This window comes from Platalea leucorodia, assembly GCF_965183815.1.
Source record: "Platalea leucorodia genome assembly, chromosome: 3".
In the NCBI taxonomy this organism is placed as follows: domain Eukaryota; kingdom Metazoa; phylum Chordata; class Aves; order Pelecaniformes; family Threskiornithidae; genus Platalea; species Platalea leucorodia.
This window is the reverse complement of record NC_138825.1, coordinates 93690297-93812192: the sequence shown is the minus strand read 5'-3', so window position 1 is coordinate 93812192 and position 121896 is coordinate 93690297. Positions and strand designations below refer to the sequence as shown.

Sequence of the window (121896 nt, the reverse complement as noted above, 5' to 3'; positions counted from 1 at the left end):
TCCAATATAGGACACATTTCAGAGTATGACAGCAATATCCAAACATTCGGTTGCTACAGTAAGGTTTGGAAAGATGCAGTTCTTGGATCCACACCCTCTTCATTTAAATAAACACTACTGCTGCTGTGGGTGGTTGGCAATGGAACAAACAGTTGCTTTTTGAACAGCATGAATGAATATCCTATAGTGGCATTACTCAAGGGCTAAGTTTATTTAGACTTCGGCTTATTTGGTGACTTGAAACATGAAACCTTTACTCAGGTCCTTCTTAGTCACTGAGATCGGACTCCTGACCCTCCCTCCTTTCCTGTAGGCAGTATGTGGTAAGAGTTAGTCCTCAGGGAGAGACAACTGGTATTTACCTGTGTCTAAACTAAACACAAAGTTTTGTACAAGTTTTATAAATAGTTTGAGTGTATTTTTGTTAAATAATTCTTAATCACTTCTGTCTATAGAAGCCATTTTAGCTGCTACAGAAACTGATTCTGTAAGAGACGACTTGCGTAACATGAGGTTGACTCTCATGTTATGTGATTGTCAAATGGATGTAATCTAAAATAGAATGGAGGTTCTGAGAGGTTTTACCTACATAATTGATGTCAACCTACCTCTACTCTAAATAACTATTGCTTCTTGATACCGTGGTGGAGTTGGTTGGAAAGTGAAGGATTTTTTTTCTTCTTTTTTTTTTTTTTTAGATTTAAAAAAAGAAAAGCTAAACTTAAACATGATCACAATTTTAACTTTTGACCAATTTCCAAGCAGAACGTTTGGCTTTCATTTTTAGAAAGAAAAAAGCTGTCCTGAAAGAGATCACATCCTACAAGAACTTTTCATTTTAACAACCACTTCTAATTCTGTCTTCTTTTTTCTGGTGTTGACCTTTTCTGGACATGCCAAGATGGAGGAAACCAGGACTGAAATAGTATAGTCTCCACCATTGTTAGGTGCTTTTCTTTCCCTCTTGTCAATTCTATTTAATTTCCTTGGGAGCAGATCCTTGCTCTTTCTTTTCTGGGATACATTCATCTCTCTGTGTATGATTTTGGTCCCTCGGCTCAAGAGCAATCTCATGGATTTTCGTCATGCTGCCTGGAGATCCCCTAGCCTGATTTTCTGTATGTCATGGAGTACAGAGTTTCAGCAAGTTGCCCCTCTATTTAGGCTAGTTGTTAGGTTTAGACTTTTGAAAAGACATTCAGGTTTGATGAGAAGACATAAAAAGAAGCAGCAGCCACCACTTTCCTTGGTAGTGTGTTCAGGAAGATAACCTCTGTTGATAGTATGTGCCCATTTCTAATTTGCATTTGATTGACTTTAATGATTGACCATTAGTTCTTTTTACACTTTTCTCCCATAGATCAGCACCTCTTATTTTCTTCCTATGAAAGTGTCATGGAGGCCCCTCTCAGTCTTCTCTCTCTGATGAGTTGAAACATGCAGCTCTTTAGTCTGTTGGTTTAGGGCATTGTCTCCACACCTTGACTTACTTTTGTGTAAAATGTGGGAAATGAGGTTTGTCTACACTATGAATTGCTCCCAGGCCAGTCTGCTTTTGAAAGGAAGCTGCCTCTGCCTACAGGGATACAGTGGTCTATAAAACAGACTGCTGTACTAACATCCCCTTTTTTATGGGTAGGTGACTGTCGTAAATAGCTATTACAGAAACATACATTCTTTAAAAAAACCTGCCAGTTTTTATGTACTTAATTAAAAGTGAAGTTACAATGTATGAATGCATGTACTCCAGAATGCTGTGATATACTACTCTATGACATTGTGGAAACACTGGTTTTAGAAATTCCTTTTTTTAAAAGCTGTAATTTAAATTTACAGTTTACTTACAGGCTATAGTTTAAGACAATTGAATCCTCAGGGAAATCTCAGTTTCTTTAAGATGAATTAGTGTTAATGCACACGAAATTGTTTAATAAAAATAAGGTTTTTCTTGGCCGTTTCAGCAGTATTTGCAATGAGGAGAGGTTGCACTGACCTTTTGAAAATCCTCAGAAAGCAAAGGGAATAAGGGTGGCTAAGATAAAATGATTAATGAAGCTTGGTAAATGGAATTTCATCACATACAATTGTAAAAAATATTGCCCTAGGAAAACAGATTTTTGAGGACAACCTCAAATCATTACAAAATAATTTGTAGACGTTATTAACTTCTCTCACTTTCATAAAAACAGCATGTTTGTACATGTTTTAACATGCCCCTACGGTATGGTTACACATTTTATAATCGGAGAAAAATGCTAAACCAAAATAAAATTGAGGCATAACTTCTACTTCGCAATTAAAAAGGCATTGTGTGAACCTGCTTCCTAAATGTTCTGTTCATATGTATCAGATAAGATACAGTATATCAATCAAAGTTAAGGGGCTAAATGCAGCAAATAATGCAAGAAAACTAATTTCTTCATATCAAAGTTACAGGGATTTGAGTGAGGTGGAGGATACAATTTTGAGTCCTCACCTCACTGAAGGCAATAATTTCAGTACCATTGATTTCTGTAAAGCCAAGAGTCTACTTTGAGGATACTTGCAGAGGAAAACTGAAAATTCAGCTACACGTAAAAACCTATTACGGATACCACATTTACTTGCACCTTGGAGGACATCAGCAACAAGAACATACAGTCATTTTGCAGTCATTCATTATGGTTCTGTGAGATCCGTCAACTGCCAAGAGCTGTTGTTCTGGGAAAAACAGGGGGCAAGGTCCTAATTTTCATTCTGTTATGGTTCTGCACTGCTCAGTCAGTTTAAAAGGGCTGTAAGGCCAGGGAACTTGGTAACTGAGGACTATCTTTGCTGTAGGGGAACTCCTAGGTGTATCATTTGTAGATTCACTCCTCAGACTTTCACATAGTATAATTTTGTCATTCCTTCTTTAATTCCCTTTCTTTCTGAATCTCATTTCTAGAAGTGAATCTCTCAAAACCTCATGGAGTCTTAACCATGATGTCCTTCTGCATTTTATGTGTTTCCTAAAAGACAGTGCTTTACTTTGTTGGGGTATTTCAAAGCACACATATAATATTGCATATAATGCAATAATACAATATTTGCATATTTGACCACACTAATTTTTTATGGGTATGGTTAAAATGTGTGCAGGTATTTTAAAAATAAAAATTAAAATATTATGAAAATATAAGCATATAATTCCAAGATAATAAGCTCTCTCTATGTTATATTAACAAAGAAGAAACTTTTCTCCTATTTGGACATTGCTTGCTTGTTCTTATGCCAGCCTTTGAACAAATAGAAACAAAATCTGATACCTTCAAACAAGCCCTGATCCAAAGCTTGTCAAAATTAATGTCTATCTTTAGGTTTGGTTCATTGAATACTCAATGAGGACACTTAAGCTATAGTCATCTTACCTGCTCTGGAGATAACAAGATATATTTCAACTACTTGTCTTGATTCCCCGTTTAGACATTTAATAGAAATTGGTACTTTTAGGATGGGATTCACTTGATTAATTTAGAAGGCCACTTTTGAATATCTGCTGATTCAAACGTTGGTATCTTAATGAGTCATATAAATCTGGTCTGAAAAGTGCCTACTTCACTCCGTTGTCTATCCAGTGAATGTAAATAACTAGTTGTAGACAATTGCAGAGTCCACATTTGACGAGGTGAATCCTACCCACTATGCCTGGAGTAACAGTTCAAGGTGGAAATGAATTTGCAAATAACATTATTTATCAAGAGAGATGTCTTCAGGTACTAGGAAAAAAGATCTTAATTGCAGTGCAGACCAGATTTTCGTGAAACTCCACCCTGATGGCTCAGGGCAAGTTTCAGTGTGTGGCACACCCTTTGTCAGCATAATGTAAAACGTTTTGACACATTCCATCTTCAGAACCAGCATCAGAAGTGTTATTACTGAGAACTTCTGGGAGAGCTTTATATCCTATGGTCCTGTCAGTACTTTCCAGCAAACGTAAATTCTTCAGGCTTACATCCAAGCAAGGAATGTGCCCTCCTACTACCACGAAATGATCTTCCACCCACCTATTTTTAGTATTCACTATAATTCTCGTCCACTCACTATGAATGATAAACCAGACTTTTGCTTCCATCCTAGTTCCATGAGCTGCTGAATCACAGTTTCTGCTAGGACCTCATCCAAAGCATAGGCTTTAATTAAAAGATTTATCCATCCCCTAAATGAGCTTTGTTGCAGGCCCTGAGTTCAGTAATGCATAAGGCAACTGGCTGAGCTTTTGAAAAGACAGAATATTGTGCTGGAAGAGACTATAGTGATCTTCTAGTTCAAATTTCCACATAACATAGCTCTTCAGATTTCCCTGAATTTGCCTCATTTCATGGAAACACACTTTGTTTGCACCACAATCTGGTTGAATGCCTGCTGCATCCAGCTGAATGTCTGACCAGACAAGTTCATCGTCTAATGCTAAAAGCAGGACAAGGCATTGGCCATTCGAGTCCTTGCTGTCATAATTTTTGTTCAGATTTTCTCCAGTATTTTAAGTACTGTAGTGATTAGGTTTTTACATTTACCAAACAGTACTATTTTCTACATGTGATATTAGAGAAAAGCAGACCTTGCTGTGCATGCGTTTATTTTCAGCCAATCTTCATACAATTAGTAGTGCTTGCTAGGTGCTGCAATCCTTCTTATTTACCAAGGCAGAAGTTGCTTTCTGGACTCATTAAGGAACCATTAACAAAATTCCAGCAAAATTAGGTTCCTGAGGAGCAGTGATGGTGGTAACAGTGGAATTTTCATTATGGTCACACGTCACAGATGGGTGTAAAACTTGAGTCTGGTGATGCTTGCTTAACTCCAAAATGTGAAAATTGAACAGAGATGGATTTTTCAGCTATCTTCACTGGCATGCTAAACACAACGACAAACTGTTTCACCTCCCAAATTGTGTCTCCAGAGTATCCACTTCACTGGCTTGGAGCAGTTGAAGATTATTGAATCCTCTCATGCTAGGTTATACTCTTTCAAAATTATTTCTAATATGCAGAAATCAGGTCCAAAACAAATTTCCCTCACATGGTGATCTCAGTAAGTTGCTGTGCAGTTCCCTGCTTCCAGTTTTGTGCACAAATTAGTCTCTCAGGTGTTTGTCAGAGCCAGGCATTTAAAACCTACTTAGGCCTGAGACACTGCCAAATGGTTATTTCTATGGTCTTGAAAATGATGTGTATCCCAGCTAAGGTCTTTTGCTTAATTAAACACAGATCTTCTAGCAGTTTAATAGGCCTGTTCTGGGTGGACAGGTATTTTTTAGCTGAGGATGTTTTGTGCCCTATAACAGAAGCCATTGGGTATGCAAAAACTTTTCAAATCTAGGCTCCCCTAAGTTTAAATTTGAACCACTCTAGCACAAACTGAAGTGCTGCTTGTTTTTGTTTGAGTTACCAGTCTGACCCAGATCAAACTAAACAGTGACATGTAACTGCATAACGAAACCCTAGTGTAGACAACCGTAAATGGAAATGAGCAGATTAACAGGGCGCAGGGGAATGTAACAGTCCTGTAATCGGTAAGGTTGCGTGATAAATTATGCTTACCAGACACACAAGTCAAGTCCAACAGAACAAATAGTTTACACTTAGGGAGCATGAATAGGCTTAACCCAATTCTCTATAGGTATGCTTATTTTCCAGTTACACCTGAGTCATTTTTATTGTCTGTGTGCAGAGGAATGTACAGAGGAGGCTTGAGATACATGGTGTAGTTATAGCATACACTGGCTCTAGGGCTGAAGTTGGCTTAAAATTTCCTTATTTCATCTCATATCTGCTCACACTCCACAGTTTCCTATCTACATACTGTGCTGACACTTGTGGGGCTGTGTTGCAAACGGGGCCACTGAAATGAGCGGTGTTAGAAATAAACCTCTCTCCAGAAAGAGCTGCATGGCACAGGCTGCAGAGTGGGGCTGGGAGGGCTGCGGGCCGCCTTGCTGGGAGGTGCTGAGTGGAGAATGGGAGAGGGAGCTCCAGGGGCTGGCTGTCTCATGGAAACCATCACACAGTATAACTACTCCCTGTTCAGGTACCGTATTTAGTGTCGTTTGGGCACCAAAGAAGGACCACATTTGATGATAAAAGAATGTAGGAGTTGAAGTAGTAGGATGGTCCTCCATTAATTTAACTTGTCTCTGAGTGCATGGATATAACTGTAAGAAATGGAGCTTGCATGTTGTTATGGAATGGCATCTAACATTTAATTTCTGTTTATCCATTTCTTATCAGTGATAAATCTATTCAGGACAGATGAAATCCTAATATTAATAATCCATTTATTCTCTTACTTCCTGCTGTAGGATTCCTTTATTGGTATTTTTGTAGAAGAGAAGATCAAATACATATACAAAAGTATCTTTAAATAACAAGCCCTTAGGAGAAAAAAGGGAAGATGAGAGTCCACAATACTGTGGCACAACTGGGCAAAATCTGTGACATTTGCAAGCACTTTCACTAATGGACTTTTGGGCTACATCCATGCTAATGAATTAAACAGTGCCAGCAAATGTTCTTGGGACTGGAAGCTGATTGTTTCTACCCTCAAGCTGACCTGGGCATGGTTTTGCCCTGGCCAGCAAGTGCTCTCTTGAACAATTCACAGTGTGGTTTGGGGGTTAGCATGGACCATACCCAATAGGAAGTTTGGATGTGGCCACCTTGTTTCGGAGACCAGGAGAGCTGATTAGTATTGACAGGTATGGTGGAGTGCCAGTTGGGCTCAGTGCCAGAGACTGGAGAAATGTGTACTATGAGTAGCTTTACCATCAGAGGCTGGGGTGCTTGGGATGCAGCACTACTTGTAAGCACTTTTTCCCACCATCTCCAAGGAAAGGAGTGCCAGTGACTGTTCATCTTCCCTGCCTGCTTCTCACAAGCAACAAGTTAAGGACTTACGAATAACAGCAGCAAACATCTCCCAAACTTTGTCTCATCATGCACCTTTTGCAGGTGAGGAGCTGCCAAGACTGACCTTCCCGGCATCAGCTGTTGTTGCTGTAGTATCACGCCTTCCCCAGTCTACAGAGGTGGCACCCTCTCTCCTGTCGCTACAAAGACTGGCACTCCAAAAAGCATGAAAACTTACAAAAGCAAATTTAAACGATGTGAAAAGACTGCATGACTGCCTGGGATACTGTTAGAGCACAGTGTTTATGTACATTTACTGCTAATATCTGATTTTCATAAGAACAATAGATGATGCTTCTGTTCAGGGCTGTAACTGACGGTATTTTGCCTGCGTAACGCAATGCAGAGGATGCCAGCCCAGCACTGCCGGAGAGGCAGACTTCAAGAACTGGGTGGAATTTCCAAACGTATTAGACTTGTGCAGCGACGGAAGAATTCAGATGAATCAAAACATTGTTAGATGTGTCTAGTCTACACAGTTATAATGAACATGCTAAAGGAGCAGAATCTCATCCAAGCTACTTCAGGGCACTTTTTGGACTCTGAAAGTGGTTAAGATGCATATGCAGACATGACCTTATTTTGCAGATATTGGGCAGAGAGGACAGCCCAGCCAGAGCTACATTACCAATCGGTTCACGTTTAAGTAGCTACGAGGCTCCTTGAATTTCTACCAGCATCGCTCTCCCCGTTCAGACCCAGAACCGTTCCCGACTTGCCTCCGAGCCCGAGCCCCCTGCCAGCCCGCCCCGGCGGGCTCTCCTGCGGTGCAAAGCCTTATCGATAAACGGACAGGTCCCGGCAAGGGGCTGGCACTCAGCTCGGCGCTACCGGCAGAAAACCTTACTCTCCGTGTTTACTTTGCAGGATGTGGTGTGCGTCTGGGAATCCCACCCGCTCCCCAGCTGCATCTGCCCGAAGGTGCGGGGTGCGAGGGCTGCGGGGAGCGGAAATGCACCGCTGGATACAGATGTGCACACGTCCATGTCTGGCTGCTTGGCTGCCCCCCCCGCTCCCCCCGGGCCGGCCTCGGGAACGCCCCCGCGGGTGCTCATGCGGCTGCCGCCGGCGGAGCCTGCCTGGCGCTGGGGCAGCGGCGGCCGCTCCCTTCCCTCCCCCGCCCGCGAAGGCGCCTCCCGCCCGGCCCCGGCCCCGGCCCCGCGCACAGCGCCGGACCCAGCGGGCTGCGGGCAGCGCGGCCGCGGGGCAGCGCGCACCGAGCGCCATGGCGCGGAGCCGCGGCGCTCTCCTCCGCCTCCTCCTCCTCCTCCTCCTCGGCAGCTCCGCGGCGGCCGGGTACGTGGGGCCGGGTGGGCCGGGGGCGGGCGGGTGCGCGGGGCTCCGCGCCTCCCCTCCCCTCCCCGCCGGGCGCGGAGGCTGCGGGGGGCAGCGGGGCGCTTCCCCGGGGGCTCCCCCGCGCCCGCCCGGCGGCCGAGCGGGCGGAGCGGCGCTGCCTTCTCCCCGTCCTGCTGGGTAGCGCCTGGGGAGCGAGCATCACCTCAGCCGCCGCAGCGGAGGGCAGCAGCAGAGCTGTGCAACATGTATCGTACGGTATTATGTGGACGCTGTTACTTTTTGGGGGATTGTATTTCACTGCCTGCCCTTTCTCCCTCTGCCCGCTTGGATTTTCCAGACCTACGTTCCTGGTGGCAGTTCCCTGGAACATCAGGCCTGGAGCAAACGTGACGGTTGGGGTGGCTCTGCTGCCGGACAGCCCAGCGCAGGTCATCGTAAGGGGAGAGGTGATCAGAGATAACGAGACCATCTTGAGCGGGGAAATGATCTTTGAGAAAGGTAAGAGAATGGACTTGGCCTGGAAGGATGTAGATTTGCCTTCTCCCACAAATATTTTGTTAATCCCAAAATATCACAGCATCTAAACAGCACTAAAATAGGAACTTTATTTTACCAAGCAGGGGTCACTTATGGGAAAATAATCTTGTACTCTGCTGGCTCTGTGTGCAGGTGGGCGACTGAGCTGGATAGCGAGTGGTTGCATGGGTGGGCTAACCCATTGTAAGCTCTGAAAATAATCTGATCGTAGCGAAGTGCGATGGATGTGGGGTTTCTGAGGCACCAGGAAGTACTCTGGTCAGTGTCGTGGGGCCACTGAAGAAGAAGTAGAAGTAGGGGCCACTGAAGAAGTAGAGGAAGAGATGCTCACTGGTAGGCTGCTTGTTAAGGTGCACAGTGGAAACAGGTGGGGCGATGGTAAGGGTGGAACGAACAAAGCCATAAAGCATCTGGAGTTGGCTGCTTCTCATGCTCTAAGAAAGGGAGGACCTGAGGGCAATAGGAAAGTGGAGATGACAATAGGAAAGTGGAGATGGCTGTGTCAGACACCGTTACTTGGAAGCTCTGTGCATTTGCGGAAACAGAAATGTTTAAGGATCAAGGACTGAATCGTGGGACAGGTCAGGGATTGAAGACAGGTAAACCGTAGGGCAGACTGATTTAATGTATGCCCCCTGGGCAGCAGCAGAGGACATGGTGGCAGTTCTGAGTAGCTGGAGAACAGATATCCTGGTCACTGCTCCTTTTCATAAAGACCAGCTGGGAACAGAAGCATAGAGATGTCCTGCCTGAGATTTGCCCTCATAAGAAAGAAAATGTTTTGTCTGGATAATCCAGCTTTCAAACTGCTTTTAGCATGAGGCAATATAAATGACACCCAAATTCTAGCTTTTTATTTGTCAAAAGTAGAGAGTCTGGGGGCAGTATGAGGTCCTAGAAAAATCTACCCTGCTATAATGCACTTTCTTCTTGTTGGTGTCAACTAATTTTTCTATTAATGTCTTATAGTTAATGTAGACGACTTAATTGGAAGCACCACACCTTTATTTCAAAGCCTTCATGAAAGCCTACCTCTCTTCATAACCTGTAGACAAGACTGAGGCTTTGAGTGTGATGGAGTGCATTTGACCAGATCAAAAAATTCATGGCCCCATGATGTAGAAAAGCATATCTGACCAAAACTCTTCTTGCTATTTCAAATATTCTGAAAAAGTTTTCCAGAACTATGCATTGGCAGGTTTTACTTCAGGTTGGATATTGTTTATCCACTCTAATTTTATATTGTTATCAGGTATATCTCCTCCAGCAGCCAGTGTAAAAACATAAACCTGAGGCAAATTTCCTGTAGTGGTATGGCTAATTAAAAAAAAACCATCTAAATATTCATTCCTGATTTAAATCAAATTTATACACCTCATCTGTTAGTGTCCAAATTTAACACTAGTGGTTGTGATGAAGTATGCCTAAGGGAATTACTTTAGGAGGACAGATTTGCTAGCACCTAAAATCTGCATGCAAATAAACCAGACTGGCTGTCATGCCTATGGTCCTTGCTCTTAAGTCTCCATAACACACTACATGCCATATTTAGATTTTGCTTATTCAAAAATACAGACCAAGCCTATTGGACTAGACATAGCAGAGGATTCAGCAGTGGATAAAGTAATATTCTTATTCTGTGGAGAAAAGAACTTTGATGTATTTATTATGATATTAGTAGCGAGCTTGCCATTTTAAGTTCACAATTCCTCTTCAAACCATTCCTGGCAGTATTTTGATACAAAACCAAAAGAAACCCAAACCAACTGATTTATTGTTTTTAAAAGAAAAACTGTCTTTTCCTTTTCTTCCTCTAACTATACTGGCTTTTATTTCCTGCTTCTGTTCTGCTTAACGTCAAGTTCAGTGAGCCTTGCATGAGTTTCAACCTGTCTGCTGTTGTTTCAACATAAAAAAGCAGACAACCAACTGGTAATTCCAAGCATGTGAAAATACGTGGATGTCTCTGTCTGCACAGCACACAGAACGATGCTTGACACTGGGAGTTGCTGAAGTCAGGAGGAACGGTGGGTGATCAGGAACAGGTATGAGACTGTATCAGACTGGATACAGTGAGGAAAAAGGAGAAATGCCATAGTGCATGACTTGAAGTGCATGGATTTATTGTTAACTTTTCATCTTTTTCCTGTCTTTTAAATATATATTTGAATTTTCCGTGCTTTTTTACTTGATAAATGGAACAGTAAAAAAAAAAAAAAAAGGGTGCTGACCATGAAGTCTATTTCCTCTTGCAAAAATCTTAACATTTAGTATGTGGCCATCCATTCTTTAAAGTCAAGTTATATAATTTGTTAGTCATTTGTTCTCTGTGAACAAATACGTAAGCAAAACTGTTACGGGCCAGAAGCAAGGGAACTGCCCTGTAACAGAGGATGTAGTGTTGAAGGTGTGTATCCGAAGGTGCTACAGGGGTGGATCAGTTGTGAATAGAGTTACTCAGAGAGAAAGCAGTTTGTCTGAATAAGATTCTAAAGCTTTAAATTCTTCACTGAAGAGCAAAACAACCTTAAGATTAAATATGTAGCGATATTGTTGTAGCTGCGTTAGCCTAAGAATGTGACTGAAGGAAGACTGAGGGAGATTTTATTAGGCCAGCTGTTGCACTTGAAGGAAAAAAACCTGAACATATCTCCAAGCGCACAAAATCTTCTTTAAATGACATAATTGCTGCTTATATTAGTTCCCAGAAAATGTTGCTTTATCTGTCACTTGGGCCCATTAGGTTACAGAGTGGCTAATACAGTGGTATTACTGTTCCTGTGGTGCACATGAGTTTGATGACTTTTATTGCCATGTGTCTATGCAAAATAAGTCTTAAGGGAGGCAGGGCGTAGCTGAAGTTGTTGACTATGCTGAATATCCAGAAAGCTGGAACTGATCTCCTACCTTGGTTGGGCTGCAAATTCAGTGGCACTGTTGCCTAAGCTGGCTCAATTATGATCTGTATTTTGTATTTTTCCTTGCATGGTGACAGCAAAAGCAGGTGATTAACTGCTTCGAGAAACTGATCCAACTGAAAAATAAAGTTTTTATTTTGTTGAATATTTTTTTAGGCAGACAGGTTCCCTGCTTTAGTGTGCAAACATTTGTGCTGATAGAACTGAGATGGGCACAGAGTTGGGAATTGGATGCTGGGGACAGAGGACAGGCTGAGGTTTTTATTAGTGCTGTTTAATCTTGCAGGCCAAGTTCAGCCGAGTACCTAAGCGTAAGAGCTATTACATACCTGTCTGGCAAAGTGCATCTGCAGTTGCTTAAGGATGTGCTCTGCTTCTCCAGCAGCAGCTCAGTATGGTACATGTACTGGTCTAAATTTCTGAGTTAGCTCCATAAAAAGATGTGGTTGAATTAGAGGCACAGTTGTTTTTTCTTTATATAATATAACTCTTGCTTTATATAAGAAATAGAGTGCTTGCTCTCTGATGATTGATAAAACATTCACTGTTTTAATGTTACTGGAAGTGGAATTTTGATATCTGAGTGATTCCTGGGAAATTGTCCATTAGAGAAAGGCTTTAGCAGTGGAGGTTGGTTCACATCTTTATTGTGCTTTTCCTATAACAAAGGGAAAAGAAATCTATTTATTAAAAAGTGGCTAGTTTGTATTTTTCAGAGTGAGGGAGAAAGTGTGCATGCACACGTATTTAAAGAAGTGCTAATATTTTGAGCTTGGCTCAATATTCCAGAATCCAAATGTACTGTAGCAAGGGAGATTGTTTAAGACTGATGTTTTGGTACAGAAATTAAGTTAATTAAATTAAATGTAGTGAAAACAGACCAACTGAATGTCTGCAAGCAGGGTGTTGCTGCTACAGGTAAACTTTGTGTGAGCAAGCACAACCAAAAAAAAAAAAAGTCAGTGCGTCACCAGGAGAGAATAGGTTTCCATTGTCTGCAGCAGACTTTAGAAAAACACAAAACACTAACTAAAGCTGTTTTTGTGCTCCGTATCAAGCCTTGATACATTTTCTGTGGAAATGCAGTATCAGAAAGATCCTCACCCTGATTGAAAATGACTGCAGAAAATAGCAATGGCTTATGTGCAATTTGAGCTGTTGGGTTTTCTGGGTCAACAGCAACAAAAAAAAGATGGGAATAACAGACAGGCAAGTTAAATTTTATGCATGATTGGCTTGATTTTCAGTGATTACAGTGAAGGGTGACTCTTGCCATGCATATTTATCCAGTCATCGATCAATAAAGATGTAGTTTAAATTGGCAAGAAGTGTTGTCTTACAAGGTTTGCTACCCAGACATTGCAGTGTGTGTTAATGTATGAGAAACCTTGTACCTTAATTGCGAGAGCTTCTGAAAAGTCTGTTTTCCTCGTGGGTGCTAGAATGATTTGGAAAGAGTAAGTAGCATGTAAGTTGAAAAAACAAATTTGTTTTAAGAAAGGCTTTCATATGTAATGAGGTGTCATCATTTACCAGACTGTGTGAACGTTTTTAATTCTTAAGAGTAACATTTAGTTAGAGCTTCTGATATTTAAGGTACAGCATAATGTATTTAAGGCATGGTGAGTGAGAACTACTTTGTGAACTGAAGAATCTGGTTTACAATAGCACGCGTAGTTTGGGTTCCCTGTAAATTACTTGTACGTGTTAATTAATTTGCAGTGCTTTTCTGTACTTCTGGAGAGGAGTAAATGTACTTGCTAACAGAGGTTACTGAGCTACAGTGTGGTAAATACTCAGCTAGGATTTATGAAACATGATAGAGTTTGTGAGAACGTCTGTCAAGCTCAGACATGTAGTGATCATCCATATAGACAACGGAAAATCTGTTTTTACCAGAAGGCATGTTTTGCATACTTAATAATATGGTTCTGACCACATTAGTATGTGAAACAGTGAAAAACACTAGGAATCGTAAGTTGTAAAGTAACAGCTAAATGGGAATGAATGGCCTAGGTACGCCAGTCCCTTTTGTTAACCTTGAGTTGCCTCTGTACCTTATTTCAGAATAAAATGACTGACTCATTGGTGGCCACAAAATCTATGCTGAAAATCTGTGGGGCAAAGTGTTTTGCTGGCAGTTTAGTGGGACAGCTCCTTTCTGCCTAATTCTGTATCAATGCCTAAAAAGCCACACGGCAAGAGACCAGGAGTCCCATGATTTTGTGTCCATAACCTCCACCTCCAAATGTATGTGTAACTGTGCCTCATGAAAAATAAGTTGTCAAATAGTCATCACATGCAGATAACCTATGCAAAAGCAGAATGAAGTAAAAGTTTTGGGGAAGGCGGTGTTGGGGCTGGGTCCACACATGAGGGAGCTACTAGGGAACAGGGTGCTCTCTTATTGGCTTTCATATTGCTGGAGTACATATAAGAAAAAAAAAACAGGTTTCTATGCCTGTTGTTGAATCCATCCTGCTAACAGGCCCATTAAGTAGTTTGTAGAAAAATGGAAGTAGCAATCCCATCCAGTACTTGAGCTTTATCTTATTGATTGGATGCTGTTTAAGATTTGAGGGAGAGTCCTCCTCCTGTGGCTCAAGGCTTACGTGCTCATACGCGAGGTCGTTGTGGTCACCATGTTCTTCACCGATATCCAGCCAAGGAGAGTGTGGCGTATTGAGCACTACAGGCTGTTTCGCAGCACCTTGAGAAGGGTGGAATAATTCACTCATAGCAGAAATGGTGGCAGTGGGGCAACTCTTACAGAGGAGGGAATATTACATGCACCAGTGTGGGATTTCCTGTTGCTACTGTGAACTGGAGAGGCTTTACAGCTTTTAGGAAAGGGAGGAGAGAGAAAAACAAAGTAAAGGCTGTGAATTTGGGGGAAAAAAAAAGTGATGCCAATAAACAACAGGAATTGGGAGGTAAGATGCTATCAGAAGCAAGAAGGAAAGGAAGCAAAGGGAGAAAGCTCTTGAGGGATTCATATTGAAGGGATAAGTACACGTTACCCTAACATAGCAGAAGGGTAAGTAACTAAGGTAAAGTAACTAAACACAACCTTATCACTGGCCAAAAAACAACAGAAAAAAGGAAAACCGTGTGTATAAACTGAAAAGGAGATCAGATTACAAAGGTTGAGCATAAAGGAGTAGCATGAGTAAGAAAGGACAAAACTGGAAAGGCCAAGCAATGAGTAGGAAGGAATGTAAAGGATAGTAAGGCAGGATCTTTAAATATCATATTGGTAGCAAGAAAGCTAGCAAAGGATGTGGCTTGCTATTCACTCTGATGAGAAGGGCACTGGTCAGTGATACTGAGAGGCAGTAAGTGTTCAGTCTTCGCTAAGAGGATCAATTAACTGCCATGGAAAAGAGTGAAGAATTAAAGCAATAAAAGGGGAGGAGCAGGTTAAAGAGTGCTTTGGCAAAGTAGATGTTTAGGCCTGATAAAATTGCCTGTAGAATATTTAGGGAATTGACTGAAATAATTTTAAAACCGCTAGTGAAGTTTTGAGAGCATGAGTGAAGAGAGAGGTTCTGGAAGATTGAAAACCTGCAAATAAAATGTGTTCCACCATGGGCTGGCAGGGGTTGTAGGTGGAGAAGCAGCAGGATATTGTTATATTTTGACTTTAGTAAGGCTTTTGATAGTCTGGCATGGCACTCTGACAAGCCAGCTGGGGAAGCGGGGACAGCTTATTTAATATGTTTGTGGCTAGATGGAAAATAATATTCACAAAGTAGGTCTAAGTGGTTCACTCTCAAACTGGAAATGGCTTGCCCTGAAACTGTATTGTTCAGTATGACTGACATGGATGAAAAAGGCAGAATGTTTATTAGATTAGTGAAGGGGTGACAAGGATGCTGCAAGGAAGGATTAGATTTTGAACTCATTTTGGCAATATGGGAAATGATCAGGGAAAAAACTAGAGTGTGATTCACTAGGGCAACTGCATAGTTCTTCCCTTGTTGAGGAATAAAAGAGCGTGCATTTACTGGATGGGGAACAAGGTGAGGCAGCAGTCCTGCAGAAAAAGATGTGTGTGTGTGTGTGTGTGGGGTGGGTGATGGTTTAAAGGTACCGAAAAGTGAAAGCTTGTAAGTAATACTGTGGTGCTCAAAAAAGAAGGCAAACACTGTACACAAATGTATACACAGAAATACTTTCTGTAAGCTATGAGAAAGTATTCTAGTAATCTTCACAGCTCTAATTAGGCATCCTGGGGAATGCTGTGCCTGATTTGGGGCACTCCTAATGGAGGCTGTGAACCAACTGGAGAAATTCCAGAGAGAGCAGAGGGAAAGATCAGAGATCTCTCAGGAGACAAGTTCAAACCAGACAGAAGAAGGTGGGCCTTCACATGAGATGGAAATAAATTGTGGAACTCCATATCCCAGGTGTTGTGGATGGAAAATGTGATTGCACAAATTGATGAGACAAAAGTCCATCAGGGACCAGTCCAGTATAAAGACACTAACTTTGGCTTTTCAAGCCCCAAGCCTCCCCCAAGATTGCATAGGCTGGGAAGAGTAGCCAAGGAAGAGTCACTGTGTACTTGTTCTGTTTTTACGCTGTTCAGATGTCTGTCCTTGGCCATTGCTGGAGACGGGACCTTGGGCTAAACAGACTTTTGGTTTGACCCTGGGAGTCCCTTCTACATTCCGGAAAGCATTTGAGGAGAGATGGGAGGAATTGGGGTGAAGTGTCAGGAGAAGTGTGCTATGCACCTGGTTATTACCCTTCAGGTATGTAAAAGGTAGCTTTAAAGAGAAAGGGGTGCAAGCTAACAGTGGATCTCCAGATGGGTCTAGAGTAATGTCCTTAGTGGTGTCTAATTAGAAGGAGATCCAAGCCGAAGTGTTGAGGGCTATAGAAGTACCTGCAGAGGCAGGAAGCAGTTGGTAAATTGATGGGTCTCCAGTCATACACAGGTGACTTCTCTTTTCATGAGACTCTTACAACTATCTGCACTGGCAGTGTTGCTAGTTCCCATGCTTTGCTATCCTTACACTCTGTGTTGCAGGCTGAAGCTAGAACTTGCTAGCAACTGCAGAGTTTGGTGGCTTTAATTACAAAAATGCCTGTGCATGTTGCCTTTCTCCTGTCCTCCAGAGCTGTGGTACCCTGTCTCTTGACCGGACCTTCAGGTGATAAATTCTGGTCCAGTTCATATTATTACTCCTGACCCTTTACACCTTTCACCATAGGCAGTGCTGATACCCCACCTCTCTCTCCCCCTTTATAATTTCTGACTGCTTTTAGACCCCAAAATTGCAAAAAGGATTGAAGAGGATAAGGGGCGGTGGAAACAAGGAGTAGGGTAATGAGTGGCTGTGGAGGGAAGTGTACGTAGTCCTGGCAGCAGGAAGGGTTTAGGAGGCTTTGTGGAGCAAGTATGTACCCCTTTGCTACAGGCCTGTTGGCTTCATTTGGCTTTGGATGTCAGCCCGTATACTGAAATCCCTATTGCATGCGTTTGAGTGCTGTCTTGCCCCTTCTGTCGTCTGGCCCAAATTTAGCCATAACTTAACAGCAGTGGCTCACATTATGTATTTTGGGCTACTAGCGTAACTAACTTGTAACTAACTAATTTGGGTGCTAATTTTAGGATAATAGATGAGAAGTATAATACATTTAAAGAAAACCGTGAGCTCAACAGATTTTTTGAAAACACAAAAATAGTATATATTTTGGATAGGAAGAAAAATCTGGAAGGACGTTAAAGAACATTATTTTTTATTTCTCTGATGTGAGTTTTTGATATAGACTCCACAGTAGAAAAAATTCCATTTACCTCTGCAAAGAAAATGCTTTTCTGTAAACATTTCCTAAGCATGGATATGTGAACACAGCTGCCAGAAGAAGGATGTGGCATCATTTCAGTAAATCAATCTGAAGTGATTCCAGTTATATTTTTCTGTTCTCACACAGGACTAAGAAGGAATGAGGATGTAGGTAGAAAAGGTTAAGTGAGAAAGTCTGTCTGTAGTGATGCCTGCCACATGAGCTAGAATATAGAGTCAAGACCTGAGTTTGTGTAAATTAGTTAGAGATTGAAGCGCTGCAGTACTGATTTATATTGGCACAAGCTCTAGTTCACTGTGCCAAGCCGTACAGTCATTTTTCTGGAACCTCTGTCCTTTTTGGGGAGTGGAAGCTGAAACGTTTACATCTAGTCCTAGTGCTGGTGGTGTCAGCTCAAGAAGGGGTAGCGTAAGTTTCTGGGTTTGGGTCAGGCTCATGCAATGGGAAGAATGTAAGATGCCATCATTTGTGCAGCTCTCCATAAGTCTGAAAAAAATATGCATGTATTTGGCTCTGTAGAATTTTTTCCTATTTGCTTTGCTGATAACAAGACTATTAGACCTCAAAAAAACGGCGTGGTGGCAAGGTACACTAAAAAGATGACTGAATTTCCCACTGCCATCTGTACTGGTGACATGTCACTACCACACTGCCTTTGGTTCCTCTTCTGCTGGACTGTCCTAAATGCCAAGGACTCTGAGCAAGAGGAGGCAGGACAACGTGGTGTTTGTTTCCACAGTATTTCCATGTATTTCCTCAATGCAGTATTTATTGAATGAATACAGTACAAGCTTCAGGAATTCTGTGAGAGAAATGATTTGGCGAGTGACAGGAAGGATGTTTTTGCTTGAAGGATCACGTGACTTCTGTGGGGATTTTTTTGGTTGTTTGTTTTTTAACTTTCCTCAAGATTAGTCTGGAATGGTCCACTGAATTTTTCCTGCCTCCCCCTGCAGCTAGGCCATGGCTCCAGCTGGGAGTTTTCTTTAACTAATTCCTTGCAGTATCACAGACGCGTGCTCTCACCGGTCTTTCCCGTCTGTGGCCAGTTGTAGTCGTGCCAGTTAGTCCACTGCTGCGGAGCAAAGACATGACGAGTCAGAACAAAGCGTTTTGTGGTCTGCAACGCTTGGTGCAGCTGGCGTAGCTCTTCTGGGCTCCTTTCTAAACCTACTTTCACTGCCTGGCGTTAGTTACCCGTAATCGTTGGGAGCTTTATTTAATAACTGAAAGGATCCCTTGCAGGGATGTGCCAAAGGAGGGTGACAACTGTTGCCATTTCTGGGGACAGTGGACTCGACTGATGTCATGTGTAAATCATGTGGAAGTGTTACACACTGCACGTGGGTAAAAGTGTCCAGCTGCATGATAGCAGAGCTTCCAGCAGAGCAGTGCCGTGTGCTAACCGTTGGACCATGGTTAACTCCTTATAAACCTGAGATTGCTGTACCATTAAATATATCTTTAATTCATCAAGTGGACAGAAAAATGTGGTGAATTTCAGCAATTCAGCATTGGCGTAAAGGAAATATTTTGCCTACGGCTCTCACTTGACCACATCCGAAGCCATCCCTGGGTGTAGCCGAGCAGAGCTCCAGGGGATTGATTGCAGCTTGGTAGTCTCTGAGAATATGGGAAAATCTTGCATGACAGAGAAATTCACTGCAACGCCAAAGAGCTTTGGATCTGCCCAGGCTGCTCAGTTCCTAACAAAATAATTACATGGTGACATGAATTGGAAGATTACCTCATGCCCTGGAGCCTCCTTTATGATTTTTGCTGGCTGGGAATGAGACAGCACTCAGGGCTTTATCAAGGCAGCCAGGGAGGCTGTAGCTCCCTAACACCACTTCAGAAGGTAAATGCTTTCTGTGTTGCACAAAGGAGAAGTGACTGTGATTTAAATCTCCCTCCTCCCCAACTGCTTCTCCCTCTGCATCACAGCTGTATCTGGCTCAGACCTGATGTTAAGTCTCCCAGGCCTGGGAAGAAACCCAGTATTTCTACCTTAAGATTTCTGTCTTTTGCATACTAATTGTTCTCAAAATAGGTGGAGGCAAGCAGACACTGCCCTGAGGAGAAAGCTGCAAAGCACCTGCCCGGTTATGTGAAAGGGTGCTTTGAAAGCCGTTAGATGCTGTGCAGGGAGATGCGTAGCAGTCCCCTTCGGCGCTCTGCCCTTGCGGTGCCTGTGTGCTACTAGTGTGTTTGCATTGGCATGGGTAAAGATGGAAATAGAAAGCCCGTGGTGTGGGCTGTGGTATGAATATCAGATTTGTGCTTGGTGTCTTGCAGTGTACTGAAGTCACTGCTAAAACTTGCTATAATTAGCTGTGTCGGATAGGTTAAAGCTAGTGTAGCAATGCTTACCATGTGCATATCCACTCAGGCGCATGTGGTAAATAAAACTAAGTTCCTGTTCCTTGTTAATAACTAATTATCAGCAGTGACAAAGACTTTTTTTTTTTTTTCTGGTGCCACAGTGTCATAGGTTGTGGCCATACAAAACCCAGCTTTAGCACAGCCTTACACAACTGAGAGAAATCTCAGGAGGCAGCTTTATACCATCTCTGTTGTTGCTAGTTACCCTACATCCAGCCTCCTTTACCAGTGAAATATCATAATCCCTTAAAAAAAAATCTTCCTAGTTAACAGTAACTCTGTCTCTCCTAAGTTAGGAAGATAAAAGTTTCCTTTAGATAAAATGATGTCTCTTTTAGTGTGATTGTCTGGGCATGGAGTTGTTTGGGTAGATGGTGGGAATAAATATATTGGTCAGTCCAGAGGGATTTACATTGCCTATGAATCGGGTACTCTGCAGGACTGTGTAATTGCTCTCCCGTAGCTGGTGGCCGTCCTGTAGCCCTGTGTGCCAAGCAAGCTTGGCCAAGCGTGGGGCTCCCTGCCACCGTGCAGTGGGGCAGGGTGCCCCCTCCGCTGGCTACTGAGAAAAGAAGTGTGTGTTTTGCCTGAGACTCCTGGCTGGAAAACCTCAAAGGCTGGTGGGGTTGCTCAGAGTCAACGACTGCCTGGGCTGCTTTTCGAGTATAGAGTAGAGAGGGATGATAGGAGAAAAATTGTGGCTTTAACGGTAGCATAAACATGTGGAAAGAACTGTGTTGCTTAGGGCCCAATGCCACTCGTCCCCGTTAAGCTTTTGAATACCAGAATGAAGTACTGGAGTGTGCTACCCACAAACTTCATTTGTGGGATATAAGTCATTTGGTTTAAGCCAGGTTATAATTTGAATAGATGGTACATGCTGGATGGGATTTTTCCTTTAGCACACTGGCAGCAGCCAGGACAACCTGTGTTCAGTCCATCGAGACTTCCTTCTGTTTGCCACTGTCAAAGGAAAGAATTCCTTGACTTTTAAAACTAGCATTTATTGGAGTTCAAAGGTCAAGTGATTGCTTCATCTTGGAATGCTTTTATGTCCAGGATCAAGAAGGGCATAAATTAAATAAATTAATTAAATTTTTTTTGCTTACTCCATGAAACAAATGAGTAAAAGATAGGTGTAAACCCGTTGCTTTTTAGGGGATATAAAAGGGTCTAATTGAATGGAATCAGCAAAAGAAATATGAGTCAATATGAGTCAGCAGTGTGCCCTGGCAGCCAAGAGGGCAAGCCGCATCCTGGGGTGCATAAAACACAGCATAACCAGCTGGTCAAGAAAGGTGATTATCCTGCTGTATTCAGCGTTGGTGCGGCCTTGCCTTGAGTACTGTGTGCAGTTCTGGGCCCCGCAATTTAAGAAGGATGTGAAGGTCCTTGTATCCATCCAGAGGACAGCAATAAAGCTGGTTAACAGGGCTGGAAGGAATGTCCTATGAAGAATGGCTAAGGACTTTGGGCTTGTCTAGTTTGGAGCAAAGGAGGCTGAGGGGAGACCTCACTGCTGTTTACAGCTTCCTGAGGAGGGGAAGTGGAGAGGGAGGTGCTGAGCTCTTCTCCCTGGTCTCCAGTGATAGGATGCGTGGGAATGGTTCAGAGCTGCACCAGGGGAGGTTTAGACTGGACATTACGAAGCTTTTTTTTACTGAGAGGGTGGTCAAACACTGGATCAGGCTTCCTAGAGAGGTGGTCTATGTCCCAAGCCTGTCAGTGTTTAAGAGGCATTTGGACAATGCCCTTAATAACATACTTTAACTTTTGGTCAGCCCTGAATTGGTCACGCATTTGGACTAGGTGATTGTTGTAGGTCCCTTCCAACTGAAATAGTTCTATTCTATTCTATTCTATTCTATTCTATTCTATTCTATTCTATTCTATTCTATTCTAAAATACATTACATAATTCAAATTAAAGCTGTGGCACTAATGGGTCCATGATGTAATGATATCCAGGATCTTAACAGCACATTTATTTGGATTCTAAAAATATTTGAGGCCACATTATCTAAAATAGTTAAAATAATAAGTTATATTAACCCACATACATGAATATGTTTATTACTTATTCCCATGGTGATGTAATGCAGTGAGGATGGTTAATTCTGGGTGGTCCTTTGCTTAAGGGTGGTAAATCCTGTGCACGGTTTTGAAAATTTTAGCCTTTATCTGAGCTGCAGAATCAATGGAAAATAATAACTCTGGTGGAGCAGAGGATTGAATAGATTGTAAAGGTGTTTCAGTCTATGTGAATGTAAAGGAAAATGTTCAAGTGGAGAACATGGATGTCAGCCCTCACCAAACGGAGAAGTAATATTGCTGTAGACTGAAGTTCATACTTTTGCAGCCCTGCAAAAGATATTGCACGTCTTCCATCAACCATGTAAGGGAGGAAGGGGTGGAGTGGATGTATCTGGTGAAGAGGAGGCTGAGAGCCGGTACCCAGTGAAGACGCAGCTTTAGGTTGTTGTAGAGGTAATGGCTTGGCACAGACATACTGCCACACTGCTGGCTTTGTTTCATACCAGTGAAACCACCAGGTAGGAGGTTACCGTTAGAGGGAATGGCCAGTATTAAGGCAGTTTTTTTCCATTTTGCCTTTCTCTAATAATGTGTAGTTTAAAGTCTTTTCCTTTTTTATTCCTTCTAGAAAAGTTGTTAGTCTTGATAAAAATGACTACAAAAAGTAGTCACCTACTAAACTGCAGAAGAGATTAATATAAAATATGCTGGGTTTCTCTTACATATGAAGAAATTGCAGAATCAACTTCTTTGCAGAAGCAGAGGGATGCTTTGGTCTTAGGGCAGTGGTACCCGAGAGGGGAGTCATTCTCAAGGATAGCAGAGCCAAACCATACCTTTCTTGTTCAGGTAGCTCCCAGCTGGAACACGGTTGGCACCCTCAGACCATTACTTAAGTGGAGCACTACATTTCAGTTCTTCTGGGCTGTTCTGCTCTGGCTGGTTCTTTTAGCAGATTTGGGATGGTAATGATTGTTAGGGAGTTGCTGAATTTGGTAGCCTGATCGTGGGGTGATCGTGTCTCTGACCGGGGTATTGGGGTTCCCCCCTGCTGGTGTGCCTCTGGGCTTGCGGGGATGGGTATATGATGAGCTGAGTGCTCCCTTGGGATGGGGCTGGGTGTTATTGGGGTTCCCCCACCTGCCGTCCTTCCTTTGTGCTCCTTCATGTGTCTGTGGAGATGAGCTGCTTATCCCATAGCCTAATGGTGGCTGACAGTGGCCTTGACAGAACTTGGGAGGAATAAATGCGGGGAATGAGATGTTGAATGAAGTATTAACACAGTATGCCAATACTGACTAATGCAGCAGTTGCTTCAGGCTGTATATTTTTTAGTTTCCTGTCCAGACAGTGTTTGGCAGCAATCAGCTGTCCGATAAGCATGTGCGTGCTGGCCAGCCAGTCGCAGCCATTGCGTGTGTGTTGGCTGCACGGTCCATGTGCCCTGAGCTCCAGAGTAGCTGCTTCAAGGGAATTTAATTGTTCAATGGGTATTACAGGCAGTGTGGGAAAGGGGGAGGAGCACTCCTAATTAACCTGATAATGATGATGCTTTGGTAAGTTTTTATAAAGTTTCTGACAGTGTGGTATTTCTTCTTTTTTATTCAGATTCCTTTGGGACTCTTGTTCTTCCAGTAGTAAGTATTTCTTTCCTTTCCTCCTTGCTCAGAAAATGTTGACTCTCTGTAACTTTTCATCAGTTGGTGTTCATGAGATGATGTATTTTGTATGTGATCCTAGCTATTTTCACATTCTCAGATGAGTGTATTTACTGACCAATAAGCCAAGGAGTTTTCAGATCAAGTGCTCTGCAGCTTGTTGCAAGTAATTACAAGATTTGGGAGCTGATTTCCAGCATCAGCACGAGCTATCATAAAACTTGAACACAGAACTTTGCTTTGTGATTTTTTTGACTGGCTGATATCTACATCTCTATTTCAGACACACCATGAGGGCTAATTAGAGCTGAAAGAATTGTGCAAAGCAATAATTGAGAAATATTAAAATGAAAATGTATTTATACGCAGTCGTCTTAAGGATTTGGCAATACACGTTCAGTGAAAGTACATAATAAGCTAACTTGTCAACAAAAATGTATAATATCGAATTGTGTGTTGAGTATGAATCCTGAATTTATAATCCTGGATGTTCATCTTGAAAACCCGATCTAAAGAATTATGTATTTATGTCAGGAAAAAAGTTTTACCAAAGTCTTTATTTTTTTAGACATCTGTAAGTCTGAGTATCCCTAAATCCAGTGGGTTTAAATTCTGATCTCAAATAAACTGTATATCTGATTAAATAATCTGGAAACGTTTGATAGATGGATAATCAATGACAATGAGGAGCTCAATATTATGAAGACTACTAGGTTGAAATGCATCTGTACAAACTGTAGATTAGCAAACATAGAAAATTCAGTTTAAAAAAAAAGGTTAACTTAGCAAGTTCCTTAATACAATTTGGCCAGGTCCTAAAGTGTTTAAGCACCTAAAACTAGGCGTGGTGAATTCCTTCCTCTCTCACCACTATCTGAAGTGATGAAAACTGACTCATTTTTTTAATAGTAAGATGTTTTTTTCATTTGTGTAGCCACGGTAGACTTAGGTTTTGCCCAAAGTGTAGTTGGCTGGTAGCAGAAGGTGGGTAATGAGTTTCTGGTTTCAGACATCATCTTTTCCAGAGGAAGCAGTAGCTTCCTTGTCTGAGGTGCTCGTGACGGTGGCTGGTGTGTTCAGAAGTACGTGTGATGGCCTTTTTCTCTCTTAGGTTAGGAGTGCCAAAATGGGGATAGTAATACTGTTCACTTGGGGGATGTATTGACTAAGATAAAATAGTTTCACAGCAAGTTCCTACCACCTACTGTTAGAGGCTGCCTTGCTATATTTGCCTTTAGAGAAGCAGTTGGAGGGGCTGAGGTAAATAGTTACCATTATTGTAGCAGTGACCTTCTGGAAGTGTTGTATTAGTGCAGTTTCTGTTAGCATAGATGTGTGAACCAGAAGGTGGGTTACTTTGCACCTCAGCTGCCCTAATACACTGCTGTGGCAATGCAAACTTCATTGCCTCTGGCTTTTACATCCAGAAAGGTACAACGGGCAGTTTTGTCACCGTGTTGCAGGAAGGAAAGATCTTTTGAAATATAAAAAGTACAAAAATCAAGGGAGCAACCCACGCCATCTATCATTATTCATGACAGGAAAAAGATACAGAAAAATATATGAGGTCTCTAAATGGCATTTACAGAATTTTAACGAAGAAATCAAAGACAATCCTTGCATGTATGTTAAAATAATGCTGTCAGAGCACAATTCACTGCTATGATGAGACAAAAAAAAAAAGCTTATTTTCCCCCCATTTTGATTTTGAATGTTTATAATGTTTCCTGGACTTCTTGTAGGGAATCCTGTCTACTTTTTAGGGAATACACCTTCTTTAGTAAATGGTAATATTCATAGCTGAATTAATTTTGAGGTAATATTTGACAGATGCAGTAACTAAGGCTGTTCCTCCTATTTAATATATTCCAGGATACTTGGCGTGGAAGTTGGAGAGTGTTGAAATATGTGAATCATATGTTCTTGGCAATGTGTATACAAAAACCTGCAGTTGAAGAAAATGCAGAATCTATTTCAGTGTGGTGCTTTGCACCTAAAATTTAGTTAGATAAGTCCAGATTTGGAATCTCTTCTTCCTGTGTCATCATACGTTTGCTCATGGGTGAAAAAGACAGCCTGTGTATTTTTCCCCTTCCTGATTTTTTTTTTTTTCCTGGCTTGTTTTTAAAAACAGAAAGTCAACAGAGAGGGATGAAATTGTAGCCAATTCCTCTTTATAGGTAAACACACAGAGAAGGAAATTTATTCGATACAGACATTTGCATCTACCTCATTTGTCACCCTGTGACATTTTTCCCTGTTTGGGAATTTCTGTTACTTCACTGTGTGCTCTTAAAATGAATTTTGACAGCACAACAGCCTTTCATTACAGAGCTTGGTAGGATACTTTTGAAGTGCTGTGCCTGGTGAGTTAACAGCTGTAATTTTCATTACCAGTGCAAGAGGAGTGCTTCATTTCCATATGTTATGCCGAAAAATGCAAGACTGTCTGTTTTAGTTGTCTTGACTTCAGAGGTTTTACTCCAGATTTACTGCTGTTACTGCAAACAGAAGCATGTGACTCTTAAGCTTTTTAGCAGGGCTACTTGTTGGAACCAGCTGTGTGTTGTGTTAAAACCCCTTTCCTTCTTCAAAGAGACACTCCTAAGCAGATGGTGGTACAGAAGCCGGCATCTGGGCTGGAATCTGGGGTCATTCGTTGTCTGTGTAGGCTCTGCTCGAGGTGAAATTCCCGTGTGCTGCAGCAGCTCTGCTTTGAGCCTTTTGACCCCTGTGGCTGGGATTCCTCCTACCTAACTTTAGACATGAACTGATGCATCTGAGTTATGAGTTCTAGATTTCCTCTGTCCAGTGGAGAGACAGAGAGGGAGACCTGTGCATGGTTATTCTGATCTTACGTGGTATAAATTTCCTTGCCAGTGATGTCTGTCTGTGTTTACTGCCAGCACTGAAGGAGCCTTCAATGTCTATCCTAAATAAGTTAACCATATCAAATGTCTCTTCCTTTATTCCTTAATATTTTGGAAAGAATAATTATTTTACTTTCTAGATGAGTTGCAATATGTGCTGTAATTATGAATCATTAAACCGAAATGAGGCAAAATCAGTGAGGTTTCTGTTGAAAAACAGTACCTCACCTCATGAGATCTTCATTCTGAATTTGATTTTTCTACCCCATAGAACATGAAGCTAAAGCTTGTAAAAAGAAGTGCAAGGTTTTCTTACTGTCCTGCTCATCTTGCCTACATATAGCTTCTTCAGCTCTTTTATTTTTGGAAGATTCATTACCAAAAAATGATGAAGTCAGAAAAAAAATTAGCCCCCAAATCAAACCCAAGAAATTTCTAACTAACTGTGAAAAGAAAAGAGAGAGCACAATGTGTGTGTGTGTGTGTGTGTGTGTCTGTGAATGGCATATGAATACATAGATACTTAGATTGTTGAAAATCTGATTACTACTGAAAATTAGATGCAAATCTGTTGAAAAGTTGCTTCTGATAACACGTTTTCAGGTAAGTGTTGAAACGATACTTTAAAGCCCTGAAATCCTCTTTCTCCTTTTGAAAATTTACATAAGTTGACAAGTTCAGGAATATGTCAGATCTTTATGTCAAATGTTTTTGGAATAATAATATCTTCAAGAATATTTTGGATAGTTAAGACTGTTTTCTTTTTAGCTGCCTTTGAACAGTGCTTCTGGGAATTATGAATTACTGGTGGAAGGCCATGCTGACAGCCGGCGCATCTTCTCTAACCGTACCAGCTTGATGTACATGTCAAAGAGCATCTCCGTATTCATCCAGACTGATAAATCTATGTATAAACCAGGACAAGACGTGATGTTTCGGATTGTCACCTTCTATCCTGATCTCAAACCTTACAAAGCGTCTCTGAATATATATATCCGAGTAAGTATTTGCAGGAACCTAGTTATATATTGGCATTTCTCATATGTTCCAACTTTGTGACAAATAAAGATCATGTGTATTGCTACCTAAATCTGGCTAGCAAGGCCACTCGCATTTAACATGCAGCCTGACTTTTCTCCTAGGACCCTCGGAAGAAATTGATTCAGCAGTGGTTGATGGAAGAGGGTGATTTGGGCGTAGTTTCCAAAAAATTTCAGTTATCAATGAACCCTCCACTAGGAGACTGGTCCATAGAGGTGGAAGTGAACGTGAGTATTAACATTGCCAAATCAAGAGAGATTTCATTTCTCCTGATAGATGTGAATAAAATTGTGTTTACTTTGGTGAAGCAAAACCAGAAATAAGCATGAACCATGAGAAGAGGGAATACTTCACTCACGGCAAACCCAATGTATTATGCAAACCTGACCAGAATTTCAGTAGTATATGGTTTTGTAAGGAAAGATACTAAAAAAACCATATATATTTTATCCTAAGTTCTGTGTTTTGATTCTAAAATACAAATGTTATTTAAAAAGTGAGGGGTTTTAATATTGATATAAAAAAAGATCTTATGGAGTACTACTTTTTTTTTTAGGTGAAATGCCCTTATGTTTATTTTGTAAGTGAAAATCGTACAGAAATTCATTGTGCCCTGCAGTGCAGCCAGTCACTGTCTCAAGGGATGTGGAATCAAAGACTGTCATTTACAAATCTCTGCCTAGTTTTAGGGGTGTTTCAGCAATTCAAAATGACTGAGGATTTACTGTGGAAAAAATAACTATGCAAAATAGAAGGGATAAATAGTAAAGCAGACCTATTGCATAACAAAACCGGTGTGATCTAGTTTGCATATTGCTGTTGGTAATAGTTCTATCAGTCAAATCCTTTAAGCTGTACACTCCTCACACACTGTGGAACATGTTGCAAAAATAGCCGAAGGTTTAGCTGTTCAAAACTCTTGTGTGTCAGGTTTATTCAACCTGCTTTAAATGCCTGTAATTTGGGAACTGCATTTCCGACTTGGCTTGCAGTGGCCGTTCAGAGATATTTAGCAAGTACAGACAGGACTGCTTAATGTTCCCTAATAAGGGAGATGATGGGGTAGAAAGCAGAAAAACTCATGTGGTCCTGTATTTCTTGGGAGTAATATTTACCAGTACCAGTTATATGCTTGATAGATTTCTGTAGGCTGAGGTAGGTGAGGGTGGTGCTCAATGGAGTGTCAGGACTGGATTTTTTGAACACGTTCTCATCTGGGTGTGGAGTCATTACTGTTGTCTTTGATGGGAAAAATGTTTTAAGTTGTTCCTGCCCTTGTCCCTGTGCTCAGCCGCTCCTTCCCCTCCCTGTGCTGCTGTTCAATAGCTTCTCAGTCACACTGAGGCAGCTGTAGTAAGGCTGAGATCTAAAGCGGCCCTGTGAAGTGACCCAGATTGAAAAGCATCTCCATGGTTTTCTTTGCCTAACCCAGACCAGGTCACTGATCTGGCTGACAGCACAGCCCCACTCACAGCTGCACAGGTGCTTTTCAGGAGGTGGGGAAGTGTGGCTCGGACATGGGAACAAAGGCTGGTGACAGCAGTGGGCTCCTTCAGCAGCTCGCTTGCCAGGCAAAAAAGTGTGTGTGAAATTTTGCTTGGGCTTTCTGCGAAGTCTTGAGTAATCCTTAAGTCAGGAGGACTCAGCTGAAGGAACTGCAGCAGCTGTTTTCAGGATCTGAATATGACTGCCACTCCCTCCTGAAACAAAACCAAAAAGGAAAGGAAAAAAAATTGTAAAATTGAAAGACAAATGCCTTAGATTCATCTTGGCTAATGAAACAGCTGTGAGAAAACAGACAAGTGAAGTGAAATGTTAGTAGGCCATAGGAGATGGTATTCTAAATTTTAGCTGTGTAGTGTGTACTACAGAAGGTTAATGAGCATGGAAAACATATGACAGGGTGGGAATCTCTTCTTAAGTCATGAGTAATAGGGAGAAGACAAATAGGGAACATTTTGTTCACTGTCTCTTCCAGTGCATGGTTAGAGGGCACCAGGTGAAGGAGGTAAAGAGCAATTTTAAAACAGCATAACTGAACTGTACAGCACAGCACTGGCGGGTGTTGTGAATACTGAAAACTCAGGTGGGATCAAAAGATGTCTGGACAAATTCACTGAAGTACAGTCCATTAAGAACTGTTAACTGGAAAGCCCCGAGGCTCAGGCTGGCACAGAGTCACTGCTGCCTACCCTGGTTGCTGCAGTTCTCTAGGTGTTGAACCTTGGCTTCTGCCAAAGACCGGACATTGGCCTTCACGTTGGATCTACCGGGGTGCACTCTTTCCTAGGTTGTCTTTATCATATTTTATTAAGAACATCTCATTTTTTTCCCCACTCTTATATTTTTAAAGCTTAGGGTTTTAGCATTGAGTGTGACATTGAATGCGGTGTTTAGGGTTCTTAATAGAGCTCTCAATGCTTCAGTGGCACGAAGAATATCCAGGGGCTGGAATACTGTCCATCACTCTAGGGTATCTTTCTCTATTCACCATTGTTACAGGAGACAGTTCAAGGTGGAAAGTACTGCAAAATGCTTTTGGTACATTTAACAAAATGCTGTCTTGGGAAATGGTAAACTTGGGCAGAACAGAAATCAGATTATTTTTTTCTATTGACAGAGGAAATGGTTAATATTTAAGAAACACTGCATTTAATAAGTGGATAAAAGGGGAACTAGGAGATAGATATCAATATAAATGAATGTCTGAACTCTTGCATATTTGTAGGAAATCTAAAGATTCCAAGGAAATCTTAATTGTTAATAAAAGTATGAAAGAGTTTTTAAAGTTTGCTAGGAACAAAAGAAAATCCAGTGGTGGCAGAACCCAGTAACATAAGGAAACAGTAATTATGTGGCAAAGATGGAAGCATTTAATAGGGGTGATGGTTCTGTGTGGTTAAGTGAATCTCAGTGTGAGGAGATTTGAGAAGACCAGCAGAAGATGAATGTCCTTAGCAGAAAAGAGTAAGTGAGGTAACATGGGAAACTCCAGACCTGTCATCTGGCATGAGAAAAACAATCACAAAGGTGATTTGGGGTTCCTCTGATAAAGAATTACATTCTTTAAGGCTATTATGGATTTGGCTAATAAGGTAGATTTACTGATGTAACGGATTTTTGCAAAGGCTTTTCATTGTACAAAATCCTAATGAAAAACAGCAATGTATGTAAAGTCTGTCAAAGAAGGGTGGATTGATTTTTGGGCAATCAACACTCACCCAGGGTGTTTCTAATATAAACTGATGACAGAATTTGCGGATGGAGTCAGGGGAGAAAGCTCCATGGTGGGAGACTGCAGAAGTCCCATCTGTTGACTGTATATCAAAGGATCAAATGAATCTATGGATTTATTGATTACAGTCTGTTAGTGCCGTTACAGGTTTTAAAAGGCTTTTTAATCTAGTGGAGAAAGGCATAGTATGAACCAACTAATAGAAATTGAAGCCAAATTCTCTTGGGCATATATATGTCTTTCATCAATGAGGCTTTTAATCACTGGAACAAAAAAAAAAAAAAGGGAGTGAGAGCTTCTCTGTTACTCAGTGTTTTAGCATCAGGAATGATTGCCTTTTTGGAAGATGCATTATAATAATGCAGGTTGCTATAGTAGCTGAATAATTGAGTAACCAAACCTGGGATAAAAGCAGGTCAGGCTAAATGGTTCCTTCTGTCATTAAACTCTTTGAATTGAAAATTAAAATAGAGGAGAAAAAGAACAGTGTATTATATAAAGAAAAAGACTTGCAGGCTTTGGGGTCCAGAAAAACCTGGCTATCCTTACAATTCTTATCCTGTGGGAATAAAACAGCAACCCCACGCCCCACATGTAGAAGCTTATGTTGTTTACTTTCAGGCTCCTTTTCCTCCATCATTCACACCTGCTCTGCTTTAATTTTCAAATTCTATGTTAAAAGAACATAATTAGAAAGCAATATGCATTATATTTCTGTAGCATGTATAGTTCTGTGCCTACACAGCATCTTGTGCTGGATAAGGCTATCATGTGCAGAACATATTAAATAACTATTGCAACATTCACACTATTACACTAGGTCTGTCTAGTGGGTTGCCTCACAGACTTATTTTTTTGATAGCATGTCATACCATTGGGTTAATGAAACCTGCAAGAAACCTTGCAGAATAAAGAAAAAGAACTTTTCTGATGGGAAGCTCTTTTTGATTCTCTTGGTTACAAGTGAGCTTATGCCCTGAAATACAAGGCCATAATGGGATGGGATTCAGTTTGAGGTTTAATACGAGCGGTTGTCTGTATGTAGGTGATATGGTGGAGATTTAGTTCGTGTTCAGTGAAAGCTAGTGAGTGACCCGGATCACTCCGAGTGGGTATTCCTAGCTATTGCCTGGATATTCCTAGCTATTGCCTGGATATTCCTCACTGTTCTGCAGCTGTTCAGCGGTCCAAGGGAGGTAGAGGTTTTTTCTGTGTCATATATAAAGTTGTATGGATTCATCAATCCCTGATAACAGAGGTCACTGAGAACTTAGATTTACTGCTAAGGAATACTTAGTATATATCTGGCATTTTTAATAGAAATGCCTACCTATCCTTAACTAGTACAGCTCGCCCTGGGTCCACATGGGATCCAGCACAGCTTATGGATCTACTCAGGGCTTTAGGAACATCTTCAGATGGCAAACCCAGGCTGATCTCCTCATGACTTAGCTATCCTGATGCCACGACCTGAGCTTTCTAGTTAAATAGTCAACTGTACAGCCTTTCTATCTCAAGTTTCCCTCTTGTCTTTAAAGAGTGTTGTTAAGTCAGTAAATAACATTTCCCTTCCACTGGTTACAGATCAGTTCCCAAGTGTACCAAGTTTGGATTCCTGGAATTACCGCCTCTGAATCCTGTTTTAAATCAGGTTCTGGCTGCTTGCTGCTGTTAAACATCCTGTAGTACTTTTTAATAAGAGTTCAGGTGTTAGTACAGCTGGTCCAAGAAAACTCAAGACGGAGTAATTACAGTCTGGTTCCCAAGTCTCCACCTTGTATTTTAGTTGGATATCATATATTTCCTGTTGTGGAGCCTGGTGCTGAAAGGCTTTTAGTGGCCGAGTTTGAGTAGTAGGAATCTCTGACCAGAAGTTGTTCCTAGCTATAAGGCATTTTGTAATCTAATATGTGGAAGTTGTTATTTGGAAATTTATGATCAAATATTGAAGAGTGGTAATGTTTCAGGTGCAATGAGGACTTTCTAAAATATTTCTGAAGAGAATTATTTTTTTTTAAAAGCTTCGGCTGTAAAGCAACTTTCAAAATCAACTGGGGTTGATTATATAGTTTACACTTTAAATTTTTTAACTTTTGAGGTTTTATGTATGTTACAGTGTATCCACAGTGAATTCTGTGATGTGTTACTGCTAGGTCAGCTACAGATTTCACATGTGATCCATTGAGTTTGAGGTTATATCATTACTTAAAATAAGTGTCACCCTCCTTCAAAAGTCAGACTGTATGTAAAACCTTTGGACTTGGCTGTGTATTCAGTAGTTGCAAACTACTACGTAGTGCAACCGAGTAGTTGTACTACTACGTAGTGCAAACGAGCACTGATATTTAATCAGGATCTGATAGTGTGAATACTGGCGACAATGGTGGGACTCCCCTTGGATTCTGGAGACCGTGCTGGTGGATTTGAACAGCAGTTTGGGAATTCACACAGAATTTTATTTTGGGGTTTATTTCCTGCATGTGAAAATAAAGCATGAAAGTGATGATGAAACGCTTCTGTTAATTCTGTCTAGCCAAAAATTGTTTTATTTAGCTGCAAAGCAGAAGCGGAGGCGTGTTTCTGAGGCGGGCCGTGAGATGGCGGTGTAGCCCCGGGCATACAGGCGGTGCCAGCACCGCGTTTTCAGGGCAAAGCCCTGAGACCACACCCAGAGTCTTTCCTCAGGCCATAACTTGTGACGCACGTAAATGTCAGAAACAAATAAGAAAGTGGACCTAGACCAGATTCGTTTCAGGGACTTTCAATTGCCAAAGAAGAAAAAAATTTGAGGGAACAGTTCCTGTGATCTCACTTGTTAGATTAGACCCAAATGACTTCAAACAGGACTGTTTCTCATCACAGTAGAGCAAAATCTGGACGGTAGTTGTTAGTGATTCTCAGGTATCAGGATGCACAGCATCTAAGGCTCAACTGCAGAAAGGCTCCATCATCCTCACGATCTCAGAATACTTATATGAGTCTCTTTTTGGCACTGTTTTCTTAACACTCTGGGCAATGTGCACAGAATGTAATAGATGTTTTGCGGTTGAAGAAATGCTGATTTAGAGCAAAATGCTAATAGTCTGGAAGGGCGAGTGTGTTTAAGAAGCAGGAGAAGGCATGGAAGACAAAAAGTGTACTAGAATAAAGCAGCGCTGGAAACAAGTAGAATAAGCATGGTGTTATTTTCCTGTCTTAAAAAAAAACAGCCTCTCTTGCGTTGTATATACAACTTACTGCTTGTCTCAAAAGCCAGCACTCCTGGAAACTGGTTTAACAACTTCCACTCCAAAATATTTGAACAATATTTGCCAGAGAGACAGCCCTGCCCCGAGGAGCTAAAATGATACGGAGTGGTTGAAGTGCTGTTACTTGTCCTATTCCAAACCAGTTTGGCTGAAAAGCATGCGTTAGTGGGAAATCTGTCTTGGTATTCAAATCATCAAGATGACCTAGTAGGGTCTTTTCCTTTCTCTGCACTGTGAAGCACAGCTTGCTTTCTGTCATAAAAATTGTCATTTTAGAGAAGGTGCAGCCAAGAGCGCTAGTCTCACTTTAATCTCTGTTTTCTGCTGCTTACAGTTCTCTTAGCTTTTAATTAATTTTTTTTTTTACTTGTAAGGTAATGTGAAACAAAATCTCATTTTCAAGGGAGATGCTTTTCCATCCTGCCAGCTGGGGTAATGTTCTGTTCATGGTTTGCTTAATGGCGAGGGTGACATATATATGCTTAACATTGGAAATAAAAGATGTACAGAGAATCAGACATGAGATAAATTTACTACAGGTCATTTTCCTAAGATACCTGTTCCTAAGATTACCTGATAGTAATCTGATTGTGGACTGCATGTCTGTGCTGTAGCATTTTGTGTTGTAAGGTTTATGATCTGTACAAGTGTTGTAAAAATAGCAGATTCTGTGTTTATCTTTTCAAACATAGGAATATAAAAATGGCAATTATTTTGGTGATCAGTGACTTAATTATGAAATTAGTAGCAATCTGATTTTTACTTTGATACAAGTCTTTTGCGAGGAAAAGTGTAAATATAGAGGTATAAGGGGCTTGGTCTGAGATGCCTAATTGCAAAGTCGTTTATCAGTTGTAATTGTTTCCAACTTGGATCCTGGTCCTAGGGCTTTTCCCACAGGAGTTCTCAGTTTATCCTCTCTTGCCACAGACACTCATTCCCATCTGACATATCTTGATTCTACCTGACAATTGGTTATCCATATTCAGTCTCCTTGGCCCCACATTTCAAACCATGTTCACTGAGATACTCCAGCACATATGATAACTTGTAGTGGTGTCAGTGTTCTCAGGAATAATCAAAGTAATCAGACTTCTGAGCTCCACATCAGCATAACCTCATCAGGCAATTGAGGAGCAGCTGGCGATATTAACCTTTCAAAATAGCCACCTCCTAGTGACAGACTGTTGTCATTCTTGATTTTTCCCCTATTTCCCAGAAGACTCTTAAGCAAAGAGGCAAAATAACCTTTCAAAAGGAGCCTCTCCCTTCCTGTCCTTTGGGAAGTGGAGACTCCTTTGGTTTCTCAGCCCATTCTTCCAGCCCAGCTGAGCTCAGATTTTCCTCTTGGAAAATCATTGCTCCAGTGTAATCCCTGTGTCAAGCAGATCAGCTGAGATTCAGAGCTCCAGTTCTAGCTGCTGCTGGTAAATCACTTCATGGCCTTTCCCTGCTGATGGCAGCTTTTGGTATGATGCTGTAGAAGAATCATTGAATGAGGTTTATATGTCTGCCGACAAATGACATACATGCTTGGTCAGAATCATAGAATTGTTTACTTTGGAAAAGACCTTTAAGATCACCGAGTCCAACCGTAAACCTATCACTGCCAAGTCCACCACTAAACCATGTCCCTAAGCACCCACATCTACATGTCTTCTAAATACCTCCAGGGATGGGGACTCAACCACTTCCCTGGGCAGCCTGTGCCAATGCTTGATAACCCTTTCAGTGAAGAAATATTTCCTAATATTGAATTTAAACCTCCCCTGGCGTAACTTGAATTACTCACACTTTAGCAAGAAAGAACAATTGAGTAAGATTGAGCAAAATTTATGTGGCTGACTACCATGACTTTTTGGTCAACTGTCATTGTATCGAAGAACAGAAATAGCTGCTGAATTTTTAATGTTCAGAGAGTGAAAAAAAAACTTTAAAATTAATTTCAAACAATGTGCTACATATGGCTTTATGTACCCCATCTCAAAGAAATGCCAGAATATGCTTTCAGATACCCTCCTGAGGAAAAGCAGGAAATAAGTGAAAAAATTAAAAAAATGGGAAAATAGATGAGAACATAAGTAACAATATATTGTATAGTTGTTTATTGCTTCCATTGATTTTTAACTAACAAATAAACAAGACAGGAAGATATAACCCAAGAGTATCTCTGCTGAAGTAAGTATGCACTGTAGACTGTAACAAAATTTTAGCTGCCTTTTGAGTAAAGGAAGAAACTTAAGATTATACATGCTTTTGAAATGGCCTTGTCCTCTAGGACACTGTAGGAGCTTCTCTTTTGTATAGAGATACTTGAGTTAATTTTAAATGAGCTAGTAAAGATGCTGCTGGTAGGTCAGTCATGGTTTATCATGATGACTGTGAGTACTTATGGTAGGTAATTTTATCCTAGCTAGCTTGGAAATTTGTTGTTTTATACAGAAACCAGCCGTATGTAGATGTCTGAAGATCGGAAGCTCCACAAGCTCTTCATTATATATACTCACAATCTGCGTCATGTGAGCTTCTGTTTCCTTCTGTGGTGCAAATACATACTACTGGTTCCTACAGGAGCTTTGTAACAGGAGCTGATAATGGTTGAGCCATGATTTAAAATCACATCATGTCAGAAATTGTAATTTAACTTGAATATGGGTGGGATTTTGCCTAGAAGGTATGTTAAACTTGCTAATCTAACCACAATTGTATGTATTTTCTCATATGATTTTTTTCCAATAGGGTCAAGTTCATTATCAAAGATTTAAAGTGATGGAATATGGTAAGTGTTACTTAAGGGCATTTAGTAGCGACCAAAATTGGTAGTTGATTCTCCATTGATTTATACTAGCTTCCCTTGGCTAGCACAAACCTTTTGAGTACTCCCAGAAAGTCTAATGTCCAAATCTCTTGCTTCTCTGAGACTGACTCTGTGTCCTGGGAAAAACGTTGTCTTATCAGCTGCCGTGTTTATCTTTGGTAGTTTTAATGACCTACTACTGTAGTGTCTGGATGTCATGCAATCTTTAAAATACTTACTTTAAGCCTATGAGATGCAGTTATTGTCCCTGTTTTTCCAGGATCACGCAGGCAATGTGGTCATCCCAAAATATCTGTATAATGTCTGATCATGAAGCTTGCTGATGATTCTGTAAAGGCCGAATAAGCTAAACATTTTATATTTCAGTCTTAAAAGCTTGTGTGCAGGCTGCTCCTATGATGCTTGTTCTCCTTTCAACAAAAAGTCTTAGTCTGGGGCATGCATAGGATTGGGTTAAAAATATATCTTACCTTATATTCCTTAGGAAACTGTAGTAGTCTTTATAATATTACATGTCCTACACTTACTACTTAAAAAAAGAAAAAAATATTATTTCTTGTGTGAATGTAATGCTTTCTGTAATTTTTTTTTTAAGTTTTACCAAAATTTGATGTTATGATAACAACACCATTATACTACTCTTTGAAAGAGGAAGACGTAACTGGTGTTGTCACTGCAAAGTAAGTAAAACATTGATACCATTGTCACCCTCACTCTTAAGAAAATTATTGTGGGTCTGTAAGAGTCAAAGTGAAAACTCATATTTAGAATGTTAAAAAAGTACCTTCTAGTCAAAATTAGTTGGCTAGCATCCATTTCTAGTTACTGGATTTTGTGATAACAATGTTAGATAGATCTTCAGACTTCTAGTTGTTTTTTTTGTCTGGTAAATGTATTTCTAGACTATAGCCAAGACATTTTTAGCTACCTTATTCAGAAAATTTCTTGAGTGTTTTACTTATGATGTATATTTTGAGGCTTTTTTTGTTTGTTTTTATGGCTCTTTTATGGTGCTCTCCAACTTATCACATCAAGGTCTGTAGGTAGAGTTAACTGTATTTTATTAGACCACTTGGAAAATTATGCAAACTTCTATGCACATCTTTCTTGATCCAATTTGTCCACATTGTGGATTTGAAGTATAGGCTTCTCCTGCCTATCAAAATACCTATACCTGTAAATGGGTGAAGCATTAAAAACTCTTGAGAAATTCAGAAGAGACTTCACTGTAGACTATTGTATAAATAATATTTTATTTTTCAGCTGAACAAATATCTAGACAAAAAATTTAGCATGCATTAATCTCAAATAGAAATTAATTTTATTTCGGGAAGATGAGAGCCAGATAGAGCTACCTGGTAGATCCATTCCAGAAGACCTGAAATAAAAGGTCTTTTGTGGGTTATTTAATGCCATAAAATACATACCTTCTAAACAAGCACTCCATTTATAAGTGAAATGCAGAAATGGTTGTTTAACAAGCTATATAAATTAAATATTTGGACTTTTGATAAAAAGCTTCCTTTCCTAGAGGGAATGCAACCTGATATTATAAACCATCTAGGTTTCTCATAAAGGGCAATTTTTTTTAAAAAGTTTTCCTCAATTTTTTTTCCCATTCTGCTTTTCTTTTGGAATACATTATATGCCAATGTGAATTTGGTTTCCTAAGTTGTTTTGGTCTTCCACAGGGTACTTGGCTCCTTCATTAGGTATACTCATAAGGTATTTGAAAGTGTACATGTCTGCTGCAATAAATCCAGACTTGGACGCCAGTGAATTGTCTGAGATTGAATCCCAGCAGTGCAAAAGTTTTACTGATATGTCATAATTATTTATAGGGAATGACTTCATTCCTGGTGACTGTTTTTATAGGCATAATGCCTCTGCATACAAAGAGTTTATATGTTTCTTACACTTGTAGATGTCATAAAACCCTTTTCCTTTCTCATCTCTGGAGTATTATTAGATTAAGTTAAGTACAGGGATGCTACCCAATGGCAGTATCATTTCAAGGTTAATGGCAGCTTATTACTGTAATTAGGTCTGCTTGGAAAGACTGAGTTCAGGTGCAAGACAGTGTTGTCAGAGTTCTTCCTGTAACTATGCTATTTGATTATTCTTTCCCCTGCTTTTCAGCTTTGATATTTCTTAAGTGGCTGCCAGTCACATCCATGATGATTTAAAGTACTTAAAGTTACCACATCTGAATGTATTACTGCTGATGGACTAGAATGATTTTGGGTTCCTCCCTGCTTTCTCTGTCTGAATCTGATAATGTCATGGTTTCTTTTACGTATAACTTAGAAACATTTATACAAAATTTTTATTTTATTACTGCTCACTGACTGCAGGTTGGTAATGGCATTCTAAGAAGTGAATATATTACAGTTTTCAGATTTGCCACAGCTGCAAATTATGTTTGCCGTTTAATAATGCCATGATTTCTTTGGACTGTGATTACTAAATAGTTTGAGTACAAATATCTTGAGATCTCTCATTTTGTGTTAGCAGCATTTGGGAAGCAAAACACTTGCACTTCCCACATCCCATTTTAACTCTACTGCATATTAATTATGATGCTACATTGGTGTTCTATTAAATAACTTGCTTCCATCTTAGCTTAATATAGTTAATTTTCCTACATTGTACAGCCCATAATAATAGGAGTGGGTCTATAGAGCTCATGTGCAGGAAAGTGCAGCACTGTGTATCTGCTCCAGGTTTTGGGCTTCTGACTTTCGTGTCGATAAACTGGTCTCGGTATTGAAAACTCCATGTTTCAAAGTACAAATGTGTTCTAGCCATGTTTGAGGCCAGGGAAAAATATTTTAGTAGAATCTTTTGCCTTGAGAGCTCTTCAGGAGCCCAAGCCCTGGAGGTGGTGTGTTGTTTGACTTTGACTGATGTGTTTCAGGTACACGTATGGAAAGCCGGTAAAGGGAACTGTAACAGTCACTTGCCTTTCTGTCTCTTACTGGACAAATAAGAGAAATATAACAACAACAATGGAGGTGAGTCTTCTGTTAGCAGTTTGTGGCGTTGTAGACTTTAAGCCTGTGTCCCCCTTTGTAGGTTAAATATGCCTGGGACCATTCTTGAGTGCTGAGTTCAGCTGGCATGGTCTATGGAGTCACTTGCATGGATAGTGTTAAACTGTCTTTAATTTCCAAAATAAAGTGTCTACATTCAGACTGCTTGTGGGAATGATACTTGGGTGCTGTGGTCCCTTGAACTGTGCCTGGAAGTTATTCTGGAGAGTGCTAGTTGGCCCAGGTAGAAAAACTTTGCAGGAGCCACTATAGCAGCATAGGTGATGGAGGACCCATGCCCAGGAACACTGCCTGGCCCCGTGTGTGCCCCTGCACACTCAGCCCTGTGTTACAAGGCCAGAGGAGACCACTGCAATTGTCTAGGTGGAGCTCTGGCATGGTAGAGACCAAAGTGTTTTGCCTATTAATTACATTGGCGTTACTGTTCTAGTTGTAACCGGGAGCATGAAATTTAAAAAGGCACGCAGTTTGATCTGAAGACTTAAAAGTGGTGATAGATTCATGGCATCCTTTTGCAAAATCAGGCATTTTACTTTTGAGCTGTGGACTATGTTTAAAACAAGTTCAATTTCTGCTGAATTATGTGCCTGTTGTTTTCTGTTGGCTGACTTCAGCAGTTGGCTGACTTCAGTGCCTTCAGCAGCACTTAGCCTACAGAAACTCTCAGCTCAGGGATGCTGGATAGGGTGTACCCCCCTCCTCAGGCAGGGGCCTGTTCATTGTATTTTTCAGTAAAGCATAGGCACCACTGCTCTGGCCATGTAGAACTGGATAATTCTAGATATTAGGGGGAAAAAAAAAAGTAACTTTCTCCATAAGGCATTGTTGACTAAAAAGTAATGAACTTCTACTGGATTTAATAAAAATGGTTACTGAAAGCAAAAAATAAAGGTCAGCTTTCATAATTTTCTGGTGTTGATACTCCAGAACTTGTATGTGGGGAGGACTACAGGACTTATCCAGAAATAAGCTGTTGTAGATGGAAATGTGTCCTTGGCTTTGCTGGCTCAACATTTTTTTTTTTGTTCTCCATTGCAGATAAATGGATCTGTGAATGTAACCTGTAATAAGCTTATGTTACAAAACTTGAACGCTGATCAGTCGTGGCACCAAGGTGACAGTGATTACACAGAGCCAATAGAAATTATTGCAGTGGTCACCGAATCGCTCACAGGTGTGTGGCTGTGTGATGTCTTCCGAGAGAAATCCAAAGAGTAGGTGGTGCTGGAAGAGCTTACCGCTGTGTGGAAGGGCTTGGAGTGCTAGAAAAGCATCATGTGCTGATGGCAGTATGAACCATCTACATGCAAATATATTATCTGAAAAAAAATGTTATCTGAACTGTTGCTTGCCTAGATATTAAATAGTTTAACCAGCTGTTAACTCAGTTGAATACAGTTCTATGCTAAAAGGTTTATTAAATAGCCAAGAAATATGTTCAGATGCAGGCTTAAAGTCAATGATTGATCACTTTTGATGAGAAGAACAGGCATAAAGAATTTCTAGCATTAGCCTGAGTCTTACAAACTTAGTTTAATCATAAACTTACCTTACTTGTTTGTTTGTGAACCGCATCAGTAGAAAGACTTCTCTGGCCCCACGTTGTCCACTGTCTACCCTCTTCTAGACCAGCTGATTTACAAACTGAGCCTTTTTGTGAGTTCATGTTCCACTGCACCTTGCATATTAGAAAAAAATCATTTGTACAGAATTTCTGCCTGTCTCAGAAACTAGGTTTCATTAGTGACTTTCTGTAGAAACCCTGGCAAGGTGAAGTTGGCTGATTTGGGATTCATAAGTTCCTTCCTTGTGTCATTCTGACATAGTCTGCATGGAGTAGAGCGCTATGTGGTATGGATTATTTAGCGTTGTGGAAGACAGTACCAGTACATATACCACCTTTTTACTGATCCTTAGCTGGAAGGCTGAAGAGTGATAGGAGTAGAAATGCTGAAAAATATGATAGAATTATTTAAAAATGATGGACGGTAAATAGTATTGCTGCTAAAGGAATATGTATGTTAAAAGCATGTTGTCTAAACACATACAATTCTTCAACAGGAATCTCCCAAAATTCAAGTACCATCATATTTCCAAAGCAAAGTGACTATTTTATTGAATTTATGGACTACACTAGAGTTATAAAACCGTCTCTGAACTTCATAGCTACTGTAAGTTCTTTTGTTTTATTATGATCTGTGCATAAACAAATGTGACTTCTTCTCCTGCATTTTTGCTTAGATGCCAAAGTTTGCCTTGGATTTTTAAGTATAATTTACAGATTTGTTTTCAAATTACCTCTTTTTCATGATACGTATTGGCAAATACTAAACTTAGAGGTGTTTGCTCTAGAAAAGGATAAAGTGGCAGGGAAAGCTCTAGTGTTGGCAGGATATATTTGAGTATAGTTTGTCAGCATTCTTATGGAAGAGAAATCTTTCTGGTTTATAGCTGTTTGTTTTCCATTAGGTGACTGTGCTTTAAAACAATAGAGTAGTTATTGAGTCCCAACCCTCCTAATAATATTTGTATATGGAAGTTCATATATATATACACACACAAATATATACTTTATATAATGCATATATATATAATTAAGCAGCATATTGCATATTGCCTAACTGCATTTTACTTGAAAAGGGGAATCGACTTTACAATTTTTGAGCCTTTACTGTATAGAAATCAGACCTAAATGCCAATAAAACAGGCTGAATATACGCTTTCAGAGTAGATTGGCTCAAGCCATAGCTTTGTGCTGGCCTGATCATTTGGGTGTTTGGTTTTTGTCCTTTTCATTTTCCTTGCCAGCATCCCAGTTTGACTCCATCTCTGACCTGCTGCTTCTTCCTCTTCCGAAGGTGGGCTGAGTGAGAGGTAGCTGAGGCATTTAGCAATGCTTGCAGCTGGCAGAGAAGAAGGTATCAGTTATGCTCCCAGAGGAGTGTGAAGGAACAACTGCTGCTCTTACTAGTCAGTGTAGACTCTGTACAGAGAGAGGATAGGAAGATAATGGCAGAGGAGGAAAGGTAATGGAGTGACAGACCTCTGGATTGAAAAAGGGAAACATTAGTTTGCTGCTTTTAAATGTAGAAGTTGAATTTTTGTGGAGTGTGGAATGCAGAAGGAGAACGGTTTTGCTATGAATGAGAATCTGCTTGAATGTGGGACTAAAGGTTGGTGTAAGTTGTGGTGCTGATTGATGGATGCTGGAGTTGCAGACTGTCAATTTTGGGCCTGTTTTAAGTCTTTTCTTCAGTTCATTTGATGAATCCATAAAGACATCTGACTCAGCACCATCTCTGCTCATCTGAGACATTTTCCTGCACATGATGTAATGTTAGGATGTCCTTTGTTGTAGTAGTGAGATACAAGTGATAAAATTAAATATTCAGGCTGTAGGTAGGATATGTATAATTTGTGTGAGAGACAAGCATCTTCAACCAGAAGAGTAATTGGGAGAGCTGAAAGGCAGGTCACCTTTCAGTTCCATCTGCTTTGCTTTTGCTCTTTTTTTATTCCCTGGAGTTATGAATAATTTTGTTCTTGGACGACTTGCCTACCTGCAGTGCTTACAAGGGATTAAAAATAAAGTTACTGATGTGTGAGAAATCTGAGGATGCCCTTGGTTTTTTTGATATGATGTGAATGCAAATATGGTTACCTGTCATGCGTCGTGCATTTTAGCTTTACCCTGTTTGATGGGTGTTTTCTTTCTTTTTGTTTTTAGCTAAAGGTGACACGTTCTGATAGTAACCAGCTGACAGCTGAAGAGAGGCAGAATCTTGTCACAATCACTGCACAACAGTCAGATCTGCTTTTTCACCACTCTTCACTTTCTCACCTTGAGAATGAGGCAACAGAGGAGAGAAATCTGACAGTCCATGTCCTGAATTATACGGTCCCAGAAAATGGAATAATTGATATTGAGTTTCCAATCCTGTCTGATACAAAAACTCTGAGAGTTCAGGTATTGCTTTGTAATATGTTACTTTGGAGCAGTGGCACACCAAATTGAGCGGGCTGTGATATGCTATTCTTGCCATCTGCAACAGCTGATATGTCACCTACTGTTATTTTCCTTACCTCATATTCATGTTAGAGCTGGAAAGAAAGTGACAGATCCTGTGTAAATGTGATCTAATAATTGCACCAAGATAGCAAGGGAAAAAACAAAACATATCCAAAGCAAGCAGTAAAGTGGTCCTGAACTGCAATTAAGGCTACCATGATCTTGTAAACAGTACCATATATGTGAACATCACACAGATTTTGCTGTTCTCTTAAGAGCTTTGTTTTGCATTGTCTCACAGGCAGAGTTCCTCAGCAGTAGGACTGACATAGGTGTTTATGATGTGTTCAGCTCCCCCAGCCAGACCTATCTCCAGGTTAAAACAAAGAGCCAGGATATAAAGGTACAATCTGAGACAAAACTTGCCAAAATAAGAACCGTTCGAGTTACTCATCATGTTTCCATACTCATCCATATGAATTGTATGCTTTTCCTAGGCTGGGAAGCCTTTTGAGCTGAGCATTGCAAGCAACAAGCCAGTGAGAGAGTTCCACTATCTGGTAAGTTACTGTTTTTATATATGGGGATAGTCCAAGGTGACTTTTTCCAACTTGAGAAATACTCCAGTGAGTGGAATGTGATTGAACGTTAGAGAGATTCAGCATTTTTTATTGTGCTTTGTGAAAGAGGTGGCCCAAAAACTTCCTGTCCACTGGGATGGTCCTTTTTGAAAGAGAGCTCCATTTCACTACCTAGCAGAAATCCCCGTGGCACTGTAAGGAAGTGGTCTCTGGGAGAAGTGTGTCTCTGATTGGGGTGTTGGGTTATCGCTGCTTGCAGCTGTGTGAGACAAGGCTCAACTGTAAGAGCAATACTGTCTCTGACTGTGCAGGGCACCTGCGATGGCAGAAGGGGCAGGGATGTCCCAGGAGCAGCCCAGGCTGGGGCTTGTCAGCAGGACCTTGTCAGCAGGTCCACCAGCAGATGCAGGTGGAAGCAGGGGGCTGGTGGAGCCTGTACGCAGGTTCAGGACTGTCAGGGCTGAGCCTGCAGGCACGGGGTGAGGAGAAGACCTGCCTGCTGAGGAAACAGATGGTCCAGAGGGCAGGGTGGCATTGTTAACAAGGGAGCTTCGTAGGAAGCATTTTAAAATAAATGGCTTGGGTAATGGCTTGTTTAATGGCTCAGCTGCTGTACTGTATGTTACAGCATCTGGATTGAAGGGTTTCTTATAAATACCATCATCAGTCTCCCATCCTGTCTTTAACACATGCCTGTCTTGTGCGCAGTCTACACCATAATGATCATGATAACTACAATTCTTTTTCTTTCAGAGACTTTAATAGTAAACTGAATAAGAAAAACCTTGGGACAATATAAAATGTGGGCATTCGTGTATTTTCTAAAACAGAAACTCTCTAGAAGACTTAAAAAAAATCAGGTCCATGCAGTCAAAGGCAGGGAACTGCCCTTCATGGCTCTGTCTTCATTAGTAAGTGGTATGGTCCAATAGGAACAGATTTAGAGTGAAAAAGTTGATGCTGGGGGCCTGAACTCCAGGTATTTCGTGGTCCCTTCAGACTAGCTCTAATCTAATCTGGTAAAATGAATGTCTGTTTTTAACTGGAACACGTTAGTGGGCCTCAGTTCACACTCTCCATGGTGCAAACCAGTGTGGTAAGTAGGGGTGTTTGGGAGATTTGCTTTTAAAATTGTATTCCTGATCCAAACTCAAATGCTATTATAGATGACCCACATGGCCCAGCTGTATTACTGTTGTATTTTTATGTTGTCATAGCATATGTTGTGCTGTGCACTCGTTGTAGTTCTTTACTTCTCCATAGTGATACAGGAATTAAAGCATGGAAAAAATCTATTTCTAATATTTAAATATTACATTACCCGCCTGTTCCATACCCAGTCTCAAAGAACTGGTCAACCACTTAGTTAAAAAAAAAAAAAAAAAAATTACAGCTATATGTCTCTTATTTTAACAGCTATTTGTAGAAGAAATTGCAGAGCTTATGACATATTGAGATACCAATAGGTTGAGTGTTTCATTTTTCCCTTTCAGGTGTTATCTAAGGAACAAATTATGGCTTTTGGCACAAAGGCTGCAAAAACATTCACTTTAACAGCAGAAAATTCCTGGGCTCCTTTGGCATGTGTACTTGTATTCTACGTTGATGAGCTTGGAGTGGTTGTAAATGATGCTCTCACTGTCCCCATTCAGCCTGTTTTGGATGACAAGGTAACTATATTGAACTCGAGTCTGAGATCATGTTTTTGTCTGTTTGTTGCATGGTAAACAGTATTTTAGATCATAGGATTGTAAATGTAAAAAATTCCTCATTGAGGATCTAATCTGAGGTTTGTGTAAGTCCTTGGAAAGACTTTTGATAATACCAGTGCAGTTAGGGTCCAGCTGTTGCATATCTGAAAGAAATTTCTACTAGCCCTATGTTTTCCACATAAACAGATGCACAGCGTCTCCTTGTGTTTTTAATAGTTTGGTCAATTACTGAGCCAAAGATTGCTCTGGCCAATATAGTGGAAAGGTACTCATAAGTGCTCTAAGTGTGGAACTGTAAACGTTTATGAAGACGTTGTTCTAGCCAGATAGTGGTCACTTTGTACATGGTGTGTCATCAGTGAATGTGGCCAGTGTTCGTGTTTCATGTGACCGTGCATACTTCAACTCAAAAAAGCTTGAAGAGGAGTGGGAAAACTACTACTGCAGCAATGAAATGATTTTCCCAGCTTACTTACCAGGATGAGATTTGGTTCTTTGTGCAAATAAAAGCCTCGCTGTGACTTTTTACAGGTGAGACCACCCAAAGGCTCTCGATGGGTTCAAATTCTTCCTCCCCTATGGAAACTTTAACACTTATAACCAGACATCAGCAGGGAGACTGTTTGTCTTACTCCTGCATGAAAAATTTCTCCATTTGCTTCATGATTTATCCAAACTCAGGATATGAGCGTTGTTACCACAGGATAAGGAAGTGGAGAGGAAGGATGGTGAGAGAGCTGCAGGCACATGTTTGTTGGTTATGGTTATTATGTACCAGTATCTGAAGAATCTAAATAAACAGAAAACAAATAAGATAATTTAGTTGAAACTTAGGAATTTTAGGATAGCTATAGGAAGATATTTCTAATGAGGAAGGCATAACAGTTTGGTTCAGCCTTCTGGAAACAAGCTGAAATCTTTCCACTGATTGCAGTGTCCACAAATAGATTGCATTATATTTTGTAGCAATGAGGTAAGGTCTGATCTTGAAAACACCAGTTTGATTATACTTTATGGATGAAAAACACGATCCTAGTGTATATACGGAGAGGATGAAAAATTGAGATGATTGATAAATTATGAGAATTTAGTATCAACCTACTGTATTTGCTGTATTTCACTGGATAGTGAAAAAATGTAAAATAAGGAAAGAACTGATCTCAAAGGCTTCAAAATTTCAAGCTATTACCGTTTCGCCATTTCAAGCTAGCCACTGAAATTAATTCATTACTGTGGAAAGCTACTTTCTCTGCAATTGGTAGCCTTGCCTAACATTTAATTTCTGTAAATGAGTTGGTAAAATCAAATATACAGAGCTGCAGTGCCATAGTGTACCCAGAAACAAATCGTTTTTCTGCGTGTATCAGTCTGATACCCATTTACAGTGAAGCATATGGTGCTAATCACATTTATGTTGGCAACATTATTGTGTTTGCTATTGCTCTGTGATTTTCGTACTGAATGTGCTTGGAAGATACCATTACACAGTTTTATCAGAGGAAGGGTATGATGGGGCTGTAGACTGAGACATCTAAATACATGTATTTACAGGTAGGGTCAGGATTCAGTTGCTTAAGCACAGACATCTAGTGTCGTCCAAGAGGCCCCAGGGTATTCAAGACATCATCATGGGATGGGTGGATGTTTCAAAGGTCCTATGGGAGACTATGGGAGACCTATCCCTTTCTGGAATGGGAGCTGAGGGTCAGAGAGCGTGCTGTGGGACAACTCAAGTGTTTCCAGGTGCCTTCAGGTGACTGAGTCTCATCTCTGTATGTGAGTTATATGTCTAAACTCAGTTTACGGAGAATCAGTTGCCCCAAAAGGGTGTGGTTTTAAGTTATTCTTCCTGGGCTCCAATGCCTGCTCCAGAAGGGTAAGTCATGTGTCCTGTCTGGCAGCACCACTGGACGTGTCTTGGATACCTTTGAACATCTCAAATGGCACTAAGTGCCAGTGTTTATGTAACTGAATCCCACCCACAGCCAGTACAGTCAGTGGAGCCTGTAGGACTGTTTTCTTTACCACCACTTGGATTTATGCTTCATGGTGAGCCAAAGTGCTATCTAGTCTCCATTATTTCTTTTGACTCTGTGTGTGATGGGAGCTCGAACACTGAACTGAAATGTGGACAGCTAAATGTAGGTAACTTAAGTGTGGAGCTAAATTCTACGTCAAGACTTTGTAGTAGTGGTGTTTTGATGAGGGAAAAGAGTAAAATTGTTCATTTTAAACAGAAATTCTGCATTGTCATCTGATGCAGTGGAGATGGGATGTGTTAGAAATACCTTACAGCAGATGACCCTTCCTCTCTTCAGTACCCCAGGGAAGGCATATTGATGCTGTATTAGCCTGTTTATTTCCTTCTTCCTTACCCAGGCACCTATTACATATATCCCTTTTCTGTATTGATCTCACTGTGGAACACTTACTTGTAATCTTTGAGGGCTGAATTTTTTCCCAAAATAGTCTTTCCCTAAATACGTTACATGCTGTATTGTGCATTGATAAGCAGTGAATGTGTTTCTTTTACTGCCCTCAGCTGTAGAAACTGGTGTATCTTTGTGGCTCAAGAGATTGCTGCTCGTATACTAAGAGCTGGTTGAAATGACAATGGATCCTGATGCTGACTTTCCACCAGTCCAAGGAACTGATGAGCTAGGAGAACAAGAGAGCAACATGAATGACGTAGTATTTTCCCAAAGTTCCTAGGAAAAGCTAATCCGGAGTCTTAATTATAGCAAATTAAGCTAAGAAAATGCTTCCTCAGACTTGTTAGTGGCTTTAAATGTCACTGTATAATTTAAACCAGTGCCGTTTTTTACTTTTTTCTAGATTAAAATCTCTTGGAGCAAAGACAAGGTCAAGCCATCTGAGAAAGTCTCCCTTAAAATCAGTACAACAGAACCAGGATCAGTAATTGGACTTGCAGTTGTTGATAAAAGTACAAAGCTTCTAGGAGAAAGCAGTGACATAACAGAAGATTCTGTAAGTAAATGGGAAAAAAGGTTTTCATTATTGCGTTTATGAAAGATCTGTGTTTATGGAAATGTTACAGTTCTGTGCTGAATGAGTAATGTTTTTTGAGCAGGATTTTTAGTCCTTAATTATGCAAATATTTTTTACTTCTGCAAGTAGTTTATCAACACGAGAGTAAAAGACTGTAAGGCTTACAAGGTAATAGGCCCAGCATTTCTAATTCCAACTAATACTTTATTGTTCTTCCATTTGATAAACTGCTCCGTTAACACTTGGCAGTTTCTTTCAGGAGAGACAAAAAAGTCAGAAAAACTCCCTAATGATTTGTGCTTTATGCTCTTCAAAATTAGTAATATAAAACAAAGAAAGAATTTTATTATTTGAAGAGCAGAATAAATTCGTCTTTTTGAATTCCCTTTACTTGCAGAAGCTCTAGTGCATCAACGATTTGAAAGAGCTGACAAAATACATCATTTCAAAAGTGCTCAGATGACATAGCCTAAGTGCCATAGAATATCAGCGGGCTGTAGGCTCCTGTTTCAGGCTTATATAGTCTTGGTCACTCTTCCATCAATCATGAAACCTTTGCAGCCTAATCCCCTTCATCCTGTCATGGATTCTTTTCTCTTTGACATGAGAGCTAAGTGAGCTGCTGCTTGAGGTACAGCTCTATGAATTAGCATCTACAACAGTGAAAGTTCTGAAAAATGTGAGTTTGCATTCACTCTTTGGATGATTTTGTTTTTCTTGTCTTAGGTCTTCCATGAGCTCAATTTATACAGCACAGTGCAGTATTTCCCCTTGGTCAGAGGTTCTTTTGGTGTCTTTCAGGTACCTTTTTTTTTTTTTTTTTTAACTCTAAGCTGGGTTTTTTTACTGCTTAGTGATTTGTACATCACTTGCTAGAAGAAAATGCCCCTTTCAAAGTTTGGGACTGTCGACAATGTACATGGCTTATATGGGTTTTGAATTGTGAAATTTATCACTATGTAAATACTCTGAATGCAAAGAAATATGTTTGTATTTTCATGAATACAGATTGCTTATGCTTGATATTGTCTTCTCTTTGAAAAGTTTTCAGTCATTAAGGCAATATTCAGATTCAGATGATCTCAATTTTGTTGGTTCCTGTATATTACTTGCTTTAGTTCTCTGATTGCTTTATTATGATTTTATTTTCTTAAAAAAAAAAAAAAGAAAAAGAAAATAGATAAGCACTGTTGATGTCCTGAATGTCCTGTATTGAGATATACTGTATAAATTTTATCCAGAAATGCAGCCTTTGGGTATCAACTGATGCAATTCTTGAGGAGGATAAGGAACATTTTCTTTGTAAGTAATAAAAATAATTGTAGCCAAATCTAATTTACTGAGTGGGGAAGGAGGTCCATGGGTTAGGGCCCCTGTTAGGTCTTCTTACTGTACTGCATACAGGCTGCATCCAGCCTTGCAAACCATTACCATTTCCAAGGTTCAAGACATACAAAACGCATATGACTAGTATTTTAAAAAAATCCTTTTTGCTGCTGTCCTGAGCAACACTACCACTTAAAGGCCTGAGGATGAATGGAGTTTTTATTTGCAGTTCCAGTTGGTATATGTTGCAGTGGTTTGTCATGTGTAGCCATATTACACCAGTTACATAAGCACTCCGGAGAGGCCATGTAGAAATTTGTGTGAAACTTTTTTTATTCTTAAAAAATAAATAAGCAAGAAAAAAAAATAGTTCCTAATGTCACAGTGTAGTGTTATCATATGTAACAAAGCTATAGATTATACTCCAACCACTGTATTAATTTGACTTTTCTTAACTGTATTAATTTGATTTTTGTTAAACCTAGATATTTGTAGGTAGGACAGTATTTTTTATTTTGTAGATGGTGGAATGATACCCATAGAAGATGGTTTCGGTGATGATATGCCGGTATCTAAAAATGGACCTCCTGATTTCATCAATCTCTATGTGAGGACACGTTTTCCAGAGACTTGGCTTTGGATCGACACTAAAACTAGGTATAAGATTAGAAGCAAATGGAAACTGATTTACACTTGCCGTTGTTATTTTGTAGGTTTTAGTAGCATTCTGCTCTGGTGCTGAAGAACACTGTTTAAAAATGTAGTATTATTTATATTCTACTACCACCTAGAGGCCACAAGTGAGATTGGAGACCCACTCAATGAGGCGTTGTACAACTGCACAAAATAGGACAATGCCTGACTGAAGGCCTCATAGTTTCAATAGAAACTAGATAAAACTCCTGGAGACAAAAGAAACTCTCTTCCTTTTACAGATGGAGAGATAACAGATAGGGACACCCAGTCTTTTTCTCTACAGTATATGAGAAGATGGTGATTAGCCCGGACAGGGAAATCTGTTCCTGTCTGCACCTAATTCAACGAGCAGTTCAAACTGTCAAATGATAGTGAAATCTGACCTATGTTGTGAAGCACAAATCTTGTATTCTTTCACAGCTGAGAAGTTTGAGAAGCCACCGTCATCTGGGATTGTTTTAAAGGATCTGTAAAAATTGATTACATGTAATGTGATTCAATGTAATTACCTTCAATTCTTGCAATTTAAAATAATTTAATTTTTTTTAATCATTTTGATCCCATCAAAAATATTTCTAAATGATTAGGAAAAGAAAAACAGATGATCAGCAGCTTTTCTTGCCAAGAGTTTGGACTTAAGTTTTGATGTATTTTAAACATTTTTGTCCACTTACTGATATCTGTAAATGGATGCTTTTGAAAGTCTGCTCTCCCCTTCTGCCATCAGATCTGACACGGACACCACAATGGAAGTCATTGTACCTGATACCATCACATCCTGGGTAGCCAGCGCTTTTGTGATGTCTGAAAACAGCGGGCTTGGAGTGACGACTGCTCCAGTGGAGGTACTGTGGCACCAGGCAGTTCTCCTTTACACGCTGGTAACACTGTAGGTTATTACTGGAAGCTGTATTTTATTTCTAACAGCAGCCGTCTCCTTATATTAATAAAGTGCTTGAGAGGCTGTGTATATTCAAACTGTAAAGAAAACATCGTCATTGAAGACATAGGTGATAACTGTATCTGCCTCCCCTTCCTGCTCGTATAAATATCTCTAGCATTATACAGATACTTGGGTACCTATTTCTGTTGGAGCAATTGTTAGGGTAGAGCACTTTCAGGATGTACCCACTTCAGAATCTTCTTATGTAGAAAGGGGGAATGATGACAGCGTGTTTCCATGTTTTCTTGGCTCTGCCAAGAGGGCTTTCCATGAATTGATTGTGCATGCAGGGAGGTTTGCACAGACTAGCTGGGAAGAGGTGGCTGGGATGGGAGAAGCACGCTGTCTGCTGGAAAGATCATGCCACTGCACTGCTCTGCTAATACCTCAGGAGGGAGGATGGGAGAATTGCTTAGACTAAATTCTAGCCTTGCTTTCATTTATCTGTCAAAACCAGCCTTGGACTAAACATAGGTTCTACTTTTTGGGTGACTTAGCTTGAGGAGCAGAGTGGACACTGAGAGGCAGCAGTGGGATGAGATGCCTCTTGCTGCCAAGTTCTTGTCTCCTGAGGCTCTTTTTGTGATTCCAAGTGTTTGAGTTGTTTAGCAATTTAAGCTAAATTCAGCTTAATCCTCAGGTTAGATCTCTAACCTGCGATTCGCAACACACAAGGGCAGTTGTCCTAGGCTCACTCTGTATTCATGGAAACAGCTGCTTAGAGAGAATTATTTAGCCTGTTTAAAATAGGAATTACTTTTTGAAGTCTCATTTAGCTAGTATTTTATATACGTTGAATAATCCTCTGAAGGTAGTTATCTCCTTCCATTCATTATGTAAAGAAACTATGTTCCTAACTGAGAGAACTCCACGTAAGTGCCTAAGGTTAGAAAGGTGGAAACTGTGCAGTACTGGGTCACAGATTTCCAACTTGATGCCAGGACTACTCCAAGCATAGCTTGGAGACAGCCATTTACCCGTTTAAGTTCTCATGCCCTCAGATTCATGGGGAGGGGCAACTTTTGGGATCCAAACCGAGATCTAGGTCCAGATTTCATAGTTGGCTGCTACACCAGACACAGAACATGTGCTTTGAACATCCTGATCATAACTCCACCACAGAATTTGGAGCCCAATCTGGATTTTGCGGCTAACGCTCCTTTGAGACTAGAATCATGATTCTCATTTCTTTCACTCGACTTGGCAGAGATGGGACAGAAAGAGGAATAGTTTTCTGATTCAAACTGTATGAAAATATATACTTGGCCTCTCATCCACAAATTTGAGAAGGCTGCAAGTAGAACAGATGTTGAGATTATTATTCAACTATAATCACCCACATGCGCTGTTCAGTACTTCACCCTCGTTGGGATGTTTAGATTGTGCTTAGAGTTCCATATGGCTGAAACATGTTAATCAGTACCATACAGAGAGGCAAATAAAAGAAATGCATGGAAACTGGAGTGGGGAAATAAATAAGTGACATCTGCGTGCTTAATGTCATTTACCGCTTTGCATCTTGTTTTTATTTGACTTCTACTACACAGAGTGTCGATAATTTTACCCTATCGTATTTTATTGTAATATACCGGAGTATTCCTGTGTGTAAAACTTCAGTATTGCAAGAGTTTTAGAGAAAAGCAAAACAAAAAAGACAAAGAAAATAGGTACATAGGGAAAACTTCAACTAAGAACTAACCAAAATTTCTCCATCAGAACTTCTCTAATGTCTAATATTTAAAGAAGTTTTTGACACTGAAAGCTTTAGGAAACAACTTTTCAAAGTTTTAAAAAGAAAATGTTGGAATACTTGCTTGCTAGAAAGAAAGCTGAGGGCTTTTTGCATTTGAAACTCAAAACACTTGAAAGAATTTTTTTAATGAAAACCAAATTAAAACCATTTTTAGTTGACATTTCAGTAATAAAGGGTATCATGCTTCAGCCATTCCTATTGTACAGATGTTCATAAACAGTGAAATTTTGATCCTATTCAGCTCGATGAGAACTTACCACTGATTTCTTAGAGCCAAGACTTCATCCAAAAACCTCTGTTCACAGATAAAAGTAACTGCTTGCTGGTGTATTTCTGCAGTTTTTATTTTAATTAAGAAAAGATGTATTTTTACGAATATAACTAAAAAACTTATGCCAAGACTAATCTTACAAAATAACACATCATTCTAAGGTGTTGGTGAATTACAGAATTCAGGAGAGTTATGTTGTATTCCAACATCCGTTCCTGTATTGACATGGAGATAGGGCAGCTGACAGGTTCTTAATCCTTCATTACTTGTGCAATCAAAACAGTTCACAGTTACCTTCATGAGATCTCAGGACAGATCACAGCTTCCAAACTTGCCAGATGATAGGCTTTTAGTCCCAGTTCAGGTGCCTCTGTTGGAACTTGCCCTGTCAAAGCTGTCAGCAGCTCTCATCTGAATGGCGCTGCTGAACTCCCACAAAAGTGCTAACGATCAGAAGCATCTTTGGCTTCTGCTTCAGCCCTGCAGTAATACCTTTTGTTAACTGTAGAGTACAAGTAAACATACTCTGTCATCTGAATTTAAAAGTGATCAGAAGACAACTTGTCATTTTCTTGCTAGTATCTGATTATAGGGGTTCACTGCTGATTTTGTTTTGCAGCTAGAAGCTTTTCAACCTTTCTTCATTTTCCTGAACCTTCCATACTCTGTCATCAGAGGAGAGCAGTTCATTTTGGAAGTGAACATCTTTAATTATTTGAAAGAAGAAGCTGAGGTAAAATAACAGTCTCTTTGTGCTTGACTGTTACTAGACGCTGCAGGGTTTTCATCACCAGTGGAGACCATGTCTTTCTCTTGTGAGAACTGTCATATTTTCTTCAGTGGGTGGACCATAAAGCTATTTCTTTATACACAAAAAATGTGGCAGCTTATGAAAGCAGTTTTTCTAAATTAACGCTTCGTATTGCAAATGTTACTGTATTTACAGGTTACTGTGATCCTGGATATGAACGATGCTTTTGAAATTATTCTAACATCCAATGAAATAAATGCTACGGAAAATCAACAGTCTGTATCTGTATTAAGTGAAGATGGGAAAACTGTTCAATTCCCAATCAAGCCAAAACAGCTGGGAGAGATTCCCATCAAAGTGACAGCAATATCATCTGCTGCTTCTGATGCTATCATACAGAACATTTTAGTAAAGGTAAACAGTCTGCAGCTTGGCGTGTTCCTCAAATAAATTGTTCCCTAAAATAGACAACAGAGTGCAGCAAAAAGGCAAGCCAATTTACTTGTCTGCCTCTTGCTCTGTAAGGTTGGTTTCGGGTCAGGTGGCTTTAAGTAGAAACCGCTTCTTTTAAAATAATTTCTCCTTCAAAATTCTTTAGATCTCCTTCCAGGAATGAACACATAGATCTGTTCTACAGCAGATAGTGCGTCAAATGCTTCTAAAAGCAGGGTGAAACCTATTTGTGCATCAGTGAACCCCTGGTGCTACAGCTAGCTTAATAGTCTGTGGAGAGTGGACCACATAACTGTGTTATGGATAAGTGTGATCAATTTTGCCATACACCTGGCCTTAGTACAAAGCCTATTTTATATGAACATTTCTATATTTTGCTAGTGGTGGAAATTTAGCCCCCAGACTTTCTGATAAACCAGAAACTGATAAGACTTGCCTAACTTTGGACATCTAAGTCTCATTCATGTTAGGCTCCATTTCAGTGGAAGGTGGTACAAATGTGTACATCTCATACTTACGATTCTAGAATCGGAGAATGGTTGAGGTTGGAAGGGAGTAGTCCAACCTTGCTGCTCAGGGCAGGATCAACTACAACAGGACACTCAGAACCATGTATGGTCAGGTTTTTAATATCCCCAAGGACAGGGACTTCACAACCTCTCTGGGCAGCTTATTGCAGTGTTTGAACGCCCTCACAGTTAAAAAAGTATGTTTTTATGTTTAAAAGGAAATCCTTTTATTTCAATTTGTGTGCGTGGCCTCCTATTCTGCTGTTGGGCACCATTGAGAAGAGCCTAGCTTCACCTTCTTTACAGCCTCCCTTCAGGTATTTATACACATTGGTGAGATCCCCCTGAGCCTTCTCTTCTCCAGGCTTGAACAGGGCCAGTTCTCTCAGCCTGTCCTTTGACTACTTAAAACCACTACTACTCAAAACCACCACCACTACTTAAAACCTTTGACTACTTAAAACCTGGGGGATTGTGAGCTGTTTTCAGGTGGAGGCACTTACTGCCCATTCTGCTGAAGTTCAGCTGTTGTGCAGAAGAGAATAAAAGCCTGTTAGACCAAGCTGTAGGCTGAGGAAACAAACTCATTTATTTTCTCTGCCTCAAGGACGATTTTTCTCAAGGGATTTTGCATGCATGAGGAAATGAAACCTTTATGGTCACGTAGCTAACTTCAGGTTAAGTCCCTCTTGTATGACACACTGTAGGATTGCAGACAGCATGACAGGTACCACCTCCAGCCTTAGCATTTGCTCGACCATGGAGCTCCGTGCTTGGCAGAAATGCTCTCGTTGACTTTGCAGGTGTATTTTTGTAATTGACACGTGGTCTTAAGAAGCAAATAATGGAGGTAGGTCTTTATAAGAAAAACATTTCTGTGTCAGTTTGGACAGGCCAATAGCTCAGGTTCTTGATGTATTAACAAGCAGCACAAAATACCTGACAGTGTTTTAGATCCCTCAATACAGTAAGCACACAACTCCTGTCCTAAAAGCAACAAACTGTTGGAGATTACAATAATCCTGTCTTTATTTTGATAGGCTGAAGGACTGGAACAGACATATTCTCAGACAATTCTTTTGGATTTGACTTCGGATTTGAATAAACCACAATCAGTGTCAAAAACTTTGGATTTTACTTTTCCTTCTGATGTTGTAAGTGGCAGTGAGAGAGTGCAGGTCACTGCTGTTGGTAAGGATTATTTTATTCTGTTTCCATCTTTATTACATATTGGTCAGCTATTTTTTTTTTTTTAAATAGTTTTTTGCCTGCTGGGCTTTTGTTGAACTCAGTATCTAAGATACATGTGTCCATTTTCAGAGTTAGAGAGGGAGTTAGATTTTAATAAGGAAGGTCCTGCAAAGTTTGCTAGTATCTTGGTTTAATTCTGCTTGTCTGCAGAATAAAACCTAAAACCTGACAGATTGTTGTTTCTTGTGACACCTAGGCTTTGATAACTGCGGGTGAGAGAAGAAATACAGGAATTTTCAAATACGTACCATTACTGAAACATTTTCCTGGATTAAATATTTTTTTTTTTTTAAATGGTGGCTGTTTGAAATTACTCTGTAGTTGGAAAGGTCTGTGGGGAAATGGGTCAGTGGGCACAAAGCTGATGAGAAGATGGAAGTATCTTTTCTGCCTGGTTAGTGGTATTTAGTACAAATGTTCCTAATGTATCATATTTTATCCCAGTTTAGATGATCCCACCCTTTATGTGTGAGGTATGCATTTATTTGCAAGAGGCTTTTATTTATTTTCATTAACTTTTGTCTTTCAGGTGATTTACTTGGGCCTTCTATCAACGGTTTGTCGTCATTGATTAAGATGCCTTATGGCTGTGGCGAACAGAATATGATCAATTTTGCTCCAAATGTTTATGTTTTGCAATACCTGACTAAAACCAGGCAACTGAGAGAGGATATTAAATCAAAAGCTGTATCGTTTATGAGAAAAGGTCTGTATGCTTAAAAGAAAGACGTTAGATTTTTAAGAACTCTTACTAGTAAAAAGATATCTGTGACTGCATTTGGTATTTGAAATACTGCTCTGTTGGTGTCATGAGAACTGGAAGAAAAGCCCGTCTTCTCTTTCTTCTCCTCTTTCTTCTGGGCTGACAGAATTAAAGAGCAAATGATTTTGTTTACAAGGGCAAGTTTGCTCAGAAAAAACATGTTGTTTTTATATAGTTACTTTTTTTCAGATGAAAAATGCATTTTAGAAGGGAATTCATATGGATTTCCTAGGTGGTGGTTATTTCTCCTTTGATAAAACCATGTGTGAGCAAACATTTCTTACCTCTGCTTGAGGCACAGAGGTTGAAAATTAGTCAGTGGGCAGAGTGAACCATGTTCATCCCATGTGTGTATCTGTCTTCAGTGACCCCATCCCCATCCTGCCATGTCCTTGCAGAGCTCAAGGAGAGGCGTTTACTCTGGTAGTTGGCTTTCACCCACCCAAGTTTTAGACTTGGCCAGAAGTGAACTCTGTGCTGGAAATCAAAAGCTGGAAAATTTTAGTTGGAAATTGTTGTATATTTTAATTGGGAAATACTCCAGGGCATCACAAAGTGTGGAGAACATAGTTGCGCTATGCTTCTCTGTGCCTTTTGGATCAGATAGTGTCTAACTGCGATGTACCACACTTGCCACATGTCAGTCTGCATGCTGAGAGCCTGGTGCACAGAGAGGAATGATACCATCTTCATGTGAGCTACACCCTTACTAAGGGACCATGATGACATTTTCAAATTTTGTTTACTCTCTGTAAGTCTTTGATTTTTTTTTTTTTTTTGGTGTTAGATTTTTTTCTTTAAGTTGTTGACATTTTCCTTGGAAAAGACACAGCTCAAAATAAATTTTCCGTTCACCAGGATCCCAATTTTCTGTCAAAAGCAGTTAAATGATTTTTCTTAAACTCTTCGTACTACATGGTTTAGTTGAAAAGTAAGGTGAGGGGGAAGAGATGTGTTATGTAAACAGCTACTCTGAAGTTTGTAAGCAATCTACCACTCTTTGAAGCCCGAGTTTTGCTACCATAATTTTCTGAAGTTTTCCAGTAACAGATTTATTAAAGTTATTTCAAAGCAAGTGAAAATTATAGGATTAAATGTCACTTATATACAAAGCATTGTGTTACTTAACTTGTTCCTGGAGCTTTGAATTTAGGTACATGTTTTTAACACTGTAGTAGCCAAAACATTTGTAACCTTAAGATAGAAAAGAACCACAATCTAAAAAATACTCTGTTTTTTTTCTTTATTTTAGCAATTGACTTCGGTTGTTGCACTGATTTTTTTAAACTGTAACCTTAAAGTTGAAATTTATCTTTAGTTTGAGATGTAACTTTTATAAGCTCAGTTTTTGAAAGGATTGTCATGAAGTTTAATTTGAAACAGACTTTATTTCACATGTAAGAATTCACTAAATATTTGGAAAAGTAACCTCATAATCTGAAGTAATATAATTAATTTTAAGGCTAAATGCTTGTGAGAAGAAGGAATCATATAGCTAGCAGAGACTGCTATATGATCTTTCTTTTAGCAGTTTTTATTTACCTAGAACGAAGGCAAAGCAAAAGAAAAGTTGCCTTTCAAAAAAATTCCTTCAGTTGTGGGAGTGAAAGATCCCATCTTGAAATCACTTCTTCAGAAATAAAAAAAATCCTGGTTGGTCTGAAAACTTTGGTGCTAGACCCGAAGCGAGTAATGAGTTTGAGCAGTATTTCCAAGCTGTTTGAAATGTGAGACCCTTTAGTCTTTCACATATTTCTGAAGTCCTTTCCATCCTGATGCACTCCTCTTTTGCTCAGCAAGCCTCCTACATCTCTTGGGTTCCAGCCAGTCCTCTGGGAGTACTAGTGTACATCTTCCTAATAGGATCCTTCTTTTCCTTGCCTTTCCACTTGTATTTGTTGACATTTGAAGTATCGTTTTTCATGTCTGATTGAGTGTCCATTGGAACGAACACAGTGGTTCACAGCCCCCAGGTCTCCCGTTCCAGCATTTCTGCAGGCTTTCCCGTGTTAGATACGCTCGTGCTTGGAGACTTTTGCGTGACTGCAACAGGGTTGGCATTGAGAAGAAAGCAAGCAGACTGTAGGAAATAGCTGAGTGATTGCTCCGTCCTCCCTCTGGTTCTGCTCATCTTTCTGATCCCTCGCAACCTTAACAAATTCTGAGATAAATTTATCCCTGTGTAAGGGCTGCTTGGCAGTCTTTGTTAAGCAGGCTGTTGGTCTTAGTTTAGTTTTTACGCTACCAGCAGGGTGGTGATTATACTACTTATTGCTGTATATTGCCTGTTCTGCAAAGAAGCAGAAGACTTCAGTTTTCAGGCCTTGCAGTCAGATACTTTTGAAGAGGAAGCAATCTATTTGTATGTATACATATATTCGTGTTCCTTATAGAACATTATTTGGAGGCTTAAACTTTGACAGTGACTTTTGCTTTACTTGGTGAGAAATGCCACTTATTCCTTCTTTTTTCCTTGCACTCAAGAGCGCTTGACTCCTCAAGATCATTAACTGAGAGGACAGATTTATCTGTATGGGAAAGATTCACCAGTTTTAATCATGTAATTAACCACTGTTGTTGTGCTAAATAAATTATAAACCCCCTATATTTAAGTGGAAATTGTAATTTCAAACTCTTCTAAAGAGACAAAAACTAAACCTGATGCTACTGGGGTAAGAGTTTGTATGGGAAGGTGCACTGGTATACTGTAGCAGTTCAGATTCGCATCTTTATATCTATTCCTCTTCTATTATAGAGAGACCCTGACTAGGATTTCATCTTACACTGTAACTTAGATTGAGGGACCAGGCCATTTGTTCCTTAGTAATTAAGGCTGTGGTTCAGTCACTATGTATCTATATTCAGGATAGTATGTAAGTGGGTGATTAATCCTTTATCAGTGAAAGCAAGGAACATTTTTCAGGGTGTTGTGGTTTAACCCCAGCTGGCAACTAAGCCCCACACAGCCACTCGTTCACTTCCCCACGGTGGGATGGGGGGAAGAGAATCAGAAGGGTAAAAGTGAGAAAACTCATGGGTTGAGATAAAGACAGTTTAATAGGGAAAGCAAAAGCCATGCATGCAAACAAAGCAAAACAAGGAATTCATTCACTACTTCCCATCAGCAGGCAGGTGTTCAGCCATCTCCAGGAAAGCAGGGCTCCATCACGTATAACGGTAACTTGGGAAGACAAATGCCATCACTCCAAACATCCCCCCCTTCTTCCCCCAGCTTTATATGCTGAGCATGACATCATATGGTATGGGATATCCCTTTGGTCAGTGGGGGCCAGCTGTCCCAGCTGTGTCCCCTCCCAGCTTCTTGTGCACCCCCAGCCTCCTCGCTGGTGGGGTGGGGTGAGAAGCAGAAAAGGCCTTGACTCTGTGTAAGCACTGCTCAGCAATAACGAAAACATCCCTATATTATCAACACTGTTTCCAGCACAAATCCAAAACATAGCCCCATACTAGCTACCGTGAAGAAGATGAACTCTATTGCAGCCAAAACCAGCATGCAGGGGAACAGTTGTAGTTGGATGGACCTCATGGGAAGTGTTTGTAAATTCATTTGTGTAGGACTTAATGATAGTTGCCTGAGGGTTTTCCTTCTGCCTGGCTGATTCAATATTGTGTCTGTATCTGTCAGGTGGTAGACTACTGAATATAATTTCTTAATTATAATAGCCAAAATAGTAAAGCCAAGGAAAAAGACAAGGTGGGGGGAAAGAAGAAAAGATGTCTTGTGAAATGCTATAAATAGATATGATTATTGTTCTGGATACACAAATGGCAAGCAAAATGTGAGGGAAGGAAGGCTTTAGATATCAGAAACTACAGTGAGTAGCATATCATAGGAAGCTTTTAATTTCTAACATTAATGAACATTGGTTCTGCACTGAAGTCAGCTGTTGAGTAAGGATGCTGCTGGTGGTTGTGAGCAGCTAGTGAGCCCTTAGGGCCCTTTTATTATAGGTGTTCAGCAGTCAAGAGAAAGCTGTGCTTGTTCTGGATACTGAAAAATCTTCAGATACGGTTTAAATGGATCCTTCTCAGGATTTCAGGATCTTCAGGTCCTTTGAAATTGTTCACTCATTTCAGAACAGCCTCTTCTAGCATGCTTTTTCTGATAGCTCGTCCTTTGATTTGGCAAAAGCAAGCTACTGAAAGGGTCTGTTTTTCAGCAGCATTTGTAGCTTTGCTGCACCCTTGCCCTTCCAGTTGGAAAATACTTCATTTTTGCTTGTGCTTCCTTCTGCTGGAAAGATAGAGCGTTTCTGTAGGTGCACAACTCCAGCTCTCGAAAGCAATGAAGCACTGAACTATAGCTGCTACTCTGCTCTGCGCTCGCTGCTGTGCTCCTGGAGCCACCAAGTTATGTGGGAGTGTGTCTCTCTGCACTCTGCTGTCGTGTTTGGGTGGCAGGTGAGCGGGAGCAGGAGCTTCTGGTTCTGCTTCTTTAGATGGATCCTTCGTGTTACTGCTGCCCGCTTTCTCATAATCTTCTGCACCGTTTTGTGTGTTCCTACATATTTGGGAGATTTTTTATGAAATAGGAGCTCAAGTTCTGCCCTTCTCAGCCTTAGAAAGTGCCTCGCTTCACATCAGCAGACAGTTTGTGCTGGAACCCGCATGAGAGGAAAGTGTTCAATACCTGTCTCTGCTTTTCCACTTCAGGCTACCAGAGAGAGCTGCTTTTCCAGAGGGATGATGGCTCTTTTAGTGCCTTTGGAAATGAAGATCCCTCTGGGAGCACATGGTAAGTAGTTCTGCCAGATTCACTGTGGAATTTGAATACTTTAGATATTTTCCCTGCGACTAAAAATTTTTTGTGAAGCTGGTAAAAATTTCCGGCTGTATTAGCCTTCTGCCTGGTTTTCATTAGGTGTTTAGGCCAACTCTAAGGTCATTCTGCTGGATAACATGCTGTCAAAGCCATTATTAGGGCAAGACTTTTTAATTTTGCAAAAGATGAATGGTGAATTATTTTAGCCAGGGGAATAGCTTGATCTGAAAGTTTTTCTGTTGCCTTCCTCCAAGGAATGAAGAATAATAGTTAAATGACTTATTCTTGCAGTTGACTGAAACCATTTAGGGCTCTGTGTTCATTATTGCTTCAAACAGATTTTCAGTTCTTTCCATACTGGAGGCAGAAGACTGACTGAGGCATTCCCTAGGGGGTGAACAGAGTTACTGGTGGTAAAAAATTGTCCTACTTATCTTTCTTACACCTCCTTTTTGAGACTGCAAATACAGCTGAAAAAGCCTTTTCAGTGCTGAATTTCACCCTGAGAAGCATAGTAAGCATAGTAGTGGAAGCTAGATAGATAACAGAGACAAGTTCCAGCACTTTGTTCAGCTAATCCATGTTCAGTTAGTTTAAATATATATTTCAGTACACACTGCTGACTTTAAATAGAACCATCCCAGTTACTGTGCCACTGATTAAGTCACTCTTCCTGGAGTCAGTGAGCATCTCTCATTGACATCGGCAGGATTTGCCTTAGACTCAGTATTGATGGATTGGAAAATGAAGATAATTTATCTATACTGGCAACTCTGGTACTTAAATAGTGCAGTGGCAGGTTATGTGAGTGCACCTTTGGCAAAGAAGGGAGTCAAAGCAGAACTTGGGATTATTAATGAATAAAACAACAAAGGTTGTTTCAATGATATCATTAACTTAATTAATTATTAACAATTAATTAATTAACATCACACTCATAACCGCATTACTTTGTAAACTATGATTTGTGTCACTTTAGCCTAGCAGCAGAAGGCAGGAGAGCAACATTTGAATAAAGATAAACATGTGCTAGCACAAGTCTATACTCTGTATTTATTTTTGAAACATAACAGCTGCAAAAGGAATGATCTTTAGGAACAAGGACATATATTCATTTTTTTGGTGGATTAAGCTTAGTCTACTTGCTTGTCTGGCTGAGGCATGTGTTTTCCTCTGTGCTTGGGAAGTGTGTGTAGAATACCTTATGCATCACAGTATTCTACATAATCTTAAACAAAAGAAGCTGTAATACATTGCTAATTTTGTCATATTTGATTAACTCTTTCCCCAAGGTTATCAGCTTTTGTATTAAGATGTTTCCTTCAAGCTCGTCCATTCATAGATATTGACCAAGATGTACTCATGGATACAGCTAAATGGATTGTCCGGCATCAGAAATTAAATGGAGAATTTCATGAGCCTGGGAAAGTGTTACACAGTGATCTTCAAGGAGGCACCAATAATCCAGTCACTCTCACAGCTTACATCATGTCATCCCTCCTAGGGTTCCCAGATAAACAGGTATTGGTATTCATAAATAGAATACATAGTTACTGGAACACTTCAAAAATTGTCATACTGCCTGGCAAACACTTGGTAGTTTAAGGAAATAGAGGGACATCTGAACAGAGACAAAATTTAACCTGATTTTGTTAAACTTCCCTGTACTTTAGCTTATCTACCTTAGACAATACGAAGTTGTGCAGTTAGGCCCTTCAATTTTATGTGCCTTTGCAAAATCTAAAGGCAGTTGCTTTTCGAAACAATATTGTCATGGCTTTAGTCCAAGAACTTGCAAGGAAATTTATGGGGGGAACTATCCTTAGAGATGTTAAGTCATTCCAATTGATTTCATTGAGATTACTCATGTTCATAAAAGACAGTGCCAGATCAAAAGGCTTGCCTTTGAGGTTCGTGCCTGTGACTCTGGAAGAGATTTTCAGTATTTCTTGGTTATTGTTTGGTGATAATAATGTTTCTGTTTCTGTACAAATTTTTATTTTAAATTATAATATTTCAATATATATTTTATTTACTGTACATTCTTCAATATGATCTTCATTTCCAGCATGCTTATGTCATCAAGAGTGCTACAAACTTTCTAGAAGATAAATTAGAAGAAGGCATTTCGGATAATTACACTTTGGCACTTGTGACATATGCATTGTCCTGGGCAAAAAGTACAAAAGCAAAGGAAGCACTGAATATATTGAACCAGAGGGCAGAACGCCAAGGTATTGCACAACTATTTTATACAGTTGTATAGATGGATTTTTGTCGAATTTAAAAATATCTATCATATATCTACAGCTGCATATGGAATTAGAGATGAAGAGAATCCCTCTTCTGAATTCAAATCTGTTTGGAGTATGTTATAGAGAATAAGCTAAGAACTTCCAAGACAGCCTTAATGAGAAGTGTCCATAAATGAATGACAATTCACAACAAAGCTAGGCCTTTCAGTCTCAATTACCATGTTCCTGATGGAAGTACCATGGTGCTGTTGAAGAACATTACTTGTCAGTTTTTCCATGTTATTATGTGCACTTGTAAGATCAGCCTGGTTAAAGAGAGATGGATGGGGTTAGCTATTCCAAAGTAGTCTGGATAGATCAGGAGGGTGTGGGGGGGCAATTAGTTAAAATCAGTATCGGAATGAATTGTTGAAGGATTGGGCTTTCTGTAAGACAATACAGAGGTGTGTTGCATTTTCTGTAGGGACTCATCTCCTCATCATGTTTAACCTCTTCCAAGTTCAGCATGACTGAATTTTGTTCCCTGTTTTGGAGGAAGAACAGACCATATGGAGTATAATAAGTGGAAGTTTTTGGTTCAAAATAGTAACTGTCCTCTTGAAAAATCCAAAGGAATTCATGTTCTAGCCTAGAAATAGGGCCTTTTGGGTATTGCTCTCTGTTTACTGAGTTAGGCCTTTCGGACAGTAACACGGGAAGAAGTCACTTTTTTGGAAGGTTTCACTCAAGAATGAGCCTAGTGAGCAGCCATGCTACCTGAGGTGCCTCCTCTAGTCCTGAAGAGAAGGGAGCACCCCAGCAACGAGGTGGCCTTTTCACAAGGGCTCTTCTATGTGAGCACTTCAGGCTGACAACAAAAGGATCAATGTAAAGTTCACTGAAATCAATGGAAGTGACTATTTGGACTCCAGCTTTTTTTTGTATCTAGATTCAGCCATGGCTGAGGAAGTGCTTAAGTCAGTCCTTTATGGAACATATGCCTAAACATGAACACAGTTTTAAAGAACCTTGCTAGATCCCATACGTAAGCCTTAATTAGGATGTTTCCCTTAAGTCTTTCCCAGAAGTCCAAAGACTTCCGTCTGTGGATCTGAGGTTATTATTGGTTTCTTTTGCAGGAGAATTTCGTTTCTGGATAACACCTGCTTCTGAAATTTCTGATTCATGGCAGCCACGGTCCATTGATATTGAACTTGCAGCATATGCTCTGCTCTCACACTTTCATCAAGACAGATTAGCAGAGGGGATCCCTATTATGAAATGGTTAAGTCAGCAAAGAAATCACCTTGGGGGATTTTCATCTACTCAGGTAATATCTTGTCTCAAGGGGCTTTGTTATACTTTCTAAATGAGCATTGTATATTAAAAAAAAAAAAAAAAGAAAAAAGGGACCATTTGGTTTCTACATAACAATTAGTGAATTTTGTTTTCCTGTAACAGCCTTGGTTACGTGCAGGCTTGCATTCTTTGCGATATTGACAAACATGGACTACCAGTTTTAGTATTTTGGCAAGTATGATAAAAAACAGAATTAGAAGGTCACCTTGATTATATAAAATATTAATAACAAAAGATCTTAAATTAAGAAGAAGAAGTGATGCCCATGGAAAAATTATTAATCAGATTTTCCAAGCAAGTGTGGTAAATATCTGTGCTTATTTTCTTTCCAAGGAGAGAAACCTCTTTCTATTCTTTCCATATGTGGGTCCTCAAACTCCTGAAAGGCTATTAACTAAGATAAGAAAGTAGGTTTTTGAAAAACAGCTTAACCTAGTGTCTCTGTTGGCAGCTGGTCTTAACTTAATAGTGTACTTTGTCCTCATTGTTACGTAGATTTTTGATGGGCCATGAAATTTGGAAGATCTACATTATCTCCAGGATGTTTCCATGTTATTGAAACCACATCTTGTAAGCTGTGCTGGCATCCAGAAAATTTATATAGTACTTTGGATTGCATTAATTTAAACTAGCTTTTAAATTAACTACAAATGCTGATCACAGTAAAATGTCACATTTCATCATACTGCTTGGTACCCAGCTGTACAGGCTATCCTTCATTATTTTCAAATGTTTGTTGGTATTAATCTGAGATAAATTAGTTCTACTAAATAAAATGCAATTTAAGAACCAGCCTGGTTCCCCTGAGGTTCTGGTATTTTTCTAATGTGTTAATTCTTGCTTATTATTTGAAAAGGCTGATTGAAGCACTAAATGAGTTGAAAAAGCTTTTCTCTATTCTCCAGAAACCATTTTTACTTGAAAGTTTGAAAATCCAGCAGTGTACCATGTACCCCGAGGGTGAAGTTAAGAAATGAATTTAATCCTTTTGTTCTTCCATAATCTAAACTATTTTGATTTCAAAATTACTCCAATGTCTCTCTAGATGCCTTTTTTAATTTGTGGAAATAACCCCATACTTTTTGTTAACTTCTAAGATTGCTTTAAAAAAAAGTTTTGAGTGTTTCCTTCCATGAGTTTATTACATTAGAAACTTAATATATTTTTAAACAATAAGGAGGAAAGTAATAAGTTGCATGTGTGATGTTCTGTAAGTTAGGCTATGATAACTCATTGCAATTTGTATGCATAGTGTAGCTTACTATGAATTTGCAATCAGTATATTTTGCTTTATAATGCTTTTAATGTTTGAGCATAAAATGTACATATCTCATATATACAGGAAAACAATCCATACAAAAAATAGCATATATATGAATGTAGATTTAAATGGTAGGGAAGAGTAGCAAATTTTGCAAAGCCTGTGTTGCTGGGCAAGAGGGGCCTATGAGTCTGGGTTGAGACCGTATTCCCTAACTTTTCAGGTTGTGTATTGGATGCAGCATTGTCATACTGAGCCGTGCACCTCGTGCTTCAACTGTGAATATTTCCTGGTGAAAAGCCTTGGGTATGCCTTCTGCTTTAGACCATGCCCAGGGGCACATTTATCTTCTCTGTAGGTGGTTCTTTGCCCTCTTGTTTTTCACCTGTGTTTCTGAGAGTCATTTGAGCATAGGATGTGGAAGAGCTCGGAATTCACCTTGGCAATGGCAGATAGCATTTCTGAACATCTTGAACTCTGTCTCAATTTAGGGCAAGAAATGTAAATGTAAGAAATGTATTTGTAAGGACTTGGAAAAAGCGCTTCAAGGTATTCCTTGGTTTCCCCAACTTAGGTAAGGGCAGGCATATTTCTGCTTTCAGATGTTTAAAATCAGATTCTCCAACAGGATCTTATAGCTCCTTAGGTCTATAAGGTAGATCAGATATATAGACGTGACTGATAGGTCGCTGTAGTTTCATTCACTTCAATGTGAAAGAAGTTTTGTAAGTTTAGGCTTCCAAGCCATAGATCTTCATCGGAAACTGACTGGGTAAGGGCAGAGTCATTCAGATGCTTTGTCACTGTCTTCTGCAAAGGAGTAATCAAAGACATTCTTTCAGGGTAAATATTGGCCTCCTACTGAAAAAGTCTGACACTTATGCCAGACTATTAAATCTCCCTGTAGCCCATTAGTTGCATCTATTCTGTTACACCACATTAAGCACTGGAATTGGGATCCCAGCTGTAGTGGTTCAGTGTACCAGCAACTTTGGCACTGTTGCTAATCAACTGATCTTTCTGGATTTTAATCAGTGAAGCAGGTCATCTCAGACAAGGACATGGCACAGGAAGGAGAGTGGTTTCTAATCATTTAAAGTGAATAGGCAGCATGTGCTGGTACCTTAAGGTACGGCACAGTCACCATGTTGTACTTAATGAGCTTCTGTTTTGTTAGAATTTTGTTACTAGACGTGACCTAAGAATGAATAAAACATCTCTGTATGCTGAGCCTGCAAGGCCAATTCCTTCACTGTCGCTGGTTAAAAATAGGTGCAAAATTAACTACACAAACTGTAAAAATCCCTGAGAAGCATTAGAGACATATAATTGATCACTATATTTTTTTCCAGGAAATAGCGGATGTCAAAATTCTCATTCACTAAATGTGCTGGACCAAATGTTCAAAGACTGCCTCTTCTGTTCAAAACCTGGAGAGCTAAGCCTGCAATTGTACACAAACAATAGAGAATTTTAGATGTATATATGATAATATGTTTATAAGCATATTCTGCAGTGGTTAAACAATTGCACAAAACCTTTTGAACAAATATAGAGTATAAAAACTGGGCTGAGCCCCTTTGAAATTGTTGCCGGGGTCTGACAGAAACTCATTTCAGGCTTTTTTTAAACAAATGTTAATAGTTTTTCAGACCTATAGCTTTTGCTTTGGTGATCAAGGTACCCTGAATAACTCCTGTGCAGTACTGGATATTTAATGCATAGGCACTCAATAAATCTAGAAAGCAGCAGTATCATTACTTTCCTCATTGGCTTTCTCTTCCCTTTCGGCATGGTGTGTGATTCTGACTGCTGTGTCTACCGGCATGTCAGGTCTTCCACATACCTTGCACAAGAGGAAAACTTTCTTAGCTGGCTCCCACCTCATTCTCTGTAGCGTGTCACAGTAGCTAACTTGTTGTCCTGTGTTGGCATTCCTCTTCTGTGCTGGGATCCTTCATGCCAGTGGAATCCCAACAGAGATGTGAAGGCGGCTGCATGAAGACTCCAGCACAATCAAGAAATAGGACATGGCCTATACACAGATAGTTCACTGTGCAGGCTTCTTCTGTTTAATGCAGAAAGATTTGTTTCTCTCAACAGGACACGGTGGTGGCTTTGCAAGCCTTGAGTCTATTTGCAACTGTCACTACTGCAAGCAAAACAGAAATGGATGTAACAGTGATAGCACCTTCTTTGAAAACGCCAGAAACATTTTCAATTGATAGTCGAAATCGTTTTCTGCTTCAGACTAAGGAGGTACTGTAGAAAGTGAGGAATACTTCTGTAAAGTCTGCTGACTGAAAGTACTTTGAAAATACTGTTTACTCATCTTTCTTTCAGATTGCCCCTGCACAACCAATGACAATTACAGTGACAGCGGAGGGAACAGGATTTGCTGTCTTTCAGGTACACAATGCAGTTATTCTTGCTAAGATATGCTCTCTATAAGGAAGGTGTATTTTGGAAACTTTATAACACATGCTAATAAGAGAAATCTTCTGAAATGTCTTAAGTCAATACCAAAGCATTTTACTAACTGAAGAATGCTGTGAACCAAATATTGTGTGAATGGACATATTCTTGTGATCATTTATGTCCTATAGCCTGGCCTTTTAAGTACTGCTGGATGATTGACAGTTTTGAGGCACTTCTGTGGGCCAGAGACATATCAAAGCAGCTCTGTCCTCCTGCAGAAATGCAGTGTCTGTTTGCAAGACAAAGAACTGCAGTGGTACATTGGCAGGCACAAAGGTCAGAGTAAAAAAGGCATGTGGACCAGGCAGAAATGCCTCATCGGGAACCTGTGATAAACTGTGGTAAGGCACAGATCAGTACAGAACAAGATTACACTGCTAGTTATTATTTTCCTTTTATTGAAGTAGAATACAACAATAGTGCAAAAGCTAAAAATAAGAGTATTACGGCCAGGTTCTCCAGCAATTTTTACACTGTTCTGAAATAGCATGAAAGATGGAGTCAAAGGAGCCTGCAAACTACCAACAGTGATAGATGCTTAGCATCAGCCAAAAGTGGGGGCATGGCAAAGAGTGGAAGGAGGTATAGTGACCCTCTCTCTGCCTGTCCTGCAGAAGACTGTGTTTTGGTAGTATAAATTCAAACGTATTTACTGATATTTAAACAAATTAAGCTGGGATCAGCACATACTGTATTTAGAACTAGCAAACCGTAAATAGCCTTTTTATGCTTTTCAGCTGCTTGCTCTTCCACCATAACAGAGATAATGTTCTGAAGAAATTCCGCCTCCAAGATTTTCCCTAACTCTATAAGAAATATCATATGAGAAGAAGACAGTATTGGATCTGATTTGATGTGGCCACTAATGGGTCTCTCTTCCCTGCTGTCCTGTCCATGGTAGTGGCTTAGAACCACACAGGTGATAAGGAAGACCTTTGAAAAGCTACGGATAATACAGAAATATTAGTCTCTGAGCATGAAAGACTCATTTTATGGGAAGTATATAGATAAACTCATAATTGCTGAGTATATCGCAAAACCAGAGTGAGTTCCTACTAGACTCCTTCTAGTCGTACTTAGAAAAACTGAACTTAGACTGCCTTTAATGGTCTTAAAGTTTTATGCCAGGTCACATTCCATCTCAAGTTCCTTCCAACCTGACCTTCGCTTCAGTGTTCTTATGCATCTGGCAAGCAAAAAAGCATGGTGATGGTTGGTAAATATGCTTTTGGATAAAAGACCTTTACAAAGAAACCTTCAAGGCTACCTATCAGCAGTGAACAGCAGCTAGAGATACACCTCATTCATGCAGCACCAGTCTGCAAAACGCCCAGTGCCATAAATCATGACCTGTGTTTATTAATTCCCAGAAGTGCAAATGAAGTTTACAGCAGAGTTCAAAAGTTTCAGAGGATAATTTAGATTCAGACCTGCAGGCCAAGATAGGAATGAACATCTCAGCAAGACTGCGTTCACACATCTGTGGTTTCAGTGTGTGTGTGTATGTGGAATGTAACAAAGTGGGGCTCCAGAACAGTTAAGACTACTTAACCTTAATCGTTGTTGAGAAATACTCCCTGATATTAAGTCAACTAACTTGTCAGGCGAGCTGATCAAAAACATTTCAGCAAATTGTTTCTTGCTGGAAGGCACTGATTTGTTGAAATGAATGCCTTTTGTGGAAGCGCATTGGTTCCAATTATGTTTTTGCCAGCAGGAAAATTTCACATCCAAACCAGCATGTCTGGTCAAGACTGAGCAGAAGTCTTCCACCCAGAATAGCCAGTAGTTGACTCCGTGGTTAGAGGACTCCTTGGAAGTATATAGCACCATGGATTAAGTTCCTGGTTTGTTGTATGAACATGCAAATGTGCTCCCAAATAGCTGGTGTTCAGGAACGAACACCAGGTTATTGTCTTCATTTAGGTCACTGTGCTGTTGCCTTTTTTTCTGCAGCTTTGAATCAGAGATGCTGTGACTTGATTCAAAATATTGTACTTAACACACTGGAGTAGCTTCTCCAAAACTATTTCTTTGCTGCGATCAGTTCTTTCCTTCTGCTTCTTTTGGCCGGTCTGGTATTCTAAAAGAAAGAGCACTAGTGCCATTTGAATGAGATTTCTCTTTTTCCCAGACACAAGCTAGATCTGGGTCGCATTTAATAAATCAGATAGCATATGACATTGCGATCACATTTCTTCGGCTGGGTTTCATTGTCTTAGGCCCGCCAAAGTACAGTGGTGAGATTCACTGTTCTGGGACTTGACTTTCTGGCCAAATGTATCGTGTCAAAACAGTAATTCATTTAAATATCACAAAACAAGATTCAGTCCATTAATGGAAAAGGCTGCTTTCCCAACAGAATGGATTTTTAGAAAAAAAAACAACTTATTTTTTTGTGAAATCTCACTGTCTGTGTGTGCGAGTTGGCAGTGCATTCACTCTTGACCCTGCAGGATCTCATAAAATGTATTTATTTTGGATAGTATAATTGCAAAAGCAGACATTTACTTGTAGATTTCTGGTCCTGCTGTCAACAAAGTCTCGTAGCTCATCTCTTCATTATGTGGGCACATACTATGGATGACTTAAGACACTGACTCTTCAAGAGGAAAGAGAGGATGGTTGTAGGGTTAGGGTATATGAAAGGCACTCTCTAGAGAAAGGAGTCGAGGAAGCGATCTTCCCTAGGTGGCCTGCTGAAAGTCTTGGAAGAAACATCTCTCTGTTGTCTGGAACCACTGTGAACTGGGCTTGGCAAATGCCTTAAAAATTTGGCGTGGCCCATGCCTTCTGGAAGGAAGGAGAATGCCACTGAAATCCAGGACTAGCGATGAGGGGAGGGTGGGCAAGCTCAAGGAGGATGGGTACGGGCAAAGCTGATAGGTGAACAAGATCTCCTTCATCTCCTGGTCATGTATAGAGAGGGAGTGAGGAAAAACCTGAGAATCACCTGTTGTTACTGAAACTCACTGACTGTTTATTCCACTCAGCGTATTTTTACTAGACTTAGGCAAAGGACCGAATGTTGTTCAGTGTGATGGTACTGAAAAGGTACACAAGGTACACTGTGAAATGCACACATATTTCTCTGTTACAGTTTGAGTAGATACTAAGTAGTCAAAAAGGGACATAAAAATATTGGAGATGATTTCACTGAATTCGTACCCTCGATCAAGCACATTTGTGCTGCTAGTTGAAGAACAAAAAGGATAGGAAAAGAGACATTGATTAGGGCATTGCAAATGAGTCATGTTTTTTTGAAATGTGGTTCACTTAATTGGGTCAGATACTGTTACAAGCATCTCTCTCATGCAGAAGATTAGCTTTTAATTTTCTCTTATTGGGCCTCTCACCAGAACTGGTTGGAGTATGACAAGACTGGACCAGTTCTGCCTTTAGCTTTGGCAGCTGCTTCTTAAAAGGGTTAAGAAGAAATGCAGTTGCTCATTTTGTTGATTTAATGCTAGTTTCTGTATAATAGCCTTCTGTCCCCAAAGTAAGAGTGTATAAAGAAGGAGGCTTTAATTAAACTCTGTGTTGTGAAAAAGATTTTTCCTTCATTGTCATGAGAAATCAGGAAAGTCAGACCATAACAGTGATAACTTATTCCATAAAAATACTAGCTGATTGACCTGTTCAGTATGTGGTTTCAGACATCCTGCATTGGCAGTAAATTCCTATTCATTAGCTTTTTCTGGCAAAAGTTAAAACAGCTTTGTTTCTGTGATGACAGATTGTTGAGGCACCGCCAGCTTGTCTTTACCAAACTTTCTGCGTGCCTTTAACTGGCAGGTTTTCTAGATTGGCTTCGTCCTTGGTACTGCCTTCTCCTGCAGAGCAGTTGTACAGGATAAATCTTCAGTGTTGCACCACAGTTGTCCTGAGCGCCTGTACAGAATTGGCTCTGTACTCGTACAGCATGCTAAATTCAGCAATGCAGGGCAATTGTTTGTGTAGATTGGAAGAAAGAGCATAACTTTCATATCAAGGAGTTAGAGACATAGGAGCAAAAGCAAAAATCAGGAATTAAAGACTCCTCTGTTTGCACAGTGTTGCTAGCCTATAACTGACTTGGTAACCTATAACTTGGACAACCCCCATCATACCTTTAAATTTGGACTGATTGATAGTTTTCCATTTGCTGCCAGAAACTGTTGTAAAGGGACTATGATTTTCCAGAAGCATTCTTCATTCCCTTTTCCTTAGCCAAGCAAAGTACATGTTAGGGTCTTGCAAGGGGAGTTATTTGACCCACTTTCTAATTATTTTTCTACCAAAATCAAAGAAGAAGATCCCCCCCTGCTTTGCCATGTGTTTTATCTTGATGGCTAAAGGAACAGATAATGATTATTAGTTTGTATGTGAAAACTGTATGCAAACTTACTGTTCTGTTGTTGGTGAGAATCACTATTTTGCCAATGTCAACTATTCTTTGATAGTAAATATTTTCTTAGTTTCTTGTACTTGATTTTGTCATTCTAGGGTTTTGAAAGTTGAGCTTTCTGATTCATCACACTGAAGTGCTTAGTCAGCAACCGATTCTCTTGTCCTCTGTTAGAGGTGGTGTCCTGTTTGTGCCACAGCAAAGGGATGCTGCAGTTACCATCAACATCGCAACGGGTGTTAATCAGTCTGAAGCACCTTAGAATGTTTTGTCAAAGTTAAATTTCATTTTTGGTGTCTTTTATTGGGTATAAGTACACGAGTATGCTAGAGCAGATGTGCTGGGACAACTGATATAGTTCATTATCCTGTATCCCATAGTGGCCAGTAGAAAGAGAATGACCAATGGAGGTTAGTAGGACAGGGCAAACATGAAATGATATCTCATTGGTGTACCCTTTTGCCCTTTACCAGTTTGCAACACAGGGCCTTCCCAATCCACAGGTCATCTCTGTGTGCTCTCTCTGGCTTGGTAGATATTTCCCTGACAGATTTTTTTTTCTTCCATAAATATGTAACTTTTTAAATATTTCTAAGCTTTTAATAACCACAGCTTCTTGTGGCAAGTAGTTCTGCAGCTAATGGTGTATTGCATGTAGAAGCACTACCTCTTTCTCCTCTTGAATCTGCTCCCCTAGTTCTTGTATTTGGAGAGAAGGCCTAAGAGTGACTGTGTTGGGTCAGAGCAAAACTCAGTCTAGCCCAGTGTTCTGTTTTCCACAACAGCCAGAGGTGGATGCTCAGGAGGGAGTATAAGAAGATAAATACATGTAATATATTACCTGACTGTCTTCCATGTCTTACTGTGTATTATTCATAGAATCGTAGAATCATAGAATCGTTTAGGTTGGAAAAGACCTTTAAGATCATCAAGTCCAACCGTTAACCATGTCCCTAAGCACCACATCTACCTGTCTTTTAGATACTTCCAGGGATGGAGACTCAACCACTTCCCTGGGCAGCCTGTTCCAGTGCCTGACTACTCTTTCAGTGAAGAAATTTTTCCTAATATCCAATCTAAACCTCCCCTGGTGCAATTTGAGGCCATTTCCTCCTGTCCTATTGCTCGTTACTTGGCAGAACAGTCTGACCCCCACCTCGCTACAACCTCCTTTCAGGTAGTTGTAGAGAGCAATAAGGTCTCCCCTCAGCCTCCTTTTCTCCAGGCTAAACAACCCCAGCTCCCTCAGCCGCTCCTCATAAGACTTGTGCTCTAGACCCTTCACCAGCTTCGTTGCCCTTCTTTGGACACGCTCCAGCACCTCGATGTCCTTCTTGTAGGGAGGGGCCCAAAACTGAACACAGTATTCGAGGTGCGGCTTCACCAGTGCCAAGTACACAGGGACGATTACTTCCCTGGTTCTGCTGGCCACACTATTTCTGATACAAGCCACGATGCTATTGGCTTTCTTGGCCACCTGGGCACATTGCTGGCTCATGTTCAACCTGCTATTGACCAGCACCCTCAGGTCTTTTTCTGCCAGGCAGCTCTCCAGCCACTCTTCCCCAAGCCTGTAACATTGCCTGGGGTTGTTGTGACCCAAGTGCAGGACCCGGCACTGAGCCTTGTTGAACCTCATACAGTTGACCTCAGCCCATTGATCCAGCCTGTCCAGGTCCCTCTGCAGGGCCTTCCTACCCTCCAGCAGATCAACACTCCTGCCCAACCTTCAGCTGGATGTAGTTTCTGTGGGCTTAGATAATTTTGATTCCACGAAGTTGTCTATTTTGCCCTTGAACACTTGTATAGTTTATTATATCTGCAGCATCTTGTGGGAAGGAATTCCACAATTTAATCTTGCATTGCATTAAAAAATTTCCTGTTCATCTTTCCCATGCAGGTCAGTATTCTGTAGACCTTTACTGTGTCCTTCTTCCAACTTACCTGTTGATGGCTGAATTTTCATCTATTTTACCATTTCTTAAATGGTAAACAGATCTGGTAGTAATCAGTCCAAATCCCATTGCTATGTACATAAAAATTCTTTCATTCTGCAACTCTTTGCAGTAATCCTAGTCTTTGCAACCTCAAATAAATTAGTATAATCAGCAAACTTTATCACATCAGGATTCACCCTGTTTTCTACATTATGTATGAATGTGTTTAACAGTGGTCACCCGGCACAGATTCCTTTAGGATTCCACTCCTTTCATGTATGAACGTTCATTCCTACCCTCTATTCCTGTCTTTTAATAGCCCTTTATCCCATGTCAGCTTCTTTTCTTCTGGTACCTTTGGCTAGTAATCTTCCTAACCAATTACATGCCAATGTAACATCCAGGTAGCTTATACTAGACAGAGCTCCGTTGTCCATGTTTTTTCATTTGATTCAGGTAGCTGGTGGGTTTATAGCAACAACCTATTACCCAACATGTCATATTTACTTATTTGTCCATTAATTTGACTCTTTATTATAGTTTCGACCATCTTTTCAGGTACAAATACTGAGCTTACTTGATATCCACAGTTCTCTAGACCCCCACCACTCTTTTAAAAATTGCTGTCACATTTGTCATCCTCCAGTCTGGTACCAAGGCAGTTTTAAAGAAAAACTGCAGGTAATGATTAAGCTGTTTCTTTACCTCATCAGGTTCAATTCTGTAGGCAGAACACCCTGGTTTTTTACTGCATAATTTTCTGTCATGGATGGTAATGTGAGAGTACTGATTGTACAATTCCAGCTCCAGCATTTCTGCTTTGGCTGTTGGCATTGGTAATTTTATTTTGATATTGAGATAATCAGGCTATCTCCTAATTATTCAGACCTCTTGTAGGGACTTCTGGTTTTACCACTCTTCTACCACTGTTTCAAGCATCTTATACACGTCTGCACTAGAAGAATTGGAAACTCTTCAGACACTGCCTAACAGATGAGCTTATTTTGTGTTAATGTTACTGTCCTCTATTGGACATCCCGTCATACTTCCTTACTTGGCTCACTTAGCAGAGCTTGGCAGTTGTTGAGCGGAAAGGGCAAGAGCTCTGTCCTTGAGGCAGACTGACGACTGTAGCTTTGTCTTTGCACAGATGAACCAGATGATGAAACCGCTTACTTAACTGAAAGAAAACTGTTGTTCTGAGCTTGGAGTAACATGCTATTCCTCATCTGTTTTGAGTGTATGTATGCTGTGACATGAAGACTGAAAACGAATTCTGTACATATGCTATGTATTTGCTCTTGCTCTGCTTTCATATACAGCCTGTCTCTTTTAACCCAGTGGGTATCAGTCTCTGAAGTTCGCCTTTATTCATCCCATTTCATGCTGTCAGGAAGTAGCTGCACACACTATAAACCAGCAGACAGCAACTAGGGAGAAAATTGCTGGTTATCCTAGAGCTCCCTTGTGTTTGCCTCAGTTCTGTCCTGCTAATTGCATTGGTTCCGCTGCATTACAAAGTGTTCAGAAAGGATATTTCTTTCAGAGAATTCCTGTGAATCTCGTGTGTGCAACTGTCAGATGCAAGGCGACGTATCCTTTTTTATGTGAGCACTCCTTAGGCATTATACTGTTACAAACGTAGGATTTTAACCACACAGATTTGCTTTACGTATGTCATCTAATGTCTCTACTTGCAATCCACAGCTCAATGTTATTTACAACACAAAACACCCTGATCAGAGACTCAAATCTGTCCAAAAACAAGAAGCCTTTGACTTGAATGTTGATGTAAAGGATGACAAAGATGATAAAAACCATTTGACCTTGAATGTGTGCACAAGGTAGGTAATTCAGTTGGAGCATCTCATACACCTCTTTGTCTATACAGCTTTTAAATTATTTAAAATGAGCTAAATTATCCGTTTGTGTGTATGGATTTACTAATGTATAGGATATAAACATATAACTAAAGAGAATAAAAGAATTGCTTTGTAAAAACGGCAGTAGTTAAACTAAGAAGCGATTCATAAGTCAATAAATAGAGTGATAGATCTTTTGTGCAAGATTGTTGCTGGCCAGGTCATATTTTTTTACTAGTATGTAAAGATAGTGGTGCCCTAAATGTTAGAGGTATATGGAAAAGTTTGTGTGAAATACAAGAAAAAGCTCAAAGGCTTCTTTGGTGCAACTGCTTCTTAGCTATCTGGAGAACTGTGGACAGACTTGAAAATTGAACCAATGTCTTCCACATTCTAACTTCTACTAACAGACTGTGACAACTGCCCATTACTCTTACCTTTCACAAACAGAATGCTTTGCTTCTGATCTAGAAGTAGATACTTTTTTTTTTTTTTTTTTTTTTTTTTATAAAAAGAGAAGGAAGCTCTGAAGTGCTGAAAACACCATGAAATAGAAGTAATCATTCTTTGGTCATTTCTATTAATAAACTTTGCTCGGAACAATTTTGGCAGGAGTCAAAATCCGTGTTTACATAATGATAAATTCAACTGGCGTTTTGTCTTATTGTGCAAGTATCTTTGTGGTCTTTCATTTACCAATATTTCTTACAGTTATTAATTTGGTAATATAATATAATATAATACAATATAAGCATCATTCTAGAGTTGAAAGAGGTGATGAGTTTTCCGGCTGGTCTAATTCTATGTGCTGAATAAGGACGGGGGAGGGTGCATCTGGGATGATGTTTCTTGTTCAGTAAACACCTACTAAGAACTGCGCTGAGACTGCGGAAGCATCATCTCAGAGACCACAGAACAGCCACCAGATGTTACCTGGACAGAATTTGGATCAGATGAGAACAAGTGACATTGAACAGTCATATTGCATATTCCTAGGTCAGCCAGTCATTAAACCAAGCTGTTTCTTTGACTGCTTTGCTGCCTCATTTTTACTTGCTGTGAAAGTGTTTATACATGTTTTTAAAAGAAATATATGAAGATGTTTGTTCTCTGGCAGTTTCTTCAATACGTACTTCTTATTGTAGTTGCAGAGCACTGCATATTTCACAGAAAACCTTATAGGACATCATATCTCTCCCTCTCTATTTATGTTTTTTTATCTTCTATCTTTTATTATCTACAAGGGTGTTGAGATGACTACATTCTTTGTATGTTAGGATTTCATTTGTTTGTGAACACTTCCTCTAGAAACATTGTTTTCTTCTTGAGACATTGTAATGGGTTCCTTGTAAATGCAAGATTTGCAAAGTACCACGTGATCTGCCATGATTACTCTTGTATTCCTTTCCTCCACATCCTCTTTTTGTTATTTATTTAAACTTTAAACACCATATGCCTAGAACTGTTTTTATGCTCTGCCTATCACAAGGGACTGTGACTGGAGATGGAGCCTCTAGGTGACACCATCATACAAATAATCAGCTATAGTGAATATGAATTCAGTACAGAGAGGATTGATTTAATTTTGGAAATAGCCAGCAGGCACAAAGCCAGAGCCCTGTTTTTATGTGTTTCTGGTAACCAGTTCAGTGATACAGATGGTGGGCAGGGACACTAGGATACACGAGAGCTCTTGAAATAGAATGGGCTTTTTCTCTTTTAAAGTTTTCTATGAAGTGTCAACAGCTTTCTAAAGTCTAGCATAAACTCCTGACATGTAAAGGGCTTACATGATGGGTCTGGGATAAGTCTTGGCTAAGCATTCTGATTTTCTAGCTAAGACCTTTGGCTCAGTAAGGTCTCCATCTCTCTGGGAAGGCTCTAGGGTGATGATGTTTTAATTGCAAAGTGTTCAAAGGATAGGGGAAAATCTAGTGGCATTATAAAACTGCCCCAGGAGAATATTTGGAACATTAAGATCCATTAACTCTTATCATGGAAAGTGGACTGGTATAAGTTCTAGTAAGTGTGTGTTTCTATTCTTTAGGCTGAGACTTCGTCTCTGGTTGCTTGGCTTGATAGACTAGTGATCCTCTTCTTTTTTCCCTATTGTCGTGGTTTAACCCCAGCCAGCAACTAAGCACCACACAGCCGCTCACTCACTCCCCCCCGGTGGGATGGGGGAGAGAATCGGAAGAGTAAAAGTGAGAAAACCCATGGGTTGAGATAAAGACAGTTTAATAGGTAAAGCAAAAGCCGCGCGCACAAGCAAAGCAAAGCAAGGAATTCATTCACTACTTCCCAGCGGCAGGCAGGTGTTCAGCCATCCCCAGGAAAGCAGGGCTCCATCACGCGTAACGGTTACTTGGGAAGACAAACGCCATCACTCCGAACGTCCCCCCCTTCCTTCTTCTTCCCCCAGCTTATATACTGAGCATGACGTCATATGGTATGGAATAGCCCTTGGGCCAGTCTGGGTCAGCTGTCCTAGCTATGCTCCCTCCCAGCTTCTTATGCACCTGGCAGAGCACAAGAAGCTAAAAAGTCCTTGACTAGTGTAAACTCTACTCAGCAAGAACCAAAACATCAGTGTCTTATCAACATTATTCTCATCCTAAATCCAAAACACAGCACTATACCAGCTACTAAGAAGAAAATTAACTCTATCCCAGCTGAAACCAGGACACCTATATATTGTATATAATATATACATTATCTATAGTAAATTCCTGAATTAGTTTAAAGTTGGTCTACTTATAATCTTTACAGCATGATGTGGCTTTCTGGTAGAGAAACCAAATGAGGCAAATACAGAAAGACTGCTGAAATCTCAACCAGTTTAGCTAGCTGTGGGTATGCATAGTCAGGTAATGGAGGCTGCAGCTTTGCAATTTTTTTCTTTCTCTAATCTGCAGAGTATTCCACCTTCTTTTAACCAGCTTGATAGTGATTGGTCATGGTCATTTCAACTGGGTATCATTTATGACACTGGAGCAGATAATGTCTCATTGAGCTTGAACTGATTCTTGGTTAGAGGAGCTAACTCACTGTCTGGGAGGCAAATACCCAGGGCTGCCAGTTTCTTCTCTGGTTGGTCTTGTTGCCCGCATACCATTTCCAGGCATGGGAAACTGATCGCTGATGGTTCTACTCACTCTCTTGTTTATGCTTTCTGCCCACACTAGCTTGGTGTTGTTTTCTCCTCTTTGCATCATCTAGGAGAGGGTCTCACACAGATCTCATTTCTGAAGAGCTGAAACATAAAATTGAACTCAAAAGGTTCTCAGTTCTCTTCAGGTACAAGTTTTAAGTCTTCTTTCTTTCTCTTACTGGTCATTCTTCTTGCATGGTGATTTTTTTTCTGTTTTAAGAGATCATGAAGTTGAAGAGATGATTCCAGGACCTACCCCCAAGGCTGTCTCTCTTCTTCATTAGAGAGACAGATCCTCATAACTTCTAGGCATATATTTTATTCACTTCTTGACAATACCAAGCTGGTTTGGTTACCTGTTGGTATTTTGGTAGCATCCCAGGCTGGCTAGACAGCTTGGGTATTTTCCTCCCCTCTTATTGGTAATTATGCAGAAATAATTACATCCAGTTCCAATTCAGTTATTTGTTTTCAACAGCAGCTACTTTGGCACAGCACATCATCCAACAGATGGTTTCATTTGTTTCTAATTTTGTGAGCCAACTGAAGTCAGCAGTTGTGCTGTATTTCTTTCAAAGTCATATCTGCGTTCAATCAGCCATCCTGCCGGGCTTAACAGCATTGCTTTGAAAGTAAGTCTTCCCTTTTCTTAAACCATCCAGGTCTACAAAGAAATAGTTTTATCCAATTACTTTCAACTACTGTCAGGCCTCCAAAATGAGGATTGGAGGCATTTCTATTCTACTATAACAATAATCATTTACCCTCCATGCCAACGCGGGGGAAACCTCTTCTGCCACCTACTTTATTTAAAGCAATACAATCTTTTGCAGGTAATTTAAGTATCACTTGTAGCACAGAACACCATAAATATATTTTGATAGTTCTGTTGTGCACCATAGTATGTAAGGCTTGCTCAACAGAGCAAAGCTTTTTAGTCCAGCATCTGATTCTCATATTGGAAGAAGATAAAATAATAAGCATTATTTAGGAAAAAAGAGGGAACTCAGCTTATTAAATCTTCTTTTTCCAAAATCGGATTAATAACATGGCTATGCATTTTAAAACTGGAGCTTTGAGAAATAATCTGATGATGACTTTGTTAATGGAACCATCAGTCTCTATGAAGAAAATATGAAAATAGTTGGGAGACTTTTTTGGTGTATACGTTTATCTCACCCTCTAAAAATGAATAAAAGCAAAACAATGCATCCATAAGAGGAAATATGTATATTTCAGTTCAAGAGTTCCTACAGCAGTTTCTTAATTACTTCTTTTGAAACGTGTTTAATTGCAGTATTCCCTGCATATTTGTGATGTAAACCTGCACTTATAGGTGCCAATGGAAAGCTTCTAGTGGTGTCAGTGTAGTCTCTCATATGATTCATGTACTGCAGTTTTCTCAGTGCTAAACCTGCTTTTGCATATGTGGTTGAAATTATCGGGCAGAATAATAGAGAAATCAATTATTACCGCTTTAACATTAGAAATTTTCTTGTCGGCATTTTGTTCCATTTGTTTGTTAAGTATTCTTAAGCATTATTGCTTCCGTAGGTGGGATTTCATGATCAAACAGTTTCTTTGGAGCGTCAGCTACTGTATTTCTACTAAAAGTTTCTTTGTCTCTGTGTTTTGAAAAGGTACTTGGGTTCTGGTACAGCTCCCAGTAGTGGTATGGTCCTCATGGAGGTTGGCTTACTCAGCGGTTTCTCTGTGTCACCAGATTTCATTCCATTAGACAAGACAGTTAAGAAGATGGAAAAGGACAATGGAAAAGTCAACCTATACTTAGACTCTGTAAGTTGAAAATAACAAAGAAATGTGTTCGTAGTGATGTTAATCTTGACTCTGCCATTGTTTGGTTTAAATTGGAAAGACATTATGATTTTATTCTTTGGGGGCGTCAACATCTGCTATTCACATTGAATTTATAGCTCCACTGCTTTTCAGTGAGACTGATGGGTAGGTACAACTCAGCTATATTTGTAAGGGGTTTCTAGATTAAGCCTCTTAAAAATCATGTATAAGAAGGCAGACGTTTCAAGAAGTCTGAAACTTGGCCAAAATGCGTACGAATGAGAGAAGCATCTTTATATGCATCCTGATTCCAAGTCCTTAGAAATGAAGGGGACTGCCGCTGAGCTACAAGTCCTTACCTCTTCCATGAAACCACCATCCCAGCATTCTCAGATGTTTCTCTTTTGTTTTTCTAGCTAAATGAAACACAGGTTTGTGTGGATATTCCGGCTGTGAGAGACTTCAAAGTGGCAAATATCCAAGATGCTTCAGTGACTATAGTGGATTACTATGAACCTAGTAAGTGTCAGTCATTCCAAATGGATCTTGGTGATTCAGAAGTTTAAAAGAAAGTTTCTTTTCATGGAAACAGGACGAATTTTAGTGAAGAGAAAGCCACATTGCACTGAAATTTACTTTTTTTTCATTGAACTGCAGCCTTTTTGGACATTGACATGCCAAATTTTCTAACAAATAGTAGTGTTTTTCCATATACATGTTTACTGTCCTAATGAGTTGGTTCCTCAGCTGGTGTGAATTGTCGTAACTTAATTGTCAGCTGGTATAAATTGGCTTCAATCCGGCCCACTGTGTTCCCAAAACTACCAAAATGAAGCAGGAACTTCACTGTGGTTCACTTACCAAGTTAATGATAATCTTTCAAGTAGCTTTTTCATCTGTTTCTTGTTTAAACTAAGAGTCCTTCACTGGAGAAAATGCCAGTGTTTTGATTCTATAGTTATGTAAAAAAGATGTACCTGGGAAAAACAGTTTCAAAGTTTTTTGGTTTGATGGATTTTTTTGTACAGAGTGTTTTAGAGAAAGGCAGCAATGTACAAAGATCTTGGGCAAAATGAAAAGCAAAGAAAGATTACAAGCTGCTGGAGAAGATACTAGAGAGGTTTTCATTACACTAGTCAGCTGAAACATTATTAAGGATTTGGGCTTGGTTTGAGATAAGGCATTAAAAAAGCTGTACAGGCAATTTTCTTCATGTTGGTTTGTTTTAGCACAAGACAGAGACAATCAAATATGCTATGATGTGTACTACTTTAGCTAGATGAAGATCTCATTTATTCTTTGTAGTCTGAAATGCTTGTTCAATCGCAGAAGTTTAAACTAAAATAGGAAATTAGCGGATGTAATGAAACTGTCCATTAACCTAGAGCATGTTTTAAGTCCTAGTGGCTTAACAAATTAGAGTAATTTTTATTTGAGGCAAACACATAACACTTAGAATCTGTGGCCAAAATGAATTTCCACATGCTTTAATGACTAGGAGAAGAGCTCAGGACCTAGTCTTTTGTAAGAATGCTGTTAGATAGGCTAATGAATAAATGTATAAAAAAGTCACATATAAATTCACATGTGTAAATACTTTTATTCTGTTTAAATACATTTAGTGTCTATACATTCTCAGTTAATAAATCAATATTAATTTAAAGATATGAATTAACATCCTTAAGGACTAAAATTTTTATGATGTAATCAGTACTGCAATAGAAGGCTTTAACTTTAAGAAAAAGATTGCTTCAAATATTATTTTACAAGATGCCATTCCTATTACTGTGTAGCATAGGCATCTTATTGGTCAACATATATACATATGCCACAATTCTGAGTTCTTCTGAGAGAGCTCCTTCCTATCTAATACAGGAACATGCTTTTGTTTTAATCTATTATTTTCCATCGCTCTCATAGTTGGTGACCCAAGCTGCAGGTGTATATTTTTTGTGATGGTGACAGTCAGATTCCTGTCATATTCAGAGCTAGGAGATATCTAAGGATTCCTCATGCTCTGGCATGTATCAAAAAGTTATGTCTGTGTGGCTGATAATACAACTGGTATAAGAGCTGGGTTGGATGCCAGTATAGCAGTGCCAGCAAGGAGATCTACCAGGGTTAATATACACAGCTGCTCGGCATATTCAGATGACTGTGCTGCTTCTCTTACCTGACTTTGCTCAGAGCTAGTTGGGTGTCACTGTTGGGTAAGCGTTATGCCTCGTAATGACACATTTTTATTTTTACTTTTTTAATATCTTGAGGCTTGAAAGGAAACTGAATATAATTTCAGTTAAAAAATACTACTAATAAAAAAAAGAAATTGCAGTGTCCCTAGTTGGAATGAAAACCCTCAAACCACGAAACCCACTATGGGAATGAAACTTTGCAAAAGCTTGTTCTGTAAGCAATTACCATGCATTGATGTTTTTGAAATGAATATGGCCTTCCAGGCTGCTAGTCTGTTCAGCTCTGTAGCAACACTTCAGGAAACTGGGGAGCAAAATACAGGAGCAGGAGCTAGGTGAGGTGGGCAGTGCCAGATTCAGGAAGCTAAAGCTTCCAAACATAATAGTGAGAGAGAAAGCATCAATTGTGAGAGACCTAGCTCTTGAATGTCTTAGCCAGTAACCTGCCAGGTAAATCATCCCAGTTCCTTTGTCATAGGGGTTACTGCATAGGCAGGGGCAAAATTCCTTTTAAAATGTTTGAACTGGGTCTAACAGTTGAGATTGAGGGTATGAAAATGTGCTTTTCACCAAACATTTGCCTGAATATATTGAGAACGTTTTGATGTTTTGGGAAAAGGACAAAGTTTAATGCCTAGGCTTAAACACCCACTCTGGGAAGCGTTTTGCAGTGTATGATGAGGTCTGCATCAGTTTAGTGCATCCTTTAAAAATGCTTTTTTTGTGAAGCTAATTTGTTGGCCAGTTCTCAGAAGTTCATTAACTAATGTTGACTAACCTTTCTGAACAGGGAGAAGAGCAGTGAGAAGCTACAATTCAGAAGTAATGCAAAGTATAACCCCTTGTGACTTCTGTGAAAGTGATTGCAGTCTTTGCCAACGAGATGGTTCTCCAGCCTTGCTTCAACACTCTTCGTTGGCCTCCTTGCTCTGTGTGCTATTTGTCCTTCATGTAAACTTGCTGTGCAGTTGGGTGCTGTAAAAGGAAACAGATTATGTGTCACATTTAAGGTTTCTGTAAATTATCCAAAGAAAATTTTATGTTCAGATACCAGCCTGTCTAGTGATTACAGTGACCAAACTCCTGCTGCGTTCAGGGAGAGCTGGGCTGGCCCATATGGTAAATTTCTGGCTGTGCCAGAAAACTTCTTTAAGTGTCTGCTGGAAAAACTTTCCAAGTCTTAGTTTCATACTGAAGTTATTTTCTGAAGAAGCACAGAGTTAAGTGAGAAAGAGTCTGAGAAAATACAAACCTAGCTACATGTTCCCATTCCCTTTTCACCCCAGCTTTCGATTGTGCTTGGTTTTTAGGGACATATGTTAGTTTACCATGCTTTTCCGAAACACACTCTGCCTCTCCGTTGGGGTGTTGGTAAGCAGAATGCTGGGAGCTTGGTATCAGAGCTCCCTTTGTTCTGTTCTGCAGACATGACACTTGACATTAATATTGAATTTTGCAGTATGCTCACATGGGGAAAAATATGAAAAATAAAAGGAGCTGGCTTCAGAGCAGATCCAAGAGCCAGAAAGAGCGTTCACAAACTGCTGAACGCTCCAGAAAATTGTCAGTCTTTTTTTATCATTACAGAGGAGCTAGGTGGATTTTTTTGCCAATTCATAAGCTAATCATGTTTGAAAATAAGGCCTCAGGATGTTCTCATATATTTTACTCTGGAAGGCTTTTACTGTAAATGTATCAAAGATGGAGTCTATGTTTGAGACTTCATTTTTCCAGGGTTATTCAGAAACAAACCTAATTCTGTTTCCATGTGAGAACGCTGGTGCCAGCTGGCATATTTATGGCCAGCAGGATGAAGATTGCTTTGACCCTTTTCTGGTTTTCGGAAGTCTTCTAGAAATGTCACTCTGGGGCATCATTTATGTCTTGTGTTTGCAGTGTCGTCTTGTCAACGATTTAAGCGGCATAACCCTAAAGAGCTGTTTACTGCTCTCTGTGCCATGTCGGCTGGTTGGCCCTGAATGCCATCTGTGCGTGCAACTCCTGTTGTTGGTTGGCGGGAGAGGCTTTTGGGAGATGTGGGCTGGACATGCATTCAGTCCAGCAAAACAATTGGCTGCTTGCTTAACTTAAGCACATCCTTGTGTGCTTTAAGTGCTTTGCTGAAGTGGAATGGAGGAGAGGGACAGTGAAGGACAGCAGGCACTTTTACACCCAAACCTGCTCTTTGCACATGGAGAGAATTTCAGGTCTCTATGAATGTGGAAACGTGTGAGCGTGGGATCCCTTCCCTCCTGAGTGAGCGTATGAACGTCTTCCCTGTCTGGCAGCCTATTTATCCTTCTTGAACACTGCCCATGATACCTAATGCTTACTTCTTTTTGATAAGGAAGCCAAGTCAGTAACATTTCTAGTTACTAAAATGAAGTTAATAGCTGTCGTGCCAACTAACAAGAGTTAGAAATTTTAAGGCTATTGATTCCCTTTTTTTTATAACCTTTGTGTGTATATGTGCACATGTGTGCATATGGCAGTCACTTTCCTTGAGCAATTTCTAATTTTTATTCAAATTTTGCTACTGCTTAAAATGTATATTTTTGTATTTTATGCTCATCCATACTTTTGTTCAAAAAGGAAATTAGTGCATGATAGCATGGGAAGAGGCCTGAACTTCCTAAACTGGGTGCCTTCTAATACCGAGGTATGGGTTTTAACTGCAAAACTAGTTTAGGTGGGGTTATTTGTTTTACTTTAGCTGTATTTAGAATTCACAATGTTTTTCACAAACTTGGGGTTCTGTTCTGTCTCTCTGGCAGAGCTTAGGCCTGGTTCTTTGTAGTCAGTTCATGCTTTTCACTTGCCTTTGGTGCACTTCGGATCTAGCCCCTTGAATAGTTGCTTAGTGCCTTGACATGAGTGCCCATGCTGCTCTCTGACCCACATGAAGTGGTATCGTATTTATTGAAATCCAAAGCACTACTTAGTCAATAGGATGCAGGATCTGACCCTCTGTTAGTCATGCCCTTGGTTACATGGCTCCAGAGCTAATAGAAACCAAGATACAAACTGAAATGTATCTTTGCGTCTCAAATCCTTTACCCATGTATGGGAGCATAGACTGAATTGTGCCAAGTGTGAGATCTGGAGAACATTCACACTCTGAGCTGGGATGTGTTTTGCTGTGGGTGCACTGTGAAAGCGGGTCTTCTTTTGCCTTTGGGGACAGCAGCCTCGACATGTCATTTGCCTCCATTTATTATAATTTCAGGAACCCAAAGCTCACATGCTTTCTGTTTTTACTATATGTAGAGCTTCTAAGAGGAACATTGATACCTGACTAATGTTAGGATAAAGAGACTTATTTTCTAGACAAGATGTACTGGAGATAAACTACTCCTTTGCAGTTGATAGTAGGAATAAATTAGTTTTATTTTGCAGGCAGTCCCAGCTTCCTGAATATCCTCAAGAAAAATGGATTTAAACTGCTCAGCCTAATTTCAGACAGGGCAGCTTTTTCTAGTATTCCCTTACATTTGTTTTTGAGACAAACAACACATGTTTTTAAATGACTCTTGGCTGCCTTGCACACCCTACCAAGAAGCATCAGTCATAATGCACCATGTCATGGAAATTGTGGGAGTCAGTGAACAAACATCCTCTTTTATTTTACTTTTTTCTATACAGCAGGCATATCATTGCAGACATCCAAATCTGCCTCTGTACTAAGCTATTTTAAAGGAACAGTGTACATCATATGACTTCAAACAAATGTTTACACTAGGTGGCCTTGAACTTTCCTATACCAATGCCTTTGGTCACTTTGCAGTTGCAGCTAGTGCTTTGAATGAGTTACAGAGGATGAATTTTGCATTGTGTGTTGGCAGTGAGTGGAACAGAGGAAAGGGAATATTATGTGGCATAGTGACTTTTTTTGTTTTCCTCATGGTTATGTAGGAACCTTTACACAAATGCTCAGCGTATATATTTTTCCATTGCTCTGTAAAGTCAGTTTTTGATGTTAGAGGGGCCATGCTCCCACTCAGTTACTAGGAAATCTTTTAGCAGAAGATCTTTAGGAACTCTTTAGGAACAAGGTCTTTAAGGAGCTTTAAGGCATGGTGATAAAGGCAGTCAGGAAGAGGTATTTTGTGATGGAGTCTTCATGTTTCATTGCCTGAACATTTTTGTGTGGTTGCTCTTTGTTTGAAATTTGAGCGTTTTCTGGTACTTCTGTGCCCTTTTCAGCCTCGTGCTGTCAATGGACATAGTCTATACAGAGCCATTAATAAACTATTAAATCAGTAAGAAATAATAATTTATTTAGGATTGAGTTTAAAACAAAACCATAATGCATTTTAAAGTGCACTCCCCAAATTCTACCTTTGCTGTCATCCATGATCTTAGCTGAAGTTTTCTCTACAGGTTTCTCGTGTGCATCATCCAGAAATCTTCTATACTGAATGTTGTTGTACAGAACAGGGAATGAGTGTTGCCTAACAACAGGTTTACAGCACCTCAGAGTCTGCATGCTGGGCCAGCTCGGTGGCTGGTTTGGTTCCCAGCGCAGCACCAACACGCTCCCATTTACTTCACAAGCAGGAGCTTGTGGCTTGTGCACATCAATGGCACCTGATAACGGGGGAAGTGGCCAGAGTGGTGCAGGAGAAACAGAAGAGCCAAGGTCCAACGTTACGTGCCTCTCTTTTGGCTTGAAAGGTAGTGTTGAAAATCTAACCTAAGATTCAAAAATTGGTTTTATTCAGTTTTCAAAATACTATCCTAGCAATACTTCTCCAGATGTGTTGCCCAAGTTGGTGTGAATATTGACAATATTTGGTTTAAGCAGATTCCTGTAGAAAGCATACGTATATACATAGCCATTATATAGGCCCCAGTGTACTACAGTGTCGAATGTATGTGCAATTAAAAACATACTAGATCTTCACAAAGTGCCCAGACCACCAACATTGTGTGATGTTCTGTCTTTCAAAACATATAGTCAGGCTTTTAGGAAAAATTATATTTGGAAAGCAACTGGTGCCTAATGGCATAACTTTTCTATCTCAAACACTAAGAAAGGGTATTCAGTTTTAATTCTAATGGCCAATAATATTTCTGTTATAGCCTTCCTTCTTCTACCATGAATCTTTATCCAGTGAACCATCTTTATGTGTTTAGTCCTCTAAATACATAGAAGATTTTGAAATTAGGTGTTCTCATTAGTAATTTATCCATAAAATATAACAGCAGTTATTTGATCAGGTCTTTCAACTTATTATTAGACTCTCCTTTTCCCCATATCAAAATATTTGACTTCAGTGGTTTTTCTTACTCAGTTTATTATATTTTTGTGTGCTACTTGGAAATATCATTGCACTAACGCTATTCTATGCAATAAAGTCCGACAGTGTGCTGTATTAGATCAATCCAGTGATTATTTTTCCTAATGGGTAGCTTGCTATTTTCAGATATGTATGAGCATTAATTGCTTACGTGCTACATTTGAGTCACCAGAACTCCAGTGTTAAGATTTCTCTTTAATTTCAAATCATACATTTTGTTTCTGTATTCCTTAGTGCTCACCCAAAAGCTTCATCAGCCTTGCTCAGATCTTATGATGTCATATTATGAATTGATTTTTTAGTTGTGGTTTTTAGTATTGTTAGGTTGGGTGGGATACTAATATGAGGAAGAAAATATAAAAAAACGCTGGCTCAGAGGAAGTATCATATAAGCAGGTGTAATGTACCATACATTAGCTGTCCTACTGGCTATTGCATCTCTTCTTTTCCATTTCAGGCCTTAAGCAATTTGAACTAAAATTCTTGGCTGCCTTGAGACATAGTCAGATACCCAGTTTGATCTAGTTTAGGATCATCCTACACATTTCCACTTTTGATCAAATCAGAAATGGTAGAAAAAGAATGCTTTTATGAGCTGTTTTGAGCAAACAGAGGTGAACTAACATGCCAGCTATGCAAATTGCTTCTGTCTTTTCAAATAATAAAACAAATGTTAAGGAACTAGACTGTTTCACAGGATTTTGGAAAATTGTCATTGATCTATTTTTCTTCAAATAAAGTTTGCAATAGCTATTTTTAAATTCTATTAAAGATGACTTTTAATAATATATGTCTAGTGTTTGCTTGTTTAACAATACAGCCACCTGTAGTAGATCGTGGTTTCTGTACTGTCTTGACCACTGCCCATCTTCAGCATATCTTAGAGGCTGCCTCACCTGTGTTTTAAAGCTCATACTTTGAAGTGGTGCAATGGTGACTTCCATGGTCAGGCTGCTAACCATGGCCTTACAGATCATTGTTTGGGACTTTTCTGATTAGGGGTCACCACATTTTAAAAGCATATTATTTTAGTCAATGTGAAGTTATTGGAAGCTTTGCTGTTAACGTCAACAGAAGCAGTATACCTAAGATTATGTGATGAACTCAAGGCAGGCCCTTTGTGGTCATGGAGAACCTCAGGAACTGTACTGTTTCTGTGAACAGGAGCAAACCTTTGAGATACAGAGCGTATTGCTGTATGGGGCCTGAAGTGGAAGTAAAAAAGCTTCAAGTAATTGTTATACCAAAGTAGTTTATAAAAAACCTAATTGAATTGATGTGCAAATTATTTTTTTTTCAAGTGAACTGCTATTTTAACTGTTGTTTTTCATGCTTTAGAAGTTTGGCCTTCATGACACTACCTTTCCCTAATTCTCCTCACAATTCTCTCACCGTTCCTCCTGCCTGCCTTTGGAAGAGTTTCCTGGACCTTTTCAGCTTCAAGGTCAGATTCTGCTCAGCCTTGCTCAGCTCTTTTACCCTGACCTCTCAGTGATCTCGCCCATGAGCTCAGCAACCATCCCTGTGCCGATGTCTCACAGATCTACCCTTTCCTTCAGAGCTTTTGTTGCCTGCCATGACTAAAATCCTTTTTGGTCTTATGTATGGATAATATGGATAAACTCAAACTCAGGGTGGATAAAGGACACTTGGGACTTGTCAGCACAGATTTATGAAGCTGAAATCACATTTAACCAACCTGATAGCTTTCTATGATGAGAGGACTGGCTGCGTGGATGAGGAGGAACAGTGAATGTTTATATAGACTTTCTCTCATAACATCCTCGTAGATAAACTGATGAAGTATGGGCTAAATGGGTTGGCACTGAGACTGAAAGCTGGCTGAACAGCTGGACTGAAAGAGTTGTCAGCAGCAGCACGAAGCCCAGCTGGAGAGCAGTCACTGGTGGTGTACCCCAGGAGCTGATGCACGCATGGCTTTGCATCCTCTTACGTGCATTTATAAAGCTGTATCATGGCTTTCCTGCTGCGGTGGGTTGACATCGGCCAGCAACTAAGCACCCACCAGCTGCTCACTCACTTCCCACCCCCAGCAGGATGGGGGAGAGAATCGGGAGGGCAAAGAGAGAAAAACTCATGGGTTGAGATAAAGACAGTTTAATAGGGGAAGGGGAAAATAGGAAAAAAAAAAGAAAAAGCAAGGGATGCAAAGGCAATCACTGACCACGTCCCACCAGCAGACCGATGCCCAGCCAGTCTCTGAGCAGCAGCTGCTTTGAAAAGTACCTCCAGTTTTATTGCTGAGCATGACATTATATGGTATGGACCATCCCTTGGGGCAGTTTGGGTCAGCTGTCCCAGCTGTGTCCCCTCCCAGCCTCCTGCCCACCCGCAGCCTACTTCCTAGGAGAGCAGAAGGCCTTGACGCAGCTGAAACATCAGTGTGTTATCAACACCATTTTGGTCACAAATCTGAAACACAGCACTGTAAGGGCTACTAGGAAGAAAATTAACTCCATCCTAGCCAGATCAGTACACCTGCAAACCCCTCCAGCAGGTCTCCTTTGCTGTGATTTTTCACGTGATGATGTGTGTGAACACTCACAAGCCTTATGCTCCCATGGAGCTGAGAGCTATTACGATGACCAGCATCTCCTCACTGTTCCTTGTGCCCTCTGCCTCTGTGTGTCTGCTGCTGTCTCTTCCCTTCTGGTGAGATTGCAAGGCTCTTGCCGTCTAGGTAAAGCCTACCTTTTCGTGTACCAATGTACAAGTTTGTTGCAATAGGGTCTCTCACTGTATGTTCCAATAATAGCCTTTTATGGGGAAATACAGTAAATCCTGGGAGTATAAATTTGGAAATGTTTTATTTTGATAGAATTTAAAACACCTCAGTTGTACAGATCAAGAATCCACTGGAGTAAAATTACTGTATTAGTTAGCTTCGAAAAAAATCCCATTCTATCATTTGTTTTGCTCACCTAGAGTTCTCCCCGCAATCCTCAGACCTTGTAGAAAATACACCTATTTCCAGATGGCAGCAGATGATAAAAGATACCGAACGTTTCAGTCTTGTTTCTTGGGTTTTTCCTCCCATATGTGTAACTGCTTTAAGAGCTGCAGGTTTGTGGGTTTATATTTTTTTCCCCCAGAATGAGAAGATAATAAAGCAATAAAAACACTCTGCTTAATCTTATTGCCATATGTCTCAGTTGTGTGTTCTTATTCTTAACACATAACTTATGGTGATGTTCCTTTAATAGAAAAGCACTTCCCAAAGTGGAAGATAGTTTCATGGTTTTTCTGTTTCCTAAAAATATTTTCCCTTATGCTCAAGACAACATTTGCTTGATGTCTGCCATTTGTTCTTGCTCCCTTTCTGCCTCCTTTCTGCCTGTTATTAGCACATTAGGGATTGAGGAGTGGTAATCTTTAACGGCATTGAGAACTGCAGCAGGCTGTGACTGCTGAATGTGGAGAGTATAAATTTCTAATAATATAAAATGATGGATGCTATTTGCAGGCTTTGCGTGCTCTGCAAATGATCCTTTTCTTGTTTTCCCTTTGATTCCTTTCATTTGAGTTTACTTCTGGTCGCTAGCGTTATTACTGCAGTCCCAGTAAACACAGCACAGTCCTGAGAGGTGACAGGACTGTGACCTTAGGGGAGTAACCGAGGAGGCGAATCTTCCTATACTGTCTGAATAATTGATGGAAGGAGATGGGTTTCTGAAAAGGGTAAGTCAGAGCACCTAAATGATCTCCTGTTTGATTTATTTGTTTATTTATTGTGCTTCTGCTATAGGGGGAGCCTAAGGAGGCTGATATCCTAGTGAAAGTGTCTTAAGATCCATCAGGCTCAATAAGTTAGGGGGAGAGACGAGATATACATGTAAGGGTAAGAAAGGGTTAGTTATGAACCACCAGTGCATCCTTTGGCTTCTCTTGGGAATGACCCAAGTCCCCGGCATGACATACAAAGTCCTGGGACTCCATCAGAGGTAGACCAGCCCTTGAGGGAGATGTGCCCTGTGAGACATGGAGCTGCTTCATACAGTGACCACCTTTGTGGTAAGATATTTTCCATGTGAAAAAAAATGCAGTCTAACACAGCCATGACTTCCAGGGTTGATTTTACCTCCAAGCATACTGTGACCAAGTACAGCTGTATTTACCTGAGCAAAGCAGAAGTTAAAACCTCATGTATCAGAGGTTAAACTAGCCTTGAACTGTGAGAGATGAGGAATAAATTGGATGTAATATAGAGTATTGTGCAGCTAAATTTTCATACCTTTCTCTGGAAGCATCCACATCCTCACTACTGGGCTGGATGTGTTTCTGCTGTTATCTGCTGTAAAGGAAACTCTTAAGTCCTTCTGGTGCAAGGATCCCTGGATGGAACTGCCACTTGCTTACCATCCTCTTCTGGGCTTTGATAGCCTTAAAACAACTGACAGTTGCAGTGGAGGAAGGATTATGCAGGTCTGGCAGATCTTTTGAAGCCCCAGAAGGGAAAGTTACATTGAGTCAAGTTTCACAGGGGTGTGTTGGGGTCCTACTTGGAAAGCTAGAAAAGAGCCTTATTAAATTTGCAGGCAGCAATAGACTGGGGGGACTTCCAGCACTGCAGAGACCAGAATTCAAGTTGACCTTGACAAAATGCAGAAATGCTCTAAAAACATCGGTTCCGCTTTAACAGAGATAACAGCAAAGCCCTGTGCCCAGGAGAGACAGTGCTCAGCTGTACGGATGCAGACTGGGGAATGACGAACAAGGCAGAAATCCTGCAGAAGGAAAGCCGGGATGCAAATGGCTCAGTCACTGAACGCTGGCCAAGCTATTGCATCTGACAGCATTTGTCAAGCTATTGCAAAAGAAGCAAACATGTTGGGTTGTGTAAACAGGAGCGTTGTCCGAAAAGCAGTGCTTTCTCCAGCTGACGTTGCTGCAGTCTCAGCCGGAGCAGCTGCTCCGACGTGGGCACAGCACTCCAGTGACAAGGGGCTCCACATGGAAACGGCAGCCGAAATGATCAGGGACCTCGCAGGCGAGATGTATGAGGAAGGGGTTAAAGAAAGCAGTGGTTTAATCTACAGAACAGTTAATGCGATAACAGTTTGTCATGGAGGTTATTATGATAATAATAAAAATAGTAAAGAGATTTAAATAGCAGCAAGGAGCATTTAGTGTAGATATTAATAAAAAGAGTCAAAAGATCTTGAATACTTAAGTTTCTGAAAACAGCTTGTAGGCTAAATAATGTCATGGAAGCCTAAGATATAAAATCCAACTGTTGTAGCTGGACAACTGAAAGAGTGCGAAGCCTGAGAGCGGGGCTTTTAAGCAGTTAGGTACAAATGAGCTCGGAATGCCTGTGCTGGCCTGGGAGGCTAACAAAGGCCGAGGTAAGACATGGGGGCAGCTCCTGGAGGAGCCGTTGTAAATCCCGCCTGGGGCATGGACATGATTTCTCAATGTCCCTGACACACTTATTTATCTGGGTCCAGAAACCTATCATTGACTCTACTTCCAAAAGGCCATAGCAAGCGCTTGAATAAACAGTTGCATAGTGGAACAGGCTTATTTAGATGCAAAACTTGCTTTGTGTTTATATTCCTACTGGCAATTTACATTTAGGTTTTGTCTTGTGTTTTAGGTAGTGTTTGTTGCATTTGGTATCCTGTCTTATTTTCTTCATTTGCCTTCAATTTTAAGTCTTTTATGAAATCCATATGGCTGATTCCTTCCAAGCTGTCTACAAGGATTGCTTTGTACTTTTACCTTATAATATATTTTCTGTAGTTTTATGCACTGTTGTCTGCCATGATCTCCCAGCTGATATATGAACAGATTAATAAACCTAGAAGTGTATCTTCTAGGCCAACACTTTTATTACGGTCATTGAGAATGCAATAAAACTGATTCACTGTTTGTGAAAGCCTGCAAGAAAAGGGAAACCACTGAGTTTATTACAATGCCATTCAATATATTTTATTATTAGAAGAAATTAATATACAGTTAAATTTTCAGACAGTTTAAAATTTGTAGGGTGGTAGACAACAAGAAGTTAATTTTGCAGTCTGACTGGAGATACTTGGTACTGTGGTCTCCAGACTGAGTCACTTACATGGAAATTTGAATTTCAGTTTTGTCAATAATTGTTTAATTTCAAAATATTTTTGTATTAAACATGAACAAAACCAAAGTTGTATAAATGTAACATGAAACAACATCTTAAATCAATTTGGCTGTCAATTAGATTTAAAATTTCTGGTTTCAATATTGATATTACCCCTAAAAAAAGCAAAGTGGGAAGATGAGACATGTAGACTACGGACCAGTTCCTAGAAAGGTGGTTTTGATGCAGGCTACAAGATAAAACATAGAAGCAACCAGAGCTTGAGTTTAACTGTAAATATAGGTGCAAACATACCATCTTGTCCTACACAAGCAGTACTGGAAGCATCAGGCAGATGCATGTGAAAGTGGTGCAGAAGTGTTGACTCTTTTTTTTTTTCTGACCCATGGACACCTTTAAAATACCTCTTACCACTTGCAGAGGAAGCGCAAGTTGGTGGTGCTCTCTTTCAGACCTCAGTATCGCGTTCCCTTTGCTGTGGTAGCACACGTCTGTCTGGCACCAGCAGGGTGCTCGTGTCTTGAAACCAGCCGAGACCTTAGGCACTGCTACTTAGGCAAGAGAGGATTTGAATATGTCTGGAGCAAAGAATGAGAAATCATATCCCTAATAAAGAGGAATAAAATGATATAAAAAAGAGCCTCTTGATCTGATTCACAACAGCCGCCTACCAAGGAGACTCGATGGATTTCCCTGGGGACTCTTCTGGCTCACATTGATGGAAAGGGAGGATTGGGCTGAGGGATACTTTAGGCAAGTGGATAGACATTTCTTTATATTTTTTGAGAGATGAATGCTTGTTAAAATGCTGGATCAAGGGGCAAGGATAGTAATATAAGCACATGTGGAAATAATGTACTGAGAAAGCTCTGTGGTTTCATATGGAGAAAAAAGATAGCAGCCAACTCTAGCTCAGTGGGCAACCAATTAAGCCAGAGATCTCTCTGTACATTGTATTCTAAGTTCAGTACAAAAGCATGTATCAGCAAGGTGCCACATGACTTTTTTCCTTTATAGTTTGCAGTTTGATTTCAGGAATGACCTATGCATCATCACCATAGTGATCATTTAAAGATGAATGGCTTGGCTGGATGTTAGTTGAGAATCAATATGATTTATGTGTCTTGTTCCCATGCATTATCATTTTCCTTGGTCAGTTGTTCACATGCAGCTTAGGTCTGTTGTTTCTCCCTTCTTGGTTTTAATTGGATCTTAGTTAGAATAATAAAAATATGAACACTTTTAATGTTTAACAACATTAAATTATATTGAGACAGTTGTAAGGAGTGAGTTTGCCATTGCTTCATATTCTACTTGTTCCATTTAAAATGGGATGCTACAGTTTTCATGGCTCCTTCCCTGACTCCATCCACCATGTTTCCAATATACAGAGACCAACCACAGTCTAGAAGACTCTTATTACAGAGGAAGCAAAGCCAAAAAAAAAGGTGTGAATTCTTTGTGAGGAAGCACAGTGTGTGGTCTCGAAATAGTACCTCTCACCAAAGGAGTAAGAGACATTTAACAGTGCGTTATACAGAAAACAAAGCCTAGTGTGACCTATCCAGCTCTGCCTCAGCTGTTTCTCTAGTTTCATTCTTTTTCCACTTATTCATAATGATGTTATTCTTCTACATTTACAATAAGTAGGATTGGGATAATGCTGCACAAGGTCAAATACAGGAACACTCTCAAACACAAACCTAAACGCCAAGTCCCTCTAGATTAGCACATTTTGCCTGGCAACTGGTGGGGCAGATCTGGCTTGCAGGAGGTTCACACCTGGCCCTTTTTACTGGAGGTGATCAAAACCAAGTTGTGTGAACTGCAAGCAAAGCCATGAGTCACCTTGCGCTCCCCCAGCCCGGGCAGCTGCAGGCATGGGGTGACGAGGAGAGGGGCAGTGAGCAAAGGTGGCTGCTTGGGGCAAGAGCAGCCTGGCAGGCAGCGCTTGCTATCTGCACTGTCCTGCCCCAACGCCCAGGCATGAGAGTGGCCATCTCCCACCCGGGGCAGCAGCCAGCCTCTGTGCCTGCTCACTGTTTAAAAAACACCTGAGTGTGTCTGAGGGACATAGGGAAAGCTGGCTGTGTGGAAGAAGGAAAGCAAGAGAGGGAGAAGGAACAAAACTTGAATCAGGCTGATGTTAAGACTGTTGAGGTTAAATCAATGTATAGATCAGTATTTATTCTGTGCTAGTGGCAGCAAAAATGACTCTTCAGACTGACATTACAGGACCTGTTTTACAGGTTGCAAAACACATTCCTACATGTGCTCATTCAAGCTGCATTTTATTGGTCTGAACATGAATCTCTTGCTCTGCATCACGTGCAGTGTACGTGTGAAGGATGTCAAGGAACAGGACATGCTAGCATAAACAAGCCGAGCAAGAGTCAACAACATCAAGCTGCAGTGGAAAAAGGCAAACAACAGACTCCAATGTACAAACAAGAGTACAGCTTGGAAGTCGTGAGACACCCTTCCACTTCTCCGCTACTGGGAATGCCACGGCTGTGTTTTGTTGAGGTCTGCGACAGGAAACCAGTGGTCTGGCTGTGGAGTTTCCCGGGGCAGACAACAAGGGTTGGCTAGAAACCACAGCCACCATGGGAAGGTTAAATGAATTAAGGTCTCTTGAAGCCCTTGGAGGTAGGGGTATGGGATAAGATGTTTCTCTGTCAACTATGTCTAGCTATATCAAAAACTCTTGAAAAGTTGAGGAGAATAATTTGTTTGCTGTGACCATGAGAGGTAAGATTAGAAGCAGGTGATTAAATTGCAGAAAGAAAGTTTTGGTTGAAATATCAGGGAGAACCTTGCTAAAAGGACAAACAAACTGTGGGATAGGCTGTTGTGGGAGACAGCCTGCTTCTTCAGCAAGACGCTCTTTAAGAGCAAGTTAGACAAACATCTGCTAATAATGACCTGGGTCTGTACGAGTCTGTCTAGGTGGTGGAGATGGAATAAGTAATCTCTTGATGTCCTTTCCCGTGCTGTTTTGTTATGAGCTGATGTTTGCAAGCTCTGCTGCAATGACACAGCATTGCACAGCTTTTATAAGAGGCCTACTGAGATGTGCAGGGTGTAACTTTCTGCTGATGCTAAGTGCTGAAAAACTGCTTTAAATTTGTTGGAGTTACAGTGGAGTTATGTGGTGCAAATGAAAATCTAGCCCATAATTCCCTCCATAAGTCAATGCTGATTCTTAAAAGCACAGTGGGACTGCCGGGACATTAGATTTCTAATTTATAACAGGGTTCACAGTATTTGCAGAATGAAACAGTTGCTCTTGAAAATGCCTCATTGAAAAGTATAGGATCAGGCATTCTATAAGAAGGGGTATCAGATAGAGTGATTTGAATTTCTGAGTTTTTTGGGGGTTGACTATGCCTAATAAATGTGAGCAGGCAACCTAACTACAGATCTGAGTTGCATAAACATACACCAGGTACCTTTTTCCCAGGCTGTTCCTAAGGTGAGGCCTAATCATATCATAGGTTTTATAGGTTTCAAAGCCCAGCTCCTTATTATTATAAAGAGATTTAAATGATGTCTTTGTGACTGTGCTGGTTACAGCGGTGTTGTTAGATTACAGTGTGCAGATTCAGCTTTACAGAGTACGAGCAAGCTACCCGGGGAGTGTTTTCATTAGTGGCTACGATTCTGTGCCAAGCTTTGTCCTCCCTATCATATTTCTGCTGAGCTTTCCTACTTCTTCACCATTTCCTTCCCCAGGGATAAAATCAAAATGCTAGAGGTTACAAAACCAGAAAAATTATACTGAATATACCTTGGGCACATAATAGCACTCACAAAAAGCAAGATTGTGATAACCAAGATAACAAGAACACTTTTGATTTTTAGTTACACCTTTCCATGAAACCAAAGCTCATGTTTGCTTGTCCAAACAGATGTTGAACAAATGAACTATTTATCACTGAATTAAGTGTGTGCTGAAGGCAGGCTGTTAGGCAGAAGCGCAGCTGTACACCCAGTACCTTTAAAATACATCTACAGATGAGGCTGGCATGGTCCCAATGCTTCCTGTTATTATATTTCTTGCTGTACTTACGGCTTTGCCACATTTTAAGTGCTGTGGCTGGCTGTGCAAGGGCCTTAGGAGCCCAGGACTACACAAGGCCCCAAGAGTCAGGGCCCTTCTAGGGTGTCTTAGGCTTAGGAGTCCTCATGAACTTTCTTAGCAAGTAGCTCTGCTCTTGCTGCTCCCTGGCACTGAGGTGGTGGGGAAAAAAGGTCCCTTATTTAAGTGACTAAATATCTATTACATGTAATAGATTCACTGGCGTGCTGTAAAGCACAGTATAACGGGTGGGTTTTTCATACTTATCAACAAACTGCTTCTCCAGGAAAGATTGTGTTGAGGATTGAACCTTGAAGGGGTCAACCATGCAACAGACTACTGTAGGGCATCAGCCTAGGTAGAAGACACTGGCTGATGGAGCTAACTGTTGGCAATGACAGCTAATAACCATTGGCCTGATTATTCAAAAGAGAAACAACCCCTGTTCCTTGGGAGGTCAACACAATTGCAAGATGGAGACTGATAACATGGCTAATAAAACAAATAGGGAATTTCTCTTTTCCTGGTGAGAATACTCACTACCTCCATAAAGGCAACTCAGAGAGAGAACGAGAAAGGATATAAAGATGTCCCGACATCTTTAAACTTTTCGCTCTTGAAAAATTCTTTGGCACTGCTCTGCATCTTTTCAAATATTCCATTAACATTTACTGAAGGAAGTCTATCCTGGTTGTTCAGCAACACTGCTTGCTAGAGCTGCTAGTCACCATTTCAGGTGACTGAGAGAATGACAGAGAATGTAGCTGGTAGCACACACTTGTCGAGCAGAAATCAACCAAAGCCAACCTGCAGGATTATGTGGGAGCAGCGATAACTAGGGAGAGATTTTTGACCTCTGCAAGTTACTAGTTTTGCATATCCACATGTGTATGGCTTGAATAGAAGCACAGCAGTTTGTTATTTTCTGTTCTATAGCTTGCAGCTGCATATATAAACACTTTAAATTTGAAATCCTCCCAAATCTGTGAAGTCCCCAATGATGTAGGTCTTATATCCTGGCAGGAGTTCAATTCAACGTCTCCAAATGAGTGTTGATGAGGTATGCACACTCATCAGATACTTTCCAAATTTCCATTCTTCTGGGGTGCAGATGCCCATGAAAGAAGCCACAATGCTGGGCCAGAGCAAATACCAGAATTGCTGCCCTTGAGCCATTGTAGTTTTACCATCTGGGAAACAATTGATTGCATCCATTTTAAAATCAACTGCTTGTTATTAACTTTTTAAAAATTTATTATTTCTTAGTGAGAGCAGTAATCTAAACATTAGCACAAATCAGTGCACGCCTTGCAGCACTTGGAGCACAGACAGACCTAGGTGTAGAATTTTCTTTGGAGGCCACCAATGAGCCTCAGCTGAGGCACCTTCTCAAAGTGCAGATGTAATGCTCAGCCACCAGCTGCACATATTTTGGGCTTTTGGGCCATCTTCAAGTACTTATGTTGAATATTTCAGAATCAGAAGTGGAGATAAATTTCAGTTCTTGGTTTCTCAAAATCCCAGGGTCCCAGGGAGCTGTAAGTGATCTGCTTCTTTGAAAATGAGCTCACTGCTGTCCGTTGACCTACCTACGATTATAAGAGCTTACTGGTAGGTTCACATTGGAAACAACATTGCCAATAGTCAAAATGAAAAAATCTGTACATACAGTATCGGCATAACTTGGGTAATGCCTAGTGAGTAAGCCTGGCAGGGTCTGAAAACCAGGTGACAAAAGTTTTTTTTAATCCTCTTTCTCCTAATGACAACAAACAGCCCAGTGTAACTCTAGTTCTACTCTTCAGCATGCTGTATTGGATTTTATCTGGTTTTATTAGGGTAGTCAGTTTTTGTGCAAATCTTTCCATACATGAAGTTAAGCAGAGAAAATAAAGGAGGCAGAAAGACCAAATGACTATGCTGTTAGACTTTTTTCCCTTTTATTACTTACAGCAGAGCATGCAAAGCTTATGTACCATCATGCTTTATGAAGGAGGCTGATGCTCAAGCAGAAGAGGTTCACACATAATTTGTAACTGAAAATCCCACTTTTTTAGCTTACTTGGGAAATGCCACTAGTTTAGAGAAAATGCACGTTCAGCCACAAGCCGTTTTCACTGGATCCTATGCCCAAACCATCCTATTAGAGAGTCCCAAAGCCACAGGAACTTACCGAGTTTTCTTTCAAGCTTCTGGATGATCTACAAGTATTTCAGTAAGAAGTCTTGTGTAGACTCCTGGTACAAGATTAGATCCCTTAATTAAAGAAAGAATAGGCAGGTCAGTACCCAAAGTTTTTTTAAACAGGATTTTCTTTTAAATGTAATTATAGAAATAATTTATAGCTGGTTTTATAAAAGTATATCAGGTAAAGTATTTCAGATACATTCACTAAAAGATTTTGCAGACAAAGAGATTTTCAAAAGCTCGAGAAGCAGTTTAGTCCCCAGCTGCTATGAGCAGCAAATTCCCATTTTGAAAAACCTCCCGTAACTGATTGTAAATGATGCTCTGATTTCCTAAACAGATTTTCTGAAACCAGATTCTACTTCAGATCAACCTTTTGGACAGCCTTACAGGTACTAAACTAATGGAATATGGTGTCCAGCCTCAGCTGAGTGTAACCTAACTGAAAACTTGTCAACCAAAAACGTTCTAGTCAGATCATTAAACAGCTGCTTCATGTTCTTTTTCCGGGGGTATGTGAAACTTCAGGCATGCACACACAATATCCAATTTTAAAAGGTGTGGTAGAGGAGCGGTTGTCACTTCAGCATGCTCAGGTACGTCAGGACTTGGTGCACGTGTGGTTGTCACTGACTGTATCGTTACTGTTAGCTGGGACAGCTAAGGAGTCCTTCTCAGTGGCCATGACCCACCTGTGCCAGGCATCATACGATCATGGAGGAAAATGGAAAAATGGAGTCCCTACTCCAGAAGACTCACTATCAACACATGCAACAGAGAGGACACAGAAGGGTCCGGGCAGCTGAAGGAACATGAGGAAATAGCGAGACAGCTAGAAAACAGCAGGTAGAACAATCTTGATTGATAGTATGTGTCTGGTAGAGCCCAGGTGTAGGTAACACTCTGGACCAGATCCTCTCATCTTCTCTTTGAATCTCATTAAAGCTACAAAGCATCAACACCTATAAACTTACTTTAACTCTGTAATTAAATGGGCCTTATGCTGCTTTGCATGATTGATACTTTAAGGGCACATTAAGATCATTAAGATTTCTTTGAGTAGGACCCTTAGTGGTGTCATGATCAGTTTTAAGGGTCAGAGGAGGAACCATGGTGGGATTTGAGTTCAGCTATAAACTTTTGAAATGATTGCAAATTTGGGGATGACAGATTGCCTCTTGGTTTAAATATAAAAAAAAAAAAAAAAGCCTTCCTTTTTGTTTTTATTAGTCCCCCATGTAACTAAATAGTTATTCTGGAAATATCATTAAAATGGATTAAAAAGAAATGTTACCCATAAGAGAAGTTTCATCATTGTATTCAATTTTCTCCATGGAAAACAGTAGGTTTTTAATGTAATTGAATGTCAAAGCTCTGCAGATGTAATTGCTGTGCTTTTTAAAAGAAAAAGTTAATTAAGTAGAAGTGGCACTCCCCTGATTAGCTTTTCTCCCTTTTGGATGACTGCTGCTCCACCTTTGTGTGCAGAACTGGTGAGTGGAAAAATCACGCAAGAAACCAAGAAATGAAAGAAATTAAAAGCACCCTAAAATCGCTGGCTCTGTCTCCTTTTCAGCAAATACCATCTTCATAAATAGAAAGGATGACCACGGTATTCTGGAACTGCCTTGCTGTGCAGAAGGTGATTCAGAAATGGAGGCAGTCCAGAAGAACAATGGGGGTGGTGAGGAGAGAGGGAGGATTCCAGATTTAATAACATTGGAAAATTTGAATCAAACCTGAACTTCATTAAAGTTTCCGAGTTTCTGTCCTGAAATTTGGAAATATCAGAACTGTACAATTTCTCCAGTGGTTTAATACTTGACTTTTTTGCAGCTTGGGGAGAGATGATAAAGCAGCTCAATTCCGAGTTAGCTCCAAAGAGCTCCTGCATCTTAGGCACACTTGCTGCCGAGTACTGTAATAAAGCCAACAGTTTTACGCCTCCAAGAGATTGACCTCATTGCAAGGGCTTAGGAAGCAACGTATTTTAGGACTGGGAAAATCTTTATCAGCCAACTATACTGGGAAATATTTGGGTCTGAGTGAAGGGTAACATACATTCTTGTATAGGTAAAAAAGATACGTGCTCGTCTAGCTGTACTTTAGAACGCTGTATGTACTGTTCTGTAGGTGGTATGTGATGTGTATGAACATCTGGAACAAACAGATAGTATTTTTGATAAACAGTTGGTGCTACAATCATTTTGTAGTTTTTCACAAGCCCAGAGGTCTGTTAGAAGGTATTACAAAAGCTGAGCATTTGTTTGCAAGGGTCGAATTTTGAAACAACAGGAAAATAAGCAAGATCCCCAGACATACATATTCAGAAGGCATATTTTGCCTGCCAAACTGAGGTGCAAGCACAAGGGCCTCCTGAGTGCCCAGTTTTGAGAGTTCAAGATGGCTCAGATGGCTGATTTGGCCTGAGGTTTATTATTGCCAGTACATTGGGATAAAAGAAGGAGTATGGATCATGTTGATATAATTCCAGGAGATACCTGCAGAAATTTCTCAGAATTTCCTGGTTTTCATTTTCTCTTCTTTTCAGTTTTGATGCTGGATGTGAATTTTCAAACCAAGATACTCTCGAGAGATTTCGATTTTGAGAGTGTTTCATGATGAGTGCACTACATATCTTTGCAATGTCATCATTTAGCACTTTATGGCAATGATTCCATTCTGTAAAAGTTGTAATTCACCATAAAGTTAGGGAAAAGACCATAAAACATTGCTGGAATTGCAGAAAAATTGCAAAGTCTAACTCACCTAGCAGAAGCTTTGAAATTTCAGTAAGCTGAGGTTCAGATTTGATTCAAATATTCCAGATTCACTGAGTTGTGATAGTTTTCCTTAAATGATCTTCCTGACCTCATTTAATAAAAATACCTTAAATTCAAGACTGATATAGTCTTTGATATTTCAGAAACTTGGCGGGGGTGGAGGTGGTATTTGCACTTCCCTGAACCCTTTTGATGATATTGAAAAAGATACTGGTTTTCTCACAGTATTGTCTAGAAGAGTCCAGTTATGGTAGTGCCTATTTATCTTATTATGGATTAGACAATGTCGGATATGATGGAGCCCTAAACGCACCTGTTATGTGAAAGGCTGAGTTTTAAGACCTACATCGCATGAAAACTACATCTCCAAATAAATACCTTAATATTTGTCTGTTGTTATCCCCTTATGGGCTGTTTTTCTTTGGACCAGAAATTCTAATTGAGTGTTAAAGAAATGCTTCCCCCAAAATGTTCTTTAAATTTCTGAGCTCTGGGTAAAAAACTAATAAGCCTAAAGTCATACCTTATGGTAATACAATTTTTTTTTTGTCCTTAAAGCCTCAAAGAGATCAAGACTGCACCAAAGTAATAAGAAGACCGGAAGAAGTGGCATTCAAATTAAAATAAAACTTTGGATTTTGACGAGAGGCAATATTGAGATACTTGCTTCGGAAGAAACCGTTACTGAAAAACAAAACCCCAAGCCCAAAACCTCCCAAGGAGAAACAGATGTTTTTGGCCTAGTATGTGTTTATCAGTTCTTAAAATTCCAGTTTCACGCCTCCAAACTCATAAAACAATGAAGAACATCATTAATGTTTGCATATGAATACATTGTTATCAATAGACAGCTCCAGTCAGACTATTGATGAACTGTACATTAGAAATTGGTTTCAATTCTCTTATTGTATCAACATCACATAACGTCATGATCTGAACTTCTCAAGAGCGTGAATGAGGTAGTGTTAAATTAAAGCTTCTAACCCAAGTTAGTCCCTGCACAACAAAATGTTTCCATCCATGCTAGGAATCACGTGGATCACATTTCAGGACTGACCCTATGGATTAAGCTAAAGCAATGGAGCTCCAAACCATATTTCCTTGCACAAAGAAGATTTTCTCACCGCTTCCCACACTATGAACATACTTAAAATGTGCTGAAAGTGGGCTTGGCACTATGTATGCTGTCTGGTAAAATAGTCCCTCCCTTCAGCTGTCTATAGACTGAAAAACAGACTGAGAGAAGATTAACTGTTGAGAAGGCAGACAGCAAAAGAAACTTGAACACTTTAGGAAAACTTAGCTGCAAGTCTTGCGATGAATGAGAGCTACTTTGTTTCAGGAGTCTCTGTGTCTACTGATTATAGCAATGGCCCGTTACTTAGAATTGATAAACTGAATTTAGAGACTAACATTACAGGATTTCTTTCTTCCTTCCTGAACTTATATGAAGTATCATCACTTAACTTGAAAAACAGCATCTTTACCTCATAGCATATCGAATAACCGAGCCTATTAATTTTTTCCAATTTTAAAGAATGCCTAGCAATAAAACTTTTTAAAAACATTAAGCCAAGTATCAGCCTTTGCCATTCAGTGAGAAGACTGGTGTGTTCTCCAGATGACAATGGATCAAATTGTCATGGTACTTAGAGATTCATCTAGAGATGCTGGGCAGCCTTAACTCCCAGGCATGTCAGAGGGGCTTAGGAGCTCTCAGAAACTTGTAACTTTGGAGGCTTCTAGATGAGGTGCTGGCATAGTGCTTGTTCAGGCTGATGAGCTGCATTCAGTCTTATTTCCTTTCAGGGATGGATAAGACCTGCCATCTAGCTCATGAGCCATGCTTTCCTTTGTCTCCTGAGGAACATGCTGCCACTTACAATTCCAGAGCAATGAAACACATAGTCTTTTAGTAAATTAAAATATGAAAAAAAATGGTGTTTTCAACTAGCAAAGTCAGTGATGTTTTCTTCGCTGAACTGGCCAGGTTTCAGCGCAACTCAAGGCTGCCTGGAGAAAACGCTGGCCTGGGAGTCAGGTGTGGAATCAGAGGGGGTGACTCTTTTGTCTCTATAACAGCCCTTAGTTCATTAAGTGTTGCTGGAGATATCCTGAAAATTTTTCAAAACTGAAAATTCACAAATTCTGTATTGTGGGCCACAGGGTAGGTGCCAACATATTGGCCTGTCTTCTTCACCCCCATGAAAGTCTCATATAGTTCAAATTAAACAAACCTAAACTAAACAAGAATGAGTCAGCCTTCTCTACTGCCATATAACCTGAGGTGATCTCTAGGAAGGACATATCTGTTTTCTACTCCCTTTCCTTGTAGAGGTTTTCCCACCCAGATCTTTACCTACTGAACAGCTGCTCTCTGCCAGGCTTTTTTGTACCTCTTCCCTTCCAGTAGCAGGTCACTCTTGGGGTTGCCCGGAGGACTCCTGTGCAGATTTCCTCCTCCTCCTCTTCCTCTGCCTAGCTTTTGTTGACTTCATTGTTGGGGCTTCTGCTTCCCTTGAGAGAGTTTGTGACCATCCAGAAATTACCTCTGCTAGGAAATTATTCTTTTCCTTAAAGGAATGTGTTCTTAAAAATAACACTAACCTTTCAGGGTAGACTCAAGGGATGACTAATACTTTGGCGTACTCTCAGCAGTTCATATTCTCTCCTTCTCTCTCTTTCCTTTCAGTTCCATTGTGTGGATTTTCTAACTCTCTTTAGAACATAATTGGAAAGCATATCTTTGTTTATCTCTTCCACCGCGCTTTTTTTTTCCTCTGTAACTCATCTTGCTACTCTGGAAATATGAAGGACTCTGAACAAATAACAATGGGTAACCAGTGCTTTGATGACCATTGTCCTTATTTTCTCTAGGTTCTTTCAGACACAGCTTTTATCTTCCTCATTTTTTGCCATCTGTGGTGAAGACAATGCAAGCCTTAGCATCTTGCAGTAGACATCTGTAATAATCCTCCACTTCCCTTCTTTTATCTACAGTAATTGAGCTCAGTCTATCCTCTTCAGATTTAAAGGTTTTGGAAAGAATAGACAGTATATATCTCTCTTCCTTTTCCCTCGTCCAGCTGAAGTGGTGTGTTTTTTTCTCTTGGTTTTATGAAGAGGACTAGATGATTACTGTACTGTCACCAGTATCCTCTGCTAAGTTGCATAACTGCCAACTTGAAAATCCTTCTGGATGCTTCGCTTTCCCAGCACATGCTGTTCTACTGTTCACACCATTTATTCTAATACTTGTCAGCTATACAGTGCTTTTTTTTTTTTTTTAATACTAATCAGCCTGAAGACCCCATGAGGATAAGTGTTAGTCCCTTTTCAAGGAAGACATAATCAGAATGATTAATTTCTGAAGGAGAAAGGGGTGAAAGCCATTGCACCTGCTGGCTTCCAGAGCAGCTAAAGTCACAGAGGCAACTTCAAGGCCAGGTTTCTAGGAGTGTTGAACTGTTGTAGCTCCTGCTGCCTTCGGTTGGAGTGGGAGGAGGCGACAGCCCAATCCATGTCTGCTTGGGGAGGGGTGTGTGGAGGCTTGCGGCAATGGGAGGCCTCCTTGTGATTCTACTGAGACCAAGAGGATGCTGGGGACCCAGCCCTGGAGGAGGCTCTCCAGGTCATTGACCTGAGGCCAGCTGAATTAGATAATCCCTTCTGGTAGCTGACTGGACTCCTCCAAGAACAGTCTGGGAGGCCACTTCATTTGCCATCCCCTGTTCCATTTAGTCCTTGTATTGGGAATCTCATTTGCATCCACATTGTTCTGCTTGTTAGAAACCTCTCCTAACTTCCAGACTATATTTATCATTTATGCTTATAGTCTAGACCACAGAAAGCAGCCAGAACAGACAACTCCAAGAAGAGGTGATCACAAATGGTGTGTTTTTTTAGCTTTTTTATGGGTCTTGGGTGCTTACAGTTTTCTAAACAATTAAACAATATGTTGTCTGTCATGATCACTTTTTTTCTTTTGATTTCCAGCCAGAAGTAAGTCTTCTCTTAGGATGCCACTCTATCCCATCTCATCAGCTCAATGCCCTCACAGGATGAATGCAGTGCAACACACTTTCTGTGGGACAGCTGCCCTTGGGAACATGGGAGCATGCCTGCTAATGAAAGTGGCTCAGAGTCAGAGACACGCTTGTAACATGGAGACTCCATCAATTGCACTTTAGAGATAACAGTGGGGTAATAAATGAGCTCCAAAATAGTTCAGATAGCTTGGAGTCATTCAGGGACCCCACCTGAAATACCATTGCCCCATTTATTGCTATGCTGTCGGAGATGTAAACAATAAAGGCAGGTGGATAGGTGCCCTATGGAAATAAAAAGGAAAGGCATTTTCCATCAGGACCCTTTGACAGTGCCATTCCCCTCTGTGGTCCAAGATCAGCGAGGACAGACCTTCAGGGCACACTACAGTGTGTCCTGTAACTGATAGAGGGGATCAGGAGTGTGCTGCCCTGTTTGTTCTTCACCTATTGTGCATGCCTTTCTGTTTGGCTCATTTTCCTTTTCCTCGGTCTGATGTAATTTTATAGATGAGGCATAAATGGAAAGATTGCAACAGACCTCTAGTTGCTTTTTCCATTGACATAATGCTTTATGCTTTTAAAACTGTTTCAAATAAATATGATAATTAATAGAGGTAGTCAACAAATTAGGAACATAAGGCATTTTTGGAGGATGAGCAAAGACCACCCGGCATATCACATATTTCCCTTACACACATATCTTCCCAGACCTACTCTAGCCAACTGCTACACAAACAGCTCTAATATTACAATCCTAACAGTTTTATTGGTTATGTCTAGATTTGCCACAGTCATAATTAAAAAGTGTGCTATATGCTTGACCAAAGAATCATAGAGCATCCCAGAAATGATAGAAAACAGGACTGCTAGGAACTTTAGCTGATCATTATTTCCATTGCTTCCATGACCACTTGTCATGCCTGACAGATATTTGTCTAACCTGTTAAAAGTTTCAAGTCAGCCATAGTGCTGCTTTGGTCTCACAGCTAAACCAAGGTTGCACTTCAACAACCAGCCCCCTACCACTCCTGCTCCCTAACAACAGGAGTTCTTACTCCCAAAAATTCCCATCCTGTGTCCTTAATGAAATTGGTGTTGGGATGACAGGTCAAACCGGGGATACGTTTTACTGTTCCTGGGCAAAAAATATCTCCCTAGAGTTTCATTCCATAAAGCCCACTGGCACAAATGAGAGCTGCAATTTCTCACCCAGGCATTCAGAAGCAGGTTGTTTTGCCAATCGCAGTAGCAGCAAGGGTAGAAACCTATTTTTCAAAAGTCTTGGGAACCTGCTTCTCCTTTTTTTTTCATGTACGACTTTTTATTCATATAGAAGCTCATAAGAGAAGGCGCTCCCAATGCTCGGACACCTTTGGCAAACTTTGAAGTGTATTAAAGGGATCTCTTTGCATTTCCTTGAGCATAGCCCCAAAACACGGCTAGATCAGAAGGAAGGAAATGAGTTCACCCCTCTGCCATCTGCAGAGTTTTATGTCCCTCGGTTCCCCACCCACCTCCTCACAGGCGAGGAATACGATTCTCTCTCAGAGACTAATGACTGCATGTGGCTCAGGGGAAGAAATAATTTCCAAGGCATCAAGCCCTAATAGAGAATTTCCTGCTGTGCTCCTGCAACACTGGGGCTCAACAATAGCGCATGGCTAAGGCAGCTCTGACCAGCCGCCAGGGGGAACAGAGGACATCTCTTAGGAAAGACCTGGCTTCCTAAGACTGGTTTAAAAAAACCCAGTCTGGCAGACAGCCCGTTGTCAGTGCAAGTCTGTGGAGAGCCCACATTTGGTATCTTCATGAAGGGAAATGCCTCATCAGAAGTGGGAGGCTGAGCTGATTAGCTGCAGCCTCCAAACAGAGCCGAACCATTGCACTGTGCAGAGCACAGCACTGTCGTCTCATCTCCAGCTGCGGCTGACACAGGCTCAAAAGACAGTTGCAAAGTTCATACCCAAAAAAAAAAAAAAAAAAAAGAAAGGGCGCAATCCTTTAGCCATCTGGTAAGTGGAAAAAAGCAAACTTTGCTACAGTGGTTGCTAATCTTCGCCTGGCGGCTGGGATGCTGACCAGACACCCCGATTGCAAAACCAAAGAGCAGAAGGCAGGCATGCACCTGTCAGGAAACGAGCAGAAAGTGTGGCTCTTCCGACTGCTTGGCACAAGCAGCCTGTATCACCGACCCGGAGCCAACCCCACGGTGTCCCAAAATGCTACGTAATGCAACTGACAGCTCCGGTCAGTGGAGACAGTGATTTTAAAGCAGACTGCCACTGCTATTGCCCTCGCCACATCCCATGGTTGTTCATTAATGCAGTCTGGAGGCCTTCACAGTGGTGGAAGCTCCACATATCTGAGAACAACGCTGGCAAGGCAACATCTCAGTCCCTCTTTTATGAGTGTCCTAGCCTCAGTGAGGGGACAGTGTGGTGGGAGGGGAGCAGAGGAGGCAACAGGGCTTCATTTCTGCCACCTCTGCAGAGGGGTAGGAATGAAGGCCAGAGGTAAAGGGAGTGAGCGAGTGACCCATTGCTCCTTTTTTAAAAAGAAATATTTAGGCTCCTGTCTTCAGGGTTATGACTTCTGAGTGGATGGGGAAAAATCCTAAAAATCAAGGGACAGTACCAGAAGCAATGGGGGAAGAGCAGAAGTCCCTGTCCTGAAAGCACTGGTGAGATTTGTTGGTTTCCCACTTATTGCTGGGTTTTTCTTGAAGCTCCTGTCCTGAGGTGCCTAGCTCATCCCAAGCATTGCATGGTGAACTGAAGACAGACACCTAAAACTTAGATCTTGCGAGGCTCAGAGCACCCAAGACCCTATGGACTTGATCCTAATGCATGCCCAGTTAATGTCTGATGAGAGGTGAATAGACTGGCCTGCCTGAGAGCCAGTGCCATCCACAGTCCATGCCATCAATAAGAAACCGATGCTAGGCTGGTTCCAGTCAACCGTAACCACAACCCAGCCTGTTTCAAAGTCCTCCGAGTGACAAGTATGCCTTTTGAGTGGGGCTGGCAGGTGGGAGCTCTCGACTTTCCTTGGCTTTCTTTGCAACTCGGGGTGCAGCTCAAGATGATAGCAGAACTTTGCGAAGTCCCTGAGGCTGGGTCTGGGCAGACTCTGCAGCTGCCGCTGCCTGCAGGGCAGGCAGGGTTGGAGCTGCCTGTCCCGGAGCTGCGCCAGGGGCTGGTGCTGTCCTTGGCCGGGGGCTCTGCCCTCTGGAGCTGCATCCTGCTGGAAGCGTGGCCCAGGGAAGAGCTGTGCAGCAGACAAGACTCATCTGCTTAGCCTGGATATTTAATCAGGAGGGGATCATTTTCTGTGGAGGGCCGTGTGTCCACAGGCAAAGGAGATGTCAGACTGGATTGCCAGAAGTAGGTGCCTGATGTAAGCGTAGCTCAGGTGGGGATGTCTTTTAATACCAGTAGTTAAATGCATTGGAGGCAAAAAAAGTAAGACAAATCCTGTTTATAGACTTTCACTTTAATGAAGAAAAGTAAATTTGCTTTTCCTGCTTTTTGCTTCTTACATATCTCTCTGAATGGGCATCGTATCTGTAGCATTTTACAGTTATGGAGCAACAGTGCAAAAACTGGCATTACATTCCCCTGAGTTCCCATCCTATTCCCATGGGGATTTAGGGAGGAACTCCACCAGACACAGCATTTGGCAGGGCTTTGGTCTTTATTTTTTTCTGAGCCCAGAAAGCTCTATTTCTGTTTGATCCTGATGAGACTGGTGTTGAGGAATTTGCCACCAGTGAAAGGGCCACTGAGCTTTCGGGGAGGATGAAACCGCAAATGTTCATTGTTACCTCTGGATGAGAAAGGAAAACGGCATGCACAGTAGCCTTATTTAACCTGTGTGCTGCCCCTCAGACAGCCTGACATCAGGCCTGCCGCGATGGCAAAATAGCGCTGCTCTGAGTCTGCAAAAATAATTAGGATATTCTGCTGCTGCAGGGACTGGGGCCAAGCAGCAAAGACAATCTGCCTTTGAATGCAATCAAACGCAAGTTTCTGCTCCGAAGGCTGGGGGGAAATGCCAGGAGGACAATTTGAGCGCTAGCGGGACGTCTAGCCGCGGGGTCGGGCAGCGTGCCAGCCTGCGCAGACCCGCTTGGCCACCGTCACCTGCCTCCGTCCGAGAAAATACTGGGACATTATAAGAAGATTTGTCAACCAAGACATTTAGTCTTCCAGTATTTAAAAGATACCCAAACCTTTATTGTGGCTACTACTGCTAATGGTAATAATCGCAGCAAATTCTGATGAATATAATGGTTTACCTTGAATTATCAGGACCAATGAGTAAAGGGAAAATGGCAATGTTCCAGTATTATCACATTTGTTTATAGTTTAAAATACATTCAGGACAGATTCAGTTTCTTTTTCAGGCTGAAGTAAAAGAAGGTTTGCAAATACGGTGGCTGAGCACCTGTTAGACCTCTTGCCGGTCTCTGTCCAAGCTTGGATCCAACTACTTTTCATCATCAAGGTGAAATTCCCAGCATCAGCAGTGCTGGAAATTTGCTCCTCATTCATTTTTCCTCTAGTTCCAGCAATGAAATAACACTATAACAAATGCATCAAAACAAGCCTGGAAAAATATTTGCTGTAGTACAGAAAGCAGGAGATAAGAAGACTTGTGAACCACTGCAATTTCTGTGCATATGTACTCAAATCAAATCAAATTTGATTTGCAATGTATGTATTATTTCTTCCAGACTCATTTTTTTCTGCAACAGTTGAACTACCACGTCATTTGGTATAATGTCTGTGTGCTTTTTTCCTAAGACAGGTCTTGTTTGTACTCTCCTCTAAAGCAGGGAACAGTAACTCTTATACATGATGTGATTTATTATCCCAGCTGCTCTTAAACAACACAGGCTTATAGTTAAATCAGTCTGCTGAATAAAATTATTAGTTGAATAAATCTGAGGCGCGAAAGAAACTCAGTGAAACTTCTCACCAATATTTCAGTCTCCTATCTGAATAAAGCCCTTTTGCTCAGACTTTGTGAACAGCTGACTCCATAGAGTATATATTTTACAACCTCAGCATTAAATATATAATTTTCAAGCAAAGATCCCGATGAAGTGAAGGCATTTGAATACCGGATTGCTGGTGTTTGCAGTGGGAAAAGAGTAAAGCAGCCAGTAAGAGCCACCCATGAGTTTGTTTCTCAAGGAGAGGTGCAGCCCTCGCTGCAGCTGTGCCCGGGGCTCGCTGCCTCCGGCTCTGACGCAGGGGATGGCAGGCAGCTCTCAGTCCCGCCAGACTTCCTCCGTTTTTATACCCAGGCACTCAAGTCTTCTAGTTCATCGCCTGTACTGTCGGAAACTGGGTTGCTGAGCCACCGCCACAGCTGGATGTCATTGCTGGTGACGTTTCCCTGGTACAGAGAAGGACTTGCTGCCTTTTCAGTCGTTCAGGGATGACCATTACTAGTCAGGCACATCTCACCTGCCCAGCAAATCAAGCCAGTAGGCAGCTGGCAGCCAGTTATAGTCCCCATTTTAGAGCTGAGGGTGGAGACAAAGAGGGATTTCCTGCTGTCCAACACCGAATACCTCCCAGCCCCTTACCTTGCAGCCCTACTGACTCCCTTGACTAGTCTCTCTTGTGGTTTAACACAGCAAAATGCTCCTGGGAAAACAAGAAACCTCAAACCATTCCTGTTCACAAATGCCAGGGAAGTCAGGTTTCGCCCCCCCACGGTGCGCATTGGACTCCTATCCAGGCGTGGCCATGGGGGTGGTCCAGTCTTGCTGCAGCAGGGTGGCCAGGGGGCTCAGCCAAGCCCCCCACCATGCCACAGGAGAGGGCTTTGAGAGGGAAAACCCTTTGGTAAGCAAAGGGATTAATCACACCTAGGGGTGGGAATGGCAGATCAGAAGCACAGAACAAAGGGAAAAGATGGCTTTGATTATAAGAGGATTCATGAAGTCGTCACTTGGAGAGAAACCCAGCACCTGGGGAAGGGATGTGTCACTGGGAGGGGGAGAGCAACAGAGGCTCTAATTTTCATGTGTTTTTCTTGGGCCACAAAGCAGAGATCACACAGGGGATGCTGTACCCTGGCACCACTCTGCCACGCACTGGCTGCTAAGAAATGAGCTTCGTAGTCCTGCTCTGCCCATGAACCTCTCCCTGGGGGATAAATCCTCACCCTTTTCACAGGCACTCAGGCTGGGAGTTGTGTCCTCGATCCAAAGCGAAAGGATATTAACCAAGATTGCATGTGGGTATAAGCAAAAAGGCAAACAATCAGTTGTACAACTGTGGCTCTTCATGCGGAGCGGACTTTTGCTTTGTTTCCCTGAACCGTCAGGGCTCTACATGGTAGAGCAGCAATGGATATCTCCCAGGGACAGAGATCAGGGACGTAGCTGCTTGGAAAATTTCAATGTGAAACAGAAAAAAATTAAAATTTCATCCAAAAAACCCCCAAAACTGCAGATTAGGTTTCAGCCAAAAATGTCAAATGTTGGGGGGAATTGCTTCAAAAAAGCAAATGATGAAAGAATTGTGGTTTCCTATGAAAAAGCAAGAGAAAAACTTCCAGGAAGGTTTTTGCCTAGTCAAAAATGTACTTTTCCATTAAAAAATAAAAAAAGATTAGATTAGACAATTTCTCCCCAGTTCTGGTTAGGCCCAGCATTCCTGAGAGGACCATATCCACTAGATGTCAGTCTATTGCCATGCAATAAAAACAAATGAGCCAGAAATGTCATCAGGAGTTTTTCAGGGTGAGGATATTTCCACTGAGCTGTCTTCTGTCAAAAATGTTGCCAATAACTCCTTAATTTCTATAAAATTCCTCAGCTTTGGATTTCCAGAGTTCTTCAAAGTGATTGCAACACATTCCATGGACTATGCCAGCCAGATATTTTTCCACTACCACATCTAACCCCCGGCTGACCTTTGATTCACCAGATCTTTAAAAACTTTTAAGCACCATCTGAATGGCATAAAAAGAGAGTTTAATCCCCCCTAACTTCTCAACCCCTCACACCTCCCCCTTCAGTTCATGGTGTTACTGATTTTCTAGAGACAGAGAAACAAGCACCTTGTTTAGCTGAGGTATTTGTACACAGCAAAAAATTTCTTTCTGCAATATTTTACATAGCTGAAGTGAACGTCTTTCTCCCTGATACCAACACATGAAGACCAATGGGGTGTATTCCATGAAACATACTGTTTAAAAAAATTGTTGTGATTATCCTGCTCTCAGCAATCATTTGTTTTGGGCTGCAGGTGTTGCAAAAAAAAGGCCAAAAAAGCCATTGGAGATAATGACTGCAGAAAAGGATATTCTTCCCACCACACATGACAAATGCTGTGCTACTGTAAATTGCTCGCACTGACTTTCATTCCCAAATTGACTTCTGTGGAATTTGTGGCAGTTATATCACAAGAAAACGTGGGCATCCGTTTCTAAAAGTTGTGGTCTGGGTGGTAGGCTGTTTCATTATATTCTGCTGCTTGTATCTTCATCAGTATTGTTTGCACCTTCTTCAATATTGATTCTGCTCCAAGAAAAATATGTGGGATTTACCTCTGGCATGGAATGCAATAGGAGAAATTATTTAGACCCCAGATGAGAATGGTGCTTTCTTTCACAGCAGCAAAACTATAATTTCAGGAGGTTTGTTCACATACTTTCCCTGCTGAATTAGAACCTGAATTTTCAGAAGATCGAGACTCTCTTTCACGTACACATATGACTCTAACAGCAAGGGCAGTTCAGATTTGGAGGGTTTTGTATACGACAAGCCAGCTTTTCTGAACAGGACACGGAGGCAGCTGGGCAATACTTTAAGTACAAAATCTGCTAGGGTATCTGGGTTCAAGCCTTTTCTTGATGATCAGTTGTAATTCCTTCATGCTCAGAAGAAATTCTGTGTCTTAAGAAAAGTTATAAAAAATTTTCTGAAGAAGGCTTTTTTTTTTTTGGTACAATTAATTTATACCTAATACTTGCAACTAAATTTCACGGGCTTGCATAGCTCCTACACTTTTTAATACCGGTTTATTGGGAGATAGATAATCAGTTGGCAAAAGTAATAATGTGTGCATCAGATTTGTTTTTTGCAGACTGGACAAAATAGGAAAGAAAAAAAGATCCTAGTCAGTCATAAAACTTCAAAGCCTCACCCTCCTTACAGAATACATGAGTGATGATTGAGAAATGTACCTCCTCATATTAAATACCCTCCTGTTCTTCTAGGTGGTGGGCATCAAGCCATGCTTCATAGTAAAGGCCTCAGGAGAGACCAGCGGATAGTTCGGGTGACCACCGGCCTTATGCTGGTAATGAGAAGAATACATTTGATCACAAATACTGAAGCCTCATCTTCCCCTAAGAAGTTGCTGTGACTGAGCTGTACAAATTAAATTTGTTTTTTATTTCTAAAAATAAAACAGTGGCTGGCATAAGAGAGGTGTAAATATGCAGTTAATAAACTGAGTCTCTTGGTATTGACTGGAGTTTAGTGCTGAGAAAATTGTCAGTAATGAGACCTAAGAAGCCATACACACATAGCTCGCTCAAAAGGAGCCTAAAGTTTGGGAGAAAGCACTAGCTAACTACATATTCTGACTTGCAAGCACTATTTCCAGCCACATTTGGCTTTCATTTACAAGTCTTACTTTGCACATGGGGTCTGTCTCACAGGTGTAGTGTGTTCCAGACAGCAGAGATCAAACGAAATTGGATAACTCTGCCTATTGAGACTTAACACATGATGTATGCTGGAAGATATGATACAACACCTTTGGTCCTCCGTAGTTATTCATAAGTTGGAACATACTCTTATTTAAAGAGGTTCACTGGAAAACTGTTGTTTAATTTGTTCTAGCCTAACACTTACCTTCAAACCATAAGTGGGCTTTTCTCTGTAACTGCAACAGTTTATATGAGCTGTGATCTCTCAGGTAGGTCTTTGTTTTTCAGTTCATCCAGGATCAGTAGACTGTCTGCTGGTGACAATTATTTCTCCCAGGTCTTTGGGAACACACACAGTAATCAAGCAGTTTAAACAAGGCAGACAACCCAACCCTGCTCTGTCCCTGTGCAGTTTCACTGTTGCATGAGTCCTACCTTAGAGGGTCACCAGAAAGCTTTACATCTTCTCACATAACAGTCCAGGTCCCTCTCCTAGATGGGAAATAATACTGCTTTTAGCTTCAAAGTTTGTTCAACACACTGCAAAGCCACATTTCCTTTTTAGCTAGCTGGCAAGGTTAGGCTTTGCATGTAAAATCATCTGGGAACAGACTTTCTCAAGACAAGTATTCTGGGCCCTTCCTTTGACCAAAAAGGTATAGCTTCTTTTTATGTAATTTTCTTTTAGATTTGGCTCTGGGGCTAGGAAATACAAAAAAGTTAATTTTATTCTGAAAACACTCCTTAATGACAACAACAGAAAAAAATCCAAGGCTTTTTTTATTTTTTTGACCACTCACATGGAAAGAATCTGTTAGAAAATGTGTTGCTAATAATCTCTCAATGTAAGATATCTTTAGGATTTATTCTGATACCCCTTTCCCTGAAGAGTGTCCTTGGAATAATGGTAAGGCTTATATGTTCCCACAGTCCTAGAAACTATGTGGTGTGGGTTTTTCCTCCTGTTATAAGGCCACCTTAACTTAGATAGTTGAAAGAATAAGGGCCAGGTGAACATCCTTCTTTGAAGGTCCCAGTGATCCTTCAGACTGTGAATAGAAAGATGAACCAGCATCATGTTCTTGCACAGAAACCCAAGAAGAGTTTCAGCCCCGGGATGTAGTCTCCCCAGGTAGCAATTTATTTAAAAATGGCTCTGTTGTGGAAGGATTCTTTGCGACAGGCACCGAGAAACAGAGGAAAGACTGAGAGGTCTAAGATGAAGCATGTTGTTGCAAATGATAGGAACAGGTGTCCAAAATGTTAGCACAAAGCCTGCAATGACAAAAGTGGTCCAGAAATGAAAACTGAGTATAGTACTGCCCTCGCATTAAGGAAAAGTGGCTGATTGGAAGGTGATAAAAAGTGACTAAAGAAAAGGAAGCAGTTTCACTCAGTCTAGGGAGGCATCCATGAAGAAGAACATTAATTATGTCTCCTGAAAGAGAAATGCCATTTCTGCAGTGGAAGCCAATTAGCAGCTAATTGTTTCTCTCCATTCTTGAAAACGACAATTAGAAAATGTTACGCACTGAAAGACAATGTGAATGAGGAGACTAGATCAGCAGTTAAAATGCTGATTTACAAAGTCCCAAGAACAGTGTCTGCTCCATAAGGGAAGATGGGGAGAAACGCCACTGCCCTGAGGTGCTCCATCTTGACTTGGTGTGATAAACAGGGAGACCAAGAAGAGTCAAGAGGTATCCTAAGGGAGAAGCTGCTGGCCATCAGACCGTCTTTTTGAGGCCAGGAAAGCCTGAGTCAGAGCTATCCCTGAAGAATACATTTCACTGGGTCCCACCCTGAACTGGGACACATCATCTTCACTTCACTGCATTATATATTTTTGGGGAACTGTGAAACCTGTTCGGGCACTCTAGAAGATCCTGCCACAGTGTCAGGACTCCATCTCAAGGCTGTCTGAAACATCGTGATGGGCCATCTGGGGACAGTAAATAAAATGGCCAGACCCCTAAGGACTGGATGAGTACTGTTATACTGCTGCAGTAAATGCTCCCAGTCCCCAGATGATCAAATCTAGAGTCTGAATAAGCGAAGTAATGCATAGATGTATGAGAGAGGAAAGCAGCCACAACAAGCAGCAGCTCCTCAGATCAGGTCCAGAAAGAAAAGCAGTAAGAAGTTTGCATAAAACAAAGAACATACAGCAAAAAAATGAGACACGGGTGGAAATGCAGAGATGATATCGCTGGAGAGTTGAAGCAGCTGCTGAAAGAGATAATAGTAAAACACTTGATCAGCGCAAGTAGGTCCTAAGTGCCATGCTTGCACTGCTCGGCTTGTTCATGGTAACAGGAGAGTGCAGAAAACAGGGAAGATGGGGGAGTGTGATGGCAGAGCACTCTCCAGAGGTGCTGGACAGACTAATACTACAAATTGCTGCTGCCCGAGGTTAGGGAAATGCCATGTACCCGCAGGCAGAGACTGTGATACTGCAGGCTGCGGAGACAGAAAGGAGAGGTGGGGGAGTGGAGTGGAACATTTTATGCAAAAGCTGCAATACACTGCTAAGATATTAACTACAAAATCCCTTTAAATCAATTTACTGAGAAAAGGAGGTAGAAATATCTGGATAGATGTTTAAGAATGAAACAAGCTGCTCTGCCAGGACGATCTGCCTTTAGACAGCTGGAAAGAAACATGAAAGGGGTTGACTAGCAGTAACCTTCTGCTGAAGTTGGGTTGAAAGGGAAAGCTTTTGCGTCTGAACATCAAAGACGCCTGAGAGATGTAAGACAAAGCTGAGAGATTTTCTGAAACATTGTTCTTGCCCTAAGCAATGTTTGGCAGACCAAATATGGTTTTTCTTCAAGGTGCGAATTTAAGTTAGCATTCAGATCTGAGATATGGTCTGAAATGAGATGTGTAGTATCCATATTACTGATCCTCCATATTAATTATCTTTAAAAAGAATGTATTATCATTTGATCATAGTAGTCCAGGGCAATAAAGAGTTTGAGGCTGAGTTTTCCACTGCCGGGGCAATGTTTAGCAACGTTATCTTTTATAAACGGTACTCCAGGAATCAATGGTTCCTTCTGAGATTTTTCAGAATGGGAGATTGTTACACAAGCTCTAGGAAGGTCACAAAAAGAAATGAATGGGATTGTTTTGCCCATATAAAAATAACAGGGGAATGCTAAAATTCATCATTATTGGCAGCCTCAGGGCACATTGCTGCAAGTTAGTGTTGCTGGGACAGTGCATGGGAGTTTGGAAAATGTCTGCTTGCACTTTGCCGAGTTCTCATCGTTGCTTATTCATTTCTCACTTTCCAACACAGTAAAGCCAACATTTTTCATATTTGGATGGCAAAGTCCAGCTGAGTTAATTAAATCAGAAGTGAGCAGGATACCAAGTGATTTCATAGAGTATGTCAGTTGTGTTTTTTATGCA

The 121896-nt window shown here is 40.5% G+C and overlaps 1 protein-coding gene across 1 annotated transcript; it reads left to right on the top strand.

Annotated features, from left to right (window-relative positions):
• Window positions 1–8151: 8151 nt before the first annotated feature.
• Window positions 8152–86281, top strand: CD109 (CD109 molecule; the record flags this gene model as incomplete). The annotated part of the gene is made up of 33 exons (XM_082305975.1): window positions 8152–8222; window positions 8560–8720; window positions 23518–23546; window positions 27206–27436; window positions 27580–27705; window positions 36701–36740; window positions 37375–37459; window positions 39697–39793; window positions 40871–41006; window positions 41894–42003; window positions 43560–43799; window positions 44143–44244; window positions 44339–44401; window positions 45916–46092; window positions 48970–49122; window positions 49870–49944; window positions 50385–50445; window positions 50991–51126; window positions 51893–52010; window positions 54752–54865; window positions 55079–55297; window positions 56886–57036; window positions 57626–57802; window positions 62534–62615; window positions 63935–64163; window positions 64711–64876; window positions 66016–66206; window positions 69600–69755; window positions 69840–69905; window positions 78006–78142; window positions 82952–83108; window positions 83525–83627; window positions 86091–86281. The coding sequence occupies 33 exons, from the start codon at window positions 8152–8154 to the stop codon at window positions 86279–86281; spliced, it is 4350 nt and encodes a 1449-aa protein (XP_082162101.1).
• Between the last annotated feature and the right edge of the window lie 35615 nt (window positions 86282–121896).